The sequence below is a fragment of the Leucopleurus acutus genome (assembly GCF_964270905.1).
Source record: "Leucopleurus acutus genome assembly, chromosome: 4".
NCBI lineage: Eukaryota > Metazoa > Chordata > Mammalia > Artiodactyla > Delphinidae > Leucopleurus > Leucopleurus acutus.
Window position 1 is genome coordinate 86104708 of NC_139146.1, and position 144179 is coordinate 86248886.

Consider the following 144179-nt stretch of genomic DNA (forward strand, 5'->3'; position numbering starts at 1 on the left):
TACTCAAATTTTAAATTAAAATGGAAAAATTGATTTTTTTCTCTTGAAAAAAACAGGATATCCTAATAGTTAAGCTTAGGCTTGAGTTCTAGACTGCCTCAAATCCCAGCTTCCACTCATTAGCCTGTGATGTAGGGCTAGTTACTTTTTCATCTATAAAATGGAGATAATAATAGTACCTAATCATAGAATTGTTGTGAGAATTAAATGAGGTAATATAATATGCATATGTGGCACCCAGCAAGCACTATGAGTTTGCGAAAAACTAACAAAACAGTAACATTTAATTGATAATTTACACAAAGTTTAGTGATCAGTAAGTAACATGGAGGTTTTACCTTGTTATTTTGGCTTTAACTCTGAAGATATAGTTTTTGAGTATATTAGAGAATGACCTTAGCAAATTAACAAGTTGATTTAAATGAGTATTCAAAATGAAATTAAAATGTACAACATGAGTGCTTGAGAAGCATTTTCTCTAAATGAGGATAATGACAAGGAGAAATCTAATTTTTGCATTTATTAAGCAATGCTGAAAATAATGGCAATAGGAAGAGAGAGATGCCCGTCATCTGGGAACAGGACAGCAATCTCAGATGAAGAAGTCATTTGATATTTTATCTTTTATAAGAGAAATAATTGAGATTTTCAGTGAATATATCACCCAACTAATCAATTTATAGGAAAGAGTAGGCGTATGGATATTGCTAAAGGCAAATACAAATGGATATTCACAGCAAAGTTGGAACACTAAATACTATCTCTGAAAGGTAGAGAGAAGGGTCAAAAACCCATAGAAAAGAGATCCAAGCTTCAACAGACCAGAAACAGCAAAGATGAATCAAGTACATTTTGACACAGCTTCCACACTGAGTTTCTTGTTAGTGGAGAGGTAAGGATGGCCAACACGACTATAGAATGTACTGTAAAATTAGTGTAGGTGAGACATAGGGTGTCATAGTAATTATTAAGCATTTGCTTTGCCTCAATCCTTAAGACTGCCTGGCCATCTCCTGCAAATCCTCCAAATCCTGGATTAATGTTCCATTAGTTTATCTTAAAGAAACCATAAACATTCAGTGTTTCTCACTGACCCCTTTCTTTGTCATGGATGTCCTGAACAATTGCACTGACCCCTAATATTACTCCTATAATTTACTTCCCTTAAGCTGGAAACATTCCTCTAAACACATAAATATGCATTAAAAAAGAAGACTTTTGGTGTCCATAATAATGAGACTTGATTTTTTAAAAGAATAATTTGGGGAATGTGAAATACGAAAGGTTGGAACTACTGCTCTATAATATCATGATTTCCATAGACATGGAATATGCATTTTCAAATTCAATGAATTTTAATAAGCAAAACACTAACTCTAGATATTTACATTTGTTTATTCATTAATTTGTTCAACAAATATGTGGAGTGCCAATTATGCGTGAAGCACTGTAGACCCTGCATAAGGATGTCAGAGACCCTCTGGCAATTACTATTTGCTTACTAAAGGACTGATCCAAATGTGCATTTTATTAGTGGGGAAGGAAACCCAGTGAAGTTCACTAATTTAGGGGCTGACCTAGTGTCAAGTTCTCATCTCTGAAAGGCCCCAGATGGAATCCTTGCCACCTAGAGAGGCTGCAAGAATCCAGGAAGACTGGATTTAAGGAGTTGTGGGTTGCAGTGCTCTGATCTTGACATCACAGCTCTGTCGATACAGAGAAGCCCCTTAAGATCTGTTTCTCTTAGATTCGTCACTTTAAAATGGTAGTTGGTAACTGTTCTGCTGATCTTACAGGGGTGTCCTGACTATTAAATGAAATAAAATGTGTAAAAATGTTTTGAAAATGGCATACATCTAAGCAATCTTGAAATATTATTGTCATTGATGTTTAAAATCACTATTTTAATTGTATCAAAGGTTATACCAAGAAGTCTTATTTTTTTCCTCTCCTTTGCATGTGGCAAACCTTACTTTGAAAAAAAAAACTTGAAATAATTTATAGTTTTCTTTTCTCTTTAATATTTAACATGAAAAATTTTAGAGAGTAAACAGTTTCCCTAATCAGGATCTCGTCTCCTTTCTCCCCCCAAGAAGTCCTGAAATATCTATGAAGGCAGGTGTCTTGGCAGATTTTGACCTCCCAATCTGCATTAGTTCCCGTTGACTGACTATAAGGTATGAGGAAAAGGAGCTGAAGGAAAGTATTACAGAAGCTAAGTTTAGTCAGATTACTGAAAGGAGGCTTTTCTTAAAACAAATTAACACCTTTCTCCCCCATCCCCCTCCAAAATCAGAAGCAGTCAAAACAACAATGTAATATAGTTTTTCATTAACTTCCTCTAAAATCCCAACTATTGAACTTGGTAACATGAAATAATGTTAATAATGAATTTTAATACAAAAATATTGATTTTAACTACAGAGATTAATTAATCCAGCTGCTATAATAATTCCACAAACTTCATAACATCCAATGTAGGCAGTCCTCCGACATTCCGGGGATCTAGCCACTGACAGACTGTAGAACAAACAAGCCATTACTAAACAAAACTGAACTTACCGATTCATCATCTGTGGGAGGAAGAATATGATCTTAGAGGTCTGCGTGCACTCACCTTGACTTTCTAATCAACAATATGACATCTCTAGATATATTAGAGGTCTATGGCTGGAAGACATAAGGAAACACATTACAAGTACTTGAAATAAAACTAGTTTGACAAGTCTGAACAGAGAAGCCTCAACCCATAGAATAGCTCCAGAGACAGCATAGTCCCAACAAGAAAGCAATATTTCTTTTTTTGGTATTGACTAATTTTGTTAAAGGAGAAGGAACTGGTTTCAGGGATTTGAATGAGAAATACTTCAAGAATGCACTAGGATTAAGAGTTTAAAGAAGATTATTGGCAGGTATACAAATATCTTAAAGAAACCTTCACATAAAAAGCTCTCAATAAAAACAATTAGATATTCTTAAAACCGAGATTCATAATATGACTCGGGAAATACTCCTTAAATTTTTGTTGAACAACAGCTATCTCCATGTATCAGGGGTATAGTGAGTTTATTAATACATAATCATTTTACTTTTTAAAAATACCTATTTCTCAGAGTACATACAAATAAATTCATATCAAACCAGATTTTTCCCCTAAATGTCTTAATGTAATAAGTGTAATTTAATTTATATAATATATATTTATACATATATATATCTATATTTATATACATATATGTGTGTATGTGTGTGTACACACACACACACACACACACACACACACACACAGAGGGGGAGAGAGGGAGAGAGAGATTTATTATAATGAAGAAAATAAAAAGAGAAGATAAGGGAAACAGATAATATTTTCAATTAGACAACATGGATACCAACTCTTTGTGAATATTAAAACATTAGAAATGAGGCTGAAACTCTGTTTGACCATGTCCTTATCATGATTTATTTCCTTCTCCTCAGAAGCAACCATTGTTATTAGGGTCCATCTTTTCATGGAACATACTAAGCATTTACGGGCACAGACACATACACACATATATTCGAGAAAAATATATATGAATGTTAATTAAACAATGTCATGATGCAAACACCCTTGGGCAACCCGCTCTTTCTTTACTTAATATTTAGAAGATCTTTCTGTGTTTGGAGACACAGATCTACCTACCTTATTCTTTTTAACAGCTACATGAAATATGAATATACTTAGTGTTTAGCCTTGATTATAATCTTACAACCCAGTGATACCCATTTAAAGGGAAACACTACTTTAAATAAAGGTTTTCAGCAGTCATTGCTTCTAACACTTAAGGAAATTGCTTCTAACACTATTGAAATAATCTTAGTACCACATAATGCTTTAAGTGCATAGACTCTAGAATCAGAATGCCAGGGTTCAAATCTTAGCAGTTTCCATGTCTGTAAAATAGGAATAATGCTAGTGAGTACCTTGTAGGGTTTTTTGAAATGTAAATATGTTAATAAATGTAAAATGCTTAGAATAGTGCTTTGTGCAATCACAGCACCACAGAAATATTAAGCATTATTATTATTAGGCCTGTAGTTTATATGCATATATTTTCTTACTATTTAAGAGAGAAACACTTAATGGAGCATATTCTATTGAACTATACAAGGAGTACACATAGTTTCATTCATCCCTTTCTTTTCTTTTCCTTTCTTTCCCTTCCTTCTTTTCCCTCCTTTGTTCTTGACAGAGTGCTTCACTTCAGTGAAATGGGGCCTGACTTAAAATGGAATTCTGACACTCTGAAAGTTATGTGGACCTGGACAGGCTACTTAGATCTTTTGAGCATCAGTTTCCTTCTATATGAAATGAGCTGATACCATTTATGTGCAATACTTTTATGAGAATTAAACAACATAATGTGTGTGGAACTGCCTAGCACGATATCTGGTAATAAATCACAGCTTCCATTGTTGGTGGAAGAAGGCCTGGTAGACAGAGCCCAGACTTGGAGGGAGATACACCTGACTAAATCCTGGCTCCCCACATAGCTGCTGCTTAGCTCTTCTGCATCTTAGCTTCCCTGTCTGTACATGACATTAATAACAGCTTTCCAGGCTATTGTAGGAATGAATGTAACAGTACATGTAATATGTCACCCACACTAACTGGCATATATAAGAACTGAACAGAGAAGTGTACTGAGATCAAAAGATGACTACCCTGAATGTCAGCATGGCAGAACATGGCAAGAAGTTTGCTTCGAACTTTCTATAGGCCCTGACGTCATCTGGCTTCTTAGGTTTCTGGGTCTTTGTTTACAGGAGGGTAGAGGACTAACTGGTTGAATATGAAATACTGAAATATGAATACTAAAAACTATTATAATGCATAAGGATTATATCATGAGACGATAGCAATATACCTTTCTTGAGTGAGATGTAAGATATTTCTCTGAATGATATTTTTTTTCAACTGATATTTTTGTCCTCTCTCTGCTAAGGGGAAATTACAGGACTGATACCAGGTGACAAACAAGTGTTATCATGTTGGAAATGAACAGATGGAAGGCATCACATAGCTTAGGAGTCATTGTACATAGTAGCTCAGACTCCATTGTGTGATGGTTATTTCAGAGAAGCCTAACACGGTAACATCATGGCCTTCAGTAATTCATTAAATAGATATTTTCCCAGTTCCTATGATGTGCCAGGGTACGTTTTGGGTACTTGGAAATTGGAGCAGTTAAAAAAATTTATTAAAATTACTTCCTTACATACATCGTCAACTCCTTTACTTCTCTTTTACTTTGTACTCTCTTGATGAAAAGATAACCTTGGATAAAGCCAACTTTTTATGATTCCTCACCTGTACCCTTGTGCAGATAAACCGGCCTCTAGAAAAACACACAAACTGATTGATCTAATTTTAAACTCCTGTCCGTGATCCTAAAGTGGGCTCCTGGTGCTGCAGACAGTCATTTTATAGTTCGTAGCCTGTTCCCTTTCCCACACTCCTGGTCAACAATTTCTCACCTCTCCTCTTTTCTCAAACCCCCTCACTTCTCATTCTTAGCTGATGACCTTGCTTCCTACATCATTGTGTTAGGTTCCAGAGGCTGCTGTAACAAATTACCACAAACACAGAAATGTAATCTTTCACAGTTCAGGAGACCAGAAGTCTGAAATTAAGGTGTCATCAGGACTGCACTCCCTCCAAAGGCTCAAGGGAGCCAGGGAGCCCTTCCTTGCCTCTTCTAGTTCTGGTGGCTTCAGGAGTTCCTTGGCTTGTATTTAAAAACTCCAATTTCTGTCTCAGTCTTGACATGAATATCTTCTTTGTTCTCTCTTTGTTCCTTCCTTTTCTGTCTCTCTTTTTTAATGTGATAAAATATACAGATCACAAAATTGACCATCTTAACCATTTTTAAATGTACAGTTCTTTGCCATTAAGAACATTCACATTGCTCTGCAACTATCATTACCATCCATCTCTAGAAATTTTTCATCTTCCCAAACTGAAACTCTGTACACATTACACACTAACTCCCCATTTCCCCCTTCTCCCAGCCTCTGGCAACCACTATTCTACGTTCTGTCTCTATTAATTTGACGACCCTAAGTACTTTATAGGTACTTCATGTAAGTGTAATCATATAGTATGTCTTTTTGTGACTGGCTTATTCACTTAGCATAATGTCCTCAGTGTTCATCCATGTTGTAGCATGTGTCAGGATTTCTTCTTTTTAAAGGTGGAATTATATCCCATTTTATGTACATACATATGACATTTTGTTTATTCATCTGTGAACGGTGAATTTCTTCCACATTTTGGTTATTAAGAATAGTGCTGCTATGAACATGGGTATACAAATATCTGTCCCTTTTTGGAGATAGAAGGTGAAATCATTCATGATTCTAAGGTTGAAATTAATGATGTAGTTGTTTATTGCCCTAGACACTGATGTGTGAGCTATTACTACATTTTAGATAAGAGAAATCTCTACTCCATCACTACTGGAGGTATTACATTGCCTATTCTGTACATTTTCTGTATGAAAATTTTCATGAGAAAGGTTATGTAACTCGTCACTCATTTTGTTTTCCCTTGCTATAAAGGAATGAAAAAAGACTTTGTTAATTTCTTGGCAATATTGCATCACTAGTCCTAGCAAAGTATGGTTTTATGGTTTTCTTACCTTGCATTCCTGCATTATTTTAGTGACCTCATTAATGATTTATTATAAGAAGACAACATGCTTTAATGGAAAAATCAAGAGAAAAGAAGACAGGATACTAAATTGCAACTTGATTTCACTGCAGAATGAAGCAAATCCTTTCCTTGTTCCTGCTATCAATTCTCTTCTAGAAGCTATAAGTTCAGTGGTACCAAACTCATCCCCTGCTCAGTTATTCAACCAGCTGTTCTGGATCACAGCAGAGAGCTAGGCATCTACTTGCTCACTCTGAATCCAAAACACAGTTTGCAAAATCCACACACTGAAGTGTTGTCGTTTTACTAATCAGTGATTCCTTACTCCATGGGTGTGTCTCATGCTTTAAACCCTAATCTAACCAGCTGGGATGTCAGCTCTTCAAGCCTAGAGCAGATTCACAGCCACATATTAGGTGCTTAATAAATAGCTATTGATTCAATAAGCTGAGCTGAGAGGGGAGGAAGGGAGAAGGCTGCTGGTTGTAGTAATAGCAATGGTAATAACGAGTAAGAGAAGAGAGAAAAGAAGGTGTAACGGGAAAAAAGTACAGCTACCAGTTTCAAACTCAATAAAGGAAAAGAGTCCTAAACAACCTCCCAACCCTTGAAGGGTCAGTGTTTTAGAGAATATGTAATAATCTGGACACCACAATGAACTTCCTCCATCTTTTATCATAAAGATTTTCTTCAGGGAATATTACTCAGCCATAAAAAAAGAATGAAATAACACCATTTGCAGCAACATGGATGGACCTAGAGATTATCATACTAAGTGAAGTCAGTCAGAAAGAGAAATACAAATACCATATGATACCACTTATATGTGGAATCTAAAATATAACACAAATGAACTTATCTATGAAACAAAAACAGACTCACAGACATAGAGAACAGACTTGTGGTTGCCAAGGTGGGGTGGAGGAGGGATGGGTTGGGAGTTTGGGGTTAGCAGGTGCAAACTATTATATATAGAATGGATAAACAGCAAGGTCCTACTGTATAGTACAGGGAACTATATTCAATATCCTCATATAAACCATAATGGAAAATAATATGAAAGAGAATATATATGTATAACTGATTCACATTACTGTACAGCAGAAGTTAACACAACATTGTAAACCAGCTATACTTCAATAAAATAGATTTTTTTTAAAAAAGAAAAACAAAAAATACCCCAAATAAATATCTGTCCCTGCTTTCAGTTCTTTTGGATATGTACCCAGAAGTAAAATCATTGGTCATATGGTAATTCTATGTTTCACTTTTTTTGAGGAACAACTTGTTATGGACTGAATGTTTGTGTTTTCTCAAAATTCATATGTAGAAATACTAACCCCCAATGTGATGGTATTAAGAGGTAGGGCCTTTGGCAGGTGATGAGGTCATGAGGGTAGAGCCATCATGAATGGGATTAGTACCCTAATAAAAGAGACCCCAGAGAACTCTCTTGCCTCTTCTGCCATGTCAGATCACAACAAGAAGATGGCCATCTAAGAATCAGGAACCAGGCTTTCACCAGTCACGGATTTGCCTGCACTTTGACCTTGAACTTCCCAGCCTCCATACTGTGAGAAATAAATGTTTATTTGTAAGCCACCCAGTCTATGATATTTTTGTTATAGCAACCATAATGGACTAAGACACTTCCATACCATTTTCCATTACAGTTATATCATTTCATATTCCACCAACAGTGCAGAAGTGTTCCAAGTTCTTCACATCTTTGTCAACTTGCTATTTTCTGTTTTTTGTTTTTTGTATCCTGATGGATGTGAAGTGGTATCTCACTGTGGTTTTGATTTGCATTTCCCTAATGATTAGTGATGTTGAGCAACATATCACGTGTCTATTGCCATTTGTGTATCTTCTTTGGAGAAATAGCTGTTTAAGTACTTTGCCCATTTTTGAATTTGAATTTAGTTGTTGAGTTGTAGAGTTTCTTTATATATTTCTGGCTACTAACCCCTTACAGTTATATGACTTTCAAATATTTACTTTCATTCTGCGGGTTGTCTTTTCACTCTGTCAATAGTGTTCACTGATACACAAATTTTTAAATTTTGACGGAGTCCAGTTTATCTGTTTTTTCTTTTGTCACCTGTTCTTTTGGTGTCATGTCCAAGAAGTCATTTCCAAATTCATATCATGAAGTTTATCTTCTGTGCTTTCTAATCCACTGTGACAGATTTAAATATCATATGTGTGCATTTGACCCACAAGTCTTTTTAAATATTTGTTATAATTCTTCTGACTTAAAGTTCTGCCTCCTGGAATAGTCCTATGTGGATCTGTTTCTGATATCTCAAATTCAATATGCCCAAACAAGATATTGTTCTCTAATTCCCCTCCATCCATTCCTGGGTCTCCCACATCCATTGAATTTTTATGACTTCCATTTATTCTCTTCAAAATCACCTTCTCATTTTATAAGAATCTATACTCCAACTCTACTAAGTCACAAAATATAACAAATGTCCTCCTAAAACAAGGAATTACAACAGTTATTGGGGGTGGGGGAGAGAAAGCAGTGGAACTATTTGCTGTAAATGAATTTTATGCTGAAGCTAAATACATGAAACAAATCACACTGAAGCAGTTCTGGTTGAGGTGAGCAGGGCATAACTGGAATCCCACTTACTTAGAATCTCCATCTCCTGAGAGATGGTCCCCATGAAAGCTATTGCCCTAGAGGTTTCAGGAGACTGTTTACCCTGTTCTGTGGAAAGGAAAGGACCTGGCTTAGATTATAATCTAGGAATATCATAGGCATAGATATCATACTGTCTATACTTTGCATTAAGTAGAACAAAAAGAAGAAAATGTGTTAATGTATTTATTTCAATCAATATTGCCAGTTAGTGCAGTTAGTTACAGGTATTAGTTATAAATATGAGAATCTATTTAAATTAAGAGTAATGTATAAAAACCTTTCTCCTTCTACTCCCTGCACCTCTGAGAGATGTAATATATGTCATTTGTTTTGCACAGAATGCTAGGGTCATCCTTTACTGCCTACTCTAACAACCTAGGGAAGTTTATTCTGAGAAAACACTCTCTGTCCTTCAACAATTACATAGAGATGGGTCATCAATTCTGAAGACTGTGAAGGTTGACAGCATCACTTGAGAATGTGTGTTTTTCCTTCTGCTGTAAGTCTTCTCATAGCTAAACTATTATGAAATGAAAACTTCCTGTGTTTTTGATTTCTGGCTTGCACTTGAAATTATACGGGAAATTAAAACCTTTCCAGCTAATCTGATCTGAAGAAGATGTAGAAGGAAACAATTTGAAATTCACTTTGTGCATGATATGATAGATTATAGAATTTGGGTGTCAGAGGACATGTGTATACATAATTTAACTAAAATTGACTGATAACATCCGTAGTCATGAACGGTGTACATCCTTGCTTGCACTTTGCCATTATTCTACTTGCTTATTAGGTATAAAATGATGCCTTACTTTTGTTTTCATTGTATTTCTCTGAACACTAATTCTTTGAGCATTTGTTTTATATGCTTACTTCTTTTTTAAAAATTGCCCTTTTGTATTATTTTCCCAAATTTCTAATGTGGTTGTTCCTTTCCTTGTTGATTTGCAAGAGTATTTTGTATATTTTGATAAGGTTATCACTACCTTTTCAGTTTTAAATATTTTAAATATCTACTTCCATTCTATCCATACTGTTATTTACCTAACAGAAGCAGTGAACAGTCACATGTATTATTTATTTATTTTTTTGCCTTATAGTTAATATTCCCTGTGTTTAACCTTAACAATCTATTCTTTATCCTAGGTCATAAAGACATTCTCCCTTTTTTTTTGTACTTGTCATTTTTTTTCCCTCTCACTTATGTTTCTACTCCATTTCTGGAGTCTACCTTTGTGCATAGTTTTAGGCAGGGATCCATGGTTGTGGTGATGGTGGAAGTGTGCTTCTTCTGAGATCTCCCATCTAGGAGAATGTAACTGACAGATGGCCCCAGCTTCTGTGCTCTGAGCCCTCCACAGCACTCATACTGAGACCATGCTTCCCACAGGCTTCTCCTGGCCTTGGACCAACACAGCAGGCTTGCTAAGGCAGGAATATTCCTAGGAAATGTGGGTCTTCTCTGATGGGTGACTTTAACTTGAGGACTCCCCATAGGCTTGGCCAAATTTTCTTGGACCTGCACTGCCATGTGAGACTGTTTCTAACTCTTCTCCCTTTCTCCTCTCCTGTACAAGTGTTGGACTTAAACTGCATCCTGAGGGGTCTCTTTGCCTCCTCCAACATGTATCTCATTTTCTTCACAGAAATTTTCCCCAATAAATCTCTTGTACCTCAAATCCAACTTTTGGGTCTGATTGAGTGATCTCAGAAAATTGAGGACCAACAAACTCATTCCCCTGCCTATTGGGTAAAGAGGACATTCTGAGTGGCATGCAGGGCACAGATAATCCCTAGCATAAGGTGACAGCTGAATTGCTAAAGACTTCACCAATGGTGATCTGGGAAAACTTCCTGGTGGAGGGGACCCTGTTGCAGGATGATGGTTCAGGCAATTAAAAGAGATGAGAAGGAAGAATGCCTACAAAAATAGTGGAATTGGCTGGTTACTGCTAAATTGTATTGTTGCCCCACAGAGAGATAAGGAGAAATGAGGGTTGTTTAAAATCAGTTAAAGGCTAAGCATGAGAGCCAGTTACAGAGAGACGCTTACCTCCTGCAGAGGAAGAGTATACTAAAGATTTAATAGTTAGTTTCCCAGAGTTTGAATACTTAGTCAAAGCAGATCTGCTCTGCTTAGGTTGGGACTTGGTAGAGAAAAATCTGGGACCTTGAAATGTAAAATGGAGACAGGTGGATAGATATTGGTATTGGTCCTGCAGATTCCTTGAACCTCAGAGTTTGTAGAAGTAGTCCCTTGTTCCTTAGTAAGAGCTAGCCCTTCTCCCATGGTGGAAGATGCTGCAGAGCCCTCTCCCCCACAAGGCAACAGATGCCTCCTCAAGAGATATTCTCTCCTCCTCAATTGACAATCAGGCCAGTAACTCAGCTAGGAATGTGCTGAGCCTTCAAGGTAATACAGGGCAAGTAAGGGTGCTGGGGGACAGAGTAAAACTTAAAAAGCTTTTCCTTCAATTTCACTCTCATTAAATTCTAGGCTTCAGCCACCCACCCTTCCTACATACTCCCATTCAAGATGGCCCCATCTCCCAGTATCTCACTTTTGTTATGATTTCCTGATCTAGAATCCATGTTTACTTCTTTATTCTTAGTTTATATGATTTGATTGATTTGGATAAGGGAATAAGTATCCTATGCTAGTTTACCATTTTGGCAGAAACAAAAGCCCAGATATACTCATGTGATTGTGTGTGTATGTGTGTGTGTGTGTGTGTATGCACACTATGTGAGTGTAAAAAATAATGCCATTTTTGAAAAATAAAAAGTGGGTAAGCCCTTTATAAGCAAACAGATATATCTGTTTATGTTTTTATACAGAAGGAACGATATGAAGGGATATATGACATTTTAAACTTGGGTTATTTTAAGAGGAAATTGGAGAGAGGTCGCCAGAGTTTTCTTTATACTGCTCTATGTTTAGAAAACAGCTCCTGTAACTTCATCTCCTGAAATGAAATTACAATAAAATATATTTTAAAAATAACATGGGGCTTCCCTGGTGGCGCAGCGGTTGAGAGTCCCCCTGCCGATGTGGGGGACACGGGTTCGTGCCCCGGTCTGGGAGGATCCCACATGCCGCGGAGCGGCTGGGCCCTTGAGCCATGGCCGCTGAGCCTGTGCGTCCGGAGCCTGTGCTCCACAATGGGAGAGGCCACAGCAGTGAGAGGCTCGCGTACCACACAAAAAATAAAAATAAATAAAAATAACATGGACCAGGAGGTGGCAGCATATTAACACCTTTGGCCTAAGTTTCTTAGTGCCTTGCAGCATTTAAATGAACATAGGTGTGGGTCACAGTGATCTGTTGTTTCTGTATTTCTTAGATTCATCTATAATAAATCAATATTAACTGATTGCACAATCCAATCCTTGTTTTCTTTGGGTTGGCTTCTTGCTTAAATTATCATTTGATGTTTTTTACCTTTGTGACTAAGTCACTCTGATACTCCTCCACTATTTGCTACTCTTGTGTTTGGTTGTCATTAACATAGCTTTTGGGGTTACAGGAAATTCCCTGTTGATTTAAAAAGCAACCAGAAACACTCGTTGATTCTTTAATATACCATTACTTGGGGAAGTTCTGGGATCTTTGTCTGAGGGAGATAGAAAAAAACAATTTCTACCTGTGGGTCCCTGATGGGCCTTCTGTAGCTCATACAGATCCTGTCTCCACTAGTGGACCAGCACCCCCAGAGGAAGGAGAGTTGTAAAGTGGTCATGCTATGCCTGGCTAACCACACTCTCCAAAGGGTCTGCTACTTTTAACAGCAGTTATCAAAAACACTTTTGGCTCTTTATGTAGTCTTGAGAAAGGACTCAGTTTTATACAAAACTGTATACCCATTGTCTAGAATACCCAATGTCTGACACATAGAGGTTTAAGAAATGTTTGTTAGATGAATAGCTGATTATGCAAGTAGTTGTGTAGAATCCTCTGGGTCAGTGATGTCCAATAAAACTTTCTGCGATGATGAAAATGATGTATATCTGTGGTACCCAATATGGTAGCCACTAGCCACATGTAGTTATTTTGTGTTTAAAATGTGATTTGTATGACTGAAAAATAAATTTTTAATTGTATTTAATTTAAATTAATTTATATCTAAATAGCGCCATCTAGCTAGTGGCTACCATATTGGACAGTACAGATTTTAATATACAGTAATGCTACATGATTTTCTATTCTCCACACTGAAATGTTAGTGAATGATGGACTGAGCCATTCTGCCTCAGTTGATTATGTAATACTCTTTCAAATAGTATCTGTTTATGCATTTTGAGGATACTGAATAAATAAACATGAGGCAATTATGCAGGATTTATGTGCTTGACATTTATTTCAGTAGCTACATATTTATATAGACATATCTCTACATAATCTCTATCTCTATATAGATAGATCTCTCTATCTACATCTATATCTATCCATCCATACATACATACATACATACATTCATCCATCTAGAGATGAATTATTTGCTTGTAGCAACTCAGTCTTCAAACTGCCTTCTTTCTCCAACAAGGTTCAGTTTCCAAATGATCTTAATTTGGCTAGGATTTTTTAGATATGAGTGTGATCATGATAGATGGCCTTTTAGAGTTCTCAGTGCATCAGCATTACATAAAAGGGGAGAAGAAAGACATTTTCAAACTCATGTAAAGAAATTGTGGGTGCAAGATTTTTAAGAGTGACTCTTTTCCTCTGATTACTGACACGATGGCAGTGGTTCTCAACTTGGGGTGATTTTGCCCCTCAGATGACATTTGACAATGTCTGGATACATTTTTTTTTCTTTTTTGATAGCTTTAGGTTTTTATTGATGCCCTGTATGAGGCTGAAGAAGTTCCTTCCTGTTTCTTTGTTTGTTGAGGAGGTTTTATCCTGAATGTTTTTTTTTTCCTGAGTTGATTACATTTATTGACATAATAAAACTTTGTAGGTATGCATAAAAACATTTATTAAAATCTGAATCAGAAAAGGTATGTCATCATTTTCTAAATTTGTTGACTGTTATGTTTTTTGTTTTTTTTTGAATTTTAATCTATTTTTTATACAGCAGGTTCTTATTAGTTATCCATTTTACACATATTAGTGTATACATGTCAATTCCAATCTCCAGATTCATCACACCACCACCGCCACCACTTTCCCCCTTGGTGTCCATACATTTGTTCTCTGCATCTGTGTCTCAATTTCTGCCCTGCAAAACGGATCATCTGTACCATTTTTCTAGGTTCCACATATATGCGTTAATAAGACATATTTGTTTTTCTCTTTCTGATTTGCTTCACTCTGTATGACAGTCTCTAGATCCATCCACGTCTCTACAATGACCCAATTTCATTCCTTTTTATGGCTGAGTAATATTCCATTGTGTATATGTACCATATCTTCTTTATCCATTCATCTGTCGATGGGCATTTAGGTTGCTTCCAGGTCCTGTCTACTGTAAATAGTGCTGCAATGAACATTGGGATGCATCTGTCTTTTTGAATTATGGATTTCTCTGGGTATATGTCAAGTAGTGGGATTGCTGGGTCATTCTATTTTTAGTTTTTTAAGGAACTTCCATACTGTTCTCCAGAGTGACTGTATCAATTTACATCCCCACAAACAGTGCAAGAGGGTTCCCTTTTCTCCACACCCTCTCCAGCATTTGTTGTTTACAGATTTTCTGATGATGCCCATTCTAACTGGTGTGAGGTGATACCTCATTGTAGTTTTGATTTGCATTTCTCTAATAATTAGTGATGTTGAGCAACTTTTCATGTTCTTCTTGGCCATCTGTATGTCTTCTTTGGAGAAATGTCTATTTAGGTCTTCTGCCCATTTTTGGATTGGGTTGCTTGCTTTTTAATATTGAGCTGCATGAGCTGTTTATATATTTTAGAGATTAATCCTTTGTCCGTTGATTCATTTGCAAATATTTTCTCCCATTCTCAGGGTTGTCTTTTTGTCTCGTTTATAGTTTCTTAGCTGTGCAAAAGCTTTTAAGTTTCATTAGGTCCCATTTGTTTATTTTTGTTTTTATTTCCATTACTCTAGGAGATGGATCCAGAAAGATCTTGCTGTGATTTATGTCAAAGAGTGTTCTTCCTATGTTTTCCTCTAAGAGTTTTATAGTGTCCAGTCTTACATTTAGGTCCCTAATCCATTTTGAGTTTATTTTTGCATATGGTGTTAGGGTGTGTTCTAATTTCATTCTTTTACATGTAGCCATCCAGTTCTCCCAGCACCACTTAGTGAAGAGTCTGTCTTTTCTCCATTGTATATCCTTGCCTCCTTTGTCATAGATTAGTTGACCATAGGTGTGTGGGTTTATCTCTGGGCTTTCTATCCTGTTCCATTGATTTATATTTCTGTTTTTGTGCCAGTACCATATTCTCTTGATTACTGTAGCTTTGTAGTATAGTCTGAAGTCTGGGAGCCTGATTCCTCCAGCTCCATTTTTTCCCCTGAAGACTGCTTTGGCTATTCGGAGTCTTTTGTGTCTCCACACAGATTTTAAGATTTTTTGTTCTAGTTCTGTAAGAAATGCCATTGGTAATTTGATAGGGATTGCATTGAATCTGTAGATTGCTTTGGGTAGTATAGTCATTTTCCCAATATTGATTCTTCCAATCCAAGAACATGGTATATCTCTCCATCTGTTGGTATCATCTTCAATTTCTTTCATCAGTGTCTTATAGTTTTCTGCATACAGGTCTTTTGTCTCCCTAGGTAGGTTTATTCCTAGGTATTTTATTCTTTTTGTTGTAATGGTAAATGAAAGTGTTTTCTTAATTTCTCTTTCATATTTTTCATCATTAGTGTATAGGAATGCAAGATATTTCTGTGTATTAATTTTGTATACTACAACTTTACCAAATTCATTGATTAGCTCTAGTAGTTTTCTGGTGGCATCTTCAGGATTATCTATGTGTAGTATCATGTCATCTGCAAACAGTGACAGTTTTACTTCTTCTTTCCCTGTTTGGATTCCTTTTATTTCTTTTTCTTCTCTGATTGCTGTGGCTAGGACTTCCAAAATTGTGTTGAATAATATTGGTGAGGGTGGACTTCCTTGTCTCCTTCCTTATCTTAGAGGAAATGCTTTCAGTTTTTCACCATTGAGAATGGTGTTTGCTGTGGGTTTGTCATATATGGCCTTTATTATGTTGAGGTAGGTTCCCTCTATGCCCACTTTCTGGAGAGTTTTTATCATAGGTTCCCTCTATGCCCACTTTCTGGAGAGTTTTTATCATAAATGGGTAAGGTTTTATCTTAGAGGAAATGCTTTCAGTTTTTCACCATTGAGAATGGTGTTTGCTGTGGGTTTGTCATATATGGCCTTTATTATGTTGAGGTAGGTTCCCTCTATGCCCACTTTCTGGAGAGTTTTTATCATAAATGGGTGTTGAATTTGTCAAAAGTTTTTCTGCATCTATTGAGATGATCATATGGTTTTTCTTCTTCAATTTGTTAATATGGTGTATCACATTGATTAATTTGCATTTATTGAAGAATCCTTGCATCCCTGGGATAAATCCCACTTGATCATGGTATATGATCATTTTAATGTGTTGTTGGATTCTGTTTGCTTGTATTTTGTTGAGGATTTTTGCATCTATATTCATCAGTGATATTGGTCTGTAATTTTTTTTTTTTTTTGCGGTACGTGGGCCTCTCACTGTTGTGGCCTCTCCCGTTGTGGAGCACAGGCTCTGGACGTGCAGGCTCAGCGGCCATGGCTCAAGGGCCCAGCCGCTCCGCGGCATGTGGGATCTTCCCGAACCAGGGCACGAACCCATGTCCCCTGCATCGGCAGGCGGACTCTCAACCACTGCACCACCAGGGAAGCCCTGTAATTTTTTGTTTTTTTTGTAGTATCTTTATCTGGTTTTGGTGTCAGGGTGATGGTGGCCTCATGGAATGAGTTTACGAGTGTTTCTTCCCCTGCAATTTTTTGGAGAAGTTTGAGAAGGATGGGTGTTAGCTCTTCTCTAAATGTTTGATAGAATTCACCTGCGAAGCCATTGGGTCCTGGACTTTTGTTTGTTGGAAGATTTTTAATCACAGTTTCAATTTCATTACTTGTGATTGGTCTGTTCATATCTTCTATTTCTTCCTGGTTCAGTCTTGGAAGGTTATACTTTTCTAAGAATTTGTCCATTTCTTCCAGGTTGTCCATTTTATTGGCATAGAGTTGCTTGTAGTAGTCTCTTAGGATGCTTTGTATTTCTGCGGTGTCTGTTGTAACTTCTCCTTTTTCTTTTCTAATTTTATTGATTTGAGTCCTCTCCCTCTTTTTCTTGATGAGTCTGGCTAATGGTTTATCAATTTTGTTTATCTTCTCAAAGAACCAGCTTTTAGTTTTATTGATCTTTGCTATTGTTTCCTTTGTTTCTATTTCATTTACTTCTGCTCTGATCTTTATGATTTCTTTCCTTCTGCTAACTTTGGGTTTTGTTTGTTCTTCTTCTTCTAGTTCTTTTAGGTGTAAGGTTAGATTGTTTATTTGAGATATTTGTTGTTTCTTGAGGTAGGATTTTATTGCTGTAAACTTCCCTCTTAGAACTGCTTTTGCTGCATCCCATAGGTTTTGGATCGTCGTGTTTTCATTGTCATTTGTGTCTAGGTATCTTTTGATTTCCTCTTTGATTTCTTCAGTGATCTCTTGGTTATTAAGTAGTGTATTGTTTAGCCTCCATGTATTTGTGTTTTTTACGTTTTTCTCCCTGTAATTGATTTCTAATCTCATAGCATTGTGGTTCAGAAAAGATGTTTGATATGATTTCAGTTTTCTTAAATTTACTGAGGCTTGATTTGTGACCCAAGATGTGATCTGTCCTGGAGAATATTCCTTGTGCACTTAAGAAGAAAGTGTAATCTGCTGTTTTTGGATGGAATGTCCTATAAATATCAATTAAATCTATCTGGTCTATTGTGTCATTTAAAGCTTGTGTTTCCTTATTAACTTTCTCTTTGGATGATCTGTCCATTGGTGTAAGTGAGGTGTTAAAGTCCCCCAATATTATTGTGTTACTGTCAATTTCCTCTTTTATAGCTGTTAGCATTTGCCTTATGTATTGAGGTGCTCCTATGTTGGGTGCATATATATGTATAATTGTTATATCTTCTTCTTGGATTGATCCCTTGATCATTTTATAGTGTCCTTCCTTGTCTCTTGTAACATTCTTTATTTTAAAGTCTATTTTATCTGATATGAGTATTGCTACCCCAGCTTTCTTAAATTTCCATTTGCATGGAATATCTTTTTCCATCCCGTCACCTTCAATCTGTATGTGTCCCTAGGTCTGAAGTGGGTCTCTTGTAGACAGCATATATATAGGTCTTGTTTTTGTATCCAGTCAGAGAGCTTGTGTCTTTTGGTTGGAGCATTTAATCCATTCACATTTAAGGTAATTATTGATATGTATGTTCCTATGACCATTTTCTTAATTGTTTTGGGTTTGTTTTTGTAGGTCTTTTTCTTCTCTTGTGTCTTCCACTTAGAGAAGTTCCTTTAGCATTTGTTGTAGAGCTTGTTTGGTGGTGCTGAATTCTATTAGCTTTTGCTTGTCTGTAAAGCTTTTGATTTCTCCATCGAATCTGAGTGACACCCTTGCCGGGTAGTGTAATCTTGGTTGTAGGTTCTTCCTTTTCATCACTTTAAATATACCGTGCTACTCCCTTCTGACTTGTAGATTTTCTGCTGAGAAATCATCTGTTAACCTTATGGGCGTTCCCTTGTATGTTATTTGTTGTTTTTTCCATGTTGCTTTTAATAATTTTTCTTTGTCTTTAATTTTTGTCAATTTGATTACTGTGTGTCTTGGCATGTTTCTCCTTGGCTTTATCCTGCCTGGGACTCTCTGCCCTTCCTGGACTTGGGTGGCTATTTTCTTTCCCAAGTTAGGGAAGTTTTCAACTATAATCTCTTCAAATATTTTCTCATCTCTTTCTCTCTCTCTTCTCCTTTTGGGACCCCTATAGAGCGAATGTTGGTACATTTAATTTTGTCCCAGAGGTCTCTTAGGCTGTCTTCATTTCTTTTCATTCTTTTTTCTTTATTCTGTTCTGCAGCAATGACTTCTACCATTCCGTCTTGCAGGTCACTTATCCGTTCTTCTGCCTCAGTTATTCTACTATGGATTCCTTCTAGTGTACTGTTCATTTCAGTTATTGTCTTGTTCATCTCTGTTTGTTTGTTCTTTAATTCTTCTAGGTCTTTGTTAAACATTTCTTGCATCTTCTCAATCTTTGCCTCTATTGTTTTTCCGAGGTCCTGGATCATCTTCACTACAATTATTCTGAATTCTTTTTCTGGAAACTTGCCTATCTCCACTGCATTTAGTTGTTTTTCTGGAGTTTTATGTTGTTCCTTCATCTGGTACATAGTCCTCTGCCTTTTCATTTTGTCTATCTTTCTGTGAATATGTTTTTCATTCCACAGGCTGCAGTGTTGTAGTTCTTCTTGCTTCTGCTGTCTGCCCTCTGGTGGATTAGGCTGTCTAAGAGGCTTGTGCAAGCTTCCTGATGGGAGGGACTGGTGGTAGGTAGAACTGGGTGTTGCTCTGGTGGGCAGAGCTCAATAAAACTTTAATCTGCTTGTCTGCTCTTGGGTGGGGCTGAATCCCATCCTTGTTGGTTGTTTGGCCTGAGGTGACCCAGCACAGGTGGGGCTAATGGTGCACTCTGGGAGGGCTTAGGTCAAGGAGTACTTCCCAGATCTTCTGCTGCCAATGTCCTTGTCCCTGCGGTTAGCCACAGCTGCAACACCCCACCTCTGCAAGAGACTCTCCAACACTAGCAGGGGGGTCTGGATGAGTCTCCTATGGGGTCACTGCTCCTTCCCCCTGGGTCCTGATGTGCACACTACTTTGTGTGTGCCCTCCAGCAGTGGAGTCTCTGTTTCCCCCAGTCCTGTCAAAGTCCTGCAATCAAATCCCGCTAGCCTTCAAAGACTGATTCTCTGGGAATTCCTTCTCTCGTTGCTGCATCCCCAGGTTGGGAAGCCTGACATGGGGCTCAGAACCTTCACTCCAGCAGTTGGACTTCTGTGGTATAATTGTTCTCCATTTTTTGAGTCACTCACCCAGCAGTTATGGGATTTGGTTTTATTGCTCCTACTGTCTCATTGTGGCTTCTCCTTTGTCCTTGAATGTGGGGTATCTTTTTTGGTGAGTTCCAGTGTCTTCCTGTTGATGATTGTTTAGCAGCTGGTTGTGATTCCAGTGCTCTCGCAAGAGGGAGTGAGTGCACATCCTTCTCTGCCATCTTGAACCAATATCTTTAATATTGTTCTTTAATTTTTTTATTTTAAAAGGCAAAGAATTTCTCAAAGGACATTAAACTCTTATTATTTTTTGATATTTTAATTATATTTATGAATTTCAGAAGGGGGTTAATATATAATACTTCTTATACAACATATATTCTGTTTTCAGTGTATCAACTAAATGCATAATTTAGAAAGATCACAAACAGCCTTATATATTCTAAACTGGGATGAGGGTGAGAAAACACTTTCTTACTTGCTCCATCTTTCCATGCCTGCAAACTTACACAATTTTACCTCAGGCTCTGTTTTTCCTCCCTTTCTCTGTAATTATGTCATTTTCACATTAAATTTTCCAATTAAAATCCAACATGTTAAACTTTTCAAATCTTAAATAAAAAATTGTTAACATGGTTTCCTGAAATAAAGAATATTAACATTACCAAGTTAATATTTTCTCCAGTGGTAGAGAAAAAAAAACTCTTAAATTCACAACTCAGAATAATTTCTGGAATTGGAAACCACAAATCTGAAACATATTTTAAACATGAAATAAAATTAAACTTACTGATACATCACCCACTGTTGAGAATGCACACTCTTCCACCTCTATGCTTCTTTGTGATTTCTCATCAAATGAGTAGCATCTGGACATTCTTTCAGACTTGTAAGGTGACTAAAGCAAGAATATACTTAAGGATTTAAAATAAACTAGTTTAACAAGTTTGGATGGTAAACTTTAACCAATAGTATGGTTTGAGGTGAAGAATCACTTGATAATCTTTGTTTTAGGAAGTAAATATTTCCTGATTCTGGCTAATTAAATGAGAAACAATATAATGTCCAAAACCTAAGCAAAACCCTTGAATACTTGGAGCAGTTTTGTGTTTGTCTTTCAAGAGATGGCACTGTTTGTTCTGAGTCAGTATGTTCTGGTCTTCAGGCTATGCCTTTTCTCCTTTTAGAGGCAAGTGTGAAACAAGATCAGAGATTTTCATAAAAGGTTTGATAGCCCTTGACTTGCTTTTCTTAGTGCAATGGTACCTGTCTGGGTCTGGCCCAATAATTCTTTTGTATCTGCTTAAAGGGGAATCCAGCTTTAAGGTGGGAAAGTGAAAATGTATTTGTGCCAACTGCCATTTTCAAGGACTTCCCCAACTCTCCTTGTGATTTCCTTTGTAGCTACAGCAGTGCCTACTTTTATTGACTTTGAGTTTTCTTTTCTGTCCATCAGATCTTTTTTTTTCCCCACTGTGTCTTTGCCCACATGCCTAGAATATTGTTTTCCTTCTTTGTAATACAGTTCTCAATTAAAAATCCACTTCACTGTAAGATTCAAGACATTTAGTTAGAATCTTATTACACAGAGTCCTGGATGTTTTCCTGTAATTTCCCTACTGTCCAAATAGCCCTTGACCCATGTTTTCCCTTCAAGCAGGAACCTAGTTTTAGTTTTCTTTAGTTTCAAAATATTCCTCCTTTTAGACAGTGGAAGATTTGAGGCCAGAAACTGTGACATCTTTGAATGAATGCACTTATTATCACCTCTGTAAACACTTTGACATTAAATGTTTACTGAATCTTTCTTTTAGTCAATTTGACAATCAACATTTAAATTCATATTTCAATACCTCTTTTGAGAAGAAGTTTTTGGCAAAACAGGCACATAAAATTACAATGGATAAATTAACATATGGGAAAATGTTCAAATTGGCTAATAAATAAAAATTCTATACCTTTGTCAACTTTTTACTAATGTTTGACAAGTTACTACAATCTTAACCACTTAAAATGACAGCCATTTATTATTTGTTTTTATTCTGTTTGTCAGAAGTCCAGGTGGGCCCAACTTTGTTCTCTGCTTAGTGTTTAAAGGCTAAAAGCAAGAAGTGGGCTCAGTTGGGTTTCTATCTGGAGGCTGTGATAAAGAATCACTTGCTAGCATATTTAGTCTGTTGGTAGAATTAAGTTCATTTCAGAAGGACTAAGGTCCCTGTTTTTTTGCTCCCTATCATCTTGGGCTTCCCTCAGTTTCTGGAGGCTAACTGAATTCCTTGGTAAATGGTCCCCTTCATTTTCAAGCCAACAGTGGTGCATCTTCTCACACTTGGAATCTCTTTGATTTTTCTACTACCAAGAAGAGAAAATTCTCTGCTTCTAAGGGACTCTGCTTCTAAAAGATTAGACTTAAACTCACCTGGAAAAATCTCCTTTTTTATTAACTCAAAGTCAGGTGATTAGTAACCTTAATCATATCTACAAAACTCCTTTTGCCATGTAATGTAACATAAGCATGGGTATGATTTCTCATTATATTCACAGTAAGATTAGGGCAGAAGATCTTGGAGGACCATTAAAAAAAAAAAGAATTCTGTCTACCACAATACTAAAAAATAAAAAAGATTGTTTTCCCTCTTTTAAACTATATGTTTAATAATGTTAGATATTTAGTAAAAATTCAACATTCACATACTCTGGGGGTATAGTCAGTTGGTACAACTCTTTCAAGAATGGAAACTTATTAAAGTAGTAAGGAGGGAAGAACTTTTATGTGAAGGGATTCATGTGTACATGCAACATTATAGTGTGTTTAGAGCACTAGAATACCTCTTTAAAAAATGAAAATTAAGAATAGCAAAAGGAAAGAAGCCAAGATGAGAGATTAAAATGGAAAATAGGAAGGGGATAATCATGGAAGTTTTGTACATCTAGAAACTATGTTTTGTCTTTACCCTATAGGTTAAGGTCTCATTTCTTTTTATGCCATGTCCATGGTCATCTTTGGCTGTCTGGTGAAGACTATGGACCCCTTCTCATAATAATGTTTTTAGATGCATAAAATAAAATACATAGAATTATACTAAAACCAGTATATGGTGATGTGGTTATCAAAATAGTTTTGAAATTTTTGAATAGAAATAAATATGCTTCTCTTTTAACATATTAAATAACAGGATTTAGCAATGAGTCTAGTAACAATTTCAAAGTTGCAATGAGAATAAATATATTTTGATACATATGTAACAACTATTAAATGAAATTAAAATATCTATGATTTCTCTTGGTGACAAAGTCACTGATACAACTTATGTTACTGGGTTGTTGGGTTTTTTTTTGCCTATTTTATAATGGAAAGAAATAGTAAGTTTCTGTTAAAAGTTAGTGAAGATAAAGAAGATTATTTTTTTCCTATCCAAGTTGTGCTCTAGATTAAGTACATCTTCTGTAGGAGTTTTCTAGATTAAGTACATCTTCTGTAGGAGTTGGAGAAATTAGAGGTATTTGAAATTAGAAATGCAGGGACATGGACTATAGGACTTCAGGATTAGAGAAAGAAGATCATTTTGAGGTTCTTCCAACAGTTAGAAGGAGATGATGGAAGTGGAAAAGAAGTTAAGATCATTTGGATTTATGAGTTCAAAGAATTGAGGCTGGGTGTGGATTATCTACTTGGATGTTGAAACTGACAACAATGAAGATAGGAGTCAGATACATAGGTCCATTCTGAGCAGGTGCCTAGTACCTCAGTTAATGTGGGGGGTGTCCAGAGCTTGGAAGTGATTAGGAGGGGCAATATGTGGTACGGTTAGAGGCATGAGCCTATATACTAAAAATAGTTTATATTTTTATACTATTGTGCAGCAGTAATTGTTGGAAGACTACACGAACATTTGGAAGCTTTTAAATGGGTGTTGGAAGAATTTTGACTTAGTATTAGAGCCAGGGAGAAAGAGCAATCACTTGAGAGGGTTACAATGAAAGGGTGTGTTAGATAGGGACATCCAGACTTGAGTAAGAGGTTGAGGGAGCGTTCTGTGAAAGGTTGAAGGTATAGGAACATTCTGATAAAAAAAAAAAAAAAGAAAGAAAGATTAAGTGGAATCAGCTGAGAAAAAGGGTAGTAGTGAGGTGTTAAGCCAGTGGGAAAGACAATGAGCAGTGTAGTGAGAGGGAAAAGAAACCACAGGCATTATGAGAAAGAAGCAAAGCAGAGGTAAGGATACGTGATCACAGTGGTCTTCATTTGGTGCAGTGCAAGAGGGTTCATGGAGTGAGGAAGGGTAAGACACCATACTTTATGATTCATGACCCTGGTGAAAAATTTAGTTGCTAGCAGGCTATCCTAATGTTCTGGGCAAGGTCTATGTGGTGTAACTATTTAATGTATCGACTCAAAGATAGCCATTAGAAGTGATAATAATACCAAACATGTGGTCATTGGAAAATATATAGTGTCAGATGGAGAAATACATAATTTTATATATGCTATTATGTCAATTTTGTCAAATATATGTAGGTATATATACAAGAATAGGAAGGTAAAAAATAAAAATAGTTGTAAGTTGATACAATTGTGTGCCCTCTCCTTCTAAAAAGTATTAGTTATAATGTTCCCACAGGGGTTTTTTTGTGTGTGTGGTGGGATAAGTAAATCCCATTAATTTCCTTTAATTAAAAAAAAACTTTTATTCTGTAATGCAACTATGTTTTTCCTACGAAACTTTTATAAAGTGGCTGTGGCTTAATATTTGTCTTTCCAATGGTCTTAACTTTCAGGTTCTATTTATTTCTCCTCTCCACTTTTAAATTATTCTTTTCTTCAAAGTGCCTTTCAGCCTATTCATTCAACTTCCTAATCCTCTTTCCCTAAGGATTATTACTTGTAGGACAAACACTAGAGGATTTAAAAAATTATCCCAAGAATTCAGTAATCTCCACCTAGATCTAAACAGGAAAATATGGGTTTGAGGTTCAGCAGAAAGTACTAGTTTTTAACACAGATGAAGGGTAGCTGAAACCATTAGGAAGGTAATCCTATGCATTTCTGAAATTTCTCCTCCTGAAAACATTTCTTAGGGGGGCATCTGAACATCTTTCATGGAGAGCACTGACATTTGGGAATGGAAAGAGAAGAAAGATCTAACAGGGTGATCTCCTCATCTCCAAAACTAAATTTTAAATAAAAGTTGGGACATAGATTCTGACAATGGAACAAAATGTATAAAAATAGAACTTCACAGGAAACCTATGACATCTGGTTAGCATACTCACAATTACATAGCTCTGTGACTTAAGTTAAAGAATCTTTAATAATTCAGAATGTAGACTAAGATATTACTAAGCAGAGTCTTTAAAATATACTTTGTTAAATTCTGACTTTGGAATGATTTTGGTATTTTCCATTGTCAGCTATGTAATATCTTTAACAATGTTCTCGGTTGATTTTTTCTTTTTTTTAATTTTTATTGGAGTATAGTTGATTTACAATGTTGTGTTAGTTTCAGGTATACAGCAAAGCAAATCAGTTATACATATATATAATATATTATATATAAATATCTCCACTCTTTTTTAGATTCTTTTCCCATATAGGTCATGACAGAGTATTGAGTAGAGTTCCCTATGCTATACAGTGATTGATTATAGAGTTCTCCAACAAGTTGTCATAAAATATGCTGTAAATAAAATGAGTTGGGACTATATTCAGTCTTTAAGCTATCAAGTGAACAACAATTAATTTGATTTGCTTGGTACTTTTCTTTTTGTGATAAGTTAATATTAACCATATGAGCTGTATTATATATTATTTCTCTTCAAGAAAATGCTAAATATAATTTCAACAAAACAGTGGTGTTTGCAAAATACATAAAGCAATACTAATGATAATGCTGACATTGTATAAAAACAATGACAATCTTAGTGCATGTGCAGCATCAGCTGTGCTGATACCAATTTATAATAATATACTTTGCACTTTTCAAACAGTTTGAAACATTCTCTGAATTTGGACTTTAATTTATTATTCAAGAGGAAAGCCTCATAACATCGTGAGGAGATAGATTAAGTTCCATTTAACAGGATAAGGACAGTTGGGAGTAAAGATGTATTTCTCTTCTTAATTGTGTGACAAGATTACATTTTTCTCATTTCTTATTAGCCATAGTTAAAACTTTCAGGCAAGAAAAATACTGAAACCTGTAAAAGAATGTTTATTGTAAGTATTTACAAAATCATCTTAATCAAAACTTTTTAGTTTGCTGCATTTTAGTGTGCTTCCTGTAGTTTTGTTTATAAAACAGATTTTCTAATAAGGCATTAAAAAGAGCAAAGTTCAAAACAAACTTTTGTTGTTTCAGCAGGGTTTGAACTATTTTGCTGCTCCTTATTTTAAAATATGGTATATAATTTACACAACATCAAGTCTTTAAATTACTTCATAAGCTTAGTGTGGAGGGTGAGAAAGGGATGGGGTAAGATATAGATTTGGAGGTTAAACTTTCCATGGAGTGTTCTGACCTGCCAATTTAATTGGCTCTGCAGCTTTGCCTATGTTAAAATCATCCTTCATTTCCTTAGGTATAGTTGGATATAGTTTTAAGTGGTATTATTTGTCTTAACCATAAAACTGGTTTGGTTAAATAATATACTTTGCTAAACACCATGTGAGTTTAACTTACATTTTTTCCAAGGAGAAACATCTGTTTGGCAACAATCATTTAAACCCAGTGACTTCTAGAACTGCAATATCCCTGGCTAGTGAATGTGCATAACACAGAGTAGTGCAGAGAAGACTGAACTGGATGAAAGAGCTCCCGGATTCTGTTCCTCTACTGGCTATCACCTACTGTATTCTTCGGGGAAATTCTCTTGGCTTTGATTTCACATGAGTCAAAAAAGGAGGTTGATATAGACAGTCTTTTAGGTCTCTCCCAGCTCTAACAGCTATAATTCTGGCATTAACTTCAATAATTTGTAACAAGTTTATTTTTCATTTCCATGATGGCATGAAGGAATGCCTTGCACACATCCCCTCTCTGTCAAATAAATATATGAACAAAGCAATAAGTTCACTGGGTGATTGCTATTAATATATTTTTGTTCTTATTGTTATTGAATCATGAAGATTTAACTGAGAGGTGGTTAAGCATTACAATAAGTTTTGTTCAATTCTTACTCTAGTATTAAAAACTAACCCTTTAGTTCTCATGGCATTCCACAGAGATTATGTGCTGTATCATTTACTGTCAACCTAATGAATTTGACCTGTCTTTTTTTTTTTTTTTTTTTTTTTTTTTCGGTACACGGGCTTCTCACCGTTGTGGCCTCTCCCGTTGCAGAGCACAGGCTCCGGGACGCACAGGCTCAGCGGCCATGGCCCACGGGCCCAGCCGCTCCGCGGCATGTGGGATCTTCCCAGACCGGGGCACGAACCTGTGTCCCCTGCATTGGCAGGTGGAATCTCAACCACTGCACCACCAGAGAAGCCCTGACCTGTCTTTTAAAACGAGTCAAATTGTAGAGTTTTTTACCTATGAAAAGATATATCATTATAGCATTCACAGCATAAGAGACAAAACCCAGGGGTTTTTTTTGTTGTTTTTTGTTTTCTTTTTGCGGTACGCGGGCCTCTCACTGTTGTGGCTTCTCCCGTTGTGGAGCACAGGCTGCAGACACGCAGGCTCAGGGTCCATGACTCACGGGCCCAGCCGCTCTGCGGCATGTGGGATCTTCCCGGCCCGGGGCATGAAACCGTGTCTCCTGCATCGGCAGGCAGACTCTCAAACACTGCGCCACCAGGGAAACCCCCCAGGTTTTTTTTTTTTAACCACAATATATATGTAAAATTCACCAAGCAATAATACTGATAAATAAAAATGCTAACACTAAAAAACAAAAAAGTCACCTTCTTTATAATCTTAATGCATTTGCAGCATCATCTGTACTGATATCAGTTTGCAATAATATACGTTGCAGTTTTTGAGCAGGTTTTAAATATTTGACTTTTCAACTTTATTATTCAACAGGAAAGCCTCACAACAATACCATGGGGTAAATAGCTTAATGTCCCTTATGGTAGATGGAGAATATGAGTCAAAAGTTATCGCATGATTCCCATAACACCACTCAATAAGTCAGGATCAAACTAGAAATAGGATACATAAATCCTATTTTAAAATCTACTTTTCCATTTCTTAGATTTTCCTGTAGCCTTTTGCATTTCTCATTTGTGTTAAAATGTCATTGAGTTGAATTAAACTAATCGTATAATTATTTAAATAAGTATATAGTTTCACAGATATTTGCAAAAAGTTATCACAGTCTTCTGAAATATAAATAGAGGTACACAAAAGCACATATCCATTCTTATAGAAATTAATTAGTAGAAAATAATTTTTTTGTAGGCAGATTTGTTTTCCTGTTTTTACCAAATGATGCATTAGGCTTTAACATAAAAAAAGATATATCATCAGTCAAACACATCTTGAATATGCTAAATATTCTCCAGAAAGCTTTGGCTTTTTCTCTACGTACAAAAGGAAGCATAAGAATTTAAATTTTTACTCTGTTTTTCCTGTTGATATTTAATTGTTAGTAGTCATCAACTCAGAAATTTGGTGACCTTTTCTTTTCAAAAGTGTGTATGATGACCCTTTCATGTTTATTATATCTTAATATTGATATTAAATAATAACTAGGAGTTTTTTAGTTATATTTATCTTGTTTGCATATATTACATATAACACATATACATGTAAATTAAAAGTTTTAGTTATTAAAGAAACTAAGAGGCTAAATTTTTCTCCAGTAAATCAGAGCAACAAGTCTAGTGTTTGAGGTCTTACATTTGAGACCTGGATGTGAAAACAGCTGCATCTGTAGTCACAACCCTGGTGACAGATGACCTTGTATCCTATGACTACTTGTGTATAAGAAGCCTTGGTTCAACATACATTAATGAGACATAAAAAGTGATTTTGAAAACCTAGTAATTCACCTAATTGTTTTTACAATGTAATTTTAAGTATTCTGAAATCAAGTACATGATTTTAAAGAAGAAAGATACAGTTTTTAAAAAGTATATTGTTTTATTGAGTCCTAAACAAATGAATAATAGTTGATAGCCCCTAGTCTATATTGAGAGCCTGCTGTGTACAGACACTGTTCCAAGTAATTTACTTGTAAGCATGCATTTAATCCTCATGATGATCTTAGGTAGGTACTATTTTTATTCTCACTGCAGAAATGAAAGAACTAATGCACAGAGATGTTAAGGACACAACTTATATGTGGCAAAGCCAATGTTCAAGCTCAGGCAGCCTGGTGCCAAAGCCTGTGCTCTCCACCCCTAGACTTGGGGCTGGTTTAAGCCCCAACGTCATTCACTCATTTGACAAATTAAGTTTATTTACATTAAAACTCATAGAGACATTCCTTTCCATTATAACAAACCTTTATATAATGTATAATATATGCCAGGCACTATCCTAAGTGCTTTGTACAAATCAACTCTCCTAACCTGACATTCTGGTAGGCATCTGACTTGACAGAGAACTGAAGACTTATAAAAGCACCATATGCTAATGTAGGTATATCTAAATAAATAATTGGATGTCTCATTCCAACAAAAATCTAGAGTGCTTGTTTTTTTTTTTTTTTTTTTTTGCGGTATGCGGGCCTCTCACTGCTGTGGCCTCTCCCATCGCGGAGCACAGGCTCCGGACGCACAGGCTCAGTGGCCATGGCTCACGGGCCCAGCCGCTCCGCGGCATGTGGGATTTTCCCGGACCAGGGCACGAACCCGTGTCACCTGCATCGGCAGGTGGACTCTCAACCACTGCGCCACCAGGGAAGCCCTAGAGTGCTTGTTTTGTTATTAATCATTTGAAACTCAACTCTTCTAGCCTTGGTCCCATTGGTTCCTTTTATCTTCTACCCATGGAAGAGTGTTCCCAAGAGTTGTCTTTATTCTCCTTTTTGGTCTAACTCCAAATGATGCATGGATGGCAAGATGCTGTTAGAGAATAAATCAGAAATGCTTAGTAACAATACAACATGCATCCTGAAGCTAGTGCTTGTGTGTATAACCCAATGTTAACAGCAAGTTCAGATACATTTAAACATCTTCTAAATGGTGACTCTCGTGGTTAATGATAATGATCTGTATTACTATTTATAAACCCAGGGTAGAGTTCAAATTATATTACAAATCCCACACTTCTCCACTCTAGCCATTGAATGTCCAGTCATCAGTCCTAGACTGTTGAAGCCCTGAATCCTCAGGGATGATTGCTGTTTGATATTTTGCTATATGAATCCCAAGTGCTCCAAGTAGTGTATGAGGTAAGATTTTGACAGCCCTGGCAGCTCTTCATATCCTGTGGAAAGTGATGTTCCCCATCTTCACTTGGGGGAAACCATTTATAAATATTCATCTGATTAATAAGATCACAGTTTCTCTTGTGAGTGAGGAGTTGGTGCTATTTGTCATTTGCTGTGTCTTCTTCGCTTAGGGTAGAGAAATACTTCTGTCACGTGTATACAAAGTCCACCTCAGGATATTAGATTGGTCTGACTCTGAGGGACTTCTTAACATCCAGCACAAACACTGATTCAAACCACAAGAATATAAATAATACACAATATGCAGGAGTTTTAGCTCTGTGTGCCATGGATAAAATTCATGGTCAATTCACACTAGATACCAGTCTTTGAGGCAATCCAGCCTCGATACTGACTCACTCTTGTGTAGACCCCAGGTTTTTTGGGAAGAGCACATGATTGTCCCCAACTTACTATACTGACAAGGTACCAGATGTCATGATTATCATAAACCAGAGGTCCACCACAATCTCCCTAGAGAAAAAAATATATTTAAAATTGTTAACATCAATAGGAAGGTCACTGCAGTCATCTCTCTTCCACAGGAAAAATGGAAACTGGTACACAGAACATGCAGCCAAACTAGAGATAGATTATATGATGTTTCTCTCAACTGAGTTAAAATTTTGTGCTAAACTTTAAAGTGAATTGTTTTCTAGAAAGACTAACATTCATTCATATGGAATGGTTACATTATTTCTGGTTCAGCATCCCTAGATTTTTTTGCTAGTTTTATTAGACCCTTTAAGCATGGGGTTTAGTAAGCATTTATCTAAAATATTTAACATGAGGTTGGTATTTGTGCCTAGGTAGAAATTTTCTGTGATCTCTTCTGAATGTCTTAGCTTGACTGTATTTTATGGACCTAATCTTGGTCTCCTTTTCTGTTACTCACCTAGTTCTAATTTATGTTTGCTTTCTGAATTTTATATAGATTAAATCTCTTTTGGATCAAGGAAGATTAAGTAAGTAAACAGTTGTAAGTGTAGAGGTTAAAATTGTGGTCTCACTAGTTGAACTGCCCAAGTTTCAGGTCTAGTTCTATTAATTACTGGTTGTGTGACCTGAGGTAAGATACACAGGGTAACCTCTCTGTGCCTCTTCCACCTCCTTCATTTATTTTTTCTTTTATCAGCTATTTATTGAATTCCTATTATGTGTCCCAGGCATTCTGATGGACATTGAGGATAAAACGATGACCAAAAATGAACGGTCCCTATGCTCATAGAGCTTGACATTTAGGTTAAAAAAAACACAATATTAAATAAGCCTACAAATATGCAAAATGACAACTGTGATAAGTGCTATGGAAACATACAATGGGGGATTCGACTAGTCAGGGAGGAAAGAGATGTTTGCCTTGATGAGATGTAATTGAGCTGATATCTAAAAGAAGAGGAGTAAATCATGAAAAGAAAGGTGTGGATAAAATGTGTTCTATACAGAGGGAACAGCATGACAAATGCTCTGGGCATGAAGAAGCCTGGCATATGCAAAGGCCTGTAGAAAGGGGGACTGGAGAGAAGACAGCAACGGGGCAAGTGGTACATAATGAGGCCATAGAGGTAAGGAGAGACGAGTCTATATGGAGCCCTATGGGTCTTTTACAGACGGTTTTGATTTTTATCATAAGATAAAAGCAAAGGTAAACCACTGAAGTTTTAAGTGTTTTAAGGAGGGGGTTGACATGATCAGATTACATCTTGTTAGAAACTGTCCTGTCATTCATTTGACTAATGCACTAAAGGAGCATAAGAATGAATATAAGGGAGATAAACTAGATGGTTAATGTGGTTGGGGGTTGGAGGGAAGGGAAGGGGAGGAGAGAGAGGTTGAGAGAAGAGAGAGAGGCAAGAGATGGTGGAGAGAGATTTTAGGAGGTAAAACCCATGGGATTAGGTAATCAATTGGATATGGGATAAAGAGAGAAATTAGAATGATTTCTAGACTCTGGCTTATTTAACATAATGAAAGGGGATTCCATTCATAGAGATACAAAACATAGGAAGAAGATCAGGTGGGGAGGGGAATAAGAACAGAATCATATACAACATTTGAATCTGAGATGCCTTTGAAACATCCAACTGGAGCTGCCAAGTAGGAATAGAATATATAAGTCTGGAGATCAAAAAGGAGGTTAGGACTAAAAGTATAAATGTATGAAACATCAACAAAAAGATGATAATTGAAGGTATGAGAGAGAATTAGATTCTCTGGGGATAAAGTATAGAGTGAAAAAAGAAACAGGCATAGGATAGATTAACATATATTAGATGGAATTAAGAGAATGAGCCTGAAAAGGAGACAGAGAAGGAGCAGACAGATGTAGGATGAAAATCATTACAAGCCAAGGGAAGATGATATTTCAAGAAAGAAGGAGTGGTAAGCATTATTAAATGCTGTTAAGAGGTTAAAAAAAAAGGACCAAAAAATCTGTATAACGTCATTAGTGGTTCATTGAAAACATCAGGAAGAGAGATTTTGATGAAGTAATAGGGCAAAAACCATATTGAAATGGTTTGAGGAGTTAGTGGGAGGTGAGGAAATTGAGACCATGGGTAGAGACATTTTCACAAATATTTGGTGGTAAAGAGATAAGATGAGAAGCTAGCTGGAGACATTATGGGTCAAAAAAGAATTGGCTATTTCTTTTTTTCCCTAACTTAAGAGATCTGAATAGAGAAGGATCTAGTTACAAGAGAAACGTTGAGTCTGAAAAGAGAGAGAGAGGACATAATTGCCAGTGTAAAGTTCCCCAGAGGCCAGCAAGTTGAAGAAATGGAGCAAAGGAGAAGGGACCAGCCTTAGCGAAGAGGCAGCTCCTCTGTTGTGATCTAAGCTGAAGGTGGATGACAAGGGTCCGGATGAAGGCATGTCTGTATGCTTGGTGCTGGGAAGATGGGAAACTCCCCTCTTTTGACTTATATTTTTCTTTGAAAATTGGGAAACAAAATCATCAGTTGAGAATAACAGGCAGGAGAAACTGAAAGTTAAGGAAAGTAGAAAATGGCGGAAGAATTCAGAGAAAGGTAGATTTAGAAAAAAACAAACTAACAAAAAGAGTAAGGTTGTCAGTTTTGTTATCTGGAACCTATAGTGGAACCATAGGTTCTCTTGTATTTTTTCCAGGAGCATTTGACTTTCCAGATACAGGCAGAGAGAGAGAGAGACTAAATAATTGAGTTCTTCCAGGTTTGGGACTTTGTCAGACAGAAATACTGGGAAGAGAGAGCATCAGGTGGGCTTGGGGTATTAGCAAAAGTGTTTAAAAAATGATCACAGGGACTCCCTGGCGGTCCAGTGGTTAAGACTCCATGCTTCCACTGCAGGGGGCAGGGGTTTGATCCCTGGTGGGGGAACTAAGATCCCACATGCCACAAGGCGTGGCCAAAAAAAAAAAAAAAGATCACAGTGAAATCTAGATTGGACAAGTGGATGGTAGATGAAAGGAAAGGATTAATGGGATGTGAAATAGCAGAGAAGCTGTGCTCTACAGGTCTCTATGAAATTGAAGGATGATATTCAGCCAACAAATATTTGTGCCAGGCACTGTTTTAGGTGTTGGTAATACAGCAGTAAAATAAAATAGATGCTCTAAAATGTGTGCCTTCATGGAGCTCACATTCTAGGTTAGCGAAAGAGACAGATAATAAGCCAGTTAAATAAAATATATTGTGTGCTGAATGGTACAAGAGCTAAAGATAAAAATAAAACAGAGAAGGGACACAAAGAATATATGTGTAAGTTGTGTATGTTGGGGGGTGAGGGTTGGAAGGTTGGGGTGTAACAGAGTGTGGCCAAAGAAACAGAAGTAGTTGAAAAGCAGGCAGAAGGATTGAGGATTGTTGTTAAATAGGATGACTTGGGGATTTAGTGTTGCTGGAAATGGAATAGTTTTTGGTGACAAAGCTCAAGGTGTGACCCTAAGTATAGGTGACTGAGGAGGAGTGAAGATCACTGGAGATTAGGAGATCTAGGAACTAAGAATCCAGCATTTAAATGAGTTGACGTTAATATTGCAGGCCTTGGGATGGAGACAAAATCTGTTTCAGGTGTCAGTCGTGAAAGAATGAAAGGGACAAAGAGAGATTTGGAGGTGGGGGAATAAAAACAAGATGCATGAGAGATGATGATAGAGCTGAATAAAGTGGTCTTCAGAGGAGAGGTTTCTCTGTCTTTTGATTCCAAATTTGCTTAAGAAAATAACAATAGACCATAAGAGTTATTGTGTGAACCAGAAATTTAGAGCAATAGACTTTAATTTCCTAATTTGTAAAATAGGGATAATTATAGTAATGCTTCAATCTCATTATATTAAATGAAATAATGTATAGAAAGTGCTTAGCATTGTTTTGGCATAGTAAACACTCAGTACAATCATTTTTGTTATCATGTCTATTTAAGCAAACTGTGTCTTTGGTAAAATTCATGTCATTTTTTTCTCCCAGGTAAAGTATATGCCCAAATTAGAAACAGTTAATGGAAACTTTCCTTTTAAAGTTTTGACCTTGACTTTGGACTTACCTTACATGCATCTACTTTTCCATCCATGAATCCAGCACATAACATTCCTGAAGTTATCAGGCCATCATACACATCCTTTCTGTTACACACATCAGTGCTTATGGTTTCCACCCTGGCTTGCTGAAGTCTATTTTGTGTAGGTCCTATTACAAAAACAAATGTAAAAATGAAAAACATGTTCTTTGAATAGAGTTATATCTAAGACTCAGAAGACACATAAATTGTATATTCCTAGGAACAAAAGCATTAAGATTTTTATTATTTAATTATTGCCTAATTTTATTTTCTGTGTCAAAAATGCCTACGTGCAAGGAACAATACACATACATGACCCAATATTATATCATATTTGTGGCTCTTCAAGAGTTATTGGAACCCTCAAAACTACATGCAATATTGTGTGTGTATGCCCTTTTTTTTCATGAGAAGAGGGTTCATCACACTGATCTTGTCCAACTTCACATTTTTCCATGTAAGGGAATTGAGGCTCAGAGGAGTTCATTGATTTTCCAAAAGCTACTCAAGAAGAAACCAGGGTACAAGCTGCACAGGTCTATTTGTCCTACTCTATGCTGTATAGCAGCTGTCCCCAACCTTTTTGGCACCAGGGACCGTTTTCATGGAAGACAGTTTTTCCATGGACCAGTGGTGTAAGCGTTGGTTCAGTTGGTAATGCGAGCGATGGGGGGCAGCAGATGAAGCTTCTCTCACTTGCCAACTGCTCACCTCCTGCTGTGCGGCCCAGTTCCTAACAGGCTACAGACTGCTACCGGGCCACGGCCTGGGGGTTGGGGACCCCTGCATGTTATTTCAGGTGTTTCAAAACATGAGAAACAAAACAAATGCCCAAGATACAGCAACAATATGACACCAGCAGAGAGTAAGGCCAGTGGTTAGGAGGAGAGAATACTACACAACTGAGTCTAAAAACATTTACAAAACACTTTCATGTTTATGATCATTATATATCCTCATTAAAATTAGGACGAATTTATACCAAAAAAGTATATGAAGTATATGCTAGCCGGGAGTGTTTACGTCTGGCAAATATACAATTTGTAATCCTTTACTCCCTTGTACTCCCATAGCATTTTGTTCCTTATAGTATCTAAAACGGTCTGTTCTGTTCATCATGTTATTGACCTCTCCCTTTCCTCACCACTGCTCCAATTAATTGTGAACTCCTCAAGGACAGGTATCTGATTCCTTTTACTTTTTAACCCACAGTACCTTGTTCTTGTCAGAGCCATACACATTAGAAACATCCACATTTTAATGAAGAGTCTAAAGCGGTATCCCCTAGATGCCTCATTAGATCCCAAGATAAAATTGTACTAAGTAAATTATGTTGAACAGCTCACCATCATCTACAATGGATCCAAACCTTGTGACGAATACACTTGTTTTAGACGGCAACTTTATGGATGAATCTGGGAGGCAAACTCTGAACTACATTTGAAAACTCAACTCGGGTAGCAAGCTAAGCCAAAGCAATGTCATTTTCATTTGTTTCTCTATGGTAATTCTCATGAAAGGTAATTTTCCTCACACTTCGTTGCACTGCGGGTGGTGTTATAGTCGTGCCAAAAGTAGCAATCCATTGACTTGGGTCTTTATGTCTGCAAAATATAAAGGGTAAAATGTGTGATGCTTAACTGTATCCTTTAAAAAAGGATTGAGACCATATTCTCCCCAACTATTGGAATTATGCTCCTGAAAAATCCCTATGGTGAGAGAATTTGCAGTTGATGACCTTATGGAAAAAAGAGGTTAAAATATTGATACAAATGAGAGTATGAAAGCCCTTAAAATATTTTACATACTCTAAAATTAAAGAGAGTACAGTAACTAAATGGAATTCCATGCTATGTTTGGAATAATAATAGTAATGGCTACTATACAATTAGTTTCTAATATTTTAATTCCTTGTTTATTAGAAACTCTTCAAATTTGATTTCTTCTATAATTTCAGTGAAGTATGTAGAAATTAATTTTGATTTGTTTTGGATATTATGCACCATAAGAGATATTTTCCTTCTATATGAGACACTCCATCCATTCTTATTTTATGACTCACCTGTCAGTTCTTGTTTACTGGGTCTTACCTTGATCTTTGAGATAAAGTGCAATTTGTCTGCTTCACAAACCCTCATATGTACACAGGATTGTTTCTCCACCCAAGGCCCATACCCTGCCCCAATACTCAAGGGCTAAGCAGCCCTATTCAGTGTCATGTTGTTAGTGCTCCCACTGCCTTTGACCTGGCCTAGTCAGTCCCTCTTACTATTTTTGAGGCTCTTCCTTAACACAGATGCTTTTCTCTACCACAAGGTTACATAACAAGCAAATTCTGTCTACTCCTATCATCTCTTTACCTCCCTATTCTAATCTAAAGCCCAGTTCCCTCTTTGTCTAATTATCCCTTTCAAGAATGACTAGAAATATATAGAAACTTGAAATTCTCTATGTAGACGAAAATTATTTAAAAGCAAATCACACAGAAGAGAATTCAAAAAGGGGATTTCCTTGTTCATGCAGGATTACTGTGTTGGTGAATCATAACTTTTAAGTATAATGAAAAACCTGAAAGATCAGTAGTTTTCAGAGTACTCTGCACTGCCCCAGGGATGAGCAGGCAGAGCCTAGGGGTGGAGGGATTGGGATATGGGGAGGGCTCCTCTCTCATCTGTTTTTGTTTTTTAATTTCCACTTGGTTATGTATATAATTTGTTTTTTCTTTTTGTCTGCGTTGGGTCTTCATTGCTGCACGTGGGTTTTCTCTAGTTGTGGTGAGCGGGGGCTACCCTTCGCTACAGTGTGCAGGCTTCTCATTGGGGCAGCTTCTCTTGCTGTAGAGCACAGGCTCTAAGCACGCGTGCTTCAGTAGTTGCAGCACATGGACTCAGTAGTTGAGGTCCGCAAGCCCTAGAGCGTGGGGGCTTCAGTAGTTGTGGTGCACAGGCTCTAGGGCATGCAGGCTTCAGTAGTAATGGCGTGTGGGCTCAGTGGTTGTGGCTCGCAGGATCTAGAGTGCAGACTCGGTAGTTGTGGTGCATGGGCTTAGTTGCTCCACGGCATATGGGATCTTCCTGGACCAGGGATCAAACCCGTGTCCTCTGTATTGGCAGGCGGATTCTTAACCACTGCGGCACCAGGGAAGTGCCTCTCATGTGTTTTACTTATTTACACTTTAAAGGGAGATTTTATTCAAAGCAGAAATCTTAGGGCTGAAGCATTCATTTGAAAAATAGAATTCTGGAAGCTACAAAGACATATGTTACTTCAGTCCTTAAGGAGCTTGTAAGCTAATGGAGTGGACAAAACAGGAATACCCATCTCTTCATGCATCATCAACCAGAAAGGGAGTCTCCATTCCTAGGCACAGTTCAATATGTTTTGTGGATAAGAACACTAAGACTCACTAAGAAGTTAAATGGCTTGCCAGGTAAGTCACATATCCACCTGGTTACTGTCAGAGAGAGATGGCCTAGGTCTCATGATATCCTGTCAAGAACTTTTTCCCTACACACTCTTGTTTCACAAAGACTGGCATCATTTTTCATGGACTTAAAGGTACTTACATTTGTCTTAAACAAAATTTTTTAAAATACACTAATTCTGTAGGGAAAAAACATAAAAAATTTAAAAGTATTTGGATAATTGTGAAATTGTCTTCAAAGAATCTTTATTTTTCCTTCACAACAGTACACTGTATTATGCAGTTACATGAAATTATATCATCTGCGAAATGGAACCCTTTCTCTCCAGGATCATTACCTTTCCCAACTCTTTTATATTATTATTATTACTGGCATAAAATATGCTATTACATTTCTCATATTTTAAAAAAATCCTTCCTTTGAGTCCACAACCACCCCCAACTGTCAAATTTCTCTGCTCCCATTCATTTAAAAACTCCTTGAAAGTGGCATCTAAACTCACTACATCCAATCCTTCTCCTTCTTTTCTCTCTTGAATTCATTCCCATTCCCATCATATAATCACAGTTTCTTTTATCAAGGTCACCAGTTATCTCTATTTTTATCAAACTCAATGGCCGATCCCCATGTAGGTCTGCCAACACACAGAGATGGCACTGGACCTGCCGAAAATATATCTCAGTCATTATAGCTTATATTCTTCACTAAATGCATTGACATTCTGGGCTTATTTATTTTTAATTTATATAAGCAAAGATCAGTTACCAAGCAAAATAGATGACACTCCCAAACACAAGTGTGAAGATTGGAGGAGTCTGTAAACATGAAAAAAAAATCAGAAAGCCTTGAAAAATTAGTGAGACTCAAGTTTACCTAAGGCATGATGCTAGTTATTTTCAGGGTTGTGAATTTGTGTGAGTCCCTTTTCTCTTCTTTCATGAGAGAGTGACAATCACCTTAAATTCATTAGGTTATTCTCATTGCACGTCTGCTCCATAAATAAAGGTGTAGGCATCTTGAAACAATTTGGGTGTTACCACAGAAGGATGACCAAGCACCTCCTAGACACACCAAGGATAGTTTCCTCTGAAAGGGTGTGTGAACAGTGCCACTGGCCAGGGCTTTACTCAGAGCTTTTGTGTTTTGAGGGTTTAAAAGGAAAAACTTTCCGTACCCTGATAGTGAAACCTCAGGGAGAAAAGATAGTGTGTCCCTGGTCTTGGGGCAATAGCGTGCCTGTGCATGTCTGTGTATGTGAAGTGATATAGCTGAGTGTTAAGAGCTACAACTGTGAAAGCCCAAGCAGAGAGCTCCTTTTAGATTGTGTGTGATCAGTCTTACATTCTATGAGGGCAGTGATAAAGGCTGGCTGGTCTCTTTCACCATCCACACACCTCTCTGGTCCATAAAAGCCCACACAGTTCTTGGATAATGCAATTGGAAGGGAGAGCTTCAAGAGTGATACCTTTGATTTTTTTCTTTTTTCTTATTTGATGTTTTTCTCATCACTTACTAAAGTGATGGTGGATGTTGATAGTTGGAGGATAGATGGAATAATATTTTTTAAAGTGGCTGAATTTTCTCTTTAAATAGGTAGAAGAGTTTAAATTTGTTACATGTATAATAGTCTTTAAACTAAAATAATTTATGGTATAGTAGAAAAGATCACACTGGTGTCATGATGCTACAAGAGAATATGTTGTAAGAGCCATAAGAATGATGCAAACCAAACATGATAGATACGGAGAGAAGGGTGAGGGGATGAGTATGATTGGGGCATAGAGCAACCATAATGTATTTAGGGGACAGGGTCCATCCAGAATGGAGTAGAGGCTAAGCTGGTGAGATTGAACTCTTCCCAGCACTAAATTGACGGTAATTAATAACTGAGTAAGGAAGACTAGCAACAGCTCTAATAAACTTACTTGCGGAAGCAGTGAGCAGCCGTGAGCAGCCAAGTGTTACTGATAAGACTAGCTCCGCACTGATGGCCTGCCCCTATGAGCTGGAGGCTGGCCTGCCATGGCCACTCCTCTTCCACAGCTGTTTCACTTCCTTGGACAACCCTTTCAGTAGAAGAGGATGCTGGTAATGGCATGTATGAAGATGTCATCCTTATTCCACAGTCTGTCACAGAAACGTGTTAGTTTGCTTTCATGAAAAGGAGTGGAAGAAAAGCACATCCTGATTTGCACTGTGTGCAGATGGTTAGACAGTCCATTGAACCTGCTATTCTTTAACCCATTCATAGCACTCAGTCTCTGGGGTTATTCTGTAGGGGTCCTACTAATCCTATTGAGGTTCAGAAGAAATATTTACCAACATTTCAAGGCATCGAAACCAGGAATTAACTTCGGTCTCCATATAAAGCATATACAGATGAATAAACAGGTGGGTAGATAAATTACTGAGCATAAAAATGTATAGATCCTCTGCTAAGGGTTTCAGATACATTTATAGCAAAATACTTTTCAAATGAGAAAACTCGGCTCTGGAGGAGAACGTAAACTACTGGAGGTCACCCAGCTGGTAAATGACAGAGTTGTATATAAAATTAGAAGGATCCACGTCAAAGCTTGTATTCTTACTACTGAGAGAGAGCCCAACACTGAATGTCGGTCATGATTCTGCCTTGACATGAATCTGTAGACTGTCTTTGTAAAGCCCTGATATTTAAGTCTTAAATACAATGACATTTTTGCTTTTCTAAAATTTAAAAGACTAGTTTTAAAAAAAATTCTGATTCCCTGATAGCAAACCCTCAATTGATTAGACTTCAAATCAACCTTAAGTAATACTTGAAAGTATATTAGTATACTTTATTAATGTGCTTTTTAATTATTTATATTTTGTTAAGAATACAAGTGGTTTTTTTTTACAAAAAGGGGTTTTATTCAAAAACAGGTAAAAAATAGTTGCCTGAAATCATATTTACAAATTTATCATAACTCCCTTAGTGTTAAATAGCTTTAGCTTAAGGTGACCATAAAATTGAACAAATAGAGTGTCATATCAGTAGTGCCTAATACTTCCTCTCCCAACTTCCCCTTAAAGTAAGCATGAAGATAATAATAATAAAAATAATATCTACTAGTTATGAGCCAGGCCCTGTACATAGTGTTACATATATTTTCCCTAATTTTTATAACAACCCTCTATGTTAGGTGTTATTATCCTCATATTGCAGATGAAAAAAATTGAGTCTATGGTATTGTTCAAAGGCAAAAGGAGCAAAATCACCAGAAATTAAGGAAGGATAAGAAAAATTATAAATTCTGGTAGTAATTTTCAGTAACTGGAGTGTTCGGTTGGTTGGTTTAAAAAGCAACTTCTTAGATGACCCAAGCTATATCCCTGAACCAGAATTGTGTGGAGAACCCCAACAATTCTGACAAAGCCACTGCTATTGTGATTCCCTAGCCCAGGGAATAAAGCTAGCCAAATAGAAACTATAGTTTGAACCATCCAGTTGTGACCCATCAAGTCTTTTCTCTCTGTGTGTGTTCAAAAGAAGCCACACTGTCCAGCACACCATCCTATCTAGGGACACAGGAAAGATGAAAAGTTCTATGAAAATGTAGTTTTTTTAATAAATGGTCTGAATGTGTACCCCAAAATTTATAGTTGAAATCCTAACCCTTAAAGGTTGTGGTATTAGTAGGTGAAGGTGCTTAAGTCATGAGGATGGAGCTCTCATGAATGGGATTAGGGCCTTACGGAAGAGTGTGCACAGGGATCCCTAGCCTCTTCCACCATTTGACTATACAGCAAGACGTCTGAGTCAGAAGAGGGCCCTCAATGGACCATACTGGCACCCTGATCTCAGACTTCTACCCTTCAGAACTGTGAGAAATATATTTCTGCCGTTTATAAACTACCCCATCTATGGTATTTTGTTATCACACAAGGAATGGACTAATGAAAAGCAATTTAAACAGAGAAAGAGCGAGCACTGGCACCAGTGAATGCTGGAGCTGGTGGTACTCTAAAATGGGTGGTTGATGTAGTTTTCATATACTCTCTTTGTAAGATCAGAAATTAATCCTGCATCTAACTGTATGGCATGGTTAAGGTCCTCTAAATCAGATGATATATAAACTCAGAAGACAGACATATCTCAGAAAGTTTTCTTCAAAAAATTTTAGGACATGTGCTTGGTATCAGCAAAGATATGCAAGAAGACATGATCTTATTAAACAAAAGTAGCCAAACATGGGCTTCCCTGGTGGCGCAGTGGTTGAGAGTCCTCCTGCTGATGCAGGGGACATGGGTTCGTGCCCCGGTCCAGGAAGATCCCTCATGCCGCAGAGCGGCTGCGCCCATGAGCCATGGCCGCTGAGCCTGGGCGTCCGGAGCCTGTTGCTCCACAATGGGAGAGGCCACAGCAGTGAGAAGCCCGCGTACCACAAAAAAAAAAAAAAGTAGCCAAACATAAGGGGAAAATATGCTGTGATAAGAGTACGCATAATGAAAGAGTTGTCTGTCACTAAAGAAAATTCAAAATATCACAGAAATGTCATAACATATAAAATCCACGTAGAAGTAATAAAAAGAAAAAGTGACACCAAATAACAGAGATAAGTGATTTTTGGGAGTATAGATCTGATGAGATCATTCAGAATGCAGAGGAAAGTAACCTGAGCTGGAACTAGAAATAATGATTGACATGGAGAGCAGAAAATGGACATTCAGGTAATAAATCATTTGTGTTCCTGAGGAAGAAAAAAAAGAACAATTGGAACAGAATCAATCATCAAATTTATAGAGGAAGAACATTTTTCCAGCATGAGAACATTGAAAATGCTCATAATTTCCCAAAGTTTAGTGCCAAATATAACCACATCTAGATCTCTTGGCAAAAAAAAAAAAAAAAAAAAAAAATAGAAAAAAAGTTATAGGATAAAGATTTCCTACCTTCATCCAGAAACCAAAAAGGTAACCTATATAAGAATAAAAATCACACCAGCCTTAGACTTCTACTCTATAACAAAAACACTAGAATAAAAGGCAATAATGTATATACAATTATTTGGGAAAGTTTATGGTCCAATAATCCTATAAAATGAGAAAAAGGAAGTAGAAAGAGATTCTGACATGCGAGTTCTCAGAAAATATACCATCTGTATAATTTTCTTGTTTAAAAATAACTTGAATATAGCTGATTCACTTTGTTATAAAGCAGAAACTAACACACCATTGTAAAGCAATTATACTCCAATAAAGATGTTTAAAAAAAAAGAAACAGAAAAAAGAAAAAAAATAACTTGAAGATAGAGTTCAGCAAGCAAAAAGGTGAATTTAAATCAAGACTCAAGAATGAGAAATAGTAAAAATATAACAAGAGTCTTTAGTGATGGGTAAATAATTGTAATATTGGGATAAAATAGAACATGATATTTTGAAAAAGAATATTAATAGATTAATAGATTTCCTGGACATTTCACTTCTCATCATTTAATGAGAGCTATGTATGTGGCAGAAGAAAATATATGTGGTGGAATTTTGGTTATTGAGAATGGTCATAGAATATCATTATTTTGCTATTAAAACAACCTTTATAGTAAAAAGTCAGTATACATGACCAAGAAGGCCGAAAAGTGATTTTTAAAAATTGTAAAATAAGAAACTCTACAATTTTAACATTTTTATGATGGATATTTTACTTTAGCTTATATAATCATGTATTAGGGAAATTATATTATTAGGAATTGAGATTTAGTTTGAGATTGCCATTTACAGAGTGCTGGAAAATGTCATATTTTTCTTTGGAATATAATTGATTAAAAATAAAGGTGGATACCATACTCTTCATCATTTCTAATTACTTCAGGAAGAAGTTGTCACTATTATGTGTGGAGATTCTATCTCAAAATGTATTTAAAGAATTTTCCTGATGTCTAACAATAGAGAAATTCACTTTAGATGATCTGTTTCTTCACTTCATGGCTGCTGGGAGGGGAAAAGACTCTAGGTCCAAAGGACAAGCCTTATCTTTTGGTATTAAGTCAGAAGTAACTACACTTGGAAATACTTAATTGGAAGCAATGAACAGAGCTGGAACACCTAATGCCTGTGAGACGTATACTAGAGTTCAGGGGGAGGAGTAAGCAAATAAAAAGACACAGTCCCTTACCTTGGCACTTACAATCTTATTTGAAACACATTATTTTACTTTCTCTAATTATATGTTGGCATAGAAAAATAGAAATGTCTCTCAGTTTGGTTTCCAACCAGTTGTTAGGTAGTTTTAGTTTCATAACCTTTTGAACTTCATTTTCTTCCACTTTTGGGGGAAAATAAAACGAGAACTTTTCTGAGTTTGTGTTGTGAGGAATCAATGATGAGATGAATAAGAAATTGTTTTAAGTTGGAAATAAACTAGAGAACCTCTTTACAGTTCATGTCAATGGTTCTTCCAACAGGGGTCAACCTTCATAAAGGTGTCTGTTTCTTTGATACTATAGAAGCTAACCCCCATAACTGACCAGTAAAGACCTCTGGGAGTCAGAATACCTGTACTTTAATTCTTCCCCGAAGTCTTGCTAGTCCCATGTCTGACATCTTAACTTGAGTCTAGTTTCCTTAAAATGGTGGGAATAATACCTACCCTTTCATGTTTTGGAAAAGATCCAACATGATAATACATATATGGGGGGAAATTAAAAACCCATGGCAATGCCCATGAGTCTTCAGCTGAAAAGAAACCAGTGAAAATGATAAGCAAAGAAACAAGCAGCAAAGGAATGAAGAACTCAGCTCAGGGCTCATTTAGCTCTCAAAAAAAAAAGTTCTTTATCAGTATAACAACTGACACTAGAGCATTTACATAAGGACTATCTGTGATTCAGCAAAGCATAGGAAGGACCATGACTCACAAAGTGATTGAAAAAACACCTCACAGACACAAGGGACAAGAAAAACAGGTTATGTTACTCTGATTCAAACTATTTTACTTTACTTCCTTAGTATGATGTTTTAGTTCTGTTTCCTTCTCTCTCTTAAAAAAATATTATAGACCACAAGAATGGAAATGGTGGGTCATTATGGTGAGGAAGAGATGAGGAGATGATGAGGTGGTGGAGAAGGAGGGAAATGTTCCCGAGTGTGTGGTTTTGTGTGTGTTTGTGTATATGATAGAACAATAACTCAGGGCTGGAGGGGAAGCAAAAATTATATGTTTGAATCTTGAAGCATTTTGTTTTATTTTTGTTGAGTAATATTGAGCTGCCAACTCTAATCAAAAGATTTGAAAAAATTCATTCCATTGGTTATATTTAGATCTGGTTAGAAAAACAGAGGAAAATCAGAATTAGTCTATCAATGGGGCCTAAGAAGTTAAGTTAACAGATAAAATGTCGGATACCTGGTTAAATTTGAAATTCGTATAAACAATAAATAAATTTTTAGTGTAAGTATATTTTATGCCATATTTGACATCCTCCCACATTCCACAGCTGCACAGCCCAGGTTTGAAACCCAGCTGAGCCATTTATTTGCAAGGACAAGCAATAGTTGAAATATACTTATACTAAAAAACTATTTTTTGTTTACTGAAATTCAGATTAAACAGAGTGTGATTGATCTGTGAATATATTTCTCTGGATGTGTATTGTCATGAGTGTGTGTGTGTGTGTGTGTGTGTGTGTGTGTGTGTGTGCGCTTGTGTGGAGAGAGACAGGGATGAAATGTAGATGACTCCAGGTGGAGTAAGTGTAAGAAATATTATTTTAAGTTTCTAAAATAGAATTTATTTTTCTTTGTATTACAATAATATTGGTATATATGTTACACAAAATTTTGAAAATACATAAGAGTGTAAAGAAAAATTTTAAATCCACAATCTCATCACCTGGAGGTAATCGCTGTTAAAATTTTGAGTTATGCCTGAATTTTTCTTTCTCTTCACTCCTCATACCTACAAATATAAAATTATTATAAAAAATTAAAGATATACAAATGCTAACATTTATTAAGCACTTAAATATATATGCCAGGCAGCTTACTAAGTGCTTCATGGGAATTAACTCACTAAATTCTCAGTGAAAACCCTATGAGGTAGATATTATTGTTCCTACCATTTTACAGGTGGGAGAAAAAGGCAAAGAGAAATTAAGCAACTTGTCCAAGGTCACCTAGTAAGTTAGTGGCCCCACTGGGATTCAAATCTGATTAGTGCACCCCTGGAGTATGGTTTATATGGTTCCTCCACCACTTTAATTGAAGGAATAAGCCGCATCCACAACCATGCATTCATTTTATAACATTTAATCTACTAAAGATGTCAGTACCACAGACCTATTTTTTTAATTTTAATTTTTATTTGGTATTAGGAATAAGACATTACCCTATAGAAAGACAGTGCTACTGCTCCAACAGAATAAGCCATCAGCAGTTTCTGTGACCAACCAGAAGTTTATGAGCTTTTCTATATGGCTCAGCACATAACTAAGAATTTAATTTTCGGATTAGATATGTTTGTGTTTAATCCCTAGCTCTGCTGTTTACTAGCTGTATAACCTTGGGCAGGTGACTTTTCAAACCTTAGTTTTCTAATTTTTTTAAACAAGGCTACTAAGAGTCTCTATCCTACTGACAGGTTCATGAGAGTACAACTTGTATAGTCTTACAGGACACTTCCTACCAGAAGGGCTCCCACTTGGTTTAATGATCTACTATGTCATCTTGAAATTCTTAGTTATTTTAACTGTGAACATGTGCATGAGCAGAGGCAATACACTGGGTAACAGTGAGCACATATGATTGTGATCAAGCAGTAGTGCCCACATCTGTAGGCTCAAGTCCCAAGGCACCACGGGCAGCATAGGTGACAAGCTGTGAACCTCACTGTCTGGAGCACATGTACATGTCTGAGCGGGCTGCCAGAATGGGACCTTGGTTCAGGTTGGTAGTGACAATTGTGGCAGCAGCAATAGAGGTAGCAGTAGCAGTGGTAGTGGCCATTGCACAAGAAAGGTCCTCACATGGACACAGGGATGAGACGGTGGTAGAAGACCAGCTCATCCTTCTGTTCCAGAGCTCTCCCTGCAAAGTCTGCACAAATATTAACTCTCTAGCCTGAGCTTTGTCAGAAGGACTGCAAGCATTCAATCAATAAACTTTCCCAGTAAATTATTACAAAATAAAGTCATACACATGGACCTTGCAATAAAGTATATCAGGAAGTTATTAGAATTCTTAAAAAGGTATAGAGTCTCCAATTTTGAAAACTGCTCCACCATTGCAAAACAAATACCTATAGTCTTAGAAATAGAAATTGTCTTTAAAGATCATTTCATTCAATGGAAAAGAAAACTATTGTCACATGGTACTTTGAATGAAGTGATTATTAATGAAAAAAATTTTAGGGGCTTCCCTGGTGGCGCAGTGGTTGAGAGTCTGCCTGCTGATGCAGGGGACACGGGTTCGTGCCCTGGTCCAGGAAGATCCCACATGCCGTGGAGCGGCTAGGGCCGTGAGCCATGGCCACTGAGCCTGGGCATCCGGAACCTGTGCTCCGCAATGGGAGAGGCCACAACAGTGAGAGGCCCGCGTACTGCGAAAAAAGAAAAACAAACAAACAAACAAACAAAAATATTTTTAATTAAGTTTTCTTTGTATAGGCACTTTGAATTATATACAAATCATGATGCCACTTTCAATTTTTTGTATGGCTTCCACAAGTTACAAGAAATGTCTGAAGAAACATTAAAATTTCATTGTATAAATTTGAATTTAAAATTAATTTCAGACTTACTCAGAACTGATTTCTATGAAAAGTTAACTCTTTTTAGAAAAATCTTTTTAGTTATGTGAGAATCATCAGCTCTAGAGATACTAAAACTTATATTTTTAAATAATTTATTAGAAATTTATCTAAATGTCAGATGGTATAAAATACTCTTAAGAGGTCAAGTAGCAGTCGCATCAGTGAAAAGAGCTTTCTCAAAATTAAAAATTCTCAAAAATTTTAAGACTAGAAAGATCCATGTGGTAATGGATTAGGTTTAGAGAGATAAGTATGAATTCATGTTTAGTTTAATATGGATACAAATTGCTACACAGAGAGATATTTGTAGACACATATACACTGGATATATACATATACACCCATATATTTACTATGTATACACTATGCTTGTAAATATGTATACATAGTATATAACACATATGTATACAAACATATATTTACTATGTATATACTACATATGTATATATGTAGGCATATTTCCTCCTTCTTTCAGCTGAGAGGATTTAGAAGCAAGGAAACACAGTAGCCACAAACACACTTAGCTCCCAGATCTTGATTTCTAATACCATTCTCCAATAAAAGTCACCAAGGCTCCATGGAGAAACGGCTGAGTTTAGGACTGGGACAGGAAATACATGAGATGAGCTCACAGTACCTTGTAATTCCAGAAAGAAAGTGCTAACAAACAAACAAAGCCCCCCAAAAAACAAAACAAAAAAACGTGATGGTAGTATGTCACCTAGTTTGGACACAGGAGGCAACTAAAAGAGCTTCTAGGACTTCCCTGGTGGCACAGTGATTAAGAATCCACCTGCCATAGCTAGTGGGAAGCAGCCGCATAGCACAGGGAGATCAGCTCGGTGCTTTGTGACCGCCTGGAGGGGTGGGATGGGGAGGGTGGGAGGGAGGGAGACGCAAGATGGAAGAGATATGGGAACATATTTATATGTATAACTGATTCACTTTGTTATAAAGCAGAAACTAACACACCATTGTAAAGCAATTATACTCCAATAAAAATAAAGAAAGAAAAAAAAAAAAGAATGTAACAAGGTGGGAGGGAGAACGAAAGAGGGAGGAGATATGGAGATATATGTATATGTATAGCTGATTCACTTTGTTATAAGGAGAAATTAACACACCATTTTAAAGCAATTATACTCCAATAAAGATGTTTTAAAAAAAAAGGAATCCACCTGCCAATTCAGGGGATACGGGTTCAAGCCCTGGTCCAGGAAGATCCCACATGCCGCAGAGCAACTAAGCCTGTGTGCCACAACTACTGAGCCTGCACTCTAGAACCCGCGAGCCACAACTACTGAGCCCACATGCCACAACTACTGAAGCCCGTGTGTCACAACTACTGAGCTTGTGCTCTAGAGCCCATGAGCCATAACTACTGAGCCCACATGCCACAACTACTGAAGCCCGTGCGCCTACAGCCCGTGCTCCGCAACAAGAGAAGCCACCACAATGAAGCGCCCGTGCACGGCAATGAAGAGTAGCCCCCGCTCGCCACAACTAAAGAAAGCCGTTGTGCAGCAACGAAGACCCAACACAGCCAAAAATAAATAAATAAATTTACTAAAAAAAAAAAAGAGCTTCGAAGGTTAAGTTTGGAACAATTTGAGCAACAAAGTATTGGATTATAACTCAACGTACAAAATAAATATCCATGAGTGTATCCTGATATAAGTAAATGCTTGGAAGAAAAAAAGAAGTGAGGGAGAAGAGACAAATCTCTCATGTAGAAGAATTCCTAATAATTTATGTAGATACTCCATTCTCAAGGAAGTGGAATGTAACTCTCCACTCCTTAAGGGAGGCTGCCAAGAGTGACTTCCTTCCAAAGAGTACCCTTTGGGAAGGTGAAGAGGAAGAGTAACTTTACAGTGGAGAAACCACACGATCACTACCTCAGCCAGTTGAACAAGGTCAACATCAACGGTAATAAATCACATTAGTGGCACATATTGATAATGACATTGTACCTCTGTGGTATCCTTCCCCCAAACCTGTGACCCCAATCTGATCATGAGAAGAACATTAGACAAACCCTAGTTGAGGGATATTCTACAAAATACCTGACCAGTACTCTTCAAAATTATCAAGGTCATCAAAATAAGGTAAGTTTGAGAAACTATCACAGACAAAATGATCCTAAGGAGACATGACAATTAAATATACTATGGTAGCTGGGATGGGGTCCAAGAACAGAAAAGGGACATTAGGGAAAAAAAACTGAAGTAATATGAGTAAAGTATGGACTTTATTTAATAATAATGTATTAATATTGGTTCAATAATTATAACAAATAAACCATATTAATGTAAGATGGTAACAATAGAGAGAACTGTGTGGGGACATGGACACTGCACTTTTCTGTAAACGTACAGCTGTCAAAAATTATGTTTATATAAAATAAACTTTTAACTAAATTGTTTACCTTTTAAAAAAGAAAAAAAATTGTGATCTTGCCAAGAGCTACTGACATAAATTTTAATTATACCAGTTGAAAACAAGGTTGATAAAAGTATAAATTTTAATAAGCTAACAAATGAGTTTTTATAAAAGTAAACCCCAAATTTTTATAACAAATATATTACAAAGTGTTGCTATTTATTGTGATAGCAATAATTATATATTTTGCCATTTATTATTTTGTAATGTTACTCACGCAACACCAATATCCCTATTATGTTTCATCAGTAAAAAATGTTTTTAGAGGAAAAAGCTTAAGAGACCTCAAATTTTCACATTTCATTAGGCCTTACAAATTATGTAGCTGACCTGTTTCTACATCATAGGGCTACTAGGAAGTTAAATGAGATTACCTATATTAAGCACTTAGGTTACCACCTGTTACACAAGAAGTGCCCAATAAATAGTTAAGTATTGTTATTGAGGAGTTATTGTCAGTGCCCAGATATTGATGCCTGAGAACAATCATTCTTCAGAGAATGTTTGTAACACCTCAGTTGAATTTTTCACTAATTCACTCATTCAAAGCAAAATAACTAATTCATAGCAAGATCCAACCAATTAATGTCACATAGATGGTGAGAGATACTAGTATACATATTTGCATGTAAACTTAAATATTGGAGAAGAAAAAAATTTGTGACAAAATATAGTTCAGGAGCAGTTTCTGATTTAAACAAGATTTGCTGATTTCCTGTTGCTGTAATGAACATTTTCAGTACTTCGTTTCCTTTAATCCTCACATCACTGTGAAGTGTACAGCACAAAGCTGGAAAGCAAACTGAGATCAGGGAAGTTGAGTAAACTTCTCAAGCCACAATATGAGTAACAGAATTGGGACTGGAATCCAGTTTTTCTTACTTCCAAGTAGTTTTCTTTTCATTACCTCACAGTGCCTCACATTTCCCATGGTGCAGGTATTGTTTTCTTTTTTATTGAGGTATAGTTGACTTACAATATTCTATAAGTTTCAGGTGTACAACATAGTGAGTCACAATTTTTAAAGGTTATACTCCATTTATAGTTATTATAAAATATTAGCTATATTCCCTGTGCTTTACAATATATCTTTGTAGCTCATTTATTTTATACATAGTAGTATGTACCTCTCAATCCTCTCAAACTCCTATCTTGCCCCTCCCCTCTTCCCTCTCCTCACTCGTAACCACTAGTTTTTTCTCTATATCTGTGAGTCTGTTTTTTTTTTTTTGCTATATGCCCTAGTTTGTTTTATTTTTTAGATTTCACATATAAGTGATATCCTACAGTACTTGTCTTCCTCTGACTTACTTTATTAAGCATAATACCCTTCAGGTCCACCCATGATGTTGCAAATGGCAAAATTTCATTCTTTTTTATGACTGAGTAGTATTCCATTGTGGGTGTGTGTGTGCATGTATGCACGTGTGTGAGTATATTATATATATATATATATATACACACATATATATATATATATATATATATATATATATATATATATATATACCACATCTTCTTTACCCATCCATCTGTTGATGGACACATAGGCTTCTTCCATATCTTGGCTATGATAAATAATATTGTTATAAACATTGGGGTACATATATCCTTCCAAATTAATGTTTTTATTTTTTTTCAGATATATATACCCAGGAGTGGAATTGCTGGATCATATGGTGGTTCTATTTTTTAGTTTTATGAGGAACCTCCATACTGTTTTCCACAGTGGCTGTATCAATTTGCATTCCCACCAGCAGTATACAAGGGTTCCCCTTTCTTCACATCCCCACCAACATTTATTATTTGTGGTCTTTTTGATGATAGCCATTCTGACAGGTGTGAGGTAATATCTCATTGTGGTTTTGATTTGCATTTCTCTTCTGATTAGTGATGCTGAGCATTTTTTCATGTGCCTGTTGGCCATCTGTATGTATTCTTTGGGGTACTACTTGCTTTGGTTTACATTGCCTCATTTTAGTGAATACTGCAAAATCGTTGGATATCTTTAATGAACTTAGTTTGAACAGGTAAGAATTAAGAGTGGCTTATTCCCCTACTTCTTTTATAAGCTTAATTTCCATAAATAGTGGGGTTTTTTCTTATAATGGCCGCAATACTCTTTCATGAGCTTACCCCCTTCCAGTTCTGTTGGGTTATGACTAGACCCAGTTTTTGTTCAACCTTTGGATTCTAGACCATAGTTTTCTCTGGTTGGTCCTAATAATCCTCCAGATTTCCTGGCACCTACACATTAACATAGACCATAGAAGAGGAATTTCAGACTTTGTTGGAGGAAAGCTTGCTGATGACTTTGTGGTGGGAGCCATGTTTTCATGGTATTCTGCTTGCTTGGCCAGGCAGTCACATTGGGGTGACTGCTCCCAGTCCCTCGTTCATGGGATTCTCAAGCAAGACTGACAACATGTTGTCTCATTCTTTACACTACACCTCATGCTTCCCATTTGGGCTCTTCCTTTGCCTGAGACACACAGGAGGTGCACTGGCTTGCCCAGCTGGGCCTGTGAGATTGAAGCCTATACATGGACAGGTAGGCAGTATCACTGACGTGCTTCTGCTCACTAGCTCACCTCATGCAGTGTGGCTGGTGTTATGAATGCTGTCACTGCTGTCTTGGAATTTAGATTTCCCATGGCTACTGGAAGGACCAGGTGGTACAACCTAAAAGTGTGTCACTGTTGATTCACTATATGGTGAACTTTGTTCAAAGGTAGATAGGAGAAGGTGGATAAACTCATCTTCATCTCTCTCCCTGGTCAGTCTATGCAGAAACACAGTAACTCATATAGATATTCTGAAGATATTGTATTAGCTTGATATAAAGCTCTAGCCAGACTGGTAATCTTCCTCATTGCATTTGCTTTCCATACCTCCCTGCTCATTGGCTCCTTTCCCTCACTCTTTCTTCCCTAGAATTGCAAGCCCCCCAAAGTAAGGCTTTCTGCTTCAGGCTCTGTTTTCTAAGAAGTCCAGACTAAGATAGTTGGTGATCCTAAGATCCCCTGTGATTAGGGTTTCTGCCTAGAGTCAAGTCCTATTCACCTTATTAAAAAAGATCAGCAATAGTTTTAAATTGCAGAAACAGAATCTTTGTGGACTTACCTAAAGTTAATTTATTGAGAGAGAAAAGAGGAACAGAAGAATCATATTTACCGGGCTCCAAGAAAGTAGATGAGATTGTCCTACTAGGAGAACCATGACAAATTTCATAGGTTAACAGATGGTTTGGTGGGTAGAAGGGAGTTATACGTGCAACTATTCAAGTCATTAGCACTGTAAAAAATCTTACTTGATTTGCAAGAGGTAGAGTTTAGGATGTTTTAGGGACAGACATATCAGAAACTCTGATGTAGTAATAGGTGAGTATATAGATAAACAGGTTATCCCATGTGTAATTGTTTATTTGATTACTATTTGATTAATATTAATGCACACCATTCATTTGTGTCCAAATAACCAGAGCAAATTTGCTAATGTAATGTGTTTAAATAATAACAGCCAGACTAGAGAGAAGAAAAGAGCGCAGCATGACCACTATTTTCACATTCTTCTCATAGGAAGACAATGAAGTGAAAACAACCCTGTCAAATTCTTGGGAGAGGAAGCTCAGTAACATAAAATACTTTAATGGAACTATCAACTTTTGCCCTACAATTAGCGGTAATCTAATTATGTCAGAATAAAGGTCAGGGAAATGAATAAACATGACCAGGGAACAATAATATGACATTTTTATTAAAAATTCAGATGCCTCCTGACATAATACTATATATTGAGTACTTTGGATCACACCAAATTTCTCATCAAATGTTCAGTATATCCTTTGATGACCCGCTTGTTTAATATATAATAACAGATCTTGTTTCTATCACGCCTTTAAACAATATCATGACATACGATCATTTTCTTAAGGTGTCTGGGGTTGCAGGACTTCAAAATGTATTGGTAATAGATGACTAGGCATCCAAGTGACAATACATATTACCTAATTTTAAATAATATGGTAGAGGTTTAACCTGTGTGAGGTTAGGGGAAACTCTGATTAATGTCTTTATCGTTTCAACACTGAAATGAATAGTTAGGTCATATACTTATATCTCAAAAGCAATATTCTTTCACATGATTAAGCTGCCGCCCCTTAGAACAAAGATTCATTTCCCTCTTATGTGTGTCATAATTGGGCCAATTCTTCTGTGGCATCTCTTATATTAATAAGAAATCGTCATTTCATGAAAAGGGCTGATGATGACTATAAAGAGGAAGTGAAGAGTCTTCTGCTGCAATTTTACTTTAAATTATTCATTGAGAAGACAAAGATGATGCATATAACATAATTTATCTGCCTTGTAGCATGCATTTGAATCTAGTATTTTGTAGACTTGTTCATTTATTCAGCAAATATTTACTGGAAGCCCACCATGTAGAGGCATTGTTCTGGGTGCTGGTGTTTTGGTAGTGAATACGACAAAGTCCTTGCCTTCATGGTAGCTTACAAAGAGAGGAGACAGGGAGTAAACAAATAAACACATAATTCCAGGTTGGTTTTGATGCTAAAAAACAAATTAAAGCAAATGAGGGCAGAAAGTGATGAGGACCTGGGCACTATTTCAAGTAGTGGAATGAGGAGAAAAATCTCTGAGGATGTGAGATTTAAGTTGAGACCTGAAGAATGGTGTTCTTTGATAAATGTTAAAATAGCTTTAATTCAACAGTTCTTTTAAGTAAATTTATATTTTATGAATTTCAATAGCATCTATACATATTTGGAAGTGGGAAGTAATACATATTATTCACTTTAAGGCATTGTTTGGAGCACTAATAGATTTGAGGATTCCTTATAATAGCTACACATCCCACTCCCTCCTTTAGGGCTCCAAAGCTGAGAAGCCCTTCTCTAGATTAACCCCATATGCCAGATCCCATCCCTATGCTCCCTAATGTGCATTTCTTTCCTAGTGTGCTCAAATGTACCACCATCGTTGCTTTGTTCAAGTTCATTATTCCCCTCACCCAAAATGCCAGCCTTTTCCCACGGTTTGTACCTGTCCAGATTCTCCCTTTCCATCAAGGCCTAAACTTCCCTAAAGCTTCTCTAACAGTAGATCACCATTTGGGGCGGGTGTGTGTGTGTGTGTGTGTGTGTGTGTGTGTGTGTGTGTGTGTGCGTACACGTATGGTGGGGCACTAGGCACTGTGTTAAATACTTTACATTCGTTATGTTATTTATGAGCCTTGGTACTATTATCATTCCTACTTTGTAGACAAGGACATGGGGACTTGTGGAGCTTAAGAAACTTGCCAAATTCATACAGCTGGGCAGCAGGGACAGAATTCCAGTTCAGGTCTGATGATTCTGACATTCATGCTTTAAATCATTCTGGGACAACTATTCCATCTTGATATGATTTTACCATCTTAGAATGCTGACAGAAAGTACACTTCCCAACTTTGTTCTGCCTTGCTTTGTCCACTAATATTTCATATAGTATTTAGTTTATACTCTCCAAGTTTGTAGGCAACAAACATATTTTGTACTTCTTCAACAGATTCAATAACAATGTTTATGGTTCTGAACAAATATAAATTCAGAAAATACTTGGTGGTAAACCTGCAGTGGGGGCAGCAGGCCCTTCCTGCACACGGGTGGGTTAGAGTCTACCAGCACCTGCAGCTGCTCCCTGGCTAGCCAGGCCAGCCAATGCAGCCTGACCATCATCTGGTAGGCCAGGCAGAAGCAGCAGAAGGAGGAGTATTGCACTTACTACATCCACTTGGGCAGGTGCAACTGAGGAGAGAGCACTGCCCCTGCCTCAGGGGATTTGCCGTAACAGCTACTGTCCCTATAGGCACGTCTACGTGTCCCTCAGGCAGAGGTCTGCACCGACATCCTCAAAGATTGCTGTCCCCTGGGCATGAAGTGCAAGAAGAAACACACACCGCTGTGCCATGTCTTCTCCTGCAGGGGCGTCTGCCTCAGGGGTGTCCAGAGATGTTAAATGGTATTTAGAGGTCTAAAACTGTCAGTTATTACAGCTATCTTGCATCTGAGTTTGCTGGGTATTTATACTTTATCTTCACTAGATCATGTGTTTTTTAGAACAGAATCCATTACTTAATAGATATATCTTTATTTATCATGGAACTTGATATTGTCCTTTGCAAGAGTGGATTTTAAAAAATGAACTTAACCTGTGCTTCTTCCCAGAACCATTTTTAACCTTCCCTAGATGTGATGACACCCTTATTAAAAACTGTTTGCCCTCTGGGCTGTTAGCTGTCTGTCTCCACACACTTGACGTCTGGCACAAATTGATAAGAATATGCACAAATCACCTCAGCTTATATTCCTCCTTTACCCAAAATAAAGATTTAATTTGTGAAGCATGATGCTTGGGTTGTAGTGCCCTCTGCTGGGAGAAATGATAGAACATAGGTGTTCTCTCCTGTTTGCAAAAGAAAAAAAAAAAAAAAGCCCAGATTTCAGAGGTAAAAATTAGATGCTTATTATCCTTTAAGCAAATATGTGTGTGTGTGTGTGTGTGTGTGTGTGTGTGTGTATCTTCTATAGAAAAATAATTCAAAATAATGCATTATTTAAATACCAAGCTATTTTGGTGATTTAAAACATAATTCAGTTTACAGAAATTGGATTAACACAAATTTCAGTAACACCTCTGTGGAGAGCAAGGATGTATGTTAAAAAATATATATATATACATATGTATACGTATATACACATTATATGTATGTTATGTATATATACATATATGTAAATATGTCCCATTTGCGCTTAAAGAAGAATAATTACAGCTTTTTAGTTCTTTGTGGCTATGCAGCCATATGATTTTCCAAGACTGTTTAATGCAAAATTTTCAATCTTATCAAATTTATATCAAGCCACACATCCCAATTCAAGGTGGGGGAAAGTATGATCACTGTATTAATGAAGATCTCATCTCAATATCAGACTTATTTGTAGAAAATGTTATCATTTAGATTGGCATTTTTAAAATGAAACTTAAGTTTTTCCCTTGGTTACAATGTAAACATGCTCATTATGGAAAATAGAAATATCACCAGAATTAATTGTTGAAATCATCCTGTATTTCCTTTTAGTCTTTTTATGCATATTTTACACAGTAGGGACAAACTACATAGTAGTTTAGTATAACATTTTTTCTATTAGCATTATGATATAAATTTGTGTAATTCTAGACTTCTCTCTACATAGTACCTGTTTCTCTTTCCCTCTTTAACCCATTTAAAGAAAAAAGTTAGCTCTCCAATATCAGAGGGAGATTTTGATCTTTATACCATAAAGAATCTCTCGCTTTTTATCTGATCTCCCGTCCTCTACTTATACTCCTTTTTGGTCTGAAACTGCAGTGTGGATCTTTCTACTAGTCATCATTATGGTTGACTAACAGAGGCCTTAACTCTTTACTCTTAGAAATTATGTGTGCCAGAGATCTCTTTTAAGGAAATAGGTTAAGCCATAGAAATGTAAGGCTCTCCAAATATCCAAGCCCTCTCTCACATTTCTCAGCCTCTTAAAGTTAGAAGCGGCCATTTGAGGGGTTATGGCTAATGGTCTAGGAGCATTAGCGGATATTTGTTCAGTTCTATTAGTGGAGCTATTATTAGCAGCTTTCTCCTCCTCTGCCATGGATTCTGGAGCCACATGTTCACATGGCATAGCCACAACACAAGCCTGGGCTGCTGATCCAGTTGCCTTAGAGAGTTGTCCTACTGGTAATAGTCAATGAGGGAGAAATAAATTTGATGTGCTAAACTATGGAGATTTAGTTGTGTATTAGCACAATATGATCTAGCCTATCTTGACTAATACACGATGGTATGTCCAGTCACGGTGTTTGACAATATGTTTTCTCTGTTTTGGGTGCCATTCCCAAGCACCTCCACCCCTTTACCAGGAAGTCTTTTCCTGGATTTTTCTTGTTCATCTTCTTGTTCATCTCAGGGGCATGTCCTCTGATAAACCTTTGGTTGCCCTCATCCCCCTTTCTGGGTTAATTGCCTCTTCCACATGCTTCTGTCATACATGAGTATATAGATTAGTGATTTTTGGTTTTGTATGGATTGATAAGATTGTTTTGGATATTGGTATGTACACTTCCCTTGAGAACAATTAGCATAGATCAGTGGTTTTAAACGTGTGGTCTGTTAACCCCTGAGGGTCTCTAAGATCCTTTCAAGAGGTCTGTGAAATTAAACCAATGGTGTGAAAGCAGTAACCGCTAAAACTGCTATTACTTTAGCAAATCAAGTTAGTGGAATCAAACTGTAATAGGAGTCATTGTATCATAGTATTTTTCACTGCCACATATTCACAGGGGAAAATATCAAGTTTCATCAAGAATGCCCTGAATGAAACATTAAAAATTATAAATTGTATAAAATCTTGACACTGAGTATCTGTCTTTGTAATATTCTAAATGACAAAATGAGAAGTACACATAAACACTTTTGCTGCATACTAAATTAAAACGGCTATCTTGAGGGACAACACTTGAGCAATTGTACAGTTTATAAGCTGAAGTCACCACTTTTGTAATGCAACAACATTTTATTTGAAAAGAATGACTGAAAACTATGGTTATTTAGAATCAGTATTTGGTAAACATTATCTTGAAAATGTATAAAGTAAACAAGGAAAACAACTAACAGTATTTGTTGTTAATGATAAAATTTGAGATTTATTGTGAAAAATTAGAATTGTGGTAAATGTATATGTGCCCCTGTGAACTTGACAGCCCCCAGATAATGAAAGACTTTATGATGAGGTTGGTTCTGATATTGATGAATATGATTTTTTTGGTATTATATAATGAAAGCTGTCAATACTTGGAACAGCACCAAACGTTCATTGATAAGGTTAAATTCCACATTGGAAGAAACTACCACTTGTTGAGTAGTATTTTCAATGGAGAATATCTAGAAATATTATTGCCATACTCTTTCCTTTTTCAACTGCATACCTGTGTAAATGTCAGATTTTCTTCATGTACTTTAACCAAAACAAAAAGTTTAATAGAAAAGCAGATATGAGAATCCAGCTGTCTTCTATTAAGCTATATATTAAAGACATTTGCAAAACTATAAAGCAATGCCATTTTTCTCATATTTTTGTCTTGGAAAATTGAGCTATTTTTTAAATAAAAATTCTGTTATATTAACATGTAATGAGTTTATTATTTTAAGTGGATTAAATATTTTAAATACTTTTCTCTTTTAACTTTTAATATGATAACTATCAGTAGTTATAGCCTATATAAGCAAAAGCTCTTTGGGGTTCTTAATAATTTTGAAGAATATAAATCGATCCTAAGAGCTCACAGTTTGAGAACCACTGCTATAGATAATTTAAGATCAAGGATATGCATCTGGCAAAGCTAACATAGTAGGCTGACTACAAGAGTGCAGACAAAAGAGTTTATAGTAGAGATAAGCACCCTCAAGCCCACAGGCCTCATGCAGCTCATTTATAAGTGCCTTTTTTTTTTAACATCTTTATTGGAGTATAATTGCTTTACAATGGTATGTTACTTTCTGCTTTATAACAAAGTGAATCAGCTATACATAAACATATATCCCCCTATCTCCTCCCTCTTGCGTCTCCCTCCCACCCTCCCTATCCTACCCCTCTAAGTGGACACAAAGCACCGAGCTGATCTCCCTGTGCTAGGCGGCTGCTTCCCACTAACTATCTCTTTTACATTTGGTAGTGTATATGTGTCCATGACACTCTCTCACTTTGTCCCAGCTTACCCTTCCCCCTCCCTGTATCCTCGAGTCCATTCTCTAGTAGGTCTGTGTCTTTCTTCCCGTCTTGCCCCTAGGTTCTTCATGACCATTTTTTGTTTTGCTTTTTAGATTCCATATATATAGCATACGCTATTTGTTTTTCTCTTTCTGACTTACTTCACTCTATATAACAGACTCTAGGTCCATCCACCTCACTACAAATAACTCAATTTCATTTTTTATTATGGCTGAGTAATATTCCATTGTATATATGTGCCACATCTTCTTTATCCATTCATCTGTTAATGGACACTTAGGTTGCTTCCATGTCCTGGCTATTGTAAATAGAGTTGCAATGAACATTGTGGTACATGATTCTTTTTGAACTATGGTTCTCTCAGGGTATATGCCCAGTAGTGGGATTGCTGGATCGTATGGTAGTTCTATTTTTAGCTTTTTAAGGAACCTCCATACTGTTCTCATAGTGGCTATATCAATTAACATTCCACCAACAGTGCAAGAGTGTTCCCTTTTCTCCACACCCTCTCCAGCATTTACTGTTAGTAGATTTTTTGATGATGGCCATTCTGACCAGTGTGAGAAGATATCTCATTGTAGTTTTGATTTGCATTTCTCTAATGATTAATGATGTTGAGCATTCTTTCATGTGTTTGTTGACAGTCTGTATATCTTCTTTGGAGAAATGTCTATTTAGGTCTTCTGTCCATTTTTGGATTGGGTTTTTTGTTTTTTGATATTGAGCTGCATGGGCTGCTTGTAAATTTTGGACATTAATCCTTTGTCAGTTACTTCATTTGCAAATATTTTCTCCCATTCTGAGGGTTGTCTTTTCGTCTTGTTTATGGTTTCCTTTGCTGTGCAAAAGCTTTGAAGTTTCATTAGGTCCCATTTGTTTATTTTTGTTTTTATTTCCATTTCTCTAGGAGGTGGATCAAAAAGGATCTTGCTGTGATCTATATCATAGAGTGCTCTTCCTATCTTTTCCTCTAAGAGTTTGATAGTGTCTGGCCTTACATTTAGGTCTTTAATCCATTTTGAGTTTATTTTTATATATGGTGTTAGGGAGTGTTCTAATTTCATTCTTTTACATGTAGCTGTCCAGTTTTCCCAGCACCACTTATTGAAGTGGCTGTCTTTTCTCCCCTGTATATTTTTGCCTCCTTTATCAAAGATAAGGTGACCCTATGTGCATGGGTTAATCTCTGGGCTTTCTATCCTGTTCCATTGATCTATATTTCTGTTTTTGTTCCAGTACCATACTGTCTTGATTACAGTAGCTTTGTAGTATAGTCTGAAGTCCGGGAGCCTGATTCCTTCAGTTCCTTCTTTCTTTCTCAAGATTGCTTTGGCTATTCGGGGTCTTTTGTGTTTCCATACAAATTGTGAAATTTTTTGTTCTAGTTCTGTGAAAAATGCCCGTGGTAGTTTGATAAGGATTGCATTGAATCTGTAGATTGCTTTGAGTAGTAGAGTCATTTTCACAATGTTGATTCTTCCAATCCAAGAACATGGTATATCTCTCCATCTATTTGTATCATCTTTAGTTTCTTTCATCAATGTATTATAATTTTCTGCATAGAGATCTTTTGTCTCCCTAGGTAGGTTTATTCCTAGGTATTTTATTCTTTTTGTTGCAATGGTAAATGGGAGTGTTTTCTTAATTTCACTTTCAAATTTTTCATCATTAGTGTATAGGAATGCAAGAGATTTCTGTGCATTAATTTTGTATTCTGCTACTTTACCAAATTCATTGATTAGCTCTAGTACTTTTCTGGTAGCATCTTTAGGATTCTCTACATATAGTATCATGTCATCTGCAAAGAGTGACAGCTTTACTTCTTCTTTTCCTAATTGGATTCCTTTTATTTCTTTTTCTTCTCTGATTGCTGTGACTAAAACTTCCAAAACTATGTTGAATAATAGTGGTGAGAGTGGGCAACCTTGTATTGTTCCTGATCTTAGTGGAAATGGTTTCACCATTGAGGACGACGTTGGCTGTGGGTTTGTCATATATGGCCTTTATTATGTTGAGGTAAGGTGCCGCTATGCCTGCTTTCTGGAGGATTTTTATCATAAATGGATGTTGAATTTTGTTAAAAGCTTTCTGTGCATCTATTGAGATGAGCATATGGTTTTTCTCCTTCAATTTGTTAATATGGTGTATCACATTGATTGATTTGCATATATTGAAGAATCCTTGCATTCCTGGGATAAACCCCACTTGATCATTGTGTATGATCCTTTTAATGTGCTGTTGGATTCTGTTTGCTAGTGTTTTGTTGAGGAATTTTGTATCTATGTTCATCAGTGATATTGGCCAGTAGTTTTCTTTCTTTGTGACATCTTTGTCTGGTTTTGGTATCAGGGTGATGGTGGCCTTGTAGAATGAGTTTGGGAGTGTTCCTCCCTCTGCTATATTTTGGAAGAGTTTAAGAAGGAAAGGTGTTACCTCTTCTCTAAATGTTTGATAGAATTCTCCTATGAAGCCATCTGGTCCTAGGCTTTTGTTTGTTGGATAATTTTTAATCACAGTTTCAATTTCAGTACTTGTGATTGGTCTGTTCATATTTTCTATTATTCCTGGTTCAGTCTCGGAAGGTTGTGCATTTCTAAGAATTTGTCCATTTCATCCAGGTTGTCCATTTTATTGGCATATAGTTGCTTGTAGTAATCTCTCATGATCTTTTGTATTTCTGCAGTGTCAGTTGTTACTTCTCCTTGTTCGTTTCTAATTCTATTGATTTGCGTCTTCTTCCTTTTTTTCTTGGTGAGTCTGGCTAATGGTTTATCAATTTTGTTTATCTTCTCAGAGAACCAGCTTTTAGTTTTATTGATCTTTGCTATAGTTTCCTTCTTTTGTTTTTCATTTATTTCTGCTCTGATCTTTATGATTTATTTCCTTCTGCTAACTTTGGGGTTTTTTTGTTCTTCTTTCTCTAATTGCTTTAGGTATAAGGTTAGGTTGTTTATTTTAGATGTTTCTTTTTACTTAAGGTAGGATTGTTTTGCTATAAACTTCCCTCTTAGAACCACTTTTGCTGCATCCCATAGGTTTTAGGTCATTGTGTTTTCATTGTCATTTGTTTCTAGGTATTTTTTGATTTCCTCTTTGATTTCTTCAATGATCTCTTGGTTATTAAGTAGTGTATTGTTTAGCCTCCATGTGTTTGTATTTTTTACAGATTTTTTCCTGTAATTAGTATCTAGTGTCATAGCATTGTGGTCAGAAAAGATACTTGATATGATTTCAATTTTCTTAATTTACCAAGGCTTGATTTGTGACCCAAGATATGATCTATCCTGGAGAATGTTCCATGAGTACTTGAGAAGAAATTGTTTTCTGTTGTTTTCGGATGGAATGTCCTATAAATATCAATTAAGTCCATCTTGTTTAATGTATCATTTAAAGCTTGTGTTTCCTTATTTATTTTCATTTTGGATGATCTGTCCACTGGTGAAAGTGGGGTGTTACAGTGCCCTACTATGATTGTGTTACTCTTGTTTTCCCTTTTTATGGCTGTTAGTGTTTGCCTTATGTACTGAGATGCTTCTATGTTGGGTGCATAAATATTTACAGTTGTTTTATCTTCTTCTTAGATTGACCTCTTGAACATTATGTAGTGTCCTTCTTTGTCTCTTGTAATAGTCTTTGTTTTAAAGTCTATTTTGTCTGATATGAGAATTGCTACTCCAGCTTTCTTTTGATTTCCATTTGCATGGAATATTTTTTCCATCCCCTCACTTTCAGTCTGTATGTGTCTCTAGGTCTGAAGTGGATCTCTTGTAGACAGCATATATACAGGTCTTGTTTTTGTATCCATTCAGCCAGTCTATGTCTTTTGGTTGGAGCATTTAATCCATTTACATTTAAGGTAATTATCGATATGTATGTTCCTATTTCCATTTTCTTAATTGTTTTGGGCTTGTTATTGTAGGTCTTTTCCTTCTCTTGTGTTTCCTGCCTAGAGAAGTTCCTTTAACATTTGTTGTAAAGCTGGTTTGGTGGTGCTGCATTCTCTTAGCTTTTGCTTGTCTGTAAATGTTTTAATTTCTCCATCAAATCTGAATGAGATCCTTGCTGGGTAGAGTAATCTTGGTTGTAGGTTTTCCCCCTTCATCACTTTAAATATGTCCTGCCACTCCCTTCTGGCTTGCAGAGTTTCTGCTGAAAGATCAGCTGTTAACCTTATGGGGATTCCCTTGTATGTTATTTGTTGTTTTTCCCTTGCTGCTTTTAATGTTTTTTCTTTGTATTTAATTTTTGATAGTTTGATTGATATGTGTCTTGGCATGGTTCTCCTTGGATTTGTCCTGTATGTGACTCTCTGTGCTTCCTGGACTTGATTAACTATTTCCTTTCACATATTAGGGAAGTTTTCGACACTCTCTTCAAATATTTTCTTGGTGCTTTCTCTCTCTCTCTTCTCATTCTGGGACACTTATAATGCGAATGTTGTTGCGTTTAATGTTGTCCCAGAGGTCTCTTAGGCTGTCTTCATTTCTTTTCATTCTTTTTTCTTTATTCTGTTCCGCAGCAGTGAATTCCCCCATTCTGTCTTCCAGGTCACTTATCCGTCTTCTGCCTCAGTTATTCTGCTATTAATTCCTTCTAGTGTAGTTTTCATTTCAGTTATTGTATTGTTCATCTCTGTTTGTTTGTTCTTTAATTCTTCTAGGTCTTTGTTAAACATTTCTTGCATCTTCTCGATCTTTGCCTCCATTCTTTTTCCAAGGTCCTGGATCATCTTCACTATCATTATTCTGAATTCTTTTTCTGGAAGTTTGCCTACCTCCACTTCATTTAGTTGTTTTTCTGGGGTTTTATTTTGTTCATTCATCTAGTACATAGCACTCTGCCTTTTTGTGTTGTCTATCTTTCTGTGAATATGGTTTTTGATCGACAGGCTGCAGGTTTGCAGTTCTTCTTGCTTCTGCTCTGAGTCAATAATTTATAATAAAGAGAAAATAAAAGTAATGTCACAAACAATTGAAGGAAGATAATTTTTAGTTTGTTTTAGCAGTTTTTAAAATTTTAAGGTACTTGTTTTATTTTTAGGAGAGTTAAAAGGTGAATTATTTGCAGAGATTACAAAATCAGCCCTCCATACAATTTCACATGCACTATCAGGAGAGCTACTGCAATAGATGCCACACCGTCCTCTCCCCTTGAGGGCCTCACATTATTTTTGCTGCAAGAAAATGCAAACAGATGACAAAAGAAGGACATGAAGGAAATATTATATAAATAATTGTAACTTAAAAATCATTTTTAAATTCCTGACTAATTTTGGATTTAAATTCTATGAGGGAAAATTCATGTGAGGGTTACAACTTATCAGAGAGGCTGAAGAATGACTTCAAGCAAATAATTGTTTTTCTTAGTGTTCCTCACTCTGTAAATTAAGAGACTTGGTCTAACTGAACCTATGTTACCCCTTCTCCATTCCAAGATTATATGATTTTACAAGATACACAAACTATCTCAAATATAAACAAAGTGTGAATGTACATTATTTGCCTTACATATTCCAGTTTAACAAAATGAATTTATAATTTATAAAATTATAAATCTATAAATTTATGATTTATATAATTAAAAATAATATATTTGGTAGATCCAGCATTCATGTTCTCATACTAACAAAATCTGTATTTTTTTAAATTCTGAAAAATAAATTAAGGTCTATTCCAAATATAAAGGTAAGATAAATCAGAACTAGGCTATGAATAAAAATATTTTGGCCTTTTTCTTTTCTTTCTGTTTACTATATTAGTTAAATGGATAGTGTTTTAGATAAAATAAAACATTAATCAAGACCTTTATGCATTTGTATATAAGAAAATGATTGGTATACCAACAATCAAAAGAAAAAGATTTTGAAGCAATGGATAAGAATACCCTATAGTTGTCTTTTTGTTCCATTTCAAAGTTACTTCTCTTTCAGAGTGCAGTCTTGGAGGTAATCCATCCACAATAAGCAGTCACTCAAGTATAGACACCTGGTTTATTCTTTTTCCCACATCCTTCACCCCAGCTTACTATTCCAACAAGGTGCCAGATATTCCTAGAGTTGGGATAAGCTAGTGGTCCACCAGAATCATTCTAGAATAAAAAGAGAAAAAAAATGTGTCTTGTCCTGAAACATTTCTTTCTATCTCTCCTCTGGAGTTGTCAACAGCCCCTAGGCAGTGAGACAATCCACCCTCTTTGGGCTTAGAACTGTGGGACTCTTGAATTTCTTCAAAACCCAGGGCAACTACAAACCAGAGTATATTACCTACAGCTGGACTGGAGTGGATTGGGAAGACTAGAAGCTGACTTTTTAATGAGTCCAAACTTAACTCTGGAGAAAGTGACTCAGAGGCTCCATGATGAAGCCTCTGAGGAATGCATGACATGTGCACCTGTAAAGCCTCCTGCTGCATCTCCTGATAAGAGAGACGCAAGCATTCTAGTTCTGCAGGTTGCCCAGAAAATAGGGCCAAATTTATTTTATTACCTTGTAACTATGGATTCCTAGACTGAAAACTCCATGAGAACAGGGATTGTGTTCACCACTGCATCTCCAGCTTATGAGCTGGGTTCTGGTACATTAATGAGATTAATAAATGTTTGTTATGTGGATTGAAATAAGAAGCTACTCTGTGAAAATCATTAAGACAAAAAAAATTATGGTGATAAAAACTTCCATTGAATTAGTACTTGAGAAAAAATGATTTGATAATGTATCTAGAAGTATTTGACAGGCATCAGCTTCTCCTGACATAAATCCAGCACACAGCATTGTATCAGTTGCCAAGCCAGACAATGCATGTGGAGCATTGCAAACTATGTTATCAGTAATCTTCAAAAAAGCCTGCTGAAGTATCACTGGAAGAGAACCTAAGGGCAATAAATTCTGCATATCATGGAGATCTTAACCTTGTTTTTTGAGACAAAGAACGTCTATGGAATAAAGCAGATTCTCTTGGTCACCAAGAGCCAGACCAGTCCCAGGCTAGATTGCTTTCTTTCTAATGTTTATTAGAGCTGGCTGCCTCACACATAAATTCCAAAATTTCCAATTCTTATTCCCAGAGATATTTCAGAAATTGAAGACAACACCATGCCTTTGGTCCCATCACTTGGTTTTCTTTTTAGTATATTTGTGGACTGGTTAATTGTGTGAAAGAATGATTGATTGATTGATTAAATAATTATTCTTATGAAGCTATTACATATTTACAGAAAAACTTACCATTTATATAAAGTGTTCCCCATTCTGTAACTACAACACTGTCATTTTCTGAGAGCTTCATTTAGGCTTCAGAAAAACAAATCCTATGAATGTACTTTGTAAAAGAGACTTCTTCAGCAAGCTGCACAAGGGCAATATCATCATGAACCCCAGCTCTGCTATAATTTTCATGAAAAAGAATGTTTTGGACTTTCTGTGTCATATATGGTTTATTTACTATAGTTACAAAGTTGACAGTCCAATCTTCTGAACTATTTTTCCTGGAGGACACAATTTAATTAAAATACACTCAGTTTGGGGGCCAAAACAGTATTCACAGTGATTATCTTATCACTTTAAGGTGTGAGTTTCCCAAACAACACTATAAAGCACTTAAATTCTTATTTTTAAAATGTCTTTGATGTGGGGATGTCATAAATGCTACAGACACATAAAAATAGTGCTAAGGACTATTACAGCTGTCAGCCTTCTTCAAATCCTCCTAACTAGAGTCACTGATGTCTCCTGCTAGTTCAGCCCCATCTGGTTTCTATGCATTTGAGTTGGGTAGGAATCATGTAAGCAGTCTCAGTGGATGGAGTCCAGAATCACTCATACTGCCATATACCCTGGGCTCCAGGAGCCTGTGGCAGGCTCTGGGCATCCGTCTGCATACATAAACAATTGCAATTTGTTCTCACCCAATCACCCCATTATGTTTACCAAGTCAATGCATCTTGGCTTCTAATTTAGATTTTTCTGACCAGTTTCTCCAGTTCCCCTGAGATTCTTTCTCAGTTTAGGCCCTAAGATCCTATTTAACTATTGTCACTTCCTCAAAATGTCAGGTGCCTTTTTTTTTTTTTAAGGTTTCAAGACCTTCATGTAACTGTGACCCTCTTCAGTCCTTCTCTCCTTCTGAAATCTTCAGTGACTCCACACATTCCTTAGCTGTGTTTCTCCAGTAAGTAAGCATCTTGTCATTTAGAGGTGTCCCCAATGAATAAAACTACATTTTCTAAGCATATTTTCTAATGTTTCCTTTTACAAATCTTCTCTACTTCAAATAGTTCTTTCTGTTTGCTGTCCATAGAATACAACTTGTGTTGCTCCATCTCAACACATTTGAAGAAGGCTATTTTTCCAACTCAAAATGCATATTATTTTTTTCTGATCTACCTACCCCAGTCAATCAAAGCTTATATCTTTAGAGTCTAGATCAAATCTTACAACTGAATACCTCAGCTAGATTGTGTTCTCTTTCTTCACCAAGTTTCCATAGCACGTGCTATCTGTGTTGTACATGTGACACTTACTACACTGTGCTGCCTTATACCTTTAATATATCACGTTTAAATTTCTTCAACTAGATTGTAAACCCCCAGAGGGCAAGACAAATAAGCACTCTGTAACTGGAGTCAGACATACCCAAGTTCACACTCAGTTTCTTTTATTTAAGAGCTGTATGATCTTGGTCAAGTTACATCACCATTTCTAAACCCTAGTTTCCTCATCTTTAAATAGGTTAAAGTATACCTTTCATATGGAATTATTGTTATGATTAAATAAAATGATGTAAGTAAAGTACTTAACATCAGGCCAAAGCCCCTATTTGGAAAATGTTAATTGCTTCCATTCATTTTTCCCTTAGTTGCCCAATTTAAATGTCTTTGCTGCCCTTCAATTATGTAAGTGGTTGTAAATTTCATATGGTCTTGGCAGAACCTCACACATTTAGGTTAACCCCACAGACCTCCCAAATAGACCTGCAACCAGAATCCTGCATTTAGTCAGACTTTCAAACTTACTTAGCAAAGCAGTGAGCTGCAGATAGGAGCCACCTACTGCTGATCAGAGAAACACCACAGTGGTGTTGGCCTTTCCACTGCATGCTTGCCTGCCATGGCCAGGCCCCCGTCAAGGCATTTTCCCCATTCACAATTCGGTTGCCTGCTGTGATACTATTGGTCAGTCGTCCCCCACAACCTGAAGAAAGGATTTATTTATATAAGAGCATGTATCTTTCATTATATTTTTTAAGAAATATATTTTCAAACATTATTTGAAACCCTTCAATGATTGTCCAGCATCTCCTAATCAGTGTTGTTTCTTTCCTGGAATGTACCCGTATCATGATAGCCCATTCCATCCTTGTTTGGGTGACTTTTACTTTTCCTCTTTTCCAGTTTCAAGCATTTTTCAACTACTGATTTTTGTTGTATCTATCTGTTATAACTCTAGTCTCCCCAAGTAGATTGCATAATTCTTGAAGGTGGAGACTTTGCTTCATTAAGGTCTGTATCTTGCATAGCATATGCAATGCTGTCTGTAAAGCCCCATGTAGACAACAGATACTCCATAAATATCCACTGAACGAATGAATACATGTATGTATCACACTGTAGACCTCATGATACTCTAAAGAGAATTTGCTTAAAAGGTACAGAACTATTATTTACCTTATAATAAATATATTTGATATAGCCTAGTTTTGCATTTTCTTATTATCCTAAGTTGTTCTTTCTTCCTTCACTTTTTTTTAAAAACTAATTCAGACATGATATTCTTCATGATTCCATTCTTTGGAAACAGTTCTCATTTCACCCTTTTGGACAACCCATTATAAATGGTCAGTGTTTTTCAAAAAGAAATGCCAGATAGATATGTGGTATATCCAATAATTTTGAAAAACTACTATAGATTTCCAACATTAAGTACTTCTAGATCCTTTTTAGCAAAATGATGGGGAACTATCTGTGAATGTGTTAAATTTATAATAAAGTTTCTAAACTTACAGTTATTGGTAAGCATTTCAGCATTAGCCTTGCTGATTTCTGAAATTAAAATAAAAACATAAGGTTGATAAAATATCACCAAGCAATTCTCTTCAGCCCGAGGACTAAATTTCCTAACCCAATTACTCCCAACATTTAACTATTCAGACTAGTTCATGTATTGTCTATCAGCCTCTCTCACTTCTACTTGTTATATTTTGGCCATCTCTCCGCATCTCTACCAGGTAGTATAGGAAAAGGGAAAAGGAAATAAAAAAGCAAAGCTCTCAGTTTTATGATGGTTGAAGTAAAATATTTAGTGAAGTAAGAAGCTGACACTCTTACTAAAAACGGCACTGGGCATAATCTTTTGATTTTTTTTTCCCTATGATAATTCTCATTACTCTGAAATGTAGTTATCTATATTTTAAAGAAAAAAACCCAATTCAAATTACATTTCATTAGACCTATCCTGCTCTTTAGAAGTCATCTCATTACTAAGACTGAATTATGAAATTTTGAGAATTTAACTTAAATTCAAGTCTCTTTTCTATTGGGAATAGGCTTTAGAGAGAAAGAGAAGAGAGAACTAAAAAAAGACACATCAGAAAGTGCTGACTCTGAATCCCTGGGATACAGAGGGGCAGTAACTTGTACAACCTTCTTTCCCAATGACTACCCACAAAGGAATCGTATCGCTCCTTTCAGAACCTCTACCTCAAACTCACTTCTCATGAGTGGCCCATTGGTGACAGGGACTATGTTCTGAGGCAAAAGAGCTGTAACTGGCAGCTGGCAGCCATCAGAGCTTCTGGATCAACTGTCAGTCTGGAAGAAGCACAAAACTGGGCTCTGGAAACACAAGCTTATCACCTAATAGACCTTTTAACAATGCAATTTAACGTTTGAAGAACTTCGTAGGACCTTTGAATGTTTACAAACTTTACTTTCTGTACTGGGGCAAAATCCTATCATTTTCTTCCCTTGTTTTCTAGGGAATTATTTCAGACAGATTTTATCTTTAATAGTATTACTTCCATTCTTCCACAAGAAACAATGAGAACCCCCGTCCTCAACTTCACACTGACTTCTGCAGTCTTCACGCTTAATGATCAAGAAAACCCTGTCCGTTTCCTATAATGAATTCCTGACAAAAGTAGAAGTAGGAAGGAATAATGCTTCAATTATTATTTTTCACCCCCTTTCCATCCATTACAGCCAACCCTTCCAAACTCACAAGCATACCTGTAGCTTAACACTTATTTCTGTCACTGTGCAGACAGATTCTATAGCACTGCCTTCTCCACTACCACCTCAATGGTAGGAGTGCCACAGTTGGGAAGACTAGTTTTTCCTAAGCAAATTCCTGAAACTCTTGGTTCATTTTTTTTTCCAGTACTTTTTTTAATAGTCTAGATAGTTAAGTAGTAGAAAATAAGTGAAATACCTATAAGTTTGATGGAAGTGGGAACTGCATTCCAAGATGCCATGTTGTCCTTCAACATCAGATGTAAGATAGCCTTAATTTTAGTCCTCATGCTATTCTTTTTTGCTGGAGGAAACTTGAATGTCAACTGTAACTGTACACTTGAACCATTGGGATAAGAACTAGAAGCAATAGAAATGTTCTAGTGTGTTGTTTCTTGATTTTTTAGATGTTTCATGAACACATTGGATTTGCCACATTTTAATTATTATATTGCCTTCACATACATATTAAAAAAATACACAGATATTGTCCCAGTATAAATAAAGTGCAATGGTCCCTAAAAATTTAACTGGTTAAGAGGTATTGTTCATGAAATAGGATATGAACCACAAACTAGAAATCAGAATATTTCAAACACATTTGAGAAACTGAGTACTGACCAACAAATAATTGACTTGAGATTTTATAATAATACAGTAAAAACAAAAGTGTTCTTGTACAGATATTTTCTAATAACTTAATTTTAGAGAAAGAGATAAATGAGAACTTAAATGCAGGGCCAGGAAGCATTCAAAAGATATTGTCTGTAGGTAAGTAGATTGGTTAGTTGGTTGGTTGGCTAGCTGGATTTTTTGTTTTGTTTTGTTTGGAGAGTTCAGACTTCCCCAGAATAGATATTGGCAGTTACCAAATTACAGCTGTCTCTTCTTTTATCACTCATCCCCTATGCCCTGTGATACCTGTCTCCCTGCAGCCCTCACCACTACCACTATCAAGCACACTTACAATACATATTTAGACAAATGTTATCTCAAAAGATTCACTTTTGTTCACAGGCATTACAGTGATGGTAATTATTAAAGAGACCAAAAGAGGATTATTTTAGGAAAGATATGGCCAGATGGGTATGGATGGGAGAAGAGGTGGCTAGTATATAGGTAGCAAAACAATCAGATCAGACTCCTTGTTTTGCATAGTTACAGTTATCTTTTATCATAGAAATCAGTTAGGACTGACTGCCACCAAAAACCTTACAATTCTCCTTCAAGTACAGAGATTAAAGATATGTACAGAACACTTCCTACACTGAATAAAAATTTGTTAAATACAGTGATACTTTAATTTATGGGGAGCTCTTTATCCCTTCCCTCCCTCCCTCCCTTCCTCCCTTCTTTCCTTCCTCCCTTCCTTCCTTCCTTCTTCCCTTCTTTCCTCCCTTCCTTCTCTTTTGCTCCCTCTATCTCTCTTTCTGTTTCTTGCTGTTGTTGTTATTTAAAACTGGAGCTGATATGACATATTACCTACTTCTCATTCCATAAAATCTTTCTTTTAATTATATTTTTATTCCATAAGATCTTGAATGAATTTGTACCTACAGAAGTTTGATGACTTGAGAGTTGATATACTCTGTATACACCAGAATTTTGAAATGCATCAGACATCTGTCAAGAGAAAAAAACAAAGCCACCACATGTTTCAATCAAATTTATAGTAAAATTAGTAAGATAAATCTCTGACTTACCTTAGTCTCAATATATTTTCTCAGATCTGTGCTGACTTGTGAAACTGCTTTTTCACAATTATCATTGTATATGACTCCAGAAATATGAAAATCACCTTGGTAATAGTAAGTCTTTCCTGTGAAATAAAGAAATACTTAGAAAATTTTAAAATAGGAAGTGACCTCAAGTCCCTCCATATCTTTATCTCAAAATTAATATTCAATGGATATACTCAGACAGGGAAATTAATTTACTACCACTTGAATGAGAGATTCCCCTAGCTTTCATCCAACTCTAATTACTGTCAGTATTAACAAAGATTGTGTTAGCTACTAAGCCAGAATCCTAGAGTAAACCCATCTTCCAAAATGACTTCAAACAACCTTTACAACAGAGTTTGAGTGTCTATTTTTACTTCAAGAAGCCCAGTTCAACTAATTTAACTTCAGGAAATATAAGCTCGTCCAGCCTTATATCTGAAATTGTAGATAGTTAATCATATAGAGAAATTCAAGAGTAAATTCTCATCCACACACTTCCTGCTCAAGCCAGGATGCCTGCAGTTCTCCCTTTTGCATCACTCCTTTCCACTAAGTCACTGTTTCCCCAGAAGAAGAAACAATGTTAAATGCAAACTATATTTTGGAAGGATAGCTAATTAAGCTACTGGTCCTCACTAACATGCTGACAGGGCTTCTTTACGAGGGTTTGATTTGGAAAACTCAAGAGCACTATATATAAGGAAATTTTGTGAATAAAGTTATTTTATTTTATTTTATTTTATTTTTTGCGGTACTCTTTGTGGGGCTCTCACTGTTGTGGCCTCTCGCGTTGTGGAGCACAGGCTCCGGATGTGCAGGCTCAGTGGCCATGGCTCACGGGCCTGGCTGCTCCGCGGCATGTGGGATCTTCCCGGACTGGGGCAGAACTGGTGTCCCCTGCATCGGCAGGCGGACTCTCAACCACTGCGCCACCAGGGAAGCCCCAATAAAGTTATTTTTTAATGAGTAGAGCCAAGAAGAGGATAGAAAGATTCAGACTACAGAGAGTTCGTGGGTAGACATGGCAGGCAAGAGACTGAACAACCACTATGCTTCTGAAGGATAAGTTTTTAAATTTGAAACTAAGATGGTTGGGGAGAAGCAAAGGAGAAGAGGTTAGTTTGGAAGAGAACTGGAATTTTCATTGAATCAAGCAAAATGTATCCACACTGCATTATTGTATAGGATGATATATTTCAGAGGAGTAAAACAGAAAAATCATGATAAAGTCAATAGAATAATATACTTAAAGTATTAAGATGTGGATTTGTGCTCAGCTATGCCACTGAAAAGCCTGTGATATCTCGGAAGTCACTTGACTTTACTGAGCCTCAGTTTCTTGCATATGAGAATAAGGATGATAGTAAAACCTGCCCTCCCAGGCTCAAAGGATTAGTATGAGGATCAATCAGAATAATGGATATCAAATTTCTTTAAAAACATTAAATTGTTACACAGATTTAAGGGTTTACTTTTCTGAAAGGTAAAAATAAGCTGGAAAAACATGCTTTTCTGGATGTAGGGTTATTAAAAATAAGATCAAGTTAGTATGAGCATTTAGCCATTTAACCACTCTTGACTATCCACTATTAGAAGAGTCATTAGTGGATTATCCATTGCTGCTTATCAATTATATCTTAACAACCAATATCGGAAATGAGCCAAGAAGAGTAGGGATCTCCAAAGTTTGAGGTATATTTACTAAAAGATGTACAACTTAACTACAAACCTACTATATAAGCACTTTTATTGACAATGAATATTGGCATCAAAGTATTGAGCATTTCATTCTTGCCCATACTCCCATAACTGTTGATATGACTTATAGACTGGATCAAAGAGGCATCTGATTCCAAAATACTATAAACTTTGGTGTCAAATAATATAAAGTTATTATTTTGAAATAAAGTAGTAAGTAGATGAGAAAGTTTCCATAAAGAAATTTAATATTCCTGTTGTTTCTTGTCAATTTCTAAGAGTTAAAAGAGATTTAGTAGTAAGGGTGAAAATTGAAGTGTCAATACTGACCAACTGCCAGAAAATGGACAATGAGACCAAAGTTACTGCCAAGATTGTCATCACTCCAAGAAAAATAAGGATTGTCATCCACAGTGGCCAAGATCTTCTCTGGGAAGATATGTTGTACCTACGATAGGAGGAAAGTGGCTCAAATCAGATGATAAATATTCTAAATCTGTCTCTCTGCCAACGCATACAACACAATCTATAACTTATGCATCAGGTCTTTATATTAGCTTAAAACATAGACGCCTCAAATGTGTCAAAGAGGATAGACCCTAATGCTCATTCATTTAACAAATCATCCTGGAGTACTATGTTAGCTGCTAGGGATACAACCGTGAGCAAAATAGCATGGTTTGTGTACTCATGTTTATGAGGAGAAATTAATTTGCTTTTTTTATTTATCCAAAGAAAGTTACAAAACATTACATGTGATCTGATTTTATCTTTGCAAACTATAGCCACATCATCTACATGGACATATATAGATTTATAAACACATATATAACATCATTTATATGTTTAATTAAATGTGTAAGAAAACATGATGTCAATTGCAACTTTCCCATGTTATAAGATTATGGGTAGACTTTTTTCTTTTTGTTTACTTTTTCTTTAACTATACTTCCTAATGTTTTGACAATAAACAAGGATTATTTGTATAACATAATTTAACAGATAAGTTTCATCACCAAAACCAATCAATTAGATTAAAAATAATCAGAAAATATTGTGACTTGGCATCATACAGATAGAGTGGTCTAGGGTTAGAGTTAGGTCATATGGCCACCCTTAGCCTAATTTTTATAAGGTTTGGACATTAGTTATTCTTCATATCTTGAAAGACATGATGTCATGAAATAGTCCATTTGGACAAAGAGCTGTAACACACACACACAAATCTGATTTCAAGTTTCAAAATAGCCTCAACTAGCTCTTCAATCTCTTCAATCTCTGCATTATCCTAAATAAAACTTACAAAACAGAAGAATTTGTAAGCAGTGGATATATTTGGCAAATTAGATATTTCCTATGAGCAGGAGAACATTTTTGTTCTTATCCTTCCAGGACTAATTAACTTTTAGGTAGAGAAGATCCTTTAAAAATGAGTAATAAGGGGCTTCCCTGGTGGCGCAGTGGTTGAGAGTCCACCTGCCAATGCAGGGGACGCGGGTTCGTGCCCCGGTCCGGGAAGATCCCACATGCCGCGGAGCGGCTGGGCCCGTGAGTCATGGCCGCTGAGCCTGTGTGTCCGGAGCCTGTGCAAAAAAAAAAAAAAAAAAAAAAATGAGTAATAAGTACCTATGCCACACCTGTGCAACTCCACCCAGTCTTATTCCTCTCTGTTCTGTTCTCAGTTCTTAATCCTACTCTTCCTTCTATCTTTTGATGACTTGTTAATTAATGTTTCCCTGAGCCAACATTGTCAAAGATCTTCAAAGAAACTCCCCACATTCCATGTATGCTTTTATACTGGAATTCATTTGTTTAATCTCATCATCTTATACTAGATAAATCACACTTTAAAAGGAGTATACAATTAAAGTAAATAATAATATTTATAACCTTATTAATATCTGATCATATGTGTCTTCTAATGAGTAGAAAAATTTACTGTGATAGTGAATTCTCAAATTTGTTTTGGATTAGCTGGTTGTAACTTAGCCTGGTAGCTTAGTCTTTCTGAGACATGAATATTAGTTTGAGGGACTCAAACACTATGTAGCCTAAATTATGTACATAGTACAGAAAGTAGCTGAGATGGTTTCTATACAAATAATCACTATATTACAGTTTATAAAATGCCTTTCTTGGAAGACCCCTTTTAGATGTTCTTGAAAGTTCTAAAGAATACATATTGTTGACTATAGCACTGATATTGTTTTTTCCCCTTCATTGTGAATTTCTTCCTGTCAAAAACAATTAAGGAGATTTTTTATATCTAAAAGATCACAAGAGTTTATGATTTATTCAATTTCTCCTCTAGTAAATAGGATGTATGGACTCTAAAAATTATTATTTTTTAATAATAGCTGAAATTGTTAAAATCATGTTCTAAATATCCAAAAAAGTCCATTCACGAAACAATTTACTCTCTCATCTATCAAAAAAATTTTGGGCCATAATTTTTTTTTTTTTTTTTTTTTTTATGGTACGCGGGCCTCTCACTGTTGTGGCCTCTCCCGTTGCGGAGCACAGGCTCCTGACGTGTAGGCTCAGCGGCCATGGCTCAGGGGCCCAGCCGCTCCGCGGCATGTGGGATCTTCCCAGACCGGGCACGAACCCGTATCCCCTGCATTGGCAGGCGGACTCTCAACCACTGCGCCACCAGGGAAGCCCCATAATATTTTTTAAAGGTAGGAATTTGAGTCCTTGGATGAACCCCTCTTTTAACAAAGAGAATAGGTTAAAAATTAATCTTCAATGAATTTAACCAACTCCATATGCTTAACTAAACTATACCTGACTCACTTTTGGATTTAATTTACTTCAAAGAAGGGCTCATTGTTATTCTGGTATAATCAACCATTCACCTTAATCAAATTACAATAATGTTAAAAAATGATGGTAACTACATTATTCATAATTTTTTTTTTTTTCAGTACGCGGGCCTCTCACTGTTGTGGCCTCTCCCGTTGCGGAGCACAGGCTCCGGACGCGCAGGCCCAGCGGCCGTGGCTCACGGGCCCAGCCGCTCCGCGGCATGTGGGATCTTCCCGGACCAGGGCACGAACCCGTGTCCCCTGCATCGGCAGGCGGACTTTCAACCACTGCACCACCAGGGAAGCCCCACAATTTTAAAACATCAATCTCACTGTAATTTATCTCCTACAGCCCATACCAGGTATCATTTCCTAGATTAGACTTCCCTATAGCCACATTCTGATACTGCATTAGCAGTTAAACTGCAAAGTATTACAAACAGTAGTTTTAATTTATTAAAACTTCATTTCCAACCATTTGAATTGGATTAACCTGATTTCTGTTATACAGTGAAAAGTGTTAAAAAAAATTCCAAAACAAAATTCTTCAAATTCTGTAAAGATAAACCTTTTTTTTTTTTTCATAGAGGACTTTAAATTATTAGGGAGAGGCTTGTGAATAAGGAACAAAGAAACTAATGATCAAATGAAGCAAATGGCCTCCACCACCAACTTTCTTCTGGAACTCGAGGAAAGCCAAGAGTCGGTGGAAAGGAACTCACTTGAAAATCTATTAAGTTTTGTGGGCCCACTGCAGTTTGTCAAGTGCTAATTTAGGATCTGTGTTGTAAAGTACATTATTCTAAAAATCTATAATGGCATTCAGGTTTTTAAATTATTTCTAAAAATCATTCAAGCTAGAAAATATGGTTTTAATTACACTATTAGAGAACAAAAATGGTAGTATTCTTATGAGTGATTATTTTTAAAAAGTAAACAAAATTTTGCTGAACTTTGATTATTCTTTTTCCAAATTTCTGAAACTTTCCCAGAGACTTTACAGGGCCTCTAGACCTCAGAAATAATAGCATGGGTCCAGAAATAAAAATCTAAATTATAAAAAGCAACCAATTAACAAAAAACTAGAAAATACTCTGTAGCAACCTGTTAGCTTTTATAGACTTAATCTCCCAAATAAAATCCCATTTACCTGAACATAATGTTCTGATTGTGGTGGTGATGTCAGGGACAAGGGTAGTGATTGATGATGGCAATGATGATAGTGGTAATAAAAATAAGGGCCTTCTGGTGTAGCTTTTAAGATGATCAGTGTTTCACAGGTTTATGTGCTACATCCAGTGTTGGTTGGTTTGTTTTTATGGGCTGGCTGAAATATAGAGAACAAATAAGATGAAACTTGTCCAATTAGTGTTAATGACTGTCGTATTTCTATGGTTTCAAGATAGGAGTCATCCAGGGGGTGACAAACTTCCTTGACTTGGCTATTTAGAAAAAAGTAATAGCCTAGTCTTGGACTAGTCACTTAAAATGCACACCCAAGAAACAGCTTTGTGGTAAATCAGGATAATCCTAACTCTTGTGTTTGACCAATTCCGTCATTCTGGCTTCTTCCTCCTCAACTGAAACCATCTGTAACTATGTAGAAGTTTCTGACAAAAGACTTTCCACAAAGTACCGATTTTAACATAACTAATATTGCCATCATTTTGATATAATGAAATTCTATTTAATTGCAGTTTATATTTTCATTTCCCTAATTACCAGTGAGAATGATCATTGTGATCATTATTTTACATATTTCACTTTTCAGCCATGCTGCAACCCCAATTTTTGTGTTCTGACTCTTAAAGCCAGTGAGACTGTGGCTTTCTGCTTAACTTTTTAGCTCCTCTACATCACCTGGACTGGCCAGTGCCCTCTGGCAAGAAACCATATGTATGTAAACCTTACCCAGTACAGTCCCTTCCCTTCATGAATTGACTCTGAGACAGTTTTTATCAGTTTTTTGTCACTCTGTACTGCCTTCATATGGTTTTTATATTTTTTCCAAAGTTTATAGCTATTAACTCTAGAAGGGCTTGATATAAGAAATTTCACCATTGCTGGAAGTGGAACTAGTTATTGGTAACTTTTCAAAAACAGAATTTCTTAATTTTAGTTTAAAATTTGTCAATATTTCCTTTACAAGGTTAGTATTTTATGTGTATATATGTGTAGTTTGTTGAAGAATTCCTTGCCTTTTATAAAGATATACCTGTATGTTTTATTTTAAAAACTTTAATGTGTTACCATCTGCATTTAAGTCACCAATTCACATTGCATTCATTTGTGTGTATATTATGAAGTAGGAGTAAAGGTGCATTTTTTTCCATATGACTATTAATTGACCCTGTACATCTTATTGAAATCATGCATGTGCAATTCTTTATCTACTACCCTGCAAAGTCACCTCTGTTATAAATCAAGTATAAATCAAATGCAGGTCTCTTTCTGAATTTTTTATTGTTTCTTTGATTTATTTTTTTATTACTGTGCCATATCACACCACCTTGATTATTGAAGTTATAGAATGTCTTGTGTCAACTTAAAGAAAAACACACAACATAAGAGTTGTGAGTTTAAGTTGTATTCAAGGTCTTACTGCGGACTAGCCACTCAGTTAGCTCTGAGGAAACTGCTGCAAAGAGGTAGGGGAGAAACCAGTTTATATATGATTTTTGGCTGGGAAATACATGCAATCAAGCATACATCTTGGTAAAAGTGTACTGCTATCACAAAGAACAGATATCTCATCAGTGATTTTAGTGCTTTTCTATGTATGGGAAGATGCAGGAATCCGGGGTTATTAAAATTCTTCTGGAGATGTTTATCTAGACAGCCTTATCCTGTCATCCTCTTAATTTCTTCTCAGATTGCAGTAGGTCAGCGGATGTAGTGGGTTATGACTTAATCCTTGTAGAAAACACTTGTTTTTCTCTGTTCACACTTGATATCTGGTATGTAAGCCCATATTTGTTTTCCTTTTTCAAAATTATTTTGGCTATTTTTAGTCCATTGCCTTTACTTATAAATTTTAACATTGACTGATCAATTTCCAAAAAGAAATCTCTAGACTTTTGTTGATATAGCATTGAACCTATAGATCAATTGGGGAAGAATTGACTTCTTAATATATTGAAGCTTCCAATCTGTGAACTTGGTACAGTCTTTCATTTATTTAGATTTTCTTTAATTTCTCTCAATAGTGTTTCACAAGTGTCTGAATAGAAGTCTTATACATGTTCTCCTAAGTTCAGTCTCATGTATTTGATTTATTCTATCCTGGTGTAAATGGTATTATTCCTTAAATTTCATGTTATATTTATTGCTGACATATAGAATACAATTGACTTTTGTCTATTGACCTTGTATTGAGAAAACTTAATTCATTTATTAATTTTATTTTTTCTATTTGTATATATATATATATATATTTAATTTATTTATTTATTTTTGTATGTGTTGGGTCTTCCTTGCTTCACGCGGGCTTTCTCTAGTTGCGTCGAGCGGGGGCTGCTCTTCGTTGCAGTGTGCGGGCTTCTCATTGCTCTGGCTTCTCTTGTTGCAGAGCATGGGCTCTAGGCCCGTGGGCTTCAGTAGTTGTGGCTCACAGGCTCTAGAGAGCAGGTCAGTAGTTGTGGCGCACGTGCCCAGTTGCTCCACGGCATGTGGGATCTTCCCGGACCAGGGCTCAAACCCGTGTCCCCTGCATTGGCAGGCAGATTCTTAACCACTGCACCACAGGGAAGCCCTCTATTTGTATATTATTTTAGATTTTTAGCATACACCTACATCTTCAAATAAAAACAGTATTATTACTTCCTTTTCATCGATTATATTTTCTTTTGTTTTTGGTTGCTTGGTTGATTGATTGCCTTACATCATAGAACTCTAGTACACTGTTGAATAGAAAGGGTTGATAGCTGGCATCCTTCTCTTGTTCCTAATTTCAGGGAAAAGCTTTCAGTATTTCACCATTAAATAGGATGTTTGCTATCATTTTATCAGATTAAAGAAGTTTTCTTTTACTTTTAGTTTGCTAATTTTTATAATAAATGAATTTTGAAGTTGACCAAATGCTTTTTTTTGCATTTATTGAGATAATCATATCATTTTTCTACTTTTATCTGACCAATATTGTGAATTACATTGATTGATATTTAAATGTTAAACCAACCTTGTATTTCTAGAATAACCCCAACTTGATTGCAAATAAAATATGATACATTTTGTGTGTCACTGGGTTTCATATCTTATTTTGTTTAGGATTTTTGCATCCATGCTTCTGAAAAAGAATGACATAATTTTATTGTCTTTTAATGTCATTGTTAAGTTTTGTAATCAAGGTTATGTTGGCCTTATAAAACAAATTGGAAAGTAACTATTTTATTGCAAATAAAATTTTAAATTTATATCAAGTGAAAAAATTCCTAGAAAAAAATTCAAGTCTCCAAAACTGACGTAATCACCACTCTAAGAAATGCTACCTGCCCTTCAAGCATACCACCTTTGGACTTTGCACAAAGTCAAAATAAACTAACTCCCTGAGATTCAGAAATTTATTGGGTTGGCCAAAAATTACCTATAGTTTTTAAGTAAAAATAAAAGGCACATTTTAAATTTTCACCAAGAACTTTATTGAACAACATATTCACCCTTTGTTCCACTACCTTCTACCATTTTTTAGGCAACTTCATAACTCCATCTTCCTAAAACTTCTTATCTTTTTGAGCAAAGAACTGTTCCAGGTGCCTTTTACAGTCTTCCAGGGAATTGAAATTTTTTCCATTAAGAGAATTTTGTAAAGACCAAAATAAAAGGAAATCTGAACGTGCACCAAAATAAATGGAAATCTGAAGGTGCAATGTCTGGTGAATACGGCGGATGAATCAGAACTTCCCACCCAAACTCTGTTTTTGCCTGGTCATCCAAGAAACATGTGGTCTTGCAATATCCTGATGGAAGATTATGCGTTCTCTGTTGACTAATTCTGGATGCTTTTCGTAGAGTGCTGCTTTCAGTTGGTCTAATTGGAAGCAGTACTTGCTGGAATTAATCATTTGGTTTCCCGGAAGGAGCTCATAATAGAGGACTCCCTTCCAATCCTACCATATACACAACATCACCTTCTTTGGATGAAGACTGGTCTTTGGTGTGGTTGTTGGTGGTTCATTTCGCTTGCCCCATGATCTCTTCCATTCCACATTATTGTACAGTATCCACTTTTCATCACCTGTCACAATTTGCTTTAAAAACGGAACGTTTTCATTACGTTTAAGTAAAGAATCGCATGAGGAAATACGGTCAAGAAGGTTTTTTTCACTTAACTTATGTGGAACCCAAACATCAAAGCGATTAACATAACTGAGCTAATACAAATGGTTTTCAAGGCTTGATTTGGATGTTTTGAGTATGTCGGCTATCTCCCACATGGTATAATGTTGATTGCTCTCAATTAATGTCTCGATTTGATTGCTATCAACTTCAGCTGGTCTACCTGACCGTGGAGCATTGTCCAGCGAGAAATCTCCAGCACAAAACTTCACAAACCACTTTTGATACATTCGATCAGTCACAGCACCTTCTCCATACACTGCACAAATCTTTTTTTGTGTTTTGGTTGTGTTTTTACCTTTCTTGAAATAATAAAGCATAATATGCCAAAAATGTTGCTTTTTTTCTTCCATCTTCAATATTAAAATGGCTACACAAAAATTCACCAATTTTGAAGTCTTTTTTTAAATGCACGCTGATATGACAGCTGTCACATACAATCTAACAAAACTGTTTTGAATGAAGTTAAAGACAACTAAGTGCTACTAGAGCCATCTTATGGAAAAAACCAAATGAACCTTTTGGCCAACCCAATATTTGTTGAAACAGCTAATAGAAATATGATCCGTGACTCATAGAGATGTTATATGACATTTACTGTCAATTTATCTTTTTAAAACAAGACTTAAAGATTTGAAGCTGATGTATATAAAATATTTATATTAGATATCAATCATTTCATATTCATCTCTTTTTTCTTTTGATTTGCTTCTAATGTCAAAAATAGCAACTACCGAATGATGTGGTTCTTCAACTTTCCACGGATAAACAGTGTTGCTGCTGAAACAGTATAAGCCTTTCTTCCATCTTGAACAAAGCCTAAAATTTCAGTACTTATGCACTTTTTCTCCCCTTGGTCCCATAACCACAAAAGTCCTGTCAATTGTAATGGAAAATCACAATATGTCATGCTATATATTAATGATCTGGTTGAACTCATCATAAATGAGTATATTATAGAATGCACATGTGTTCCAATACATTTCCCATAGGCTGCATGTCCCAGTTTCAATTCAGTTATGAAGTCTCAGTGTCTTAACAAACTTGGATAAGAATTAATGAAATGCTCTGTAGCAGCTGGAATTATCCATCTCATGACAGCACTTCCTCTTCCTGGGTTTATATTTCCCCCCAAATATTATCATGACATTTGCATCCAAATACATTTCTTTTCAAAATTTTCAAAATCCTTCAAAGCCACCTTAAACCTTTCTACCAAATCTTCTGCAATAACTCTGGTCCACATTAATTTTAATATTTTCTGTCATAAAATTGCACATACCTCACAACAACTAATTACTATTTATTGTTCTATTTGTGCCATACTTGTTTCCCCAAGAAGATGATAAGATCCTAAAGTGCAGGGTTTATGTATTTTACTAATTTTTCATACATTCCAGGTTCTCAATAAGCACTTACAGGTTCATTGTCTGGAACAGGAAGCAAGTACCTCTTCTCCTTTCTCTTTATTGCTTGTTTATTCCTACATAGTATTTGGCTCTTATAGTATTTTCTTTTGCATTTACAATAATATTTGGTTTAGCTCATCTAGTGAGGTAACAGTGGCCTTTTTCAGGACACTGTTTCTTAATAAGCATACTTCTAACAGAACCTGTTTCTCAAAATAGCAAAACCAGAAGCTCAGTTTTATCAATAGTCGATCATGATCCAGATCTAGGGAATTACTTCATATTTATCAAACTCATGGTGTATTTTTTTGACCAAGATGTCATGTAGTTAACTTAGAATGGGAGCTACAGTATTCCCTATCTATAGAATGCATGAGTCCATCACTAGGAAGCTACCTTCATATTCTCAAGTAACCTGGGTAACCTATTAACCTAGTCAATAGGTCTGTTAGTCAATAAGTGATGTAGGACTTCCCTGGTGGTCCAGTGGTTAAGACTCCGTGCCTCCAATGCAAGGGGCGTGTGTTCAATCCCTGGTCAGGGAGCTAAGATCCCACATGCCCTGAAGCATGGCCAAAAATTTAAAAAAAAATTAAAAAGTGATGTATATGTATCAAATTCAAATATTCTGATACTTGAGTGCCCGCCCACTTCCTATAAATCCTCTAGATTAAAACACCGTTTCTTGTGCATTGGTAATTTTTTTTGCTAAAACTATAACTTCATTATATACTCTGTTCAGACTAAGGAAAGTTGAAAGAAGATTGACTTTCCTTGCCAACCCTTGTAACATAGTGAACTGAAGTCTAACATTAATAAAAAGACTGTAAGAGACCAAGCTGCTGTTCAATAGGTTTCAGTCTTTTGTAAGATGAATTACATTCCTAGGTACTAAGAGTACTTACAAATGAAACTGTGTGCAGCATTATAGCTAATGTTTATGAAATTTTGATGAATCATAAGATGAGAGGAATACAAGAGTGGAGATAACACAGTTTATTTTTTTATTGGAGTATAATTGCTTCACAATACTGTGTTAGTTTCTGTTGTACAACAAAGTGAATCAGCCATATGCATACATATATCCCCATATCCCCTCCCTCTTGAGCCTCCCTCCCACCCTCCCTATCCCACCCCCTAGGTCTTCTCAAAGAGAAAAGTTGTTACTGAAAATCATTTGCCACTGAGTTTGACAAAATTCTGGGTAAAAAAAAAAATCAAGGATAAATTATTAAAAGTATGTCTTGAGCAAATCTAAAAACTGGAAGCAATCATTACTTGAAGACTATATTGATTCACTTAAAATAAATGTTGTGAGATTAACTTTATACCACTTTTAGATTAGGAGAATAGGGCAATGTGGTAGACAGAGGTACTTAGAACTCTTACTGTTTTCATCATCATCTTAATAATTATTATCATCACTAATATAACAAAGATAATAGCTGCCATTCATTGAAGGTATACTATCAGTCTTATATTGCATCTTCCAAGCTTCTATATACCTTTCATATTAATTTTTTCAACAATTCTATGAGATAAATTTTGCCACTCCCATTTTACAAATGAGGAAATTGAACTTCAAGGAGTTTGTTACTTGTCAAAGATCACCCAGATAGTGAGTAGTGAAATCAAGATTAATTTTTTAAAAATATATGGGACTGACATGGAAGCAACCTAAATGTCCATTGACAGAGGAATAGATAAAGAAGATGTGGTACATAGATATAATGGAATATTACTCAGCCATAAAAAAACAAAATAATGCCATTTGCTGCAACATGGATGAACCTAGAGATTGTAATACTGAGTGAAGTAAATCAGACAGAGAAAGAAATATCATATGATATCACTTATATGTGGAATCTTAAAAAAAAATGGAACAAATGAACTTATTTACAAAACAGAAATGGAGTCACAGAAGTAGAAACCAAATTTATGGTTACTATGGGTGAAGGGGGATGAGGAATAAATTGGGAGATTGAGACTAACATGTACATACTACTATATATAAAATAAATAACTAATAAGGACCTAGTGTACAGCACAGGGAACTCTACTCAATACTCTGTAATGACCTATATGGGAAAATAATCTAAGAAAGAGTGGATATATGTATAACTGATTCACTTTGCTGTACACCTGAAACTAACACAACATTGTAAATCAACTATACTCCAATAAAATTTTTTTTAAAATACATGGGTCTGGGACTTCCCTGACGGTCCAGTAGTTAAGACTTCGCCTTCCAATGCAGGGAGTGCGGGTTCGAGACCTGGTCGGGGAGCTAAGATCCCACATGCCTCGGGGCCAAAAAAACAAAACATAAAACAGAAGCAAACAAATTCAATAAACACTTTAAAAAAAAATACATGGGTCTGGCATTTCCTGTAATGATGGACTAAGGAATTCAGTCCAACACTTCTGATAATTATAGTAGGAAAGATGGGTAAAATAAATAGTTAGAAATTCTGTTCACGAGGTCATAGAGATAACAAGATAAAAATTTCAGGGCCAAGATCTCGGCGAAGATAAACTCAAAGAAGTTGGGCTAGCCTGCCATTTGGAGCTGCTATTTCTGAAAAGTATGCTAAAGCTGAGTAAGGCATCTGACAATATCAGGGCAACAGCATAAAAAATTGGAATCCAGGGCCCACACTGGGTAACGGTGGTTGATAAACCCAACATGCTTTGAGTTGGGTTCCTGAAAGGCAATTTGCTAAATGAAAGTATATGCCCAATGACTGAATTGGATATCTCTATGAAAAACAATAATGATACTTGGTCCCTTCATGGCATTCTACTATAGGAGGATCATAGATCTTAATGTAAAAGGAAAAATAATAAAGTTTTAGAAGATAATTTAGGAAATAGTCTTAATGATTGTGAAGACAGCAAAGTTTTCACACAATGAAAAAAAGTATTACCACAAAATACCATACCTTGTGGTATTTTTACATAATAAAACATTCCACAGCATTTTAAGTAAAAGAACTTCAGATGCGTGCAGAAACATAGATAATTCTCACAAATGAAAAGTTACAAAACAATATATACCTTATGATTTCATTTCTGTAATATTCAAACACAATTAGATGTAGAGTATAGAGTTAGAAGTCTAGGTTACTGTTTTCTGGGATGCTGGCAATGTACTATTTCTTGACTAGGTAGTAATTACATGGCTATTCACTCTGTGACAATGTATTGATCTGTACCTTTGTTTCCTGTGTTCTTTTCTGTGTTATATTTCACAGCAAAATTTCTGAAAAATTAATATGTAAGCTATTCAAAAGGAAATTATTTCTGTTTGAAAGCAAAATAAAGAGCCTGTCAACAATATGTACTGAAAACTTACTACACTGCCGAGCACCTTGCAAGGTGCTGTGAAGGTAGATATGAAAGATGCAGAAAAGAATGCATCTGCGATCTAAAGAGGTTAGATGTGATAAGAAATTTAATATACCTGAAACATAAGTAAATATTGTTATTATAATAACTAAATGACTTTTTCCAAGAAAACTTGTCAAGAGTTACACATTTCAGTGCACTCCATTTTCAGATGGAGTTTTCATAAGAAGAAAATGAGTACCCATTATTTACATAGCTAAATGTGTAAAATTTTAAATATACTGCTGGTATTTAAAACCCCTACTCTCAAATTTTTTTTTTTAGTTGGAGTATAATTGCTTTACAATGTTGTGTTAGTTTCTGCTGTACAGTGAAGTGAATCAGCTGTATGTATACCTATATCCCCTCCCTCTTGGACCTCCTTGGTCCCCCCATCCCACCCACCTAGGTTGTCACAGAGCACCGAGCTGAGCTTCCTGTGCTTTATAGCATGTTCCCACTAGGTAACTATTTTACACATGGTAGTGTATATATGTCAATCCTAATCTCCCAATTCGCACCACCCTCCCCTTACCCCACTGTGTCCACATGTCCATTCTCTATGTCTACATCTCTATTCCTGCCCTGCAAATAGGTTCATCTGTACCATTTTTCTAGATTCCACATATATGCGTTAATATACTATACTTGTTTTTCTCTTTCTGGCTTACTTCACTCTGTATGACAGACTCTAGATCCATCCACATCTCTACAAATGACCCAATTTCATTCCATTTTATGGCTGAGTAATATTTCATTGTATATATGTACCACATCTTCTTTATCCATTCATCTGTCATTGGACATTTAGGTTGTTTCCATGTCCTGGCTATTGTAAAATCTTTATAACTATAAATATATTTATGTGATAAATGTGATTTTGTTCATATAATTAAACATTACAAATTTATCCTTAGCAAATACTTTCCAAATTACTGGGGAAAGAACTACTGAAGTTGTAGATACTATATATTTTCTTATGGTTTGCAAAATATTTTTAGTGTCCTGAAAATACTAATATTTTATACTACTTCACCTGAGTATTTTTAAGAATGCAATCACAAAGAGCAATTGAATTCTTTTATCATAGTTTTTAAGTATAGATATTCTAATTTTCCCCTCAGAATTATTCCACCTGGACCAGTAAGTCTTCTTTCCTGGCTGAAATTCTGATTTGCAGATTAGTAGCACCATCTAGAGTTCTACCTACATATATAGTACTGACTGTACAATAAAAGCCAAAAAACAATGTACACATTGCCAAGGTAACCTGCACGACCACCATGAATACCAACACAACGAGGGGCTTCTGTGATGACCCGACAGAGATGGCTCTCAGCTTACCAGTTTCAGAGAGAAAGGGAGACGTGTGTGTGTGTGTGTGTGTGTGTGTGTGTGTGTGTGTGTGTGTGTGTGCATGCACATGAGTACACATGGAAAGAACCATTTTGGGTATTTGGCCCTAGAGGTCAGAAGAGGACTCGAGCAGGAGAGCAGGGCCAGGCTCACAGGAACGGCAGTTGCATAAAAGCACACCCTTTCCTGTGGGACCCTGCAGGTCAACAGGTTAGGGCACGAGCAGGCCACCAGATCGGCCCCAGGTCACCTGTGGAACGGGAAAACATGCTCCCAGTCTGGGGCTGTACCACCTCCTGGAGCCCCCGGCTCATCCCTGCTGGCTTTGCCACTAAACTGACTCTCAGGAACTAGAAATGTTGAAGATTTCTAACCAGAAAACTGGAGGGCATCTTTATAAGCACGACCCCAAACGAACAACACTCCTGCAGCCGGAACTCTGCCGCCAGGGCAATTACTGCCTTCACCTTCGAAGCCTGCCCCTGAGTGAGGAATTTCTTTCCTACCGATCCTCCTTCGGCTAAAAAAATGACAGAAGTGAGTTGGATGCGATACAAGTCACAGGGCAGAGCTTCGGTGGCCCTGCGTATCGGGAGGAGTTGAAGCTGGAGCGGCTCCTGTGACTGCGGCGGCCAGGGGACCTGCGCCGAGGGGAACGCGACCTTCTCCTCATCCGTGGGGGTGACCTGCGCCACATGGGAGGCGGTGGCAGCATTCTCCTGGGAGGGTTGAATCGCCGGGGGGCTGGGGGAGGGGGTTGGCCGAGGTCAGGGGGCCAGCACAGCCGTGGCAGTGGTCTCCTGGTCATCGATGTGTCCTCCGTCCATGTCCATGTGCTTCAGCGCCTTCTCTGCCTCATCTGGATTCTCAAACTACACATATGCGTAGCCTTTAGACAGATGCGGGTGCATCCTTTCTACAGGCACGTCAATCATTTTAATTTTCCCATAGGTGGAGAATATCTCCATGATGTGATCCTTGGTCACATTCCTGGTGAGCCTTCCAATGTGCACTTTGGTAGGTTTAGGCAAAGGGCTCTGCCTTTTCCTTTCCTTTTCATCTCTTTTGGGTGGTTTGGATTTGGAGCGGGAACGCCGCCTCTTGTCCTGCCTGCGCCGAGAAGGACTCGGAGAGCCAGGGGAGCTGCCGGAGCTGGAGCTGCGGGATGAGCTGGAACTTCCTGAGCGGCTCGATGCTGAAGATGAGCTGGAGCCGCTGCTGGAGCCTGTGCTGGTGCTGGAGCCCGAGCTGGAAGTCGAGCTGGACCGAAACCTGGTGCTGCTGCTACCACTGGAAGTGCTGCGCCTCTTTCGAGTTTTATCCCTGCCACGATCCTTCTCGCTCGACTCCTTGGTGGCCCCCTTATCTTTAGAGCGATCCTTGGACTGCTTATCAGAGCGGTCTTTGCATTTGGTAGGAGAAGGAGCCCTAGTGCTGGACTTTTTATTCTTTTCTTTGACTCCTAGCAAGCTCTTCTTTTTCACTCCTGATAAATGCATTCTCCCCTTCTGAGGTGTTCAAAGCAGCAGTGGCGGCCTCACTTATCTGAACTCTCACTTCTAACTTGAGTCTGAGAAACGATCCCTAATCAATTGCAATTTACGCCAAAATGCAGCAAGTCCCCAGTCCAGGCGCCGGGCTGTGAGCACTTCCAGGGTAGGGCTCGGCGTTGCCGTCCTGGGTCTCCCCGGCGAGAGGGCCGCGAGGGCGGAAGCCGAGTTCCCGGCTGCCCCGAATTCCGGGGGGCCTCACTGGGCCTGCTGCAGAGCAGACCTAAAAAAGTACATTTAAAAAAAATTTTATTTTATATTGGACTACAGTTGATTTACAATGTTGTGTTAGTTTCAGGCATACAGCAAAGTGATTCAGTTATACATATATCTATTCTTTTTCAAATTCTTTTCCCATTTAGGTTATTATAGAATACTGAGTTCCCTGTGCCATAGAGCAGGCTCTTGATTGTTAACTATCTTAAATATAGTAGTGTGTATTCACACAATCCCAAACTCCCAATTTATCCCTCCTCCCCACCTTTCCCTTTTAGTAACCATGTTTGTTTTTTCTAAGTCTGTGAGTTTGCTTCTGTTTTGTAAATAAGTTCATTTGTATCATTTTTTTATTCCACATACAAGCAATATCATATGATATTTGTCTTTCTCTGTCTGACTTACTTCACTTAGTATGATAATCTCCAGGTCCATCCATACTGCTGCAAATGACATTATTTCATTATTTTTAATGGGTTAGTAATATTCCATTGTGTATATGTCCCACATCTTCTTTATCCATTCATCTGTCAATGGACATTTAGGTTGCTTCCATGTTTTGGCTATTGTAAACAGCACTGCAATGAATATTGGGGTGCATGTATCCTTTTGAACCATAGTTTTCTTTGGATATATGCCCAGGAGTGGGATTGTTAGATCATATGGTAGTTCTATTTTTAGTTTTTTAAGTAACCTCCCTACTGTTCTCCATAGTAGCTCTACTAATTTACATTCCCACAACAGTGTAAGAGGGTTCCCTTTTCTCCACACCCTCTCCAGCATTTATTGTTTGTAGACTTTTTGATGATGGCCATTCTGACTGGTGTGAAGTGGTATCTCATTGTAGTTTTGATTTGCATTTCTCTAATAATTAGCGATGTTGAGCATCTTTTCATGTGCCTCTTGGCCATCTGTATGTCTTCTTTGGAGTAATGTCTGTTTAGATTTTTAAAAAATCCATTTTTAATGGCACCCTGAGTGCAATTTATTTAATACTGTCCTCATATTTATTTTTAAATATAAAATTACTTTTTAGTGTTAATTATATTAATAATATTGTACATTAAATCTCTAGTACTTATTTGTCTTATAACTGGCACCTTGATCTTGGGCTTCTCAACCTCCAGAACTGCAAGAAACACATTTCTGTTGTTTATTAGTCACCCAATCCATGGTATGGCGGCTTCATTTTGCAGGAAGAAACCTGAACATCAGTAATGTTTGTTAATTTACACCACCAGAGTGCTAGAACTAACAAGAGAAATATTCTAGAGTTAAAAAACATTATTGCTGCACTGGCTTTCTGCTGAAAGTTGTTTCTTTGAAAATGTTTTGTGAATTTCTTGAACGTCACAGAATTTAATTATTAAATTCCCTATTTTTACATGAAAAGATATTAAGATAATAACACTATTATTAAGATATAGTCTTATTGTATTTGAACATATAATTGGTCCTGCAAAGTTTCTAAGTGTGTAAGTACATAGGATGATGCACCAGGAACAGTGGTAAATGTAAAATTTGTACACCAAAGGAGGTTAGGGTTGACAGTTGATGTGTGTTTGCATAGTACTTTATATAAGATTGAGAAAAAAATGGGAAGATACAATGAAAACTTAGGTTCACACAAAAACCTACACACCCACATACAAATGTTATAGTAACTTTATTCATAGTAGCCAAAAACTATAAACAACTTGAATGCCCTTCAATGTATGAATGGTTAAACAAACTGCAGTGCTTCCATACTGTGGAATACTACACAGCAATAAAATAAGAATGAATTATTGTGTGTGTGTGGCACGCACAACTTGGATTGACCTCAAGGGAATTTTGCTGAGTGAAGAAGCCAACCTCCAAAGTTTACATATCGTATGATTCCATTTATATACCATTCTTGAAATGACAAAATTATACAGATGGAGAACAGATTAATGTTTGCCAGGGGTTAAAGACTGGGAACAGGGGTAGGGATGGAGCCAGATGGCCATGGGTAGCGTGAGGGGTCCTTGTGATCAAACTATTCTGCATTTTGACTGTGGTGGTGGCCCACAAATCCATACATGAGATAAAAAACAACATGGAACTAAATATACACACACATGCAAATAACTGCATGTTTTAAAAACATAAAATGTCAAAAGGTTAATAGATTGTCTCAATGTCAACTTCCTGGTTGTGATATTGTACTATAGCTAAGCAAGATGTTACCTTTGCCAGAAACTGGATAAAGGATACACGGGATCTCTCTGTATTACATTTTACAACTCTGAGTGAGTCTATGATTATCTGAAAATAAAAATGTTATTTTTAAGTGGTAAGAAATTTCAGAAAAAAGAATGTTATCTCCACTTGAGGGAGTCAAGGAAGGCTTCATGGAGGAGGCATCGTTTGAATTAGACTGTAGATCTTCATGTAATCCAGTAACTCTATGGTTAATAAGGTTTATCATTTTTAAAAGTTGAAATGAAAAATTAGAGTAACAGAGAACAACTTGACAATCTCTTTTGGAATGATCCTAATAAAACTTCTTTTGTAGAATTAAAATTAAACAAGAAGTCAGTGCATTCTGTTGACCTTCTCATCTCTTCATTTTGAAAATACTTATTCAAGCTATTGTGATCAAGTAGCAATTGTATAAAATAAGACTGTAGTTACAGCAACAGTTATAATAACACTGTTTCTTGAGCACCTACTATGTTCCAAGAACTTTGCTAAGCACTTCAAAATATCTCATTTTGATCTCTACAATGGTGTTTGAGGTAAATATTATTATCCCTGTTTTATAAGTGAGTATACTGAGGCTTAGTGTGTATAAATAACTGGATTAAGTCACACAATGTAAAATCTGGGATTACTTCTTAACACATTATTAACCGGGGGATTTTTGCAGAAACTAATGCCTGTGGCCGTAATATGTCTCCGGTCAAAAATGTGTTAAATCAATGTGTAAATAATAACAAAGCTATATTTTCTGCATAATACAAAAATAAAAGGTCAGTTCAACAACACTTATTGAAAGACTATTATATACAGAGCACTTTATTAGGTACTGTGGGAAGAGAGATAAAAGATGTCACTGAGAAATGGCCTGCCCTCTTGCACAGTTAATAAGTATTATTTCAGTCATGACTTCTTAACTTTTTCCAACGAGATGGTTAAAACAGACATGTCCAGGAATGCTGAAACCCTTTATAAGTTATCTTTCAAAGAAAGTTATTTTAAAAATATGATACAGTATTATCTATTTCTCTGTGCACATAAAATTTGAACTATTGCTCATATTTTCACTGTGGCCTAACCTCTATTTCTCAAATCTTTTGTAAAAAAAAATATCAGAAATATTTCTCTGAGAAATATGATGCCATTGTGAAATTAAACTTCTAAAATTTCTCCTTAATTTAAATCTCTTCAAGTTTGTTTGCCAAAGAAATTCCTCATTATCACATTATAAAATTTATTTTAATTTGGAAAGTCACGTCCAGAAATCTGGAATATACTACTCATGGTGTCAATTTATATGGATTCATCTTTAAATGCCTTCGCAAAGATGAATTGTATTCTTTCGGTTTTACTACAGTTTTCATTATTACTTGAACATCCCAAGGGCTTGCTTCCCTGGATCTACCTGTGTGCTACCTAGAGGCCCAACTGCAAAACGTACTCAAACAAGGGGAACCAATTTTTAACAGAACACTGAGAGAAATTAAGTTTGAAATGTACTTAAGTCTTTGTTTAAAATTCAACATTTTCCTCAGTTTTTTTCAAAAGAGTTCATTAAATGAAATATGTTTTTGCAAAATATTTAATGCTGTCAGTTCATATCAGATTTCCTACCTTATTTTAGCCAAGTCCCTAAATTTTATCAGTTCATATACCAGCATTATTTAGGTTGATAAAAATCAATCTTTTTCTACTAATGTTTCTTTCAAAGTGGTTACGGTACAATACAGAACTCACACGAGTAGCTATACACAATGAGGAAAGGGTAATGGAAAGATTCCGTGAAATCTCACCACCAACAGGCCTGTACGCCATGGCACCGATCCTAACTTCACAGTGCCTAGATCACTTGAATGTTGTGTATCTAACAACTCAGTAATAATTTACCAGAGCTGAAATTATGAAGGTGGTTGATATTAGGCTTTTTCTCATCAACTTTATATCTAGGCAGTGAGAAATTCAGTGTCATGCTAGAGGTAGCAGGAGGCAGCTTTCGCGATGATGTCTTCCCCCTGAGCCCAGAAGAGTCTAAGAGGCCATGGTCCAAGCACTGACTGGAAATGTGGAGGAGGGGGAGGGAGTGGTAAGAAGGGGAATCTGCAGTCATTTCAAAATAGAGGTCTGACCTCTAGCTTCATTTGCACAACTACAGCTACACACTAACACCTGGACCTTATTCCCCTTCAAGGCCTTGCAGTTTGGAAAAGCTTTAAATACAAATACACAAGCACTTGGTGATAATTCCATTTCATTCAGTAGTTTGTACTGATTCTGTTTTTATTTCCTCCTATCCAACCATACAAAAATCTTACCACATAAGGTATGCTGGTTGTTCTTAAGTGAATTTTCATTCTAGCCTCAGACTTTAAAAGAATTTGCAATAAATTGATTGGTGACATTTTCCCCATCTTCCCCTTCCTCTTGAATTATTATATTATAATATCAAGCAAATTGATGATATTTATTTTTTATTATTATATATTGACATTCTCAGTAGTGCAATGTTAAATAAATATTATTTGCTTTAACTTAGAATAAGTACATTATATAGTTTGTATAATTATTATAGGCCACAAGAAAACAGAATCTTCCCCACACTTATCTCTTGTTTGCTGGAAATGAAAATAAAGTTGTATTTCGGTTTCTCTTTGTTTCCTTAACTTTAGTTCCCATTCTTTTGCCGTCATGAAGTGTTTGGTATTCCGCTGTCTGTGTGCTTGAGCTTTCATAATGATTAAGATCACTTTCCTCATTTCATTAAGAAAAAAAACACCTAATACTTTCCTGTACATAAAAATGTAGCTCTTTCCTTTTCATACTTCCTTTTACTCTTTGTCCTGCACCTTGAAAGTGGAAATTTACCGAGATGAGAGAAACTGGGGAAATGAAGGAGGGGATCGCTTCAGATTGTATGTATGCATGAGAAATTTATGTCAACAAGCCAAAATTTGATGATAGAAAACAAGTGACTGCAAGTTGGGACAGAATCCATCTGGCAGAAGCAGGATGCTAAGTGAAGCAGAGCTAGGAAGGAAATAGCAGATAGTTTAGTTCGATCAGTCACATCCAGGTGATCTGCATGACTTCTGCAATTCTATATCTCTAAGAACGGCCTCTACACAAAAATGTGTTCCATTCTTCTAGGTTGTTCTCTCTCAGACACCAGTTTTGGAAGCGATCCAGTCCCGGAAGGCAGTCACTCTAGCATAAACACCGGGTTTATTGGGATGCCCACAGTCGTCTCCCCAGCTCACTATTCCAGCGAGGTACCAGATATCTCTAGCATCTGGACTAACCAGTGGTCCTCCGGAGTCACCCTAAAGCAGAAGGGAGAGATTGGTAATTAGTATTTCAGTTTTTCACAGAGAAATGTGCTGTTTTTCTAACATGAGTTTAATGAAAGGGGCGGTTTTCAAAAATCTTCAGTGTGCTCAAATGAGAAGCAATGCTTTTTATCTATGCCAGTAATTCACATAAAGGAGGCACTCCCCTACCTGGAGAACAGCTTAGACTCAGGGTTCAGTACACAGAGATTAAAGACTCCACCTCTTGGCAGGACAGTACTAGTCTGATACATCTGACAAAATAACTGCCCATACTCTTTATCAGTTTGACACAGCTCCCAAAAGAAGGGTGAAGAATTTATTACTGATAAAGAATACAGACATTAGGGTCAGACACCTGAGTTTAAATCTCAAGTCTGGCCCTTCGAAGCTGGCTAAGACCTTTAATTTGCTTATTTGTAATGCTCCTAATAATACCTACCTTCAATGATAATTTTGAAGATTATGCAAGACAGTATGCAATGTGCTCAGCATAGAGCCTGGCACAAAACAGAACTTAGTAAATATTATATATAACCACAAATTCCAATTGTTTGTGCTTTGTGAAAAACAGCCAGTGGGCTGTTTTTTTATACAGGTCATAAAAACAAGGTGCTGACTGATCTTCCCGAAAAATCCTGGGGTCTCTAGTTACCACCAATTAAGTGTTCGGCACTATATGAAACTATTAATTAATATATTATTTCATTAACCCATGTAATTCTGGCAACAAAACATGGAGTTAGGTTTCATTTTCTCCATTTTAGCAGTGAAGAAACTGAAGCCAACAGAAGTTAAGCAATTTTCCTGATATCACATGCTACTCAATATCCAGAGTGATCTAACTCAGAAGCCTATGCTTTCTTTCCCCTTACATTATACTAACTTCCTTGTGAATTTTCTTTTGTCCACATAAAAATTTTAACTAATAGTAATAATAACTCAATTGGAAATAATGTGTTTGTAATTTTTAAATCAATTAACCAATAAGTATTTACTTATACTCTCATATGTGGTAGGAGATATAAAAAGAGTATAAACACATGAGCCCTCCTCTCAAGCAGTGTACAATCTGCTTATAGAAATTAAATGTATTATATGAAGCTATTTGATAACAAATCATTTTGATAATTGAAACCCAGGCATATGTGAAGACATAGCAGATTAGGAAAAAGAAATAGAAGATGCCAGAGACAACAAAGCTTAAATTTGTTTAAGAGACAGGAGTGAATGAGTCTGAGAATAAGGTAATTAAGGAAAAAAAGAAAGCAGTGAGTCTAACAGGATTACAAGCTGAAAACTAAGTTAATGCCAGCAAGTATCAAATAGAGAAAGATATAGTGGGTTCTGTTAACATTAGTTAGCTCACATGCGATTGGTGAATAGGGGAGTTATATCAGGATAAGGTGGAAGTTTTCATGGCTTATATGTATTTTTGTCTTAGGCAGTGGAGCCAGAATAATGGGAGTAGAATTGCAATCTTCAGAAGAAAAGGCCTCAGCTCAGCTATTGCACAGGCGGAAGCCTTTGAGGCTCTATTTTAAGAAAATGTTAAGAGTGTCTGTGCCGAGGAAGCCCTCTCCCTGCCCAGAGTGGCACAGCCTAGGCTTGCTTAATTCTTGGGTCCTGGCAGGTCGGAGTTCCTCCTCTGCCCAGAGCTATACTCCCATGTGCATTGTCTCAGCCTCAGCAAGTCAGTTATTTCTACTCTATTGTTTCTATGCATTTTTAACTTCCCTTAAGTCAGCCACCAGCCACCCTGGGCATTCTGTCTACCTACATTGTCTAAGTTATTTTTCAAGGTACAATTATTTTTGTTGTTGTTGATGTTAATTATCTGGTTACAAAGTTGCATAGCCTTTGAGGGGTCTGTTGGTCTGTATCTAACCCTATTTTTACCATAAATTCAGTTATTTTTAGTGAGTGGTTTAGTGAGAAACATAACAGGAAGTTTATTCAAGAATATGTGTATGGGACTTCCCTGGTGGCACAGAGGTTAAGAATCTGCCTGGCAATGCAGGGGACACAGGTTCCATCCTTGGCCTGGGAAAGTCCCATATGCGGCGGAGCAACTAAGCCCATGCACCACAACTACTGAGCTCTAGGACCCGCGAGCCACAACTACTGAGCCTGCACGCCTAGACCCCGAGCTCTGCAACAAGAGAAGCCACCACAATGAGAAGCTCGTGAACCACAACGAAGAGTAGCTCCTGCTCGCTGCAACTAGAGAAAGCCAGCTTGCCACAAGGAAGACCCAACACAGCCAAAGAAAAAAATAAAAGAATATGTGTATGTATAACTGATATAACTGATTCACTATGCTGTACAGCAGAAACTAACACAACATTGTAAATCAACTATACTCCAATAAAAAAATTTTAAAAAAAGAATATATATATATATATCACAACAGAAACTTTTAAAACTAGAAGAAGCCAAACTAGAAACCAATGTTAGTGATCAAGATATGAAGTAATGAAGGAATAGAGTAGGGTCTTTAAAGAAAGAATAAAGACAAAGAGATAAATTTGGAAGGAATAGTAAAGAGGAAAAATATTTCATGACTTAATTGATTACATGTGAAGGAGATTTAAGAGTAAAAGAAGATTCCAAGAATAATGAAAGCCAACCACATAAATGAGAAACTTGAAATGAAAAAACAGGTAACATTTTGTGATGCCTGTTGAGTTTAAGATGGCAATTACATAAATTTTAGTCTTATACTAACAACTTAAAACATATAAATGGAAACGGTTTTGGAGTACATGAAAATGTGAGACTGAATTTGGGCAAGAGGTTAATTTTGAAGATGTAGATTTGGAAGTCATTAAAGTGACAGCTGACTTAAAGAAAAGATAATTTCTTTGAGTGAGTATATAGAGAGGAAAAAAAATGAGTGTTGAGGAACAGCCAGGCTTAGAGGGAGGGAGAGAGGAAGAGAAAGAGAAACCAAAATAAGGAACCAGGAATGAGTTGTTAGAGAAGGAGGGAGGGGAAAATCACCATATTTCAGGATCATAGAACCCAAAGAAAGATCATATTTTAAGAGGAGGTAGCCACATGCCACTGAGATGGGAAGGAGTAGGCAAGTAAAGGTTTTTGCATATAAAGTTATTAATGATTTTTGAGATATTAAAATACAAGGAAGGGGCTTCCCTGGTGGCGCAGTGGTTGAGAGTCCGCCTGCCAATGCAGGGGACACAGGTTCGTGCCCCGGTCCGGGAAGATCCCACATGCCACAGAACAGCTAGGCCTGTGAGCCATGGCCGCTGAGCCTGCGCGTCCGGGCCTGTGCTCTGCAATGGGAGAGGCCACAACAGTGAGAGGCCGTGTACCGCAAAAAAAAAATACATGGAGGCAGTAAAGTGGCAAAAATTGTGGAGAGTAGACATAAAAGAGGGGGGAAAATGAGTGCCAGGTCCCCCCTGAAATAGAAAAGCAGGATATTATAATCACAAGGCTAAACTTGGTTTCTCCTCTTTAATTCCCCAAATTTATGAGACATTCACATCTAATACTATTATCAAAATGGCATTGTAGAATAGGTGACATATTTTCAAGTGAAATCATATACATCTGTGATTTACTTCAAAATAGATTTAGAGTTTAGGATGGGGAGAAGAAGGTTGGGGGGTTAAAATATATAGGAATGAACTAAGATCGACCATGAGTTGATAATGTTGAAGCTGGGTGATGAGTACACACTCCAGCCTATAACAGAAAAAACTGTGGCCCCATTCCAACCCCCATAAGCAAAGGCCAATTGGGGAGCCTAGACTTCCAGCCTTACCAGGATCTAATGAGGCCCAATCCCCCATCAGACTTATGTCAGAGAAGTCTGAGTGGGGAGCCACTCTTTCATCCCTGCCAGGTGATGATGAAGCCCTCCTCTACCTCCTCTGTGGTGACCAGCTGGGGAGCATGGACTACTGCCCAATGGTAAGGAGGCATAACTTTCTCTCCCAGTAGGGTGATGTCAGAAGAGGCCTAGTGGAGAGCCAAGCAGTGATGAGGCCACTACCCCATGAGGTCAGTGGAGACCACAAGGGGAGCAGTAACAAGATGCCCCCATCCAGAGTGGTATTTTTATATTGATACTTCATCCTCACTATCTCAGGCTTTACATGTGGAATCCTCTCAATGGAAGGGGTGGGGGGTTTTCTATTCATCCAACAAGTTGGTGAGGATGGGAAAAAGAAAATATTTAAAGAAAACTATATTTAATAAGTTTCCCTAACCTTTAAAAAAAAACAACAACCAAAAAAACCCACGCCTAGTGAAGAGCCTGAAATTCCACCTCCATCCAGCAGTAACAAAGCACTATTCACCACCCTGGTGTCAGAGGACAATGAGTGGGACTAAGATAGCACTTCCCTACCCCCTTTGGTGTCATGTCAGAGGAACCCTGTTAAAACAGAAGATACAGAGACTCATAACATAATACCCAAAATGTCCAGGATATATCTGAAAATCACTCAATATCAAGAACCAGGAATATTTTGACTTGAGTGAGAAAAGGCAATCAATAGACACTGACACAGAGATGACACAGATGTTGGAGTTATCTGACAAAGATTTTAAAGCAGCCATCACAAAAATATCTTAACGAGCAACTACCACCTGCTTGAAATAAATGAAAAATTTAGAAGTTTCAGTAAAGAAATAGCATACATAAAGGATCAAATGGAAATCTCAGAACTGAAAAATACTATAATCTACAAAAAAAAAAAAACCTCACTAGAAGTACTTAACAGAAGAATGGGGATGATGGAAGAAAAAAATCAATGAACTTGAAGACAGAATGATAGAAATTACTCAATTTGAACAGAGAGAAAGAGGAGTGGAAAGAAAAAGAACAGAAGCTTAGAGATCTCTGAGACCATAATGGAAGAGCTAACGTACCTGTTACTAGAGTTCCAGAAAGAGACAAAAAAGAAAGTAAGGCTGAAAAAGTTTTCAAATAAATAATGGCTGAAAATTTCCCAAATTTGTCAAAGGACATAAACCTGCAGATTAAAAAGCTGAGCAAGCCCTAAGCAGTATAACCCAGAGAAATCCATGACAAGATACGTAATCAAACTTCTGAAAACTAAAGACAAAGAAAAAACCTTGAACACAGCAAAAGAGAAATGACACCTCTTCTTTTAGGGAAAAACAATTCTAATAACAGCAGATTCCTCATCAGAGATCACAGAGGCCATGATTTATGTGCTGGGGAAAAAAAATTGTCAATCCTAAATTCTATATCTGGCAAAATTATGATTTAGAAATGAATAGGAAATATAGAATTTTGCAAACAAAGAAAATCTAAGGGAATTTGTCACTAGCAGATCTACACTAAAAGAATGGCTAAAGGAAGTTTCTGAAACAGGAAAGAAATGATATAAAAATAATCTTAGAAAACCAGAGGGAAAGAAAGAACAAATTATGAGTAAATAGACTTCCCTTCTCCTCTTGAGTTTTCTAAGTTACATTTGGCACTTGAAGCAGAAACACTGTTTGATGTGGCTCTCAGCATATAGAGAGGAAATATTTAATATTTGTATTTATTAATATTTAATATTATAAATGAGGGAGGGTTAAAGAGACTTAAAGGGACGTACATTTTCTATTCTAAACCCCACTCAAACTAGTAAAATCTCAACGCCAGTAGACTGTGATAAGTTATGTGTGTTTAACTTAGAGGAACCACACAATTTTCTTACAAAGAGAGAGTCTGGTCAAAAACACTAATAAATAAATCAAAGTGGAATTCTAAAAAAAGGTTACTGTATGATGCTACACTCTCAAAATTACAAAATTATAGAGGGCAAACAGATTGGTGATTGCCAGGTGTTAGTGATGATAAAGTGTTGGGGGAGGGAAATAGATGTTATTATAAAGGGAGACAGACCTCTGTGATGATAGAAGATGAGACCCCTCTGTACTATCTTTGCAACTTCCTGTAAAGCTGTAATTATTTAAAAATAAAAGGTGAACAAAAAATTATGTAGCAAACCACTTACCTGGCACGCATCTCTGTTTCCTTTCAAGGATCCAGCACATAACATTCTAGGAGTTATGGCATTATTGTAAGCTTTGTGTTCATTACAGATTTTAGTGTCTATGAGATTCACCTGTACTTGCCGAAGGTGATTTTGACTACTTCCTAAAGGAAAAAAATAGACTTCATATTTATAAATCTACATATATTCTATAAACCTGAAGAAAGTCTTTTATAATTAATTATTAGATAAGATGGTGGCATAGAATCTTAGGATATATATTTTTTCAGGTACAGTAAAATTTGGGAAATGAATTCTTTTCTAACTATTTTAAATGAAGTTAGGTGCCTAGGAAAGAAGCTCCAGTTGTTTAAGTAATTTCTCTGTCATTGTTAAGCTTAGAAGATAATTTCAGCAGGGGAGAATGGTGGCTTTATGATTCTCTGATCTTCACAACTGGGTGTATGTATTAATGATCCCTAATCTCTTATGTGGTTAATACCCTAGTAAAAATTTCAGATATATTTACTCTTTCAGACACCTTACCAAGCACAATTACTATAGTGGTAGTGATGTATTTGATAGTAACCTAAGGCCTGAAGGAATTTATGTGTCTTCTAAATGACTTAGTTCACAAGTAGGGCCTGACTTGGCCCCGGTCCATATGACCAACCCACAAACATATTTTGGCATAATGGCATTCCATTTTTTAAATGCCTTAGAATACCAAATTAAATTACTATGATTTGACTTTCTCCTCAGATGCGCACCATCATTTTGCAGTGCTCCAAATCCTGTCACAAACATCTCATCACCAGGGTGGAATTCACGGGATGCATCAGGGAGACAAATTCTGTGTACTGCATTTGTGTAGGAAACAGGGCTAGAAAGTTCTGCAACTGAAATATCATAGTCATGTGATGGATATTTGTATTTTTCATGCACAATTATCCTCCGGAGGCCTTGTTTCATTTTTGGAGGCTCTATTTTTACTCCAAAGGAAGCAGTCCATCTGGCTGGGTCCTTATACCTGAGGAGAAAGTATGAGGAACAAATCCTACTTTACCATTTTTACCAATATGACTATTTATATTAAATAATTTAATGTAAAAGTATCAATGTAAGTTTTCTTTTTAAAATGATGGTTTATATGCATAGATACAAACTCTTTCCAATCTAAGGCTCAGGTGTCAGATCAGGTGGAAATTCCACCCTGGCATGTTTCTTAGGATATGCACGCCACTCAGCATGCTGAGTCACCCACTCCAGATCCTAGGACCTTTTGACATTTCTGGGCATCAGGGGACATATGGAAAGCATATCCTGTACAGAATGAGAGAAGTGAATGTATTCTATGTGCACCATGTTGCCTATCCACACATTTCTCTGAAAATCAACAATGTTATACAATAATTTAACAAAACATTACTTATCCCGTATACTGTAGGCATTTTGCATTGGGTTGGAAGATTGAATTGAAATTCCTTGAAATATAACTAGTCGACCTATTCAGTTGTATAATTTGTTACTACCAAATTTCTTCATATTTAATTTTTTCGTACAACGTGGAATTTCCCTATCAGGGTCAAACCTACAATCCACCTAGCCTCTATCTCTGATAGATGACTCTCAAATTCCTGCTTCCTTTGATAAATTATTGTGTAGTTGTCAATGGATAATTTATCTACATGTACTTTGGTACCATTTCCATTTCTAAACTATAAAACCTCTTACTAAGGTTTATGAATTTCCCACTCTCATATGTATATGATCTTTAATTTGTATTAAACTCATCTCTCATGAGGTATTTCCTTCCTGCCAAGCCGCAGTACACTTTGCTTACCCTTAGTCATTCTCAAGGTTCAGGACTTACGTTCTAAAGCAGTGAGCAGCACTCACAAGCCATGTGTCATTAATCAAAGTTGCTCCACAGCGATGGATCCCATCCCATTGCAGACTAGCTTGCCATGGCCATTCACCCTCTTGTACCTCTGTCCCACCAACAATCCTGAGACTCTGACTTGTAGTTTTGTTCCTTCGTGTCCCGCAGCCTGCAAAAGAGATGATGCGTTAGTTAGCAGTTGTTTTTTAAGTATCAAATTGTGTTACTGTGTCTCAAATTTCTTATACTTTGTGCTCCAACAGTATCAAATATTTTCTCTTGCTCTTACCTTTGCTTAAACTGTAGTGTTCCATTTATTTAACTCCTTTTCATCTTGTAAGATTTAAATCAGTCATGACCTTCTCTAGGATGCCTTCCCTAATAATTCCCTTGCCTCCAGACTGGATTACTTATGACTTTCTTGATGCTTACATCAAAATAATAATAACAATAATAATACTCTGTGTATATATATCTCTCTATATAATAGATTAATATATATTAGTTTATATTATTGTATGTATATATGTCTAATATTAGTATGAGGGATATTGTTTATAACAGGATGTCTCAATCTTGGCACTATTGACACTGTTAGATGGAGAATTCCTTGTGTGGGCAGCCGTCTCATGCATAATAGGATGTTTAAAGGATCCCTGGCCTATATACACTAGTACCAGTAGCATCCCCCCACTACAATCATGATAACCAAAATGCCACAATAGGACAGAGTCACTTGGGGGCCAAATTGCCCCTGTTTGAGAACTATTATTTTAGAACTCTGTTTATGCATTAGTCTCATATATCTAGTCTCATTTGAGTATGAGCTGCCTTAAGCAAGGAGTAAATCTTATCCATTTTATATCCCTGTTGACTAGCACAGCACTAGCACATAGCAAGTTCCCACTAAATATTGGTGACAAAAATATATGCCATTTAGGTAATGGGATTATCCTTTGGTTTTTATGTTTAGTTAAGTTTGTGAATTAACCAACATTCTGAGCTGGTGAATAACACACTTCCTTTCATCTTTTAACATAAATGTATTGTGTACTAATTCTGTTAAATATCAAATGTATTCTCTAAATCATGGCAGGGTACTCTGCTATAGGGGAAAGGAAATACTAAGCCTTGAGTCAGTATTTTTTTAAAATATGGGTGAAGATATTATCTGGGCCTTCAATAATTTCATCAGTCTATACTCCAACCCCGTAATTGTCTGTAATTTTTACAATAGGGATTAATAACATCAAGATTTTATTTAGTGTAGAGTAACACTAAATTTCTGCCTCTAGCTGACAAATAGCAACATACAGATTACTTTTGTATAATCTTTAGAAAATGTTCATGAGAGTATATTGTAGATATCTGCAATCAGAACATTGAGAAGTATTTTTGCCTTTTCTTTAACAACTGTACTATCTTCCACTACACATCTGCCACAAGCCCCATACACCCATTCCAAAGTCCTCCCAGTTTTTATCCTTTTGCAATAAAATGTGCCTCAGAAATAAGATAAAATACCATGAGCTGTGCACAGATCAAACTTTGTTCTGACCCTATAATACCAACAAAGTAAGCCTAAATAATCCAGAGTTAAATTTTTCATTCAGGTAATGCAATTTTAATAAATATATTAAACTTACAGTTGTTTAGAAAGTTGTCTGTTTCTGTCTCGTTGATTTCTGAAACACACAGAAATGGTGAATAGAACAGGGTCTGCACATCAGAATTTCATAATGCCTCTGAGTACTTCAAATACTAAAGATTGCTCAATTCCATTATCGGATAGTATCTCTATGTTGTTAAAAAAAAGCAACACAGGGCTTCCCTGGTGGCGCAGTGGTTGAGAGTCCGCCTGCCGATGCAGGGGACACGGGTTCGTGCCCTGGTCTGGGAGGATCCCACATGCTATGGAGCGGCTGGGCCCGTGAGCCATGGCCGCTGGGCCTGCGCGTCTGGAGCCTGTGCTCCGCAACGGGAGAGGCCACAGCGGTGAGAGGCCCGCGTAGAGCAAAAAAAAAAAAAAAAAAAAAAAAAAAAGCAACACAGTTAGTTTATCATAGATAGAATACGTTCATTGTCTTGGGGAGAAGGGAGATTTGAACAGTGTTTCTTAAACTTTAGTGTGGCTAAAAGTCACCTAGAGAGCATCTTTATACTGTAAATTCCTGTTCCTCTTCCCAGTGATTCTGACTCAGTAGCTTTGTGCTGAAACCCAGGAATCTGAATTTTATAGCCGGAACTAAGATGCAGGTAGTTCAGCCTTTTGCGTGGGACATACTATTCTAAACCAGAGTATTGATTCCCCAGATGCGATAGTATTTTTATTGACCATTATTTCAGATTTTTTTTTTTTTTTACCAAACTCATAGGCATAGTTCCATCTGTATAACATATTCCAGTGGCCATAAATTTGTCCTTATTCCCATTTAAAAGCAAATGTTATCCTTTTCCAGGTCTTCTTTCTGCTGAAGTTTTAGCAAGACAGTTTGCCCTCAAATTGTCATTCAACTCTAGCCAGTGGCTCCTTAGTTTGTTGACTTGTCAACAATCAGGCCCTAATCCTATCCAAACACTAAACCAACCGACAGATACATAAAACTTTAAGAACTCAAATTTCCTGACTCAGTAGATTTCCAATGGCCCAACCTATTTTCTTAGAACCTGGTAAGATGGGAGTTCTAAATGCAAAAATTTTTAAAGTTAATTTTTCTTTTAGTATTTAATAATATTGATTTACCAAAAAAAAAAAAATCTGTATTCTTGAGAGGCTTCTTTCTGACTTTCTCTGTTCTGGCTATATTTGGGGAAAATGACAAAAATGCGGAAGAAGTGACCATTTATTCTCAGTAAATAAAACACCACCACTAGTCTCCCTATTTCAATAACCTGTTCTTTATTTCAAGCTTTTCCTAGAGAAAATTCTGGCTTTGCATTTTTTTAAATTGGAGTATATTTTCTTTACAATGTTGTATTAGTTTCTGCTGTACAGTGACGTGAATCAGCTATATGTATACATATATCCCCTCCCTCTTAGACCTCCCTCACACCCCACTCACCCCACATCCCACCCATCTAGGTCATCACAGAGCACTGAGCTTTCTGTGCTTTATAGCATGTTTCTACTAGCTATTTTACACATGGTAGTGTACATATGTCAATCCTAATCTCTCAGTTCGTCCCACCCTCCCCTTCCCTACCTGTGTCTACATATCTGTTCTGTACATCTATGTTTCTATTCCTGCCCTGCATATAGGTTCATCTGTACCATTTTTCTAGATTCCACATATATACGTTAATATACAATACTTGTTTTTATCTTTCTAGCTTACTTCACTCTGTATGAAAGACTCTAGGTCATCCACATCTCTACAAATGACCCAATTTCATTCCTTTTTATGGCTGAGAAATATTCCATTGTACATATGTACCACACCTTCTTTACCCATTCATCTGTCATTGGACATTTAGGTTGTTTCCATGTCCTGCCTATTGTAAATAGTGCTGCAGTGAACATTGGGGTACATGTGTCTTTTTGCATTATGGTTTTCTCAGGGTATATGCCCAGTACTAGAACTGCTGGGTCATATGGTAGCTCTATTTTTAGTTTTTAAAGGAACCTCCATACTGTTCTCCATAGTGGCTGTATCAATTTACATTCCCATCAACAGTGCAAGAGGGCTCCCTTTTCTCCACACCCTCTCCAGCATTTATTGTTTGTATATTTTGTGATGATGGCCATTGTGACTAGTGTGAGGTGATACCTCATTGTAGTTTTGATTTGCATTTCTCTAATAATTAGTGATGTTGAGCATCTTTTCATGTGCCTCACTGCTATCTGTATGTCTTCTTTGGTGAAATGTCTATTTAGGTCTTCTGCCCATTTTTAGATTGGGTTGTTTGTTTTTTTTGATTTGAGCTCCATGAGCTGTTTGTATATTTGGGAGATTAATCCTTTGTCTGTTGCTTCATTTGCAAATATTTTCTCCCATTCTGAGGGTTGTCTTTTTGTCTTGTTTATGGTTTCCTTTGCTGTGCAAAAGCTTTGAAGTTTCATTAGGTCCCATTTGTTTATTTTTGTTTTTATTTCCATTACTCAAGGAGGTGGTTCAAAAAAGGTCTTGCTGTGGTTTATGTCAAAGAGTGTTTTTCCTATGTTTTCCTCCAAGAGTTTTAGAGTCTCCAGTCTTATATTTAGGTCTTTAATCCATTTTGGGTTTATTTTTGTGTATGGTGTTAAGGAGTGTTCTAATTTCATTCTTTTACATGTAGCTGTCCAGTTTTCCCAACACCACTTATTGAAGAGGCTGTCTTTTCTCCATTGTATGTTCTTGCTTCCTTCATCATAAATTAGATAACTATATGTGCATGGGTCTATCTCTGGGCTTTCTATCCTGTACCATTGATCTATATTTCTGTTTTTGTGCCAGTACCATCCTGTCTTGATTACTATAGCTTTGTAGTATAGTTTGAAGTCAGGGAGCCTGATACCTCCAGCTCAGTTTTTCTTTCTCAAGATTGCTTTGGGGTCTTTTGTGCTTCCATACAAATTGTAAAACTTTTTCTTCTAATTCTGTGAAGAATGCCATTGGTAATTTGATATGGATTGCACTGAATCTGTAGATTGCTTTGGGTAGTATAGGTATTTTCACAATATTGATTCTTCCAATCCAAGAACATGGTATATTTCTCCATCTGTTTATGTTATCTTTGATTTCTTTCATCATTGTTTTATAATTTTCTGAGTACAGACAGGTCTTTTGCCTCCTTAGGTAGGTTTATTTCTAGGTATTTTATTCTTTTTGTTGCAATGGTAAATGAGATTGTTTCTTTAATTTTTCTTTATTATCTTTTGTGGTTCGTGTATAGGAATGCAAGAGATTTCTGTGCATTAATTTTGTGTCCTGTAGCCTTACCAAATTCATCAATTAGTTTTAGTAGTTTTCTGGTGGCATCTTTAGGATTTTCTATGTATAGTATCATGACATGCAAACAGTGACAGTTTTACTTCTTCTTTTCTGATTTGGATTCCTTTTATTTCTTTTTCTTCTCTGATTGCCATGGCTAGGACTTCCAAGACTATGTTGAATAATAATGGCAAGAATGGACACCCTTGTCTTCTTCCTGATCTTAGAGGAAATGCTTTCAGTTTTTCACCATTGAGAATATTTGCTGTGGCTTTGTCATATATGGCCTTTATTATGTTGAGGTAGGTTTCTTCTTTGCCCATTCTGGAGAGTTTTTATGATAAATGTGCATTGAATTTTGTCAAAAGCTTTTTCTGCATCTATTGAGATGATTATATGGTTTTTATTCTTCAATTTGTTAATATGGTGTATCACATTGATTGATTTGTGTATCATGAAGAATCCTTGCATCCCTGGGCTAAATCCCACTTGATCATGGTGTATGATCCTTTTAATGTGTTGTTGGATTCTGTTTGCTAGTATTTTGTTGAGGATTTTTACATCTATATTCATCAGTGATATTGGTCTGTAATTTTCTTTTTTTGTAGTATCTTTGTCTGGTTTTGGTATCAGGGTGATGGTGGCCTGATAGAATGAATTTGAGGGTGTTCCTCCCTCTACAACTTTTTGGAAGAGTTTGAGAAGGATGGTGTTATCTCTTCTCTAAATGTTTGATAGAATTCGACTGTAAAGGCATCTGGTCCTGGACTTTTGTTTGTTGGAAGATTTTTAATCACAGTTTCAATTTCATTACTTGTGATAGGTCGTTTATATTTTCTAATTCTTCCTGGTTCAGTCTTGGAAAATTGTACCTTTCTAAGAATTTGTCCACCTCTTTGAGGTTGTCCATTTTATTGGCATATAGTTGTTTGTAGTGTTCTCTTATAATCCTTTGTATTTCTGTGGTGTCAGTTGTAATTTCTCCTTTTTCGTTTCTAATTTTATTGATTTGAGTCCTCTCCTTTTTTTTCTTGATGAGTCTGGCTAAAGGTTTATCAATTTTGTTTATCTTCTCAAAGAACCAACTTTTAATTTTATTGATCTTTGCTATTATTTTATTCATTTCTATTTCATTTATTTCTGCTCTGATCTTTATGATTACTTTCCTTCTACTGTTTGGGTTTTCTTTGTTCTTCTTTCTCTAGTTGCTTTAGGTGTAAGATTAGATTGTTTGTTTGAGATTTTTCTTGTTTCTTGACGTAGCACTGTATTGCTATAAACTTTCCTCTTGCTACATCCCACAGGTTTGGGTCATTGTGTTTTCATTGTCATTTGTTTGTAGGTATTTTTTTATTTCCTCTTTGATTTCTTCAGTGATCTCTTGGTTATTTAGTGACATATTTTTTAGCCTCTATGTGTTTGTTTTTTTACAGTTTCTTTTCCAGTAATTGATTTCTAATCTCATAGCATTTTGGTTGGAAAAGGTGCTTGATACAATTTCAATTTTCTTAAATTTTCCACTGCTTGTTTTGTGACCCAAGATGTGATCTATCCTGGAGAATGTTCCATGCGCACTTCAGAAGAAAGAGTATTCTGCCACTTTTGGGTGGAATGTCCTATAAATATCAATTAAATCTATCTGGTCTATTGTATTATTTAACAAGACCCATATATATTCTGTCTACAAGAGACCCATTTCAGACCTAGGGACACATACAGACTGAAAGTGAGGGGATGAAAAAAGATATTCCACGCAAATCGAAATCAAAAGAAAGCTGGAGTAACAATACTCACATCAGATAAAATAGACTTTAAAATAAAGACTGTTACAAGAGATAAGGAAGGATACTACATAATTATCAAGGGATCAATCCAAGAAGAAGATATAACAGTTATAAATATTTATGCATCCAACATAGGGGCACCTCAATACATAAGGCAAATGCTAACAACAATAAAAGGGGAAATTGACAGTAACACAATAATAGTAGGGGACTTTAACACCCAACTTACACTATGGACAGATCATCCAAACAGAAAATAAATATGGAAACACAAGCTTTAAATGGCTTTGCATGTTGATACTGTTAAAAAAAGAAGTAAGGAGACTCAAAATGGAGTGACTTGTTGTAAGTCCTATATCAGCAAACCACCTAATACCTAGCCTAATTGCAGTTTCAGCATGTCTCAGGAATGTGACCTTTAATCAGTCAATCTGGAATTACCTGGTTGGCACCAGTGAAGTAATCTGTCTGATAGACCCCACCTACTCCCAAATGAAGTTGCCATTTCATGACACAGTCCACTCTGTTAGAAAGCTTCCTTGTCTCACCTCCTTCTGGCTATAAAAATCTTCCGTTTTGTACAGCTCCTCAGAGCTCCTATCTATCTGCTAAGGCGGAATGTTGCACAATTTGTGAATCATTAAATAAAGACAATTAGATCTTTAAATTTATTTAGTTGAATTTCTTTTTTTTTTTATACAATACTACTAACAGGGCTGACTTCATGGGTGTGTGACTTGTGTATCTGCACTGAGTCCTGCTCTCAGCATGACATCTCACTTGGTTTAATGTTCACTGTCTTGAAATTCATAATAATTTTATCTCATAACATGTTTGGAAGTGAATTTTGACAGGATAATAGAGATGGCATGGGCAGAGGAGATATACACAATAGGTGTGCCCATGGATTCTTGCTACCCCATTTGTATATATCATGCACAATATCCTAAGAACTAAGAATTCCAGTGGACCCACAATGTTTAGCATACTCAAAGTGAGTATAAGTGTGTGATGTCTACCACTGTGTAAGCAGAGGGCAGTGACAGTCTCAGGAGGCTATTTTCTGTTTGAACCAGAACTTGCTTAGAACACAAAAGAAGGCAATGGCATTCTAATAAACATGAATGACTAAGGGACCCTCTCATATCCTTTCTTGCTCCTGTTGTTTCTCCTGTTGTATTAGCCAACAGCTTCAGCTGAAAATAATGACATATAAGGATATTTTGGTTCTTCCTCACATAAGCTGAAGGTAGAGAGCATTGGTAAAATGTGCCTGTATCAAGAAGGGAAATAAAAAATGTTGAGCTAGACTTCTGTAGTGTTTCCATTGCATGGAACCAAAATACATGCATGGATGAGCTATGAAATACAGTTGTATAATTTTCATGATTCCAAATAAAAGTTAAATGCTTTTATATTTACATTTGAAATTGACATTTCACAATATAAAGGTGAACAGCAAAACTCATGCTAGTAATTTAAAGTTTGGATTTTTTTCACTTAGAAATCATTAATTAACAAGTAAAAATGCCATGATAAGTCGAGAGAGACCATGAAAGAAAGCAAAGTCTTATATCTTAGTACCTTTAACAGCATTGTTTAATTGCTTTTCAAAGAGTCCTACACTTTCACTTTGCACTGGGCCCGACAAATTACATAGCTGGCCCTGACAAGTGAGCCTCCTTTTCTAAGCAAGTAGAGGGGCTGACCACCAGCTTAGGCCTCTAGTTACATCTGTCAGCTTTTATATCAGCACTTGTATTCATTCTTTCTACTTGTCCCCTATTCTGTAGTTTCTAGTGCTGCCATATCCAATATTCTATTCACTAGCCACATGCGCCTAGTGAGCTCTTGAGATGTGACTGAAATGCGCTGTAAATATAAAATATACAATAGATTTCAAAGACTTATTACAAAAAAAATCTCACGAGTAATATTTACATGGGCTATTTGTCAATATAAATTACATTGTGAATACAATGTAAATTACATTAGCATTTCAACCAGTAGTCAGTTATTGGACTACTTGTTGAAATAGTACTACTTTGGATATATTGGGTTAAATATATAAATTATTTAAATACATTTCACATGTTTACTCTTACTTTTTTAATGTGCCTACTAGAAAGTTTAAGATCCTACATGTGGCTGGCACACTATTTCCACAGACTAGCATTGTTCTATAGCACATGACTTAGCTTTAACCAGTCTTTTATTTTCCCTAAGGATCTCCTATTTTTGTACTTTCTAGTAATGAGGACCTATCACTGTCTATCTTGTCCCCCTGCCCTGACAAAAACAAAAACCTCAGATTTTTCAAATTAGTTGTAAAATATACTAAAAATAATTTATACCAGAAACTAAATTATAAACTTTCATCAGTAAAGGGCCTAAGTAAAAAAGCTAAAACAAAAACCTCAGATTTTTCAAATTAGTTGTAAAATGTACCAAAAATAATTTATACCAAAAACTAAATTATAAACTTTTCATCAGTAAAGGGCCTAAGTAAAGAAGCTAATGACATTTGAAAGCAAATATGTAGATGGCATGAACCTTTCCATCCATCATACTCAGAACATAAAAAGTAAGCAACAAGAAAAAGAAGAGGAATAAACGCACAAAGCCACTTTCTCCATTTATCATTGGATTCTATAGCTAAAGTGTAAGCCCCAATATAGAAAAAGAACACAGGCTCAGGGGTTAATGACAGACTTGCATGGGTGGTGTAAGTTTAAGGTAGTATTAAAAAATTTTAAACTTCATTAGAACCAATTTAGTCCGAAAGAAATATTCTGTTGGTGGCAAGATCCCTACAATGAAAGACATCCAAAAACGTTTTAAAAAATCAGTGCCCAAGACCAAACTTAACATGGAGCTATTCTATGTAAGAGAATTGAACTACATAATAAGAAATAAACTTACTTTTAATTTCAACAAGTTCAGGATGGAATTTAGGGTGTCCTACAGCATCTTGCAGCTTTTTATGTAGAACATGTTGAATAATTTTATTTACGGTTTCAGGATCCTCAGAAGAGGGAAATCTAAAAATCAGCAGCATATGAGCCAATACTCCATGTTCCTCTTGACTATGGACCAAAAAGGAAAAAGAGAAAAATGGTTTTTAAAGATAAAGTTCCAAATAAGATTTATGGTAATATCAAACTCTATTTTTTTCTTTATCATTCATTTGAAGCACAAACACAAACACAAAACAAATCCATAAATGCAATTTTAAAAGTTTTAATTTGTTTTCTTCTGTACTCCTATTGCTTGTCATATATAGAACTCCCATCTCAGCCTCTCTGATAAGCAACTAGTATGCTCATGATCTCCCTTACCACCATAGGATCTAGTTAAATACTTGGGTTATTAATACAAAAAATAATTCTCTTGTCAACCATTCAAAATTATCAAATAAAATGTATGGTAAATATGAAATCAACTCTGGCTTTGGCTTTCAGGCTTAATTTCCAGTGGCTTAAGTAAATCCAGTGATTTCTCCTAAGCAGCCTTCAGGCTATCCGAAACAACTCCCAATCCTAAGGACATTAGAAAGCTTGAGCAAGTTGTTTTGACTTCACGTGATTATATTTCCAAGATAGAGTGTTCACTAGCTTTAGCATTATTTGAATGAATTACTACTTTGGAATCATCCTTTATTTATTTTTTTGGAATCATCCTTGACTACACTTTCATTCTCTGTCAGTTACTCTACCCCTTCTTTTCAAATGCAATCAGTTCCCTTTTAGTCTGGGTGCAATAAGCTGCCTCAGTGCTGGGCCCTGGGATGGGTAAGCCTAAGTGCATGGGCCCTTTAAGAGCCATCTCCCAGATGGCTACAGTTTTGTGGTTCTCAGAACTCAAGCACTGTTTATTTTCAAAGTTAGATGTTTTGGAGGCTCATCTCTCAGGTGCACATCCTAAAAGTTGAGGTGCCTGATATGGGGTTCGAACCCTTCAGTCACCAGGGAGAATCTCTGGGTTTTGAGTTTTCTTCTGGTGTGGATCGCTCTGCTGGGGTGGAGTTTATGACAAAATTGTGTCCCATTGTCTCCAGCCTGCTTCAATGTGGTTTTCTTCTCATTTGCCCAATGTGTAGTATTTACTCAGCCAACTTTTTTTTTTAAGGGAAAATTGTTTCTTATGTAGCTGCAGACTCAGTGTGTCCATGGGAGAAGGTGAGTTTAGTTCTTCCTACTTCACCATCTTGAACCAGAACCCCAAACAATTTTACTCCTCACTGTATACTGCATCAACTCCTATGCTCCCAAACTGTAAGTGTGAATATAAATTAGAATCTCATTTTTGGAAGGCAGTTTATCTGTTATAAATTTGACTATCCATCTTCTTTGATGCAGCATTTCTGCTTTTAGAAGTTTAATTTTCAAATACACTCTTTTGTGTGCAAGGAGATACGTACACATATGTTGTCATAACCTTATTTTTAAATCAGAAAAATATGTAACAACCCAAGTGTTCATCAAAAGGGCATTGGCTAAATCAATCTTGACATATACTTGTAGTGAAATACTATACAGCCAGCTAAAGAATGAAATAGATCTATATGCAGTCATTGGGAAAATGTTAAATATAAGTTGTTAACAAAATGTATCATTTCTGGGTGTGAAATTATTGGAGAGGGGGCTTTCGCTTTCTATTTTTTGTAATACTGTGTTATTTGAATTTTATAAAATTTTCTATTGTTTTTGTAATCTGAAAAAAACAAATAGGACTTTAAAGAGATTATTGTTATATATCTCATCCCATTTCACTGCCTCAGCAACCCTATCATCTATTACTTACTCTTTCTTATTTATCTTAAACTATTCCTATACTGGCTGGCTAATAGAGACAAAAACAAACAAAACTCTCCCTCTACCCCAGCTATACAATTTATCTCACACCTTCATATCACAGAAAACCTTCTTAAATGGGTAAATTACATTCTGCCTCATATTTACTTCATTGCAGTCTGCATCCTCCCCTTCTGTTCCACTGAGTTATTTCTCTGCTTGAACACTAATGACTTCCTCATTGACATTTCCAATGGATTCTTTCTAGTCACATTACTTGGCGTCTCAGGAGTCTTGTTGATGCTGACCACTCACTCCCTGAAACGTTCTGTTGTTAGCTTCAGTGGTGCCTCTCTTGTTTCTTCATTTTTCCTGCTCCTTCCCTATTTCCTAGGTTCCTATTTTTCTTCTATTTCCTTAAATACTGTCATTCTTCAAGCTTTCTTCATCATCCTTTTTTTTCTTGCATTACTCCTTTTCTGAGAAATTCTGTTGACACCCACACTTTCTAATACTTTGAGTTGATGTTGAGCAAATTTATGTCTTCAGCTCAGTTTCCATTTCCTCCCTTATGTCAGATGCATATTTCAGGCTCGTAAGTTCCCTTAGTACCTCAAATCAACATCTCTAAGACTGACTTTATCTTTCCAACAAATTACACTTCTTCATATTGTAGTAACAGAAGAAAGAATGAGTAGCAAGATTTCTGGGATGAAGGCGTAAACAAAATATAAAGTTATTTGGAAGACAGAATTGGTAGTTATTCATAAAGTGCAAGGGGCCCAGGAAAGGGAGGAGTGTGGGATGACTTCCAGTTTTCTCATTAGTGTGATTGGGTTTTTCTTGAGTTTAAGAATTTTCTGTGAAACCTCCATGTGGAGGTGTGCGTGGGCAGGCATATAGTTCTAAAAATCAGGACAACAGTTTAGACTGGAAATAGAAACTTGGGTTTCAATAGCACATGAAACCATGTTGTGGGTGGATGAAGTCCCCTTGAGAGAGTGAAAATTTAAGAACTGGAGAAGCAGATCTAAGAAAAAGTAAAAATTCAAACACCAAACAGTATGGAATTTTCAGGAGTGAGCAAACTAACACCTCAGAGATGTCAACTAAGTAATAGACTGAGAAGTAACTTGGAGTTTTTGTCATTGAAATAATGTTGGAAATAGCTCTTGTTTTATTTTGAAAAATAAAAATAATTTGTATAAGACGATACATTACTTAAGATCCTCGTATAGTATTTTGCTTAAAATGTTATGTTCTGGATTCTATTTATTGATGGTTGATGATCAGATCTGAGATCTTAAGTATTTGTAGAAAAAATGAGTGGAATGAAAGAAAGGAAAGAAAATTGGTAGGAAGGAGAACCAAGAGGAGAAGAAAAATCTCATCTACTACACTATTTTACATAGGACACTTATTTGCTATTAAACCGAGGGATGTGGCTTAGGTCCCTATTTGTGCTAATTAGGGATTCCAAAAAAACACACAAACAAACAAACAAAAAAACAGTTCTATAACATAGCCACCAATAACACTTCTGTCCCTCAAAATCATCTTGCAAATGCCTTCTTTTGAATTTAAAGACTGAGTAAGGCACATTGTAACCCATGACTTATACAGGGCAGGTACCAAATTAACGTCTGTTGAATTGAATTATATCATATCATTAACACTTCAGACAGTATTTATTACTGACCAGGTTAACAGCTTTATCTTTAAATTATATTCAGAAGTCAGCATTTTAGATCTACATACCTGAACTTGATAATGTGAGACTTGACAAATGCTTGCCTCAATGAAGATTTATGAAATGCATTATTCACCTGTTCCAAAAATATTCAAAATACGTCGGCAAGGATAATTTTCTGAAATTCTGCAAATTGATTCAAAGCTTAAAAACATTTTTAAAAAACTTAAAAACAAAACACATTGACTGACATTTCACAATGTGCTAAACTTGAGGAATCTCTTTTTGTATTCTACTCAGTGATTTCAACTGAACTCTGCCTTAGGAATTATAGGAACTGGGGAACCATAGTAGGGGGGCCAGGAGTGACATCTTCTATGTTACACTCAGAAAGAGACAAAAGAGAATAAACAGATTGGGTTTTGAAAAGTAAGAGTAAGCATCCACACCGTGAGATACAGATTTTTACAGTAGATAAACAAAGGAAGTGAAAAAGCTCTGTCAAGTGGTAGATCATAAAAATAAGGACAATCTATGGCCACACCATCCTGAACATGCTGGATCTCATCTAATCTCAGAAGCTAAGCAGGGTCGGGCTTGATTAGTACTTGGAAGAGGGAAATGAACACATAATGGTGTCACATGGTTCTCAAACCTGGTGAAAAAGTTACCAAATATCCTGTCTTAATCTGCACTCAATTCAGCACTCAAGATGCTCTTAGGAAGGCCCAGGTGAACTGGGATACATAGCCTAATACCTCCTACAAGGTTTATTCTAGTAGGGTGGAAGAATGTATTTTGTGGAGGTATTTCTTACTACTACAAATAAGAATTCTAGCCAACTTAAATTTTTAAATTAAAAGTCAAGATAAACACAGCAAGTGTTTCTTGTTTTCACTGTATGGATATTTACCAAATACAGATACTACAAGCTGGTAATTGACTGACAGAAACAATGAGCCTTTTTATTCTTTCTTACATTTTGTTTGACTTCTGAGTCTTTGTGCCCAAGGAAAGTTACTTCAATTATGAGACAAATCAGCACAATTCAAATGAGTTCTCTAATGACAGCATTCACTTGGAAATATTTATTTAAAGGTTTATTTTTCATCAAACAATTTCAAAATTATTAATTTTTAAGAGTGTTAGAGTCTTATTTGTATTCCTATATATTTAAGTCAGTCTGGATCTTATAAAAATTTTAGTGAATGGCACAAAAAACAAGGAAAATAGTTGCATCTTTACTTGATCTCTTTAGTTCTATTTCCTTTCCTTTAATATATGTTATATTTTAAGCAGATATATATATATATATATATATCCTAAAATATAGCTCCTTAAAAAGAGCTTATTTGATATTTCCCTGGTTTGGTGTTTACAAGTACAAATACAACCAAGATTTGACCCTCTCCTCAGCAAAGTATCCAAATCCTCAGGCTCCTAGTCTACCAGGCAGTTTCTAGGTGGGCCACTGCCATTCTGTTCTCACTCAGGATATTGGAACTGGAAGACAATTTGGAAATTTTCTAGTCTAGTGCCTTAATTTTCACATAAGAGAATTTTTCCAGAATGATAAAGAGATATGTCAATGACACATCACTGGCTAGTAAATGGTACTAGAACTAGGTGTCCCAACTCCTAGTTTAGGGTGCTTTCCATCACATCATTTCACTAATTACTTCACAGACTACCAGGAAAAGTCTAAATTATTCTCTAAGTAGTCTGACAATGAAGAGAAGTCATCACCCAGGCTCTTGCTCTTTTGGCCTATACTGCTAAATTTTCCACTATTTAAAATATTCAGTTCATTCCTCAGGATGAATGTTGATGCCCTAAGGATAAAGATGAATATCCAAGGATTTCCTATAGACTTATGTACCAAAAACTTGTCCAAGGTTGGATATTTTAAAATACTAAGATACTTCTCAAGTATGGGTCTGAATAGTTTCAATCTTGTGTCCTTTTGCTAAAGGTCTCTTTAGGAAATCAATGATACAACAACTGTATCTTGGGTCACCCTAACATTCTCAGAATTTCTAGACTCTGCTGATCAATACTGTAGCACTAGCTAAGGAAGGGTGAGTAGGAGGTACAAAAAGAAATGGCTAAAAGTCACTAGGTTTAGCCCTGTAAGGCATATTCCTCCAATTCATGTATTGTTAGTTTTGTCATATATCTCTCAGGTAGGGCCTCTCCCCATTTTGCAAGATATACAAGATCAGTTGAATGGATGTTTGAGAAGCTAGGATACTAAAAATTATGGTAAAAAGTGATAGCAAATACCCTAGAAGTGGGAATAAAATGCTTACCATTGATTCAATTTTCTGGCTCATTTCTGTGAAATTTTTAGAAGCCTCTTTTCCAAACCCATCATATAGTTTGTCACTTGTAAATGACAATGTGCTATAGTAATTGTAGGTTGTCTTTTTATCTGCAAGGATAGAGGAAAAAACTCATCATACTTTTTATCAGATGTGTGTAAAGCATCATCATTTCCCCATTTGGTAGTTGCTAGACAGACTGAGACAGGAAACAGTGTAAAGCATCATCATTTCCCCATTTGGTAGTTGCTAGACAGACTGAGACAGGAAACAATGCTACCCTGGTCAACATCTCCATCATCCTGTTCTGACCTTCATGGTTATCTCAAGATAAGAGACAACAACATTCATCATCATAAGATTTAGAGTATAAAAGCCATATGAAATGCTTGGTGTTCCTGTAGGCTAATTAGTCATGTGTTATCCATTCCTGAATAAGCCACAAGAAGCAGTAAGTCACACCATCTGAGCATATCAACAGGAATAGATTCGGAAGCTTCCCAAGAGTAAATGCATTTTTATATTTTAAAAGTAGATTTCTTCCAATTCCATAAACTACACATCAATTCTTGCCATAGGGACTCTAGTGTAAGAATATTTATTTTGGATAAGGAGATGAGGGTAGGGATTAAAATGCTAGGAGCTCAGTATATAGAAGTTTAAGGAGGTAGAGTTGCCACTGGACATAACCCTCCAGAGACACTACTTAGTTTCACCTGGTTCCCTTGTCACTCTATTTATTTTCTCCCACCAGCCATAGGAATTGGTTTGTCTGTTTCTTTAGCCATTGTCTCCACTTTCTGCATCCAGTTCAAGCAGCCCATGTTTTTGGTCTGCTGAAGAATTAGTGCAACAATTCAAGCTTTTCCTCTACCCTCCTGTACATGAAGCAAGCACAGAGCTCAGAAGATTCATTCCATGAATATTCAGCTGACTATCTTTTCTGTGAGAGACTCTGTGCCAAGCATCTGGAACATGATGGTTGCGTGTGGTTATGATAGAAAAATGGAGTGTGCCTCATCAATCTCAGGTGCTCTCTTGCTTCTCATCCTTTCCCTCACTTAAACCCCAGAGGGAAAGGAAACTAACATTAGACACCTGTGTCCCAAGCATATTTGCATATCTCATTCAATTTAAAATAACTCCCATAAGAAAGTAGTATTATCCACATTTAACAGATAAGGTCTACCGTCTCAGAAGTGTAAATAAATTGCCCAACCTTAACATGACTTGGCCGGAAAAGACTGAACTGGGTTTCAAGCTAAGGTCTAATTCCCAAAGCACAAATTTTCATTATATATTGCTTCTTGGAGTGGAAAAAACCAAATACACTCACTGAGGCTATAGGAGAAATCTCTAGTTTTACATGAGAGTTATATAAGAAAAAAAAAAAAAAAAAAACTACCAGTAAATTCCAAAAGAATATTCTAGCCATCCAGAGGATTTGTTGGGACAGAAAGGGAAACCTCTGGTCAGACTCGGACAAGGCCTGGGGAGGGGTTGGTTATGCATAAAGGAGATGGATGACACTGAAAGGTCAGGGTCTCCTGAGCATTAGCCACTTAAGTGAGGATCTAGGGAGGATTTGCCTTTCTCCCTCTCTTTCACTGAATGACCTTGCCCTTGCCCTGAGGCCTGTTTGACCTGAAATGCAAGCAGATCACAATATACACAATTTCAAGTAACATTTTAAATTTATCTAAATATTGACCAATAGTTTACTTTAGGTCTAAAGTTGGGCCCAACATGTATCCGGAGAAAACCATAATTCAAAAAGATACACATACCCCAATGTTCATTGCAGTACTATTTGCAATAGCAATTGTGTTGTATTGTAAATTGTATTGTATTGTAAATTTACTGTTACAATACATGGAAGCAACCTAAATGTCCATTGACAGAGGAATGGATAAAGAAGAGGTGGTACATATACATAGTGGAATAAGAAAGCCATAAAAAAGAATGAAATAATGCCATTGGCAGTGACATGGATGGACCTAGAAATTGTCATACTCAGTGAAGTCAGACAAAGACAAATATCATATGATATTGCTTATATGTGGAATTTTAAATAATGGTACAAGTGAACCTATTTACAAAACAGAAATAGAGTCACAGATGTAGAAAACAAATTTATGGTTACCAAGGGGGAAATGGGGGGAGGGATAAATTGGGAGATTGGGATTGACATATACTCACTACTAGATATAAAATAGATAACTAATAAGAACCTACTGTATAGCACAGGGAACTCTATTCAATACTCTGTAATGACCTGTATGAGAATAGAATTTTAAAAAGTGGATATATGAATATGTATAATTGATTCACTTTGCTGTATGGCAGAAACTACACAACACTGTAAATCAACTATACTCCAATAAAAATTAATTAAAGAAATAAAGTTGGGCCCAAGATTCTGCATTTCTAACAAGCTCCTAGATGAGGCGGATGTTGCTGGTACCTAACCACATGTTGAATAGTAAGGTTCTAAAGAGGAGGAAAACATACTCTTCTACATCCTTAGACCTGTTTCTTTTCAGTTATTAGATTGAATTATTTGAAACTGCCATTTATATAGGTTAAAAATGGTCAAATATCAGCAATTTTATATGCTTCAACCAAATGAACAACTTATCTAAAGTCAATATTTTAATTTGCCTGATAGACTCAAATAGGTTGCTAGGTGTCAAAACATATTTCCAGTTACCAGAATTATATGGCATGTGCAGTTGTTGAAAAATATTATTGAGAATATTAACAGAGAAGAAAAATAAGGATGAACATGAGTTTGCTGATAATTTTCTAACAGCTTTGTGATTCTATAACCTACAATGATGTTCATAATAGATTCACCTGCTGTCAGTCAAATCACAAAAGGGACAGAAACGCAGTCCCAAAGGCCACTGGATAAAAACTGAACACACAGTTCTATGCTGTCCTGGGTTTTATGCCAGAATGATGCAGTCTGATCACCTCCATCTTTATCTGCCTGTTTCTACAATAGATTTGTTTGGCTCAGTTTGGTTATCTAGGCATGCCAGCACCTAAATTCTCATGTGTTATATCTACTCTGTTCTTAGGTTATATCTCTAAACAAAAGACAGATCACAAATATGACAGTAACACGTATCATAACAATTGCTGTTTATTCAGGTGTGGTGTGTGGGCAGTGAACGTTGTGTGTTCCATATTACTCAGCTTATCATCCCAACAATAGGGTACACAGGAACAGGTTACTGAAATCTTACCAGGTTTTTATTGTATGCATATGAGTAAGATTTGTAAGCCTTATAATACTTGGCTTGGGAAGAGGCAAAGGAGAAGTAGTAAGAACATTTTCTCTCACTGAATTAATAAGATCCCTAACATGACTAGGAATTCCTTGTTAAGTCAGACAAACCAAAATATGCCCCAAGAAAATATCGTAGGTATAATTCATTTATTTTTATCATTCAGTATTCAGTAAACATTAATTATCTAATATGCACCTAATAAGTTCTTTAATAAGTTCTAGAAATATAAAAATGAGTAAAACATAGGTGTCCATGGAGAGGAATAATGATGCTTACAACATAATGGGACTTAATATATTCAGAATAGAACTGTAGAATTATAAAGTTATTTTAGCTATTCTTTTTATACTAAAAAAACATGCTCCAGAGAAATTATCAAAATGCAGATAGTCCAAATTCAAAGAACTACATGTGGGCAAATTCTACCCCCCCCCCAAAAAAAATCTTTGAATACTTTTTCTTTCAGGAATAATCCACCTTGTTTAGGAAATTGAGATTGGATTTGTGTCTGCTAGTAGAAGGTAACCAGTTTACAGATCACCATCTCTCTTTACAAAAAAGCAACTGCTACAAATTCCCAATTCAATTAGAATCCAGTGATTAGCTTCTTTGGTTACAGGGTCTTGAACATCAAAGCATTATCTAGTCACTAAGAGAGATATTAAACAAATAGGTCAAAGTGGAGTCAACTAATTAAAACCTGAGACAGAGTAAGAAGGAAACTTCAGAAGGGTTGTTATGCCCTACAAGAATAGTTCTGAAGTACCCTGGGGACCTTTCTAATAACATAGCAGTGTTCAGGGTTCATCTAGCAGGGAGGTACCTGATTACCACAGAGTGAACCTCTTTGTAATTAATATTCTCAGCATATCCTATCTCCTTTAATCACTTGCAATATATACCAAGATGATTTTAAAATAACGAATAGGCATTTATTCAACAATATATTACTATAAGCATTTTCCTGACTTACTAGTACAAAATAGAGCCTACTTCCCTATGATCCCTGACTGTACAATTTATTGAGCTGTCGGGATTTCAATGAGTTGGAGTTATTTTAAATCAAGATGATTGTCTTATGACCTCAAACAACCCCAAACATTGGACTGTAGCTTTCCTATGGTTTTCCCTTAATTAAGACTTGATTATTGCTGTTAATGAATATGAAAACTAGCATGCTATTCCCAGCAGGAAGCATTGCTACATCAAAGATAGAAGAAAGAATCCTCCTTGGCTTGTGAGGATTAAATGAGTAACAAGGCTGGTGAAGAGTTCTTTGTACCAGCTATGCAAACAAATTATAGAAATGAATGAATAAGCTTGAGGCAAATCAAAACAGGTATATAATCAGGAAATATTTGAGGTAAATCACTTGATGCCAGGGCAACCCATACTTACTGTATCTCACATAATGAACGATGAGTCCGATGCACACTGCCAGGACAATCAGGGATATAAAGGTGATGAGGCCAATAACCCAGGGCTCCAAACAAGCTCTCCTCCTGGCCCTCACCACAGCTGGCCTGAGAAAGAAAGCAAACGATGGATTATATTACAGTGCACACCCATACCCACTCCTTAGGTGAAGTAGATATTCCTGGGGAACTAATTCAGGACACTCAGTTAGAAGGAAGAGTACTGTTTTGTTTTAGAACACACCCTAATCCCTGGCTGCTGAAACCATTCCTGGCTCTGGTTGCTTGACCTTAGGCAGGTAATTTGACTTCTCTGTATCTCAGTTTCCTCATTCAAAAAATGAAGATGATAATAATAGTACCAATCTTATAGGATTATTGTAAGAATTAAATGAATTACTGTATGTAAAGTGCCTACAACAGTGCCTCCATCATAAAAGCCTTTGTGCATTTAAGAGCCAGTTCAGAAAAGTCCCCTTTATTTCAGTAAACTATATTCACCCCTAAGTATCACATCATAATATACATCTTGAACCCCTTGGGGATAATGTCTGTGCCTTACTTATCTCTTTATTCTCTGACCACTCTGATGCTCAATATATATTCACAGAGAGGATTGAACTGAAGTTGATTAAGCCAAATTGAACTGACCATTTGTCAGTACCACAACATGGGTTTCAACCTCTCTCAAAGCACTTCTGTTCTGCCTTAGTCTTAGAAAAGAACTTGGAATATTACAAAAAGAAAAGAAAGGTCAGACGTTGTGAAGAATAATTACTATTTAAGTAAAACCTGATTTTCATAAAACACTTTATATAATAATCAAGCTTTGTGGTTGATATGTCTATTTCACCTTTTTAAAATATATAATTTTCCAACTATGATTTTATCTATCTACTGTGAAGTATTATCATAGTTCAGAAAGTGATAAATGAAAATAAGGAGACATTAATTTCAGGAGACACTTCTTATTTGTGGTCATTGAATGTCTGTATATAATTACAATATCCAAACAAAAGCATAAGGAAAGATACCACAATGAAGTAACAGCATAGTACCTCATGACATTACTAATTCCCTAAGTCAGTGCTTAAGTTTTAAAATATTAGTTAATAAATATTTATTCAGTTTTTGTTGAGTATTTGGCACTAGCTCATTTCTTTACCTTATAGATTGTGCCTGCTTGTCTTGTTCACACAAACACTTCAGATGCTTTGTGCTTTGTGGAAGAATCATGTCAGCTGGCATTGGTGAGATCTTCAATCTTATTAGATTCTTATTTTAGTCTTGAACAAGACTATTAAAATATCCAGGGCAGAACTAAAATATTGAATACATGCTCATGGATCATATGTTTTCATTGCTATGTTTTTAAAAGAAATACAAATAAATTACTACTTATAAAATTACAAATAATACAGAGGGAAGACAGAAGAAGCAAGAAGAACTACAATTCTGCAGCCTGTGGAACAAAAACCACATTCACAGAAAGATAGACAAGATGAAAAGGCAGAGGGTCTTTTGTACCAGATGAAGATGTACCAGATGAAGGAACAAGATAAAACCCCAGAAAAACAACTAAATGAACTGGAGATAGGAAACCTTCCAGAAAAAGAATTCAGAATAATGATAATGAAGATGAGCCAGGACCTCGGAAAAAAAATGGAGGCAAAGATCGAGAAGATGCAAGAAATGTTTAACAAAGACCTAGAACAAACAAACAGAGATGAACAAAACAATAACTGAAATGAAAACTACACTAGAAGGAATCAATAGCAGAATAACTAAAGCAGAAGAACGGATAACTGACCTGGAAAACAAAATGGTGGAATTCACTGCTGTGGAACAGAATAAAGAAGAAAGAATGAAAAGACATGAAGACAGCCTAAGAGACCTCTGGGACAACATTAAACACAACAACATTCGCATTATAGGGGTCCCAGAAGGAGAAGAGAGAGAAAAGGACCAGAAAAAATATTTGAAGAGATTATAGTCGAAAACTTCCCTAACATGGGAAAGGAAATAGCCACCAAAGTCCAGGAAGGACAGAGAGTCCCATACAGGATAAACCCAAGGAGAAAAACACTGACACACATAGTAATCAAATTGGCAAAAATTAAAGACAAAGAGAAATTATTGAAAGCAGCAAGGGAAAAGCAACAAATAACATACAAGGGAATCCCCATAAGGTTAACAGCTGATTTCTCAGCAGAAACTCTACAGGCCAGAAGGGAGTGGCATGATATACTTAAAGTGATGAAAGGGAAGAACCTACAACCAAGATTACTCTACCCGGCAAGGATCTCATTCAGATTCGATGGAGAAATCAAAAGCTTTACAGACAAGCAAAAGCTAAGAGAATTCAGCACCACCAAACCAGCTCTACAACAAATGCTAAAGGAACTTCTCTAAGTGGGAAACACAAGAGAAGAAAATGACCTACAAAAACAAACCCAAAACAATTAAGAAAATGGTCATAGGAACATACATATCAATAATTACAGTAAATGGGAATACATTAAATGCTCCAACCAAAAGACACAGGCTTGCTGAATGGATACAAAAGCAAGACCCATATCTATGCTGTCTACAAGAGACCCACTTCAAACCTAGGGACACACACTGAAAGTGAGGGGATGGAAAAAGATATTCCATGCAAATGGAAATCTAAAGAAAGCTGGAGTAGCAATACTCATATCAGATAAAATAGACTTTAAAATAAAGAATGTTACAAGAGACAAGGAAGGACACTACATAATGATCAAGGGATCAATCCAAGAAGAAGATATAACAAATATTATAACTATATATGCACCCAACATAGGAACACATCAATACATAAGGCAAATGCTAACAGCTATAAAACAGGAAATCAACAGTAACACAGTAATAGTGGGGGACTTTAACACCTCACTTACACCAATGGACAGATCATCCAGACAGAAAATTAATAAGGAAACAGAAGCTTTAAATGACACATTAAACAAGATGGACTTAATTGATATTTATAGGACATTCCATCCAAAAACAGCAGATTACACTTTCTTCTCAAGTGCACATGGGACATTCTCCAGGATAGATCACATCTTGGGTCACAAATCAAGCCTCAGTAAATTTAACAAAATTGAAATCATATCAAGCATCTTTTCTGACCACAAGGCTATGAGATTAGAAATGAATTACAGGGAAAAAAACGTAAAAAACACAAACACATGGAGGCTAAACAATACGTTACTAAACAACCAAGAGATCACTGAAGAAATCAAAAAATATCTAGAGACAAATGACAATGAAAACACGATGATCCAAAACCTATGGGATGCAGCAAATGCAGTTCTAAGAGGGAAGTTTATAGCTATAAAAGCCTACCTCAAGAAACAAGAAAAATCTCAAATAAACAATCTAACCTTACACCTAAAGGAACTAGAGAAAGAAGAACAAACAAAACCCAAAGTTAGCAGAAGGAAAGAAATCATAAAGATCAGAGCAACAATAAATGAAATAGAAACAAAGAAAACAATTGCAAAGATCAATAAAACTAACAGCTGGTTCTTTGAGAAGATAACCAAAATTGATAAACCATTAGCCAGACTCATCAAGAAAAAGAGGGAGAGGACCCAAATAAATAAAATTAGAAATGAAAATGGAACAGTTACAACAGTCACTGCAGAAATACAAAGCATCCTAAGAGACTACTACAAGCAACTCTATGCCAATAAAATGGACAACCTGGAAGAAATGGACAAATTCTTAGAAAGGTATAATCTTCCAAGACTGAACCAGGAAGAAATAGAAAATATGAATAGACCAATCACAAGTAATGAGATTGAAACTGAGATTAAAAATCTTCCAACAAACAAAAGTCCAGGACCAGACGGCTTCACAGGTGAATTCAATCAAACACTTAGAGAAGAGCTAACACCATTCTTCTCAAACTCTTCCAAAAAATTGCAGAGGAAGGAACACTCCCAAACTCATTCTATGAGACCACCATCACCGTGTTACCAAAACAAGACAAAGATACTACAAAAAAAGAAAATTACAGACCAATATCACTCATGAATATAGATGCAAAAAACCTCAACAAAATACTAGCAAACAGAATCCAACAACACGTTAAAAGGATCATACACCATGATCAAGTGTGATTTATCCCAGAGATGCAAGGATTCTTCAATATATGTAAATCAATCAATGTGATACACCATATTAACAAATTGAATAAAAAAGATATGATCATCTCAATAAATGCAGAAAAAGCTTTTGACAAAATTCAACACCCATTTATGATAAAAACTCTCCAGAGAGTGGGCATAGAGGGAAACTACCTCAATATAATAAAGGCCATATATGACAAACCCACAGCATACATCAGTCTCAATGGTGAAAAACTGAAAGCATTTCCTCTAAGATCAGGAACAAGACAAGGATGTCCACTCTCACCACTATTATTCAACAGAGTTTTGGAAGTGCTAGCCATGACAATCAGAGAAGAAAAAGAAATAAAAGGAATCCAAACTGGAAAAGAAGAAGTAAAACTGTCACTGTTTGTAGATGACATGATACTATGCATAGAGAATCCTAAAGATGCCACCAGAAAACTACTAGAGCTAATCAATGAATTTGGTAAAGTTGCAGGATACAAAATTAATGCACAGAAATCTCTTGCATTCCTATACACTAATGATGAAAAATCTGAAAGTGAAATTAAGGAAACAATCTCATTTACCATTGCAACAAAAAGAATAAAATACCTAGGAATAAACCTACCTAGGGAGACAAAAGACCTGTATGCAGAAAACTATAAGACACTGATTAAAGAAATTAAATATGATACCAATAGATGGAGAGATATATCGTGTTCTTGGATTGGAAGAATCAATATTGTGTAAATGACTATACTACCCAAAGCAATCTACAGATTCAGTGCAATCCCTATCAAATTACCAATGGCACTTTTTACAGAACCAGAGCAAAAAATCTTAAAATTTGTATGGAGACACAAAAGACCCCAAATAACCAAAGCAGTCTTGAGGGAAAAAAATGGAGATGGAGCAATCAGACTCCCTGACTGCAGACTACACTATAAAGCTACAGTAATCAAGAGAATATGGTACTGGCACAAAACCAGAAATATAGATCAATGGAACAAGATAGAAAGCCCAGAGATAAACCCACACACCTATGGTCAGCTAATCTATGACAAAGGAGGCAAGGATATACAATGAAGAAAATACAGTCTCTTCAATAAATGGTGCTGGGAAAACTGGATAGCTACATGTAAAAGAATGAAATTAGAACACTCCCTAACACCATACACAAAAATAAACTCAAAATGGATTAGAGACCTAAATGTAAGACTGGACACTATAAAACTCTTAGAGGAAAACATAGGAAGAACACTCTTTGACATAAATCACAGCAAGATTTTTTTGGATCCACCTCCTAGTGTAATGGAAATAAAAATGAAAATAAACAAATGGGACCTAATGAAACTTAAAAGCTTTTGCACAGCAAAGGAAACCATAAACAGGATGAAAAGACAACCCTCAGAATGGGAGAAAATATTTGCAAACTAATCAATAGACAAAGGATTAATCTCGAAAATATATAAACAGCTCATGCAGCTCAATATTAAAAAAACAAACAACCCACTGTGATGCTTTTGCAAATATGTTCCTATAACGGGTTTCATCTTCAAGGAGTTCATGGAAAAGACTCTGACAAGTACAGGTTTCTGGTAACTGACTATACTGCTGAACTGAATGAATAAGCATTTTCAGAACTCTAATGGAAAACTGAAGAATTCATAAAAGTGCTAACAAAAGATGAAGATGAAAAAAAAATTACATGGGACTGAGTGAACTGATGAGGATGATTATAATTTTTGTGAATTTCTGTTTGAATAAAACAAAAAAAAACCCCACAAGGACTCAGAGGCAAAAAATATACAAATCAATTTTCACTGCAAAGTAAAGGAGCTGTTACAGTGGAGGATTACTGGACTGAATGTCAATATTATGACATAGTTTGAGTGTGTTTTGTGTTTGGTAAATGCAATCATTGTTGCTTTTGTTTTAGTCATCCATTTATAATGCTTGGTGTCAGTTAATTTAGCTCTTGTAAAAATAAAATACAGTGTGTGTGTGTGTGTGTGAAAAAAAAACAACGCAATCCAAAAATGGGCAGAAGACCTAAATAGACATTTCTCCAAAGAAGACATACAGATGGCCAAGAAGCACATGAAAAGCTGTTCAACATCACTAATTATTAGAGAAATGCAAATCAAAACTACAATGAAGTATCACCTCACACCAGTTAGAATAGGCATCACCAGAAAATCTGCAAACAACAAATGCTGGAGAGGGTGTGGAGAAAAGGGAACCCTCTTGCACTGTTGGTGGGAATGTAAATTGATACAGCCACTATGGAGAACAGTATGGAGGTTCCTTAAAAAACTAAAAATAGAATTGCCATATAATCCAGCAATCCCACTACTGGGCATATATCCAGAGAAAACCATAATTCTAAAAGACACATGCACCCCAATGTTCATTGCAGCACTGTTTACAATAGCCAGGTCATGGAAGCAACCTAAATGCCCATCGACAGATGAATGGATAAAGAAGAGGTGGTACATATATACAATGGAATATTACTCAGCCATAAAAAAGAATGAAATTGGGTCATTTGTTGAGATGTGGATGGATCTCGAGACTGTCATACAGAGTGAAGTAAGTCAGAAAGAGAAAAACAAATATCGTATATTAATGCATATATGTGGAATCTAGAAAAATGGTACAGATGAACCAGTTTGCAGGACAGAAATAGAGACACAGATGTAGAGAACAAATGTATGGACCCCAAGTGGGGAAAGCGGCGGGGGGGGTGGGGATGGTGTGATGAATTGGGAGATTGGGATTGACATGTATACACTGAAGTGTATAAAATTGATGACTAATAAGAACCTGCTGTATAAAAAAATAAATAAAATACAATTCAAAAAATAAATTACAAATAGCCTACTGCTGCCGTGTCCACTGTTATACAAACATACCTATAAAGTGTCTGATAACATCAGCCAGGCCCTTGGACTGAATTATGGTTGCATTCCCTACCATAATAACTGTGAATAGTTCTCAAAGAGAAGTTACAATCATAACAAGGTGGTAGTCTAATTACCAGACAACTGTTTCCATTTTCTTTTAATAGCACCAAGACAAATGGTGGGAAACTCATTGTTTTTATTCTAAATGTTTTTATTTATATTCTACCTTGTTCTAGACTGATTTAAGGTAGCTTATAAAGATATATATTTACATTTATATAATTATAAAGTGATATATAGTATTAAATTACATTTACATATATGGTATTAAATTAAACATAGAGATGCAAGAATAAAGCAAAACATAAGTGAAAACACAAAATGAGAAGAGTACTAAAACTACATAATTCCTATCTAGATATTTCCTTAAGTCAGATGACAAACTTTGTAGCCTTCTAGCAGTGAACTCAAAAGCAAAACTAAACAAAACTAAACAAGAAAACAACTAAACCCTATTCAGTTACATTCTTCATGTCACCCATAAGATTAAAACTGAGCAATTACTTAGCCACAATACAATTCTTTCAGATTCTAATAAAAAGAATACTGTGTAATATCATGAACTCTATTCACCACAATATTCTTAGCATAGAAACAAAAATTAGTTTTATAATACTCTTAGTATGCTCCTCAATACTGGAAAATGGCACCAATGACTATTCAATAAAAACAATTTTATGTGGGGGAAGCAGTGTGAAATTATTTATACCAAGCTCTAAGATAATGTTTTTAAATATCTGACAACACTTTGTGAATTATTGAAATGGCTCTGTGTGGCACTTTCACATTATAAAGTACCTAAAAGTTGAATCATAGACATAAAAATATATTATTACTTAGTACCATAATAAGTTTTTAATAAGCATAGTATTACTAAGTGCAATAGTAAGTTTTTAATAAATATTGGGAATGAAAGAAAACCCTACCACTAACTGTTAACTTAGGTAAAACCCATAGCTTAACGACTCCTATATTTAACTAACCATAAAACTCAAGTGATAATATGTTTCCTCCCACCTACTTTAAAAGGAATTTGTGATTACAAATATGGTATCATCAGGCTTTTATTGGACATGTGTGTTATATAACTATTAGTGACAATTCAACTGTAACGAATGTCTCTGGTCTCCACTGTGTTATCATCTAGCTCTTTATTAAGTTCCCAGCCAGATATGATGTGTCACAGGAAACTACAAACTGAGATTTAGGTTGGCACTCTGCCTGACGTCTAGAAACTTACAGTCACAGATAGATGGGGTGCAAAAAATTTAAAGATATTATTAAGTAATTAGGTATGGGTCTATAGAATTATAAAGTGAGCTACTTTAACACTTAATTACACTAACATATTTGCTTTATTTTCTTCACACTCTTTGCAGTTCAAGATAATAAGTCAAAATGATCTGAGTCAGCAATTTTAAAAGCAGCAGTTTCCCACAAAAATGTTGACAAGAGACACCGTTGCAGCTAGTCGTAGGGAATTGTATGCATTTTAAAATATGGAAGGAAAACAAAAGCATTAACAGGGAGTGTGTGACTATGTTGTGGCTGTTGTGTCAGAAGAAAAAATGGTTGAGAAACCTGAGCTAGAGACACTCTTGAAGCTGCTAATGTATAGCACTCCCTTTCAGAAATTGTTTTGTAACATTAGATATCTTTCTACCAAATCTTTCTCATGACTTTGTCTAGATGCCTCTTATGAAAGTTGGCATGATATGGTGGAAATAACTCTGAACTAGAAGACTAGTGACCTGTGTCTCCATCTTAGAACTTTTATTGAAAGACTAAGTCCTTTCATCTAAGTTCTAAGTTTCTCAGATGAGAAATCTGAGAGCATATTCAACATCACGGAAGTTCCAGCATCCTGTAACCCCCAACTTAAATGATGCAAAGTATGCTCTCATTTTCTTCATTTGTTAGAAAACAATGAGAAGTTTAATTGATCTAGCTGCTCTTTAGTTTCCACCAAAGCTCGCCTTCCATGCCTCAAATAACCTAAAAATGCTCAACATTATTATAATTAAAATTTAGCATTTTTTAAACAATCAACTTTAACATAATTTTTCACATGTTATTTTTCTGATGGCTACATGCCAGATCATTTGGAATGGTCAAATTAAGAGTCTGCAAGTCATTTGAAATAATCCAAGTTTCATATGAGGAAGTCATTAAGTTTCTTGACTACTTGCATCCTAAGCCAGTTTTAAAATTCCTAGACTTGTAAAACTGCATTTTGTGCAAGCCACTGATGGGCCTTAAAATTGGAGTGTGCCAGCTGCAACATGTGCTAGACTGTGTGGTGTCCTCCTGGCTGCTGTTTCCCTGGCAAGTACTGTAAGCCATACACAAAGAATCCCTCAGATAATCTAGAAATTTCTGTATATAATAAAACCCTATCTGAATTAATTTAGCAATGAGAGACAACTGGAAATGTATTGACTCTTAGTGTTTGTATTATTCTTCCAAAAGAGGGATTTCTTGACTAATGAATTTCCTGCCTCAGTTGTTGACCTATAATATAATGGAAGTATTGAGTCTTAACTTTTGGATGGAACACAAATTTGTGAAGTTGATCATTATATATTTACTTAATATAAATATATTTACTTAATTATACTTTAATATATTGGCATTTTAATAATAACAGTGAAATATGCTCAGATTCATATTAGAATTAGGTAGAATTTACTGTGCAAATACCATAAAATTATAAAAGTATTATTTTATCTAGGGCTTCCCTGGTGGCGCAGTGGTTAAGAATCCGCCTGCCAATGCAGGGGACATGGGTTCGAACCCTGGTCCAGGAAGATCCCACATGCCGCGGAGCAACTAAGCCCGTGCGCCACAACTACTGATCCTGCACTCTAGAGCCCATGAGCCACAACTACTGAGCCCATGTGCCGCATCTACTGAGCCCATGTGCCGCATCTACTGAAACCTGTGTGCCTAGAGCCCGTGCTCCGCAACAAGAGAAGTCACCGCAATGAGAAGCCTGCGCACCGCAACGAAGAATAGCCCCCTCTCGCCCCAACTAGAGAAAGCCCGTGAGCAGCAACGAAGACCCAACACAGCCAAAAATAATAAATTTATTTTAAAAAGTATTATTTTATCCAAAAGGGCTAAATATTTTCAGTCACTAATGTCCATGTCTTTAATTCATATCTAAATGCTGATGGCTACCAAATCTATAAATACAGATTATTTGTCTAAACTTCAGACCCATATATTCATCTGCCTACTGTTCATCACAACAGGATATACCTCTCATCATTCGAACTAAGCATGTCTGTGCTACAGACTCATATGTGCCTATCCCAAATATTTTCCTTAATAATAGAATCTTTGATTTTTGGTTGAGCATTTGGCCCCCTGGAAAATAGAATAATGTCCTTTATCCATGACTCTCCCTGTGAATATAAGTTCTGACCAATGGAGTCTCTATTCCAGTGGGTAGAATCCTGATGTGCTAGTTGGAGCTCTGGCAACCATACTAAACCATGATTGGGAGGATATATGTTCATGTTGATAGGACAGCACAGCAGTAGAAGCCTAGATTCCTAATTACTTGGTAAACCTCCCTATCAGCCCCTACCTGACTATCTCCAGACTTGTTTTACATTAAACTGAAATAAAATGACATTTTATGTAAGCCACTTTATCCTAAGCTTCCTGTCACTCATATCTAAGCTGATACTATTGCAATATGCAAAACAGATTAGTTGCAATCAAAGTAAATTGTGATTTTTTATGTAATTATCTTTGGGAGAAGAAGACATTCAAGAAATATATTTACTTAATAAAATATTTTTACTTAATATTTTCTAGCTGCACAATTTTGAGATACAAGTAATAAATCTGATGCTAATAAATAAGGAGACCAAGTTTTCATCGACGATCTCATTGTAAAAAGTTCTACGACTTTAAGCAAATGACTTCTATTTTCTTGCTTAGTGGATATAGGTCTGGGCTTTTGCGTCAAACAGCTTGGGTTTCGCCCCGGCTCTACCTCTTACTAGCTAGATGGCTCCAAGCAAGTTACTCACCTTCTCTAAGTCTACATTTCCCCTCCCATAAATGGGGATAATGATAGAACCTAACTATAGGGTTCTTCTAAGGATTAAATGGAATAACGCTTATGGAGCAATTGGCATTATACCAAGTACACAGTACATGCACAGCAAATGTTGGCTTTGTCATTATTCCTCCTTCATAATGAGGAATTAATTTGTTTTCAAAACAGGTTGAAAAATCCCTCAAATTGCCTCATGTGACTGAGGGGATAAGGAGAAGATGGAACAGGTGAGGCTCCCAAGCCTTATTCCCACTCCACCCAGAGCAACACTGCTCCACGCAGCAGGGGTTTGCATTAGCCTTATGTGTGAAAGGGATTCAACTGGTAAAGAAAATGTGTAAAACTACTCATCTTTGGACCTTTTTAGCTCTAAGAATCTATACATCAAGCCAATGGTCAGCCATGACATATACAGTTTTGTGCAAGGATTTAGAACTCTACTTAAGAAGCCCATTGTATATATGTGCCACATCTTCTTTATCCATTCATCTGTTGATGGACACTTAGGTTGCTTCCATGTCCAGGCTATTGTAAATAGAGCTGCAATGAACATTTTGGTACATGACTCTTTTTGAATTATGGTTTTCTCAGGGTATATGCCCAGTAGTGGGATTTCTGGGTCATATGGTAATTCTATTTTTAGTTTTTTAAGGAAGCTCCATACTGTTCTCCATAGTGGCTGTATCTATTTACATCCCCACCAACAGTGCAAGAGTGTTCCCTTTTCTCCACATCCTCTCCAGCATTTATTGTTTCTAGATTTTTTGATGATGTCCATTCTGACTGGTGTCAGATGATACAATGGAATATTACTCAGCCATAAAAAGAAACGAAATTGAGTTATTTGTAGTGAGGTGGATGGATCTAGAGTCTGTCATACAGAGTGAAGTAAGTCAGAAAGAGAAAAACAAATACCATATGCTAACACATATATATGTAATCTAAGAAAAAAGAAAAGGTCATGAAGAACCTAGGGGTAAGATGGGAATAAAGACACAGACCTACTAGAGAATGGACTTGAGGATATGCGGAGGGGAAGGGTAAGCTGTGACAAAGCGAGAGAGTGGCATGGACATATATACACTACCAAACATAAGATAGATAGCTGGTGGGAAGCAGCCGCATAGCATAGGGAGATCTGCTCGGTGGTTTGTGACAACCTAGAGGGGTGGGATAGGGAGGGTGGGAGGGAGGGAGATGCAAGAGGGAAGAGATATGGGAACATATGTATATGTATAACTGATTCACTTTGTTATAAAGCAGAAACTAACACACCATTGTAAAGCAATTATACTCCAATAAAGATGTTAAAAAAAAAAAGGAATCCCAAATCTAGCTTTGCTGTTGAATCCAGTAATATATATCCAAGTGCTTAATTACAACTTGAATGTACTGTAAGGTTTGAAAGATTGGTTTGAAATATTTTAGATGTATTATTTATTATCTTTGGTATTTTCTGGACTAGGAAAGTTGAGACACAAGGGTTAAGCTAATTGTTTAAAGAGAAAGGAAAGTTATCTCTGCTTAACCAAGGGGAACACTTGTGATTCCAGGGATCATGATGTAGTGGAGGCAGCAGGGAGTATTAGAAAGTTCAGGACCAGAATTAGAAATGTATGGCAAACTCCAGTTCTACCAATCACTTACTCAGAGATTTGGAAATCTCAGTCTTCCTAATCTTTGGTTTTCCTATCTGTAAAATCATGATAATATTAAAATTGTCTGCCTCACAGTTGTTGATAGGTATCAAATAAGAATATATGTTGGAATTATGTGTAAAGAACATATATATGTGTATATACATATATATCCTACTACATGTACCCTCTCTGAATTTTGCTGTGACCTGCTAAGCTTTTAATGTGCAATAACCAATTTTTAAAAGTCCGTATAATTCTATACAAATTCAAATGGTAATAGTAATAACAATAACAATATTTCCTGGGTCAGGTAGACACCTGTGTTGGTTTAACTCTTCTACTTGACAACATTGGACTTGGTACACAGGTGAACTGGGAGGACAGATTCAAGCTTTAGTATTGACTGACTCACCCATTCCTGTGACCACATGCAAACTACCTAATCTTTGACTGTGGTATCCCTTAATTTATAGAACACAGAGATGCTTCCTGTCTACAATCCTCAGAGGTCTACTTAGAAGATTATCCATTGAACAATAACATTGTTCCTTGTAAATATAACTTTTATATCTTTTAACACAATAAGACAGTTAAGTCAGCATAGCAGTAGCATCACCTAGGTAGATAAAGGAGGAATTGTGGGGATGGTATAGCATTGTGATTAAGAGCATGGGTTGGAGTCAGATAGACCAGGGTTAATTCCCAGTTCTGCCATTATCACCTCTAGGCAAATACTGTCTGAGCCTCAGTTTCCTCATCTGTGAAATGGGTATAATAATATAACCATTGTTTGTTATAAAGATTAAATGTGCATGCTATTTTAGAACAGTAGTTGGTACACAGTACATGTGAAACAAATGATAGCAATTATTATTTGTTCTGCACTGAATCATAGCTCAACTTTAAACAGAGTGCTAAATCCTTCTGTATTTGCTTTTGCAGCTTCAAAAAAAAGACATCATCTGACATCTTCAGATAAAAGGTTGAAAGACTGCAAGATAGAATTTAATGGTGACTGATACTTTGGATTCCCCTAAACTTAGTTCTATCTTCTCAGAATTACTATTGTAAAATTCTCAGAAATTGCTCAGCCATTCAGGCCATATATGTACCTGGGAGAAGGTTCGGCTTGCAGGTTCTGGCATGACCTGGTATGTCTGCAGCGCATTTTTTTTTCCTCAACCTCTTAAAACTTTCCTACCCTCTAATCCACTCATTTCAAACCTATCAAATTATGCTTGAAACTGTGAGAACATTCTCCACAATTCTTATCCACTATCTTTGATGAGAGTATGTCCAAAGGAGTGTGCTTTGAGATGTACTTAGTGGAGTTCCTCTAAAATCTAACCCTGATAAAGCCATGAAACGCAGACAGAGCACTCATTTCACCACCGACCATCTTAGAAGACTTGCTCCACAACTGCCCAATAGCCCCATCCTCAGGCACAAAAGCATCAGGCATAATTATAAATCTCAGTGCTGACAAGGAAGCACATGATGTTGCTTTTTTTCTTGAATGTTTCTATTTATTCCCTTATTATATTGAAGCAATTATATTTTTGGAGGAAAGCAGACAATAATGAAAAAATAACAAAGGTTCACTAGACAGTTATAATTATTACAGACTGATGAATTCCTTCCATAAAATGCTGCACTAAGATGAACTTGATTTTCACACAATAGCAAATGTTGCAATCTTTTTTAGAAAACAGTGATGATATAATTGACGTGCTGTACTCTCAGTCACTGATCACCTTTGAGATAGTGCGGAAAAGTTAGGTCATGTTCTTATCTTGTTTAAATACAGAGACAGTTTTAAGAAAATTATATAACGGTAGTCTGTGCATTCTTCAAAACATTTGTAAAGACCTGTCAATGAAAGTAAAATTATACCACCACCCTTCCTCCGTCAGCATATATGTGCATTCTTTCACATTAACCTGTATTGACCTGTTTCTTTGCCTATACATTATATAAACATGTATGCCTACACATACATACACATTTTCTCTGTGTGTGTATATGCATGTGTGCACGTTTTCCATTTCTCTGTTAGAGGGCAAACTTTCCAAAGACTCTTCTTTTAGCTTCCCACACATGATAAGACAGTGTGTTACAGTAGAAAGAACATAGACTTTAAAGCCAGAAATGCCAAGGTCAGGTTCTAGATCCAACACTTACTAACCCTGGACAATCTGAGCTGCAGTTATTTCATCTTTTTAAGGAGAGATAACAATAATGGTTTCTCAAAGTATTGCCAAAATTCAATCAGATAACATTTTACAAAATGTGCAATACATAATAGGTGCTCAACAAAGTTTTCTTCCATACAGAACTTAGTACACAATGAGAACTCATTAAAAGTTGTTACATGGACCAGAACTGATCTTAGCTGAAGAAGTGAGGCACAGCATTAAACGCATGGAACACTATCATAAAGCAACTCTGGACCTGCACCTCAGTAGAGGGACCCTTCAGTATCATTATCTACTGACTAATTTCAGGGCAAAAAGGAAGAGGTTGCTACAATAGATTAATTTTACATTGAGATTTTTCCCTGTAAACAAATAGATTCTTAATCCAAATAAGACCACCCTCCCTGTCTGACACAAACTACCCAAATTATATCTGTATCCTCCCTTCAGTTTTCCAGACATTCTGAAATTAGCCTCTTTTCCTTAATCATCACTATGTTGTATAAATGACTACTCTTCTCCCTTGGAGGAAAAGATAAACTGCGAGAGAACACCTCCCATTGAGGTATAATTATACCAGTTTAAATAAAACAAAAAGCTACCACTTCAAAAACTGACCTATTTCATTTCCACTTTAATTTCTTTCTATCTTACAAGTTCCTGTTTTTTATGGCTTTGTACTGTATCAGTTCTTCTCAAACTGTACAGTAAATAAGAATTACCTTGTGTAACTTTTAATACAATTCCCATGCCTCAACCAGAGATTCACAGGAATTTCTTGGATGGGAGCTGGACTTTTCTGTTTTTAATAAGTACCCAGTGAATCTAATGGAGGGGGTCCGTGGGTCACATGTTGAGAGATAATGCTTACCCTACGAAGTAAAAATTAAAGTTGTCCATTTTGTTTCATTTGAATATTACTCAGTTTACCTTCATCTATCTAAACATGTGTAGATATTAATGTCTACAAATTTGGTCTGCTGTCAGTGGTTGCTAGTTGTCAGTGGTTGCTGGTGAATACAGTTGGCAGACATTCCTATCAATAATAAATATATTTAATAAATATATTCTTCTCTTCTCAAATCTCTTCCCTATAAACTTATACCTGAAAAAGTCTTCTTTAACCTTCTGTTGTATGTGTTTTTATAAAATTAATGTGTTGATTTCTTTATATTCAAAGGATAGTATAAAATCAGTTTGGAGAAAATGATAGCATCTGAAGAATAATGTTTACCTGGTCTAACTTTCTTCTAACCTTTAAATTCTAACATAGTGGTTTTCATTTAGAACAGGTGGAGTGAGGAAGGGGCTATCAAAATTTTGGTCAAAGAGGAAGGAACATGCCATTTGATAAAACTCTCCACCTGTTTCTGATATGCCTTCCCAGTTATGAGCAAATGGCTTTAAAAAGAAATTGCCTATATATCTCAATATACCTCATTTTTCAAAGCATTCTTGTTGGTACACTTATTCCAGCAAATGTGCTAATAAATTTAATCCCTTTTCACTCTAGCCCATTCTCTGAACATCTCCTAGGCTGACTCAAACATCGATATGCTCCACTTTGTATACAAGTTTTAGATCAGGAAGGAGTTTTTTGTTTGTTTGTTTTTCCTTGAGAGGTATATTCCATCTACTCTGAAGCAAGACTGAAAACATCTTTGCTTCAAATTAGAGACTATACTCAGGAAAATTCGTTCCAATACCTCCAAATTATAACTCCCCTACACAAACTCCAGACTCACTCAGATTTAGCATAGACAAAGCCTGAAATCAATTTAGAATCTTGAGTTTGATAGAAATTATATGTTTAAATAAATGCACTGTTTTCTATAGTAATATTCTTAAAGATAATCTAGGTAAAAAGGCTAGGACACAAAACCATCATGGATTATAGAGAAGTACTTGCAGAAGGCAGGAAGCCTTGAAAAGTCTGATTTAATTTGTGATGTCTGTCGCTCTTAGTTGATTCATCAGCAAATACAGAGAGTATTAAATTTCTCATGAGGACTATGTAGAACTTTCTTCCTATCAACTACAGAGCCTGAGTGTTTTTCACTATTAAGATTCCATTAGAAGCTTTATACTTTTCAAACTGTTTTCTTCTCAAAACAGAAATTAACAAAAAAGAGCATGCCAATATCTCAATCAGAGAAAATGAATTTTTAACATGAAGATAAAATTATTTTCAGAGCCCAAACTGGTACACTGAAATCTTGTTACTATTTAGTTGCTAACTTTTAAAGAAAACAACCTCAGAATAATTATGACTTCTCTATTAGAGAAGTTGATTTTGACCAGGTACATCACTGGATTTATTTTAAAAATCCAACTATAATAATTTAATCACATTGCCTTCTTAAATTGTTTCTTGTTCTTTTAAAACATATATATATTTTTTAGTTTATACTATTTACTTACAGAAAGAAGTGTAAGTTTGATCTTCATGGTTTTAGATTTTTTTCTCATGTATAATTTTGAGTATTAAATATAATATAATATATAATATAATATAATAAACTTGAGACAAATAAAACTGAAGCTAAAAACACATTCTATTTTTCTCAAAACAAAACAAACTAAAAGACAGTTGTTAAACACCATGTGCCTTTATCTTTTGTTGAGCTCTTCTGAAAGTACATAAACATTTGGGATGGGTCACAAGAGGACAGGGAACACTAGTGTAGAAAGAAGAGAAACCTATTTCTTGACATAATTTCATGTTAAATATCAAAAGTATTTTTCCACATTAAGCAAATAATAAATTGGAGATCTACACATTCCTTGGTGTGGTTCATGCCACTTTAAGCAAGTTAACTTAAGACAAAGGAAAAGAGAAGAAAACTCACCGATACATTGCTGACCAGCGAGGAATGGTCCTGTGGAGACCGAGGTCTGCCATCAAGTGTGTGTATCCAGGCTCTATCAGCAACTTTGTAGGCTAGACTGAGGTGAAGAAAGAAGTCACTGATGATCTAACTAGAACCAGTCTGACAAGTCTTGGCTAGTATGATGGGAACTGTGTGACTAGTAAGATGAAGTCAAATTTTATAGGGAGGGAGAGAACATCAATAATACAAGCACTTCCTAGGAGTGGGAACTTAAAATCTATTGTCTTCTGATTATAATGATTTCAAAATGTTAATATAAACCAGATTTTTTCAATAAAAGTCAGATGTTTAAATCTAGAAGAAAACTTTTTTTAAATCATCTTGCTAAGCTTCTTCATGTTTCCAATGAAGAAACTGAGGTTTAATTAAGTTAAATTGGTCAAAATCACATAGTTAATGCCTCTATATAGGACTAACACCTACTTTTTTTAAAACTAATCTGACATGCTTTCCACTCTACCATGCATATTATAAAAGTTTTACTTTGGTATTTACTATAAGTCAGCTGTTGAAAATACAGCGGAGATTAGAAAAGCATTAATATCTCAAAATTATGTGCCACCGTTCTACTAGAAAAGTCAAGTAGTTTGCAAATATTAACCCCCAATTAAGACAGTGTGTTTCTTTTACTATGGTGGAGACAGGCATATCAGCCAACACTGAGGCATTACTACCTTATTTCTGAGATGATAATAACCTAGTTTTTTAAAATGTGTGCCAACACATGTATATGCAAATATCTGTGTATTTGTGTCAGGTATAATCTTTAAATTGCCTCCCCTAATCCCCATAAACTAGATGAGGTGTTTCTCCTCTGTGTTCTCATGGTATCATAACACTTATCATATTGTACTAGAATTTTTTATTTTTATCTCAACCCCAGCAGACTGTGAATTCTTAACAGACAGTAACTTTATTCCTAAGACATATGGGCTCTCAAAAATATGCATGGAAAAGAGAGAGAGGATGAAGGAGGAAGGGGGTATGTATGACCAGTCCTAAAAATCACCATAAAGAAGACAAATAAATATTGTTGAATACTACTACACAGCCATTTAGCCAATGGCTCATCTGAACAGATGTAGAAGTTGGGATCCGTACTGAAGTGTGGGATTAGGCTGCCAAGAATTGGAATCATTCTCTAACAGTAACTCAAGAAACCT

At 36.2% G+C, this 144179-nt stretch overlaps 2 protein-coding genes and 2 pseudogenes across 4 annotated transcripts in view; 1 reads left to right on the plus strand and 3 right to left on the minus strand.

The window, feature by feature from the left end:
• Nucleotides 1-31105: 31105 nt before the first annotated feature.
• Nucleotides 31106-90037, minus strand: LOC309961124 (transmembrane protease serine 11F-like; the record flags this gene model as incomplete). Its single annotated transcript, XM_082838153.1, is given in 10 exon segments — nt 31106-31264; nt 35315-35457; nt 36676-36761; nt 36763-36794; nt 36798-36933; nt 40680-40881; nt 69832-69972; nt 71795-71894; nt 73712-73827; nt 89974-90037. Coding segments are annotated over 10 exon segments (1179 nt in total).
• A 206-nt stretch (nt 90038-90243) lies between these two features.
• Nucleotides 90244-91222, minus strand: LOC309961125 (annotated as a pseudogene). The gene has a single exon. The product of its transcript is annotated as an uncharacterized misc_RNA (transcript).
• A 5645-nt stretch (nt 91223-96867) lies between these two features.
• Nucleotides 96868-126358, minus strand: LOC309961559 (transmembrane protease serine 11E-like; the record flags this gene model as incomplete). Its single annotated transcript, XM_082838978.1, has 10 exons — nt 96868-97029; nt 103041-103183; nt 103790-104049; nt 104893-105070; nt 106548-106586; nt 114518-114681; nt 118147-118214; nt 120388-120509; nt 125094-125218; nt 126276-126358. 10 exons carry the CDS (start codon nt 126356-126358, stop codon nt 96868-96870), a joined length of 1344 nt encoding a protein of 447 aa, XP_082695104.1.
• A 10150-nt stretch (nt 126359-136508) lies between these two features.
• The window catches only part of LOC309961126 (vacuolar protein sorting-associated protein 45-like), a 13240-nt pseudogene continuing 5569 nt past the window's right edge, over nt 136509-144179 (plus strand). Inside the window, exon 1 of the transcript in view lies at nt 136509-136517. The product of the transcript in view is annotated as a vacuolar protein sorting-associated protein 45-like (transcript). The remainder of the gene's footprint in view (nt 136518-144179) is intronic.